Here is a 125508-nt window from a genome sequence, read left to right on the forward strand (position 1 = left end):
AGACCAACTAAGTTTGTTCTCAGTATGAGCTTTTGTGTGCACGCACACTTCTTCAGATACAGTGCTACTGGAAGGAATTTTTTTTATTTTTTATTTTATTTTGACTATGGCAGACCAACAAGGCTACCTACCTGTAACTTTCCTATAAGAACTATTGTACAAAGTAACTTCCTTATTGTACAAAGTAGCTTTGTTGGCACTCACAACCTCTGATTATTCCTAGGATGGCAGGAACACAGCATTGTCCAACAAGCGACTTCCCCAAGGAATTTGGTTGAAACTAAATTTATCAGACATAATAAATTTCCCAATACAGAACTATCTAAACCAGTGGTTTTCAGCCTTGAGTCCCCAGATGTTTTTGGCCTACAACTCCCATCAACCCTAGCTAGCAAGACTAGTGGTCGGGGATGATGGGAGTTGTAGTCCAACAACATATGGGAACCCAAGGTTGAGAAAGCCTGTTCTAAGCAGATAGTTGTTTATTTCCTTGACATCTGTCGGGAGGGTGTACCACAGGGAGGGCACCACTACTGAGAAGGTCCTCTGCCTGGTTCCCTGTAACCTCACTTCTCGCAGTGAGGGAACCACCAGAAGGCCCTCAGAGCTGGATCTCAGTGTCTGGGCTGAATGATGGGGGTGGAGACGCTCCTTCAGGTATACAGGACCGAGGCCGTTAAGGGCTTTAAAGGTCAGCACCAACACTTTGAATTGTGCTCAAAAACATACCGGGAACCCATGTAGGTCTTTCAGGACCAGTGAAAAAGATTGCTGACCCAAGAAACCAAGACTTTAGTGTCATCAGTCCAGTTCTTTGGAACACTCCTCCAATAGAAATTTGGCAAGCACCTTCAAGTCCCAATTTTTAAATACTTGCTGAAAACGTTTCAATGCCACATGGCTTATGCAGTCAATTAAGACTATAACCATCCACAATAGTTAACTGATGTCTGTTTTGTTTTATTGCATGGTGTTATGGTTTTATTACTGTAAACTGCTTGGAGATATTTGTCGCGACAAAGCAGTGTACAAATATTTTTATAACTACCTAACTAAATAACTAAATGAATAAACTAGAATTGGAAACAAAGGAGAGAAAACGGGGGACGTCACCCCGTTAGATTCAAACAATAATTTTTTTTTCTAAGTAAGGAAAAGAAATGTTGGTGTTTCAGTGGTGATTTTTATTTGTCTTTTATTTTGTTTTGATTGCTGTATGTGTTGTTTTATCTGTTTGTTGTATTGTTGTATTGTATTGTCTTTTATTAAGTGAAAACCAATAAAATTCTTATAAAAAATAAAATAAAATAAATAACTAAATGAAATATGCCATCTTCCCCCACCTCTGTTGCCCCCCCTCACCTTTTCGCAGCAGAGCCTCCTTTGCGTAGGCTTCATATTTCTTCAGCCATTCAATGAAAACCACCTCTACTAAGAACTTGAAACGTGGGATCATGGAGCTGTCGGCCTCCCACATCCTCTCAATCGCCTGGGCCACCGCATCTGCCGCAATCCAGGTGTCAGTCTCCTTGTCAAGGTTGAGAAAGTCCCTCCCATCATAGCCAAACGTCCAATACGGGTCTTTGCTCCCATACGGACTCACCTCAGAGCCAAGCATCATCTGCCAGGTATGAAAACCTGAAAGAGACACCCATGATGAGGTCACAATGGGGACATTAGAACAGGTGCAGACCACCCCCTCAAAACAACAACAACCACCAGATGTCAGGATATTATTACACGCCGAGCTGCAAAAGCTGCAGCAGCGAGGCTGACGTGACTATGTGTCTGTTTTTTTTTATCTTGTGAGAAAGCCACCAGTCCTATCCGCTTTCTCACACATGTGATGCTATTGTACTTTACTTTCACTTCTGGCTCGAGAGATGCTGGACACGCAGATGCACAGCTCTGACTTACTGAGCTGGCAAGCAGAGACACACTCTGCACTTTATCTACAATAAAGTAGTTTAGCCTTAATGGCTTGTGTGTGTTGTTCTTCACGCTGGGGAACAATCGCATATCAATGTGCCCCTGGACTCGAGTAGCCAGGAGTGCACCCAGGCTTCGTCCCTACCTGGGGGCGGGGGGTCAGTCTCACAACTTGCCCCAGCGGGACGTATACTAACACCACCACTTTTCACCATCAGATCTCAAGCCCTATTTGGTTCTTCTAGATCAGAGGTAAGCAACCTTTTTCAGCAGGGGGCCGGTCCACTGTCCCTCAGACCATGTGGTGGGCTGGACTATATTTTTTGAGGTGTGTGTGAACGAATTCCTAAGCCCCACAAATAACCCAGAGATGCATTTTAAATAAAAGGACACATTCTACTCATGTAAAAACCTGCTGATTCCCGGACCGTCCGTGGGCTGGATTGAGAAGGCGATTGGGCCGCATCCGGCCCACGGGCCTTAGGTTGCCTACCCCTGTTCTAGATAGATTGAATCTCTCTGATAGTGCTCCATTCATCACTACTTGTGCTTCTGGGTATTGATACAAAAGTCAGATCCAGTTGATAAATTCCACACCCAAATTGAAATATTCTAATACTTTAAGCAACTAAATCAATTCTACTCTATCAAATGCTTTTTCTGTAGAAACAGAAAAGCATGTGGTTGTTTGCTTCTATGTATGGTCCATATTTCGTTTCTCAGTCTTCTAATACTTGTTGCAAGTTTCCTACCTTTCAACCTGCTTGATCTAAATTTATATATTTTGCAATGATACCATTCAGTGTTATTGAATCAAAACTATCTTTGCTTAAATCATGGAAGGGATTTATCTGTTAATGCACAAGACTTCTGTTATTATTTGCAATAAGGGTTTTTCTATGTCACGAAGAAAGACCACCTGTATCCATTGATTCACAATTTTTTAAAAAAGATTTTTTTAAATCACTTTCCCAATATCTTCTAATTTAATTTGTGCTTGCAATTTCCCTAAGTCAGACTTTGCCACCTTTGGGATTCCTTTTTGGAAAAAACTTTTCAATATTCTGTATTGCAGGGTTGTCTGATTTATATAATTCATCATAAGATATCTTAAATTGCTTTACTGCTGGCTTTGTCATGCTAGCTGCTACAAACTACAAGAAAGAAGATTCCACCTAAACATTAGGAAGAACTTCCTGACAGTAAGAGCTGTTCGACAGTGGAATTTTCTGCCAAGGAGTGTGGTGGAGTCTCCTTCTTTGGAGGTCTTTAAGCGGAGGCTTGACAGCCATCTGTCAGGAATGTTTTGATGGTGTTTCCTGCTTGGCAGGGGGTTGGACTGCATGGCCCTTGGGGTCTCTTCCAATTCTATGATTCTATTCTATGATTCTATTTTTATAGACAATTGATGAAATTGTTTTCTTTTTTCTCTTTGCTTAGAAATATTGCTAAGACTTTAGATGGTTTGTTACCAAATTCAGAATATTTTTATCAAAGAATGAAGCTCTCCCCGACGTCTGAACTTTCATTAGCTTAAGCTGTTGTCTAGTACCCTTTCATTGGTCATATATTTGTGAATCTGTTTTGCTTATGTAGTCATTCCAAAGTGCTAACCTTATTTCTTTGAAGAGTCCCTTGTTGAAATATTCTTTTTAAAAACCACTTTTTTTTAAAAAAAAATTGTGCCTCTTATATATGCTTTGCCTGCATCCTATAAAGGCCAAATGACCTTCAGTCACAAGATCTACCAGGAAAGGTAAATGTGTTCTCTGGTGCTAGTAGTTATGCATATTATCCAATATACCATATTTTTCGCTCCATAGGGTGCACCGGACCATAGGGCGCACCTCGTTTTTAGAGGAGGAAACAAGAAAAAAAAAATATTTTCCTGGTTTTTCTCCTCTAAAAGCCCTTTTTTTTTTAAGGATCAGCTAAATGTTTTGCAGCCTTTTTTGCAAAAGGAAAAGCCCTGTTTTTTGAGGATCAGCTAAAGGTTTTGCAGCTTTTTTGCCCTGGTTTTTTGAGGCTCATCTAAAAGTTTTGCAGCTTTTTTTTGCAAAGGGGGAAAAGCAAAGAGGAAAAGCTTCTAAAGGAAAGGGAGCCTTTCCTACAGTTTCCAGACAGATAATCTAATCAGCCAGTCACATGTCCCTGGGGAAACAAACAACCTCCCTCTGCAGCACATTCAACAAAGGAGGGCGGGGCTGAAAGGGAGCCGGGACTCTTATCTCTCTCCCGATCTCTTGCTGATCAGCTGCTGAGCGGGGTCCTTTCAACACCCCCTTTTCTCTTTGGAAAATAAAAAGCACGATCCTCTTTTGGCCCCTGGGCAATTCAGCTCCAGGGACCACCATTTGCTCCATAAGATGCACAGGTATCTCTCCTTAGTTTTTAGGAGGAAAAAAGTGTGTCTTATGGAGCGAAAAATATGGTAGCTGGATTGTTTACATTGCCCATCTCCCCAGGGAAAAAAAATCTTTCTGAAGCCCATCTCTCTCTCTGCCCCCTTCCCTCTCAACCAGCATTCAATGTGCGTAGTGTGTGGCGAATTCAAATCCCTCTCACCACCAGGGATAGGGTTTAGTTTAGTTCAGTTTAGTCCACTTCTATAGGTAGACCTACTTAAAGTGCACTGTCTCAAACAATATGAGGATCGCAACAGACTCATCCTTCAGTTTTGTAGTTCTCCTAAGTAATGTGAACAAAAATGCAACACGTGGGCAAAGTGTGCATAAAAATGCATAAATTCATGAAATGGTCATACAAAAATGCAATACATTTGGGGAAACTGCAAAAAGGTGCATTGTTGGGGGTGGATGTTGATGTATTAGGAGAAATTCACACTAAAATGTTGTTAATGAGGACTTCCTTTTTAAGTGCAAACTGATGTAGAAACGAGAACTGAATTTAAGATTGGAAAAATAAGAAATGGAGGGAGCTTGAAATCGACAGATTTGGCCCTTTCTTACACACACTCACCCTTGCTGTGGTTGTAGTATTGCCTTATGATACTTTGATAATTTTCAAACCACCGCTCACTGTCCTCCAAGACCTTGGTGTACCTTTCCCAGTACTCATGAATATCCTCCTTCATCTTTTTTGCCCAGGGGACTTGAGGCACTCCCTCCTCTGTGTTGCTATCATAGCGAGTGACGAGCTGGTCATCTGCATACCCCAAAGCAGTGAACTTGGGCATTCTCTGATCGGGCTCCGACACAGATATGTAGATAAGCCGGAACTCGTGGAAGGAGGAGCCTGGAGAGGAGAGAGAGGGGCAGAGTTCAAGTGATCTACAAGGGACACTGCCACGGGCTCCACAACCACCCCTGGAGAAGTGAGAAGTGGTGGCAGCAGCTTCCAGGTTCCAGCAAGATCTCAAGAGAGCCCTGCGAAATCTTGTGGGCTCTCATGAGATCTTGCCAGAGCCCAGAGCCCAGCCACACAACCCCAGTAAGTAAGGCCTCAGAGGGGGTGACACTTTCCCATTCTGTCTGCAGTAGCAAAACAGGATGGGGTGGGTTTCTTTCTGCCAGTGTCAGGGGCAGAGGAAGGGGTGTGTGGTGGGGACGGGCCAACCCAGGTGTCACCACTGAGGGGGGTGACAAAATGCCAGGGGGCACTCACCGTGGGACCTGCAGCACACACTAGCCACACATCTCTCCTGGGAGTGACGCGGTGGCTTGGGCGCCCGCAGGCTCTGCGCTGCCCCAAATAAGAAATTCAGTGCATGATACATTCATCTTCCCCCCTCCTACCTGGACTCCCAGGCGGCATACCTGTTCAATTTAACTATTCCAAAATATAGACGAGCTTTTACGTTGGCCAGATTAGATATGCTACTTTCCGCTGTTCTTGAAGGCCGATTCTCAAAAACACCATTCCAGAATCGACTCTGCCCCTGTGGAGTCGGTAATGTGGAGACTGTATCACATGTACTCCTGTCTTGCCCCTTATATAAAGACTTGAGGGAAGAGATCGTCATGCCGCTCATACTTGCCATTCCGGACCGCTCCTCTGAGGACATACTGATTTTCCTCCTGGCAGACCAGAATACTCAGACAACGGAGAAGGTAGCCAGATTTGTTGAAAGAGCCATGAAATTGAGGGCTGCCAGCTGAATGATAACAGCGCCCCCTCATAATTAAGATCTCATTTATTCTTGTTTTAATTGTGCCGAATCCCGATTCAGCTCATTTTATTGGTTATATATGTTTTTTTATCAGTATCTGTAATATGTGTCTTTTTGATGCAATGGCCTGTAGGCTATGCAAATAAAGTTTGTTGTTGTTGTTGCCCCAAATGGTCTGCCCACCAACTCCCCCTCAGCTGTAGGGTGGCTGAGTGGGAGGAGGCAGGCAGACTCCTTGGAGGCCCCGCGGAGCAGTTTGTCCTGGGCACGCACGCCACCCCAGGCACCCGATTGGCCTGCTTCACTGCTGGCCAGTGGCAAAATATTTACAGCAGTAGGAAAGAGAGAGATAGAGAGAGAGAAGCTTTGGCTATCTAGACACTGTGTGGCATTTTGTTTGTTGACAGCTCTTTCTAGTTTACAGAAAGAAAACTATGAGCACAGAAATCTGCTTCTCTGGGGCAGTTTTATTGGGATTCAGTTGCAACTTTTCTTTTGAAGAAGTGTGCATGCACACGAAAGCTCATACCAAGAACAAACTCAGTTGGTCTCTAAGGTGCTACTGGAAAGAATTTTCTATCTTGTTTATACTGAATAAAACAATTGTAAATGACAAGGGACAGAAATTTGGGGGCACCGTCTACTATCGTGCAGGTGATAGATAGTTGTAGGTCTACATCCGTGTAAATTCTGCAATGAAAAGTGCACTATGTAGGGTGGATTCTACCCCAAGTGGCTGAGGAGGAGGAAACCGCAGGAGATTCGGCTGTGAACTGCACGCACCTGGGGAGCTATGGCATTGCCCCCCTCCCATTCAGCTTCCTTTCAGGGTCAAACTGCAGTTAGGTTCAGCCAGCCTGCGGAACATCTGCCACTTTTATATTGAGAGAAAAGCAGCCCCTCAGAAGCTGCAGGTGTTGCAAGGTGGTGGGCGCAGTATGCGGCTTCTTCTCCCCTCTCCTACCTGAAGGGCAAAGAGGGGGGGATTTTCCACTACCACCCCAGGCTGAGAAGCCCCTGAAACTCCCCCAACCCTCCTCACCAGCAGTGCCTCTGCCTCTGTTGCTCTTTGTGGTGTGTGGCGGGGAGAACATGCAGGAAGGAAAAGAGAAGAACTGCTCCTACTTCCTCTTTCTCCTGTCTTAAATGTGTGGTTATTTATGAATCAACACACCCCCAGCTTCAAGGAAAATCAAAGGTCAGCACTGGCACAGTTATGTAAAAACTTAAAAAGAGCCCAAACGGAAGCTGAAACCCACAGCCATCAGATTACAGAATCGCACCATTGTCGGAAAGGACACCCAAGGGTCATTGATTCCACACACACCCCTGAAATGTAGGAATTGCAGCTAAAGAACCCTTGACAGACGGCCACCCGACCTCTGCTTAAAAATTTCCAACACAGGAGAGTCCACCAACTTCCAAGGTAGTTTTGCTCCATAAATGTTAAATTAAATCTTAATAATTCGGATCCCAAACTGGGCAGCCCCTTTAACAAATAAAAATACGTTCTGCATCAGGAAAGATGCTATACGAACTTAATTCGTTCCGGAGGTCTGTTCTTAACCTGAAACTGTTCTTTTTTTTAAATAAAAATTTATTGGATTTTCCAAATTAAACCAATTACAAATACCCACACCCCATACAAAACAACACAATACACCCAATACACAGAAAACAACACAATTACTTAAAAATCCTTCACTTCTTCTAAATCTTACTTGGGACCTCCTCGCGCCCTCTCTTGTGCGTTCATTTCTAATCTTCTTCAGTAACTTTGTAACATTGTAAAATCTAATTCCTTACAACTAATCTTAATCTTGCAATTATAATCAACAAATCTTAGGTCATAAAACTTATTCTTATCAAATAAAACATCACATTCCAAATCTTAGCTTCTTATATCCTTTCTTCTCTTAACTCAGTAAAGCTGTTGCTCTTATTCTAATTACTTCTAATTCCAACTTCAAAAATATTATAATCAACACATTTTCATAAAAACCTAAATATTTCTTCCATTCTCCAAATCCTTTTTGCCCTCTGACGTCGGAGTACCATGGTTAGCCTTCCTATTAAATCTCATAAATCCCTTTACCCCACCCCCCTCCTCACCATCTTCCCCCCTCCCATTTCATTCTCCCACCAGGCTTCCCCCCAACATTTTCCCAGTCCAGATTTTTCTTTTCCCACAATGATGCAGTTCTGTTCTTAACTAGAGGCACGCTTTCGCTAATGGGGCCTCTTGCTGCCTCTGCGACGCCGGCACACGATTTCCGTTCTCATCCTGGGGCAAAGTTCTCAACTCAAGGTAACTCTGAACAAACTTAGTTGGTCTCCAAGGTGCTACTGGAAGGATTTTTTTTATTTTTTATTTTGTTCAATTTAGTGGAGTTTGTAACCTGAAGCGTTTGTAACTCGAGGTACCACTGTTTCAAGGGGAAGGAGTCCTGTTTTATATACTTTTGCTGAACCACAAGCTTCTAAGGAGTGGTTGACAATGACCACAGAGTCTGTCATGATGGACCTCCGCCCCTCCCCTCCCCACCCCCACCCTCACCCCCCCCCTCTCTCTCTCTCTCTCACACACACACACACAACTGATCCTGCTAGTTAGGGATGGTGGGAATTGTAGTCCAAAAACAGCTGAAGACCCAAGTTTGGGAAACACAGCAGTCTGAGGCACATTCTGAGCCCAGCCAAAAAGACAGAGACTAGTTGTTGTTGTTCAGTCGTTCAGTCGTGTCCGACTCTTTGTGACCCCATGGACCAGAGCACGCCAGGCACACCTATCTTTCACTGCCTCCCGCAGTTTGGCCAAACTCATGCCAGTCGCTTCGAGAACACTGTCCAACCATCTCATCCTCTGTCGTCCCCTTCTCCTTGTGCCCTCCATCTTTCCCAACATCAGGGTCTTTTCCAGGGAGTCTTCTCTTCTCATGAGGTAGCCAAAGTACTGGAGCCTCAACTTCAGGATCTGTCCTTCTAGTGAGCACTCAGGGCTGATTTCTTTAAGGATGGATAGGTTTGATCTTCTTGCAGTCCATGGGACTCTCAAGAGTCTCCTCCAGCACCATAATTCAAACTAGAGGCAACTAGAGGGACCCGCAAAAGCGAAACTCCCCAGAGGCAGTGAAGCACAAATCAAGTGAAGCACAAATCTTAAACCCTCCTGGGCAATTACATTTTTGCATACTCTGAAAAGCTGGCAGGGCTCATTTCCCACTGCTCTGAAATATTTACATGCCTTGGCAAGAGCTCAGCCAGATGTGAGAAAGGTATTTTGTGTGTGTGTGTGTGTGTGTGAGAGAGAGAGAGAGAGTCTCTCTCTCTCTCTCTCTCTCTCTCTCTCTGTGTGTGTGTGTGTGTGTGTGAGAGAGAGAGAGATGTTCAATCCAGGACTAGAATCCAACCAACACTAGTTGAGTGGAGCAATGTGTGTTTGTGTTTACAGAGATACAAGTATTGTGGGGTGGGAAACTCCTGTTTGTCAGAAGTTCTGTACTCCCCCTTTCCTATGGCAAACCCTAAGTAAGGCTGGTGCTTCTTCTATAGGCTAATTCTGCTGACAGCAAAGAATCACATTTTCACGTTGTCTTTTTCAATTCTATACATGTTGATTCCATTTACATACAACTATTTATAGATTGTCTATATATCAGTAAACCCTTCTAGATAAACCATGCTTGTTATCTGTTTATATATCGTTTATAGGTTCTGTTTATTGGTTTAAGTTCATTGTATTGCCTGTTATTTTATTATTAATATTCCAATAAAAGTATTTGAAATTACCATTATGAGGTTGTTTCAATTCTACTGGTATTTTTATTTCGACACATTTGCCCTATATGCACATTTGCCCTATATTTTTCCCATTCTTTTTGGAATGTTTCTTCGCCCTGTTGTTGGATAATCCCTGTTAATTTTGCTATTTCCGCATATTCCAATACTTTTTGTTGCCAGTCTCCCACTGTTGGCATTTGCTGTTGTTTCCAGACCTGCGCTAACAATAGTCTCACAGCTGTTGTTGTGAATAAAAACAGTTTCTGGTCACTTTTTTTTTTATATCTTCCTCAACCGCCCCCAACAAACATGCTTCCGTGGTTTTTTTTTAAAAAGTATATCTAAAGATCTTCTTTAATTCATTATATATGCTTACCCAATAAATTTTCACCTTGTCACACTGCCACCACATGTGAAAGAAGTTACCTTAGAATCATAGAATCATAGAATTGGAAGAGACCACAAGGGCCATCCAGTCCAACCGCCTGCCAAGCAGGAAACACTTTACAGCGCAAGGGATTTTTCTTGCATCTAAAAGGCAGTGGAATGGACTCGCTCTGGAAATGCTGGAGTCTCCTTCCTCGGAGGTTTTTAAGGCTTAAAATTTAAGCAGAGGTTGGAAGGCCATCTGTCATGGATGCTTTGGCTGAGATTCCTGCATTGCAGGGGGTTGGACTAGATGACCCTTGATGAGGTCACTTCCAACTCTGCAATTCTATTATTCTATGACACAAACACGTTCAGCGAAAGAAAGAAACACCTCCAGGCTCCCCATCCCCCTGCAAGGCTAGCTTTTGGTGGGGGGTGGGGGAGTATGGGGCTCCAGAACGATAAGGAGTTTTTTTCTCGTGATGGCAACAGCAGGAACTGATCGGGAAGGGAGACTTGTGTTGGGGATGGAAGGTGATCAAATCCGCCTACCCTTACTTGTGCCTCCAGTAAATGCGCAGAGTAAATTGCCCGCTGGCAATTCCTGTTGCGCGCGAGGCAGCTTAGCTCGCAAAGTTACTCACCGGCGCAGCCGCGCAGCAAAAAGTCAGCAGTCGCCACCAGGATGAAAACGCACCGCCGATGCAGCCACAACTCCATCCTTCCTCGCTCTCTGCTCTGCTCCTCTGAAACCCACTTGAGTTGCGACCTCTGGAATCCGTGGCAAGAGCAACGATTGGCCATGGGGGGGACGGGGACGGGACATTTCTACCAATCATAAACGCGCGCGCAAGTTCCGGGCAGGGGTTGCCGTGCGCGCCTTCGCGGCCGGAGAGCGCAGAAAACGAAAGGAAAGTTTTTTTTAGCGCTGAAGCCAGCTCCTGTCTGGATTTCGAGGCGCAAGAACGTGAGAACAGGAGCTTGGCTCCTGAATCGGACCCAAAGCCCTTCTCAGGACAGTATTAAGACCTTTAAAGGTCCTGTGAACTTAAAAGATTTTGGTGTAACAAATGTATAAGTGGGCTCAGAGAGTCAAGTAAAGCAAGGGGTAATGATAAAATTAGGTTACAAAAAGATATCGTTAGCATATAATGCAATAACAGGAAGGCTGGAAGTTGACAAGCTGGAACGTGTCCAGAGGAGGGCAACCAAAATGGTCCAAGGCCTGGAAACGATGCCTTATGAGGAACGGCTTAGGGAGCTGGGTATGTTTAGCCTGGAGAAGAGAAGGTTAAGGGGGGATATGATAGCCATGTTCAAATATATCAAAGGATGTCATATAGAGGAGGGAGAAGGTTGTTTTCTGCTGCTCCAGAGAAGCGGACACGGGGCAATGGATTCAAACTACAAGAAAGAAGATTCCACCTAAACATTAGGAAGAACTTCCTGACAGTGAGAGCTGTTGGACAGTGGAATTTGCTGCCAAGGAGTGTGGTGGAGTCTCCTTCTTTGGAGGTCTTTAAGCGGAGGCTTGACAGCCATCTGTCAGGAATGCTTTGATGGTGTTTCCTGCTTGGCAGGGGGTTGGACTGGATGGCCCTTGTGGTCTCTTCCAACTCTATGATTCTATGATTTCTATGATTTCTATGACATTGGGGGGCACAGACCTCTTCTGTTTTTATTTTACATGTAATTTTATGCACATATCTTTGAATGTATTTTTATGTCTTTCTTTTCTTTTCCCTTTGTAAATGTTTCAAAATCTCAATAAAGTATTTTTTTTTAAAAAAAAGATTTTGGTGCCCCCATGTGTACCTAATTTAATAATAATAATAATAATAATAATAATAATAATAATAATAATTTCACCTGCACCAAGTGGATTCTCCTTCCCTGGAAGCTTTAAAAGAGAATTTGGATGCCCATCTGTCATGGATGCATTGCAGGGGGTTGGACTAGGTGATCCTTGCTTTGCCTATATTTATTTACCTACTGAATTTATACAGTAGAGCTGCCCCATAGCAGAAGGACTCAAGGAAGGCAGTGGGGTGTAGTGGTTAGACTGTCAGCCTAGGACCTGGGAGATCCTAATAACAGATAATTTTAATTTGGACCAATTTGCTAATTTTATTTTTATCTCCTTCCACTTTTTTCATAATTTCCCTGATATACATCGATATTTTTGGCTGTCACATGGATCCCTAAATACTTCATCTCCTTTTTAATTTCTATTCCTGTTAATAATTGTAATTGCTCTTTTTGTTCTGGCTCCATGTTTTTTGTCAAGATACTTTTTAAATAATTGATTTTGAACCCAGCCAATTTCCCAAATTCGTTTATTGTTTCTAATGCCTTAGGGATACTGTTTAGTGGATCTTCGGTAGTAATTCTGCCACAAATGATTTTTCTTTTTCAAAGCTTACCAATATTAGGCAGGGTGAAGTGTTTTAAAGAGTGAAGAAGGGACTTGACAAAGTTTGTTTGGAATGCAAAAAAACCAAGAATAAAATACAAAATAATGATAGATAAAAAAGATAGAGGAGGGTTCGAATTGCCGGATTTGGAGATGTATCATGATGGGGCTGGATTGATGTGGTTAAAGGAGTGAATGGAGTTAAAAAATAGTGAAGTGCTAGATATTGAAGGAGCAGGGCTAAGCTACGGTTGGCATAAATATTTAATAGATGACGAACTAAAAATTCATAGCCATTTCACTAATAATATGATAAGAAATTGTATATATAAGATCTGGAAAAAATATCAGAGAACATTTGAACCAAAGATACCATGGTGGATATCACCAATAGAGATAATAGCAGTGAAAAGAGTTAACTTTGAAGGAAATTGGCCAACTTACAAATTACTATTAGAAGAGGTAGAAGGTACACTTACATTGAAAGATTATATTGAGGTCAAACCATATTTGAAAGCTTGGCTTCCACATTTTCAAATAAATGAAAGGTTCCAAAAGGATAAAAAAAAACCTGGCTTCGAAAAAGAAATCTCCAAATTAGAAAAAAATATTAATAGGAGGGGGAAATAGATATATAAAAAATTTGTATGAATTATTATTAGATTGGGATACAAAAGAAGAACAAATAAAAGAAACAATGATTAAATGGGCTCAAGATTTGGGGAAGACGCTCATGTTAGAGAAATGGGAAAGATTGTAGATAAAAGACATGAAGTTTACCCCGAATTACCTATGTCCTTGCGATCTCAAGGAAATCGAATCTATAAGCCACGTTCTCCTACACTGCACACTGTATCGAGATTCGAGGAAGGAGTTAATTGAACCCCTGTTAAAAAAATCTACCAGGCTGTTCAATTGAAATGCTGACTAGATATTTAATTGAGGACACCAACCCAGAGCGAAATATGATTGTAGCCAAATTTTGTTACCATGCGGCAAGACTGAGATGCGTCGTGACATCAACTAACAACAGCGATAAAGCCGCCCACCAAGCCATAGCAGATAATACTTAAATGGAATTATCTCCCATTAAATTTTGGCTTAATTTTAATCTAATACGGGATTTGAAATAGCACTGTTAAAAGACGATATTTAAGAAATATTTATATTATGTACTATTGTTTTATTTTCTCTTTTGCTGGTCTATGACCGTAATAAAGATTTATTATTGTTACCCCGAATTACAATCTAATAGAAAATATATACAAAATGCAATACAGATGGTATCTGACTCCAATGAAATTGTCAAAAATGCATAAGGGCAGTAACAACCTATGTTGGAGATGTAACAAAGAATTGGGTACATTTATGCATATTTGGTGGAACTGCAATGAAATAAAGAAATTTTGGGAGAAAATACATAATGAAATAAAAAAGATACCGGTAGTCAAATATTCCTTTAAGAAAGACCCTGAATTTTATCATATGTGGTGGACATGCGATAAGGTTAAGGTGTTTTGGGAATTGATTTATAATGAACTGAAGAAGATGTTTAAATATACCTTCCCCCAAAAGCCAGAGGCTTTTTTGCTGGGCTTGATGGGAGAAGAGATAGCTAAGAAGGATCAAAGACTGTTCATGTATGCGACAACTGCTGTGAGGATACTTCTTGCCCCAAAGTGGAAATTACAGGAGTTACCAACGATTGATGAGTGGCAGACAAAGATGGTGGAATATGCTGAACTTGCAAAACTGACCAGCAGGGTCAGAAACCAGGATGATTCAAGGTTTCAAAGAGATTGGAGTAAATTTGTGGATTATGTAAGATTGAACCGAGGAAGTTTGAAAACACTAGTAGGATTGGAATAAACCTTTGACACTGTTTAATAGACTTAATTCATAAAAACTGTGCGACAGGATTGGACTAGAAAACCTGCTGTTGAGAGGGAGGGGAGTCGCAGCTCGGCAGAGCAATGATTTAAATGTGTATGTTTTTAAGTATTTTATTTGATGTAATTTGAATTAATTGGAAAATAATAAAATTGTTTATAAAAAAAGGAAGACCCTGAAATCTTTTTGTTAGGAATGCTAGGCGATGAAATTAAGGGAAAAGACAGGTGTGTGTTAATGTATGCTACCACGACGGCAAGGCTCCTAATCGCAAAAAATTGGAAGAGTATAATGTTACCAAATGTGGAAGACTGGCAAGTAAAACTATTATCATACCGAAATATGGCAAGAAAGACAGGAGAAGTCAGGGGAATAACAAAACAGAAAATAGAGGAAGATTCGAAAGCATTTATAGATTATATAGGGAATTCAGTGGAAAGGGCCAACCTTCTGATAAACGTATGAGCGGGCCTAAGTTTAAACCAACAAGGAGAAACAACAAACTCAGGTATACAGAGAAACACAGTTATAGAAACCGCAATAAAAGACTAGACTGGAAGTCAGCACCAGGTGATGGGGTGTGTGTGAAAGAATGTATTATGTTTATTAGTTTCATGCTTATATTTAATCTATGTATGTTAATCTACATTGTGTTCTATTTTTTCTTCTTTTCACGATTTTTTTGACATATGATAAATTGTGTAATATTTTTAAAAATCTAATAAAGTTAATAATAATAATAATAATAATAATAATAATAATAATAATAATAATAATATAGGACCTGGGAGATCCACACTGAGTCGTGAAGCTCACTGGGTGACTTCGGAGTCAGTCACAGCCCTCCTAACCAGATGGCCATCATGTCTCCTCTGAGTCTCCTCTTTTCCAGGCTAAACATACCCAGCTCCTTCAACTGTTCCTCTGGTGGCAGGATCTGCAGGGGCAGCAGATCTGCAGGGGCAGTGTTACCTGCTGCTGCCACCTCTGCTGCCTCAGAGTTAGCAGAATTATAGGGGTTATCGCTGAGTGAATCTGGGACTGGCTTATATACATCCTACACAGATACAGGATCCCAAAATATTGGTATGAGTTAGGGGTGCTAGCCCTGAGTCCCTTCCAATTTCACTTTTCCTGGTTATGTGGTCATTGATATACATCCCAATGGAATCTCCTGATTCTGGCTTTTGTGAAGCTCTTAGATCATTATAGGTTGGGCCAATGTCACCTTTCCCCTCACTGGCTCTGTTGAGGTTTCTTTAATTGCTGTTAGGGGAAAAGTATGTCCAGAAGAGGGCAACCAAAATGGTCCAAGGCCTGGAAACAATGCCTTATGAGGAATGGCTTAGGGAGCTGGGTATGTTTAGCCTGGAGAAGAGAAGGTTAAGGGGTGATATGATAGCCATGTTCAAATATATAAAAGGATGTCATACAGAGGAGGGTGAAAGGTTGTTTTTTGCTGCTCCAGAGAAGCGGACATGTGGCAATGGATTCAAACTACAAGAAAGAAGATTCTACCTAAACATTAGGAAGAACTTCCTGACAGTGAGAACTGTTCGGCAGTGGAATTTGCTACCAAGGAGTGTGGTGGAGTCTCCTTCTTTGGAGGTCTTTAAGCAGAGGCTTTGGTGTTTCCTGCTTGGCAGGGGGTTGGACTGGATGGCCCTTGTGGTCTCTTCCAACTCTATGATTCTATGATTCCATGATCCTTATCTTGCACCTGCAGGTCTCATGGTCAGTGTTTGAAGGTCACTGTGACTTGGCAAACAGCCAAGAATAAGATAACCCTTGGGTATATTAAGATGTCATGAAGGGTCACGAAGAGTCGGACACGACTAAACGACTAAACAACAACAACATATTAAGAGGGGCTGTACATTGCCTTTTGCTTTTGCTGCCTGCTAACTCTGCCAGATTGGTATCGAACTCTGTGTTGAATGTATGCAGTGAGTTGATGTACCTGCTTTGCATTTGAAGCCTGCATCTTCTACTAGGAACTTGGTGGAAGCCTGTACTTTATGTACAGTATATAGTGAAACCAGGGGCGTAGCAAGGTAAATCGGTACCCGGGGGCAAGATTTTTTTTGTCAACCCCCCCCCCCAAGGCATGGGAAGGTCAGGTGGTACCCGGTGCAGAAAATTTCTTGTCAACCCCCCCATTGATCCCGCCCGCAAAAATGGTTTAAAGTTATTTCATATTTTCTTACAAAGGAACAATAAGTAATTAAAAAAACAACTTTTTTATATATCCCACCCTCCCCGGCCGAAGTCGGGCTCAGGGTGGCTAACATCAGATACATAACATTGGTATAAAATCAAACAATCATTAAATTACCTCCTAAAAACATCTCAAAATCAAATTAGAGTCTAATTAGATGCCTTTCCACAGGGTTAGGGTTGGGAACAGTAAGTGTTCTCTGAACTGAATTTTCAGCCTTCATGACATAGGAAAACAGCCAAGTGAACAGCTATTTTGGTGGAGGAGGGTCAAGATATTAACCGATATGCATGAAATTTCATATATAGCTATATAATCCCTAGTATAGTAAGATAAGACCTTCGGAGCAGGCATTAAAAAAAATAAAATAAAAAATTATTATTTTTTAAAAAATTGTTCCTTGATAATTTCTCACCCCCTCCACTATGGAACCCGGGGTGGACCACCCCCCGCCCCCTTGCTACGCCCCTGAGTGAAACTGCCTTAATGCTCTGGACCTGTCAGTAAAGAATTGAACTGATTGAAAAGTTGCAGTCCACCACAAACATACACGCTTGGCACAAGCCCTATGGCAACAGGCTCATGTAACAACATGGAACTGTGAGTTGTAGAAAACATGTTTATCTCTAATTGTGCTCTTGTTCCTCAAGCCACACAAGAGAGTCTGTGAATTTGCAGGTATCCTGCTTCCCTTTATAATTACCAAAATAACAGTGATTTGCTGCTCCTCTTCACGGAGGAAGTTCAATGGACTCCCCCCCACCCCGCACCCTGAGCGTTTGCATTTCAGTCCAACAAATATCAGAGGAAACGGCAACATGAGGCAACTTCTTGCACGGAAGAAGTTCTGCTGAGACTGTGGCCTGAGATTTAGGGGAGTTGAAAGGGAGTATGTCTATTTGAGGTGTCATAGAGTCCTCTTTGGCTCTGAAGCCCTGTCTGGGTTTCTCTTGAATTTGAAAAGCCATGGAACTTTGATCCTGCCAAAGGCGATTTGGCTTCTTCTCATTAGCTGGAACTGCAATGGAGAGCAGCATATGGTGGCTTGCGGCACTGTGGTGAAAGCAGCCACCAGAGAGGGGACCTTAGCAAGCACAGCCAGAATGTCTCCCCACATTCTCTTGCTGCTGCTGTTTCAAACACTCGCTGCAGGCTGCCACAAGCTGAAGGCGAAATGCTCCTTAGGTTTTGCATTGACTCGAACAGACAAATTTAATTATTACAGCCCAGGAGACCACCTCATCAGCGGGATCATATCTTCAGCAAATGCTGTGCTTCGATCACACAAATTCCATAATTCTCCTTTCATCTCAGTTGTCCAGTAAGGAAATATGTGGCAAAATATTTAAAGCTCCTTTACCTAGTTTTGACTCCGTAGGCTCCCCCAATCCTCCTGAAACTCTAACCACACTGCCACCACTGCTGAATTTGGTTGTTTTACAGCTCTACTGTTGCTGCCCTAGACTTTTTTAAAAAACACCCACAAAGAGAAAGCAGGGAAATACGACTTGCTATTATTTTTTTGCTGCAACGTGGCTGCAATGTAATGCAATAACCAGCTTCAAATATCTAAAGGGCTGTCACATGGAGAGAGCAAGCTTGTTTTCTGCTGCTCTGGAGAGGGTAGGAGACGAACCAAAGGATTCAGATGAGAAGAAAGGAGAAAGTGGTGAGAGCTGTTTGATAGTGGAATGGAGGTTTTTAAGCAGAGGTTGGATGGCCACCTGACAGGGATACTTTAGCTGGGATTCCTGTATTGCAAGTCCTTGGATCATATGAGCCTTGGGGTTCCTTCCGACGCTACAATTTTATGATTCTGTGATCTCCAGATGTTCCTATTAAGTACAGGATGACAATGTGATGCATTTGTTTTGTTGCAGGATGGGAGATATTAAGTACTTGGATATCCTGTCCTTCCTGTTTGCCGTTCATGAGGTCAATCAGAATCCCAGGCTCTTACCCAATATCACCCTTGGATGCAACATCTATGAGAACTATTTTGATGCTCGAATTACTTACGATGCCATGGTAGACATGCTCTCCACTGGGCAGAAGAATGTTCCAAACTACATCTGTGGAAGGGAGAGTAAGCTGATGGCTGTTATTGAAGGTGTTGACTCTGAAGTCTCTACCCAGATTTCAGATATGTCAAAAAACTATAAAATTCCACAGGTAAATGGGATGGGGGGGGAGGGGTTCTGAAATACTGAAGATACAGATAGTAAGGGACCCGGACCCTTGGCCATTAGGTCCAGTCACGGACGACTCTGGGGTTGCGATGCTCATCTCACTCTATAGGCCGAGGGAGCCGGCATTTGTCCGCAGACAGCTTCCGGGTCATGTGGCCAGCATGACAAAGCCGCTTCTGGCAAACCAAAGCAGCGGACAGAAACACCGTTTACCTTCCCGCCGGAGTGGTACCTATTTATCTACCTGCACTTTGACGTGCTTTCGAACTGCTAGGTTGGTAGGAGCAGGGACTGAGCACCTGCCCACCTAGCAGTTCGAAATCATGTCAAAGTACAAGTAGATAAATAGGTACTGCTCCGGCGGGAAGGTAAACGGCGTTTCCGTGCGATGCTCTGGTTCGCCAGAAGCGGCTTTGTCATGCTGGCCACATGACCCGGAAGCTGTACGCCGGCTCCCTCGGCCAGTAACGCGAGATGAGCGCCGCAACCCCAGAGTCGGACACGACTGGACCTAATGGTCAGGGGTCCCTTTACCTTTACCTTTAATATCTAATATATAGTTTATATCTTTTGTAACCTAAGTATGTACTCAATGAATCTGACAGTAAACTAGTTTATATTGTTATCAATCAGATTTATGTGTATTTTTCCTTTAAGAGGGACAAAAGGGATTAACAACATTAGAATGGCAATGGCGCCTACCCGAGAGGTGCCAGAGCTGAGTTCTGGCGAGTTTCGGCTGAAGAAAAGCCTGGCTGCCTTTCTGACGGAGCTCTTACATGAATGAACAGGAGCAGTCAACAGGGCAAGCCATCAGGGGGGCAGTGCTCCTCAACCGGCTTTCCATCACTCGGGTCGTGGCTCTGGGGAAGGTTTTGCTAGGCAATGTGGTGGAGCCAATTCAACTCTCCCGACTCTGTGCCTGTAGAGGGCTGATCTCCCCACGAAAGTGCCACCCCCCCCAATTCTAGCAATAACCCTAGCGTTGGAAAGCCCTGCCCCATCTTAGGAGGGGGATGCAATATGAGAGGATCATTCCTCCCTCCATTAGGTTGACAAGCATTTTCTAGATTAATGTTATGAGTCTGGGGGGGTTAGTCTAGATGGTGCCTCGAATCCTTTCCGATTCTTGGGATCCAGTAGGGTAGAACGTATGAGAGCAAGCATGTTCAGCCAGGCCCTTTGTATGGGTAATAGCTCGGGCTGATGAGTTAAGCACCTCAATGAGCAAGACCAAAGGAGTTGCTCCGTGCAACAAATTTAGTTCCCCTGCCCCAACAAAAGCCAGAGAGCTGTGCATGAGGGGAGCTGGAAGCAGGCTGGAAGCTGGAGACACAAACATGCTTGATCCTTGCTGAATCCAAAGTTGCGACTCGTGGAGACGCAAAATATTTTGGGTTGCTAATGCTGTGAGTCCCTCCTTAGTAACATCAGGTTGTATACGTGTTTTTAAAAAACACACCAGCCAATATATTCTGAAGACCCCACATTCTCCACAGATCTTCATTCTAAGGAAACCAAGTTGCGTGTCGAGGTCCCCAACCACCCCTCAAATAACTTCACACTTCAGACAGAAATTTTTGGTTTGGTTTTTGGCATGATTTTGGTCACAACTTTATTAATATACAAGATATGTGAGTGGTTGCTTAGGCATTGGTTCAGACTATCTGTCCCCTAAGGACAGAACTGACATTTGTCAGTAAAGGGGAAAACCCTCTGGGGAGAGACAGGGAGCCGGATGGGTCTGACCCTCCCCTCTTCCCACAGGCTCCCAGGGGCTCTTGCGAGGCTCTGGCCCCCCACCGGGGGATACGGCCAAAAGCATATCGAGAGGTTGCATATCGATGCCTTATGAGGAACGGCTTAGGGAGCTGGGTATGTTTAGCCTGGAGAAGAAAAGGTTAAGGGGTGACATGATAGCCATGTTCAAATATATCAAAGGATGTCATATAGAGGAGGGCGAAAGGTTGTTTTCTGCTGCTCCAGAGAAGCGGACACGGGGCAATGGATTCAAACTACAAGAAAGAAGATTCCACCTAAACATTAGGAAGAACTTCCTGACAGTGAGAGCTGTTCGGCAGTGGAATTTGCTGCTAAGGAGTGTGGTGGAGTCTCCTTCTTTGGAGGTCTTGAAGCGGAGGCTTGACAGCCATCTGTCAGGAATGCTTTGATGGTGTTTCCTGCTTGGCAGGGGGTTGGACTGGATGGCCCTTGTGGTCTCTTCCAGCTCTATGATTCTATAATTCCCCCCACACCAGCATCAATTGGAGGGGCAGACACAGTCAATCATAACCCCTCCTCCAACCAACACAAAAACCAATGCCTTACAAGTTGTGACTAATTGCTACGCAGTAGACAAAAACCAGATGGCACCAGCCAATTAGCCAAATGGAAAAATGCCTACCAGGCCCCTGCCCCAAAAGCAGATGACCCCATGACAGGCATAGCAAGGTCAATTCAGAGGCCTAAAATAGGGAGGGAGGGAGGGAGATCCGAAGCACACAGCCTAAGAGGAAGTTCAAGCTGCGTGCCAACCAATATATGCACGCTGGGCTGTCCATCACCAAATAGCAACATAGAATTCTCCCCAACGACACCGTGGGTCCAATCATAGCTGTGGCCATCCAAACCATCCTGCCCAGCAACCAAGGGGTAGTTTTCCGGCCCCCACTGCCACACGTGCTCTCCATGAAGGAGATCCCTCTTTCTCATCAAGTATAGGAACCCCTGGACTCTCTCACCACTCAGGGATTGGGGTAGCGTGTAAAAACAATGTTAATTTTAGCTGAACAAACAATGTTATTTGGGTTTTTAAAATGTAAAAAGTTTGTTATGAAAACTGAACACCCACCTTCCTCCACTTCTCACTAGGTCAGCTATGGCTTTTTTGGTGGTGTTCTAAATGATAAAACGCTGTTCCCTTTTGTCTACCGGGAGGTCCCAAAAGAAAAGTACCAATATCTGGCGATTGTCAAATTGCTCCTGCATTTCGGATGGACGTGGGTCGGTCTCTTTGCTCCAGACTCTGACAGTGGAGAAAGGTTTGTGAAGGCCTTGACCGCGGTGATCAGCATGAGTGGGATATGCGTATTTTTCTCACTAAAAATCACACCACTGACAACTTTCATATATAATGTTACACCAAAGTGGTTACTCGTGCTTTCTCGCTTTCTGGAAGGAAAAGCCAATGTATTCGTTCACTATGGAGATTACGACTCCATGTCGTGCCTAGCCCTCTGGGTTCAATCATCTGAAAATTTAGTCAAATCAGCTGAAGGGAAAGTTTGGATCTCGACAGTTCTGCTAGACGCAACCTTGCGCTTCTCCTACAACATTATCAACCTGCAGCTCATCCATGGTTCTTTGACCCTCGCAATCCAGGCACGCAAAAGGCCGAAACATGATGCTCTCCAACCATTTCTCTCTGCCGTCTACCTGTTTGGGGAGAAAGCGTTCACCTGTTTGGATTCAAAGCGCACATTCTCTGTCGAGGGTCGGAAAAGATGCACACAGAAGGACATGTTGATTCCCCAGGAAATGCTTCAAAGAGTCATATCTCTAGCTGGCTATAATATTTACAGAACTGTACAGGCTGTGGCACATGCCTTGAACGCTGCATATTCGTCCCGATCCAGGAGGCTGGTGATGAAAGGTGGAGGCTGGTGGAAACATCAGAGAGTTCAGCCATGGCAGGTACCCCCTTTTCCATCGCATACATCTCTGCTGAATACTGCAGCGAATCGAGTAATTCTTGCATCGTGAGAAAAAAGTCACCATGTGGTGATTCGTAAGCCCCACCCTATTATTCCATTCCTCCAAGCCGGCAGGAACTGGCCACAAAAGGGAGGGAAACGTTCACTTTTAAAAGTTTCAAAAATACCGCCGATACAGTAGCTGCCACCACCTCCTTCAAAATTGTGTATTTTTTTTAGAGAGAGGCTAAGGAGGAAGACTCACGCTAATTGAGATACACCAAGAGTCAGTCACTTTACCGTGACGGGCAGGAATTCGACAGGTTGAGTTTGGCACCTAGTCGAGACTCAGGACACAAAGGATTCACTAAACAGTAGGTGACTTAAGCAGAAGACACTGTTTCAGTTTGCCCAGGCAAAGGCAATAAACAGGAAAAGTCAAAACTCCTTTCCCAGGATTTATTTATAAAAAACAAGACAGCTTATAAAATCAGTGCACACTTCTTAAAAGAGGTTTCAAACAAATACATTGTTGAATATCACTTTCGAAATAGTTACAAACTGGCATTTTAAAAGGCACAGCAGGATAGGCATAACAAAAGAGCTGACTTTGAATTACTTTGTCTAACTCATATACTGTATTTTTGCTCCATAGGACGCACCGGACCATAGGGTGCACCTTGTTTTTAGAGGAGGAAACAAGAAAAAAATTTTTTTCTGGTTTTCCTCCACTAAAAGCCCTGTTTTTTTGAGGATCAGATAAAAAGTTTTGCAGCTTTTTTGCAAAGGGAGAAAAGCAAATCTCCTTTTGCAAAGGGGGAAAAGCAAAGAGGAAAAGCCCCATTTTTATGGGGTTCAACTCACATTTCTGCAGCTTCTAAAGGAAAGGGAGCCTTTTCTACAGTTTCCAGACAGATAATCTAATCAGCCAGTCACATGTTGCTGGGGAAACAAACAACCTCCCTCTGCAGCACATTCAACAATGGAGGCCTGGGCAAGAGGGCGGGGCTGAAAGGGAGCCGGGACTCTTATCTCTTTCCTGATCTCTTGCTGATCAGCTGCTGAGCGGGGTCCTTTCAACAGCCCCCTTTCTCTTTGTAAAATAAAAAGCATGATTCTCTTTTGGCCCCTGGGCAATTCAGCTCCAGGGACCACCATTCGCTCCATAAGATGCACAGATATTTCCCCTTACTTTTTAGGAGGAAAAAAGTGTGTCTTATGGTGCGAAAATTACGATATTAGTTTCACCTTTTAAGTTGAATTACTGAAAGAAATGAACCTTTCCATGATATTCTAATTTTTTGAGTTTCACCTGTAGAAATGAAACATATAAATAATAAACAGCTGGGTTGGGGGGAACTTGTGGCCCTCTAGATATTCTTGGAGTGCAGCTCCCATGTTGGCTTAGTTTGATGAGATGAGGACAACAGGTTCTCCAGCAGGGGCAGATCTACTATGAACTTATTGAAAGTTAAGCTTCCAAGCCCCTCATCCCAGAGGGGTCCCAGAAGTGACTTTAGTCCACATTGCTTAATTGCATCTTGTAGACCCAATTTGATTCGCGTGACTCAAATTGATTAATTTGTTGTTGTGTATTTTTCAACAATCCCAAAGTTTCAGCGTCAGCAACACAGCTGTTGTAAAGATGTGGCGATCTGTCGTAGAACAATCCCATTGAAGAAGGGAACAGTGGTTACCCAGGCTTCATTGCTGGTTGTGAAGGGGCCCCCATGACCGTTTTAGGGTCCCCAAAATTTCAGTCAACCACTGTTCTCCAGCCTGCCTCAGAGGCTGCTGGGAACATCTCCACATGCTCTCCACTTCCACCTGGACTGAGAGCTGAAATGAGGTGCCCAGAATTTGAAGCCAGAGCTTGTCCACCTTCTGCTTACAGAATTCTCTCAAGCCAAGCTTATATATTTCAACTAGCTAACCTGGCCATGCGCTGCTATGGCTTATTGTGTGAAAGTTAGAAACGTGTTTCTTGTGTTTGTAAGTGTGCATCCTGACATCTGGTTTCACATTGATCTGGTGTTTCCTCGGTACGCATTTGACTCATTCTTTGTCTTTGTTGTTGATTTCATGATGAACGGTGTTCCTGAGTTTGTTTTGCAATTACACATTGTGTTGCTTTTGTTGCACGAGTACGGCGACCTATGTTTGCGAGGCAGTATTTCCAGGTATTAAAGGAGATGGATGAAGCTGAGAAAGGAGAAGGAAAGTTAAAAATAAAATAAAATACATGGAAATATATCGCAAAGAGGGCGATATTTTTGTGTGTGCATAAAATCACATTTTTACCTGTGAAAGGTGTGCCATCTGTACAATGTAAGCACGTACAAACACTCCCATATGGCCATGGAACGTTGTGTCCAAATTTCAATGGAATCAGTCAAGCAGTTACGGAGAAGATCGATCGGTCACAAACATTCACCTTTTACATACATATATATATATATATGTGTGTGTGTGTGTGTGTGTGTGTGTGTGTATGTATAGATGACTCTAATGCTGGTTACTCTTTCTTGAAAAGCAGCTAGGGTGGACCAGTCAGAGCAATTTGTGAATATAGCAGGGGAAATGCGCAGCCTTCGTGAGTCCTGGATTAAAGGAGAGTGAGAGCTCAAACTGGGCAGGGCTGGAATATCCAACCTTCTTTTCCTACTTCCTAAAAATTGGTGTTTTCTCCATCATTCTAGCTTCACCTTTTCCTGGCAGATTTCCAGCTTTACAATACTTCCGTGGGAAGGGTATATTTGGATGAGAATGGGGACCTGGCAGCTGACTTTGATATCGTGAATGTATTGGCTTTTCCCAATCAAACCACAGTTCAAGTGAAGGTTGGCAGTATAAAGAGACAAGCATCCAGTCCAGATGTAAATCTCACCATTGACCAGGATGACATTGTGTGGCCCAGGCAATTTAACCAGGTGGGGGAAACCATTTTTTAAATTATCTGTGAGGCTTTCATGATGGGTTGGGATATGGACTCTGATGCAAGAAGGGGCACAATTCCTACCAAATTTGGTTCCACTACAGCAACATGGTGACTAGGAATGGAGGAAAGGCAGGACCCACATACAAGAGACGAAGGCTACACTAGCTCTTGATTCTGATAATTTACAGTATCCAAGTACAACTCAAGGCCTCTCAGAGTAAGCAGTAAGCAGAAGGATCCTGCACTTTGCATTTACTCTCCCGTAATCGCATAATGCCTTCAGCATTTCTCCAAGGAAAGTACAAACAGACCCCATTGTGCAAGAGATTCTGCCTGTGTGGTTCTGGACAGGTGGAAAATATTGGCCACATACTCTTGTGATGCTGCTTTTACGAGGAGGTGCGAGGCGAGTTTATCCACATGATGCTCACTGAGCTACCTGGACGCTCGGTCAATTTCTATATAGAGTGGCTTCTTTCTGATGCTAACGCTAATGTGACCGCAAAGGTAGCCAAGTTCTGTGCTAGAGCCATAAAAATTTGGTCCGAACTAGTTAGCAGTACCCATGTAACTTCAGGATGGAGCTAAAGATGAACCAGTGCTATAATCTGCTGTAGTCCACCCATTAAAGTAGGGGTATCGTCTTTTATCTAAAAATTTTTAAAGTTTAAAGTTTATATTTATCGTTTATATTTTAGAATGTATTTTGGATTGTTTCTTCATTTTTTATTGTAGAATGTATTTTGGATTGTTTTATGTACATATGTGTGTGCTGGCTGAGAACCGTAACAATCAGTCAGTCAGTCAGTCAGTCAATCAGTCAGTCAGTCAGTCAATCAGTCAGTCAATCAGTCAGTCAGTCAGTCAGTCAATCAGTCAGTCAGTCAGTCAGTCAGTCAGTCAATCCTGCTCTTTTTAACAGGCAAAAGCAGAAAGTCAGTCTTCCAGAATTTATAACAGGGCTGGATCTAGACACATCAAAGAAGCGATTCAGTTGAACACATTGTGAACTTCATACAGGGAAATCCCATTGGTGAAAAATGGGACTCCACAGTGCCATCTGGTGTCACAATGCTATAACGCATATAAAGCATTTTATCTTTATGAATGTAGCTGAGTCCCAGGCCTTACTTGGCTAACTCACTGTTTGCCAAGTACACACAGTCTGTGGTAGGGCGCTAGGCTGGGTGCTCGCCTAAGGCTGGGAGATTGTTTGCCCAAATCAAGGAGTTCCCAATAAGAAACAGCTGGGAATAGCTCTTGAAAGAAACAACTCAGACTCTTCATGGAAGAAACTCCAGCTTCAAGAAGCTCCGAGTTTCAGCCCTCTTGAAAGCTGGCCTGGTGTCTTACTTGAGAGCCAGTGTGGTGTAGTGGTTAAGAGCAGTAGATTTGTAATCTGGTGAACCGGGTTCGCGTCTCTGCTCCTCCACATGCAGCTGCTGGGTGACCTTGGGCTAGTCACACTTCTCTGAAGTCTCTCAGCCCCACTCACCTCACAGAGTGTTTGTTGTGGGGGAGGAAGGCAAAGGAGAATGTTAGCCGTTTTGAGACTCCTTCGGGTAGTGATTAAGCAGGATATCAAATCCAAACTCTTCTTCTTCTCCTCTTTAGATCACCTGACTTTTTTAGTTTAGGACTGCTCTTCTATGTTTTTATGGTGCTCCCTGCTTTTGTCTTAGAGCTGTTTTATGTTCTCGGTTGCCTTGTGTTGCGCACCCAGTAAGAGAGTAGATAAACTGAAGTTAAAAATGCATACCTACAAATAAACAATCTTGTAATATATCTTATGGCCTTGTGCATCCTGCACAAACATCTCCCCATGCCCCGAAAGCAGAAGATGAGCTCTGATTTCAGCAACAGGGGCCATTCTTCCTGAGAAAGCAAAAGCATAACTGCTATTCATGACATTCACGAGACCACATAACACCGGTCCTAAAAGACCTAAATTGGCTCCCAGTATGTTTCCGAGCACAATTCAAAGTGTTGGTGCTGACCTTTAAAGGCGTAAGTGGCCTCGTGTGGTGTAGCGGTTAAGAGCGGTAGACTCATAATCTGGTGAACAGGGTTCGCTTCCCCGCTCCTCCACATGCAGCTGCTGGGTGACCTTGGGCTAGTCACACTTCTCTGAAGTCTCTCAGCCCCACTCACCTCACAGAGTGTTTGTTGTGGGGGAGGAAGGGAAAGGAGAATGTGAGCCGCTTTGAGACTCCTTCGGGTAGTGATAAAGCGGGATATCAAATCCAAACTCTTCTTCTTCTGCTACTGCTAGTACTACTACTACTACTAATTTATTTATCTGCCCCTTTGCAGAATGTCAATTGCTTTAAATGTGATTTAGATATGTGGTATGTACCTATCCTGTGACTTGTTCCCACAGGCAAAAATGCCTCCAATACTTAGAAGGTCTTTATCTTTGTGGTTAGGCTGTGCCTCGCTCAAGATGTACCGATAGCTGTCTCCCTGGATATGCCAAGCAGGTTCAAGAAGGCAAGCCCTTTTGTTGTTACAGCTGCTCTCCTTGCCCAGAAGGGACCATCTCTGCTCAGGAAGGTAGGTGAATCATAGAAGAATCATAGAATCATAGAGTTGGAAGAGACCCCAAGGGCCATCCAGTCCAACCCCCTGCCAAGCAGGAAACACCATCAAAGCATTCCTGACAGGTGGCTGTCAAGCCTCTGCTTAAAGACCTCCAAAGAAGGAGACTCCACCACACTCCTTGGCAGCAAATTCCACTGTCAAACAGCTCTGACTGCCAGGAAGTTCTTCCTAATGTTTAGGTGGAATCTTCTTTCTTGTAGTTTGAATCCATAGCTCCATGTCTGCTTCTCTGGAGCAGCAGAAAACAACCTTTCTCCCTCCTCTAGATGACATCCTTTTATATATTCGAACATGGCTATCAGGTCACCCCTTAACCTTCTCTTCTCCAGGCTAAACATACCCAGCTCCCTAAGCCGTTCCTCATAAGGCATCGTTTCCAGGCCTTGGACCATTTTGGTTGCCCTCCTCTGGACACGTTCCAGCTTGTCAGTATCCTTCTTGAACTGTGGTGCCCAGAACTGGACACAAGTATTCCAGGTGAGATCTGACCAGAGCAGAATACAGTGGTACTATTACTTCCCTTTATCTAGATGCTATACTCCTAATGATGCAGCCCAGAATTGCATTGGCTTTTTTAGCTGCTGCATCACACTGTTGACTCATGTCAAGTTTGTGGTCTACCAAGACTCCTAGATCCTTTTCACATGTACTGCTCTCAAGCCAGGTGTCACCCATCCTGTATTTGTGCCTTTCATTATTATTTTTTTGCCCAAGTGTAGTACTTTACATTTCTCCCTGTTAAAATTTATCTTGTTTGCTTTGGCCCAGTTCTCGAATCTGTTAAGGTCATTTTGAAGTGTGATCCTGTCCACTGGGGTATTAGCCACCCCTCCCAATTTGGTGTCATCTGCAAACTTGATCAGGATGCCCTCAAGCCCATCATCCAAGTCATTGATAAAGATGTTGAATAAGACTGGGCCCAAGACAGAACCCTGTGGCACCCCACTAGTTACTTCTCTCCTTTGGGTTCGGTCAGTCAGCCAGTTACAAATCCACTGAATGGTAGCATTGTCTAGCCTGCATTTTACCAGCTTCTTTACGAGAATATCATGGGGCACCTTGTCAAAGGCCTTGCTGAAATCAAGATAGGCTACATCCACAGCGTTCCCTTCATCTCCCAGGCTTGTAATTCTGTCAAAAAATGAGATCAGATTGGTCTGACATGACTTATTTTTCAGAAACCCATGCTGACTTTTAGTGATCACAGCATTCCTTTCTAGGTGCTCACAGACTGTTTGCTTAATGATCTGCTCTAGCTGAGGAAAGGGCATCCTTTTGGAGAAAGTGTGAAAGCTTCTTAGTAGACCACAAACTTAACATGAGTCAACAGTGTGATGCTGGATCGGCAGGAAAATAAATAAATAAAACAACTAATGTTATTGTAGGCTAACGATATTCTGGTGTTCAGGTCAAAGGAAGTAATAGCACCTCTCTATTCAGCTTTGGTCAGACCCCACCTGGAGTACGGTTTCCAGTTCCAGGGACCAAAATTTAAGAAGGATATTGACACGCTGGAATGTGTGCAGAGGAGGATGACCAAGATGATTAAGGGTCTGGAAACCAATCCTTATGAAGGAGTTGGGTATGTTTAGCCCAGAAAAGAGAAATCTGAGAGGAGAGATGTTAGTCAGGGGGTTGGACTGGATGACCTTCAGGGTCCCTTCCAATTATACAAACCTATGATTCTATGATGGATAGAGTGGGAGGAGACAGGATTAGTTGGGAAAGTTTCCCACTACTAGACCATGAGGTGGTCCATAAGAGATCCTTTTTTTATAAATGATTTTTATTATTTTTATAAACTATAACAACTACAGAGAATAAAAAATAAATTCACATACATTCATCTGTTTGGGCAATCTTTGCCATGACTTCTCTCAGACATTTCAAATGGCTTTCAAAATTCTATCTTAGTTCTATACTTCTTAATCTATCATTGCTTATAATATTATACTGTATGCGTATTAATCAGTATAAAAGTCATAATTACAATAATATTTCTACCATTATCTACAAAGCTTCTTGAAGCCCTATAAACGTATTCAGTTGAGAATTATTGTCTCTCAAATAGTTCGTAAATTTAAACCAGTCTTTCTGGTCCCGCTGTTCTCGGATTCTTCCTGTCATTTTGTCCAGTTCTGCATATTCCATTAATTTCGCTGTCCATTCTTCCATAAGAGATCCTGATTCCAAACCACTTGGATCAAGTTACAGGTAGGTAGCCGTGTTGGTCTGCTGTAGTCGAAACAAAATAAAAAAATAAAAAAATTCCTTCCAGTAGCACCTTAGAGACCAACCAGGTTTGTTCTTGGTATGAGCTTTCGTGTGCATGCACACTTCTTCAGATACACTGAAACAGAAGTCACCAGACCCTTATATATAGTGAGGGAGTGGGGAGGGGTATTACTCAGAAGGGTGTTGGGAAGGGGTGATTGGCTGATAGGTCTGGTAACAAACTTTTGTTGTTGTTCAGTCGTTCAGTCTTGTCCGACTCTTCGTGACCCCATGGACCATAGCACGCCAGGCACGCCTATCCTTCACTGCCTCCCGCAGTTTGGCCAAACTCATGTTAGTAGCTTCGAGAACACTGTCCAACTATCTCATCCTCTGTCGTCCCCTTCTCCTTGTGCCCTCCATCTTTCCCAACATCAGGGTCTTTTCTAGGGAGTCTTCTCTTCTCATGAGGTGGCCAAAGTACTGGAGCCTCAACTTCAGGATCTGTCCTTCTAGTGAGCACTCAGGGCTGATTTCTTTGAGAATGGATAGGTTTGATCTTTTTGCAGTGTGGTGTAGTGGTTAAGAGTGGTAGACTCGTAATCTGGGGAACCGGGTTCGCCTCTCCGCTCCTCCACATGCAGCTGCTGGGTGACCTTGGGCTAGTCACACTTCTTTGAAGTCTCTCAGCCCCACTCACCTCACAGAGTGTTTGTTGTGGGGGAGGAAGGGAAAGGAGAATGTTAGCCGCTTTGAGACTCCTTCGGGTAGTGATAAAGCGGGATATCAAATCCAAACTCTTCTTCTTCTTCTCTCAAGAGTCTCCTCCAGCACCATAATTCAAAAGCATCAATTCTTCGGCAATCAGCCTTCATTATGGTCCAGCTCTCACTTCCGTACATTACTACTGGGAAAACCATAGCTTTAACTATACAGACCTTTGTCGGCAAGGTGATGTCTTTGCTTTTTAAGATGCTGTCTAGGTTTGTCATTGCTATTCTCCCAAGAAGCAGGCGCCTTCTAATTTCGTGACTGCTGTCACCATCTGCAGTGATCATGGAACCCAAGAAAGTGAAATCTCTCACTGCCTCCATTTCTTCCCCTTCTATTTGCCAGGAGGTGATGGGACCAGTGGCCATGATCTTAGTTTTTTTGATGTTAAGCTTCAGACCATATTTTGCGCTCTCCTCTTTCACCCTCATTAAAAGGTTCTTTAATTCCTCCTCACTTTCTGCCATCAAGGTAACAAACTTAGTTGGTCTCTAAGGTGCTACTGGAAGGAATTTTGTTTGTTTGTTTTGGTTCCACTTGGATCAAATTAGACCTAATACTCAGAAGTGGAGGGAAGATACAATACCAAGGGAAGAATGGCAGAAGATGTTAATAGAATAAATAGAAATGGCAAGACAGACAAATAGAATAAGAGATCAGGATTAAAAAAACTATTTGAGAAAGATTGAAAATGCTTATAGATTATTTGGAGATATACTGTAAACATATTGAAAAGTTAACAGTAATAGAATAAATTCGGCAGTTAAAAAAACTACTGAGATATAAAGATGGTGGAAAATAAGATATAGGTAGAAATCAGAATATGTTTTTTTTTTTTATAAGATTTTTATTATTTTCCAGTAAAACAAGAGAAAAACATAACATAACATAAACACCAACATTAACACAATAAAAAACACATTACATAAACACAATCAACAAAGAGAACAATTAAAACAAAACCAAAACCAATACATACCTAAACTGGAACACCAATCTATCTCTTACTACTTAACGAAATCTAGTTTCTGATCTTCTAAAGGGACCTCCCCCGCTTTCCCTCCTCTGCCTTCAATACTAATATACTTTGGTAACATCCATTTATAACATTACAATTCATTATCCAACCTTTTATACTATCATAAAAACTTAACATCTTATAGTATCATGAAATAATTCTTAGATCAATCTTATACTTCTTTTCACTTAAACTGCTGCTATTAGTCAGTTACATATCTCTTCACTAATTCAAAATTCCCAAAATCGTAACATCAAAGTCTTAAAACTTAACATCAAAATCCTAAAGTCTTAACACGCTATCTTCAGGGTACCATAAATCCATCCTAATTCAATTTTTATCATTTTCACCCTATTCCCCTTCTTACCATTTTTCTGCTCTCTCCCATGCCCCCCCACCATTCATCTTTACATTCCCCTCTGTTGTCCTTGTTCAGTGTCATCTTATAGTTTATAAATCTCCTCCTTGGGAGCCTCAAGAGGCACCAACTCTCCTCTCCCAGCAACTCCATTTCGCAATTTTGATTTTCTTCCACTTGTGTCTTCAGAAATCTTCTCACCTTCATCTCTGGACTCCCACTCCAGAGACAGGGTCTTGTAGCTCCAGTCAAAACATCAGCCCTGTGTCTCTCACTACGCCAGGGCCGTCCATTTACCTGGGGTTGCTGAATCAATTCGTCCCATTTCTCCAGCACCTCCCCCAGCTCCCTGGAGAAGTCTGCTTCCAAGTTATCAAAATTCTCCCAAATCTGGCTGGTTTCTCTTGCTCCAAAACAAATTTCTTTGAAATTACGCCCTATCCAGACCATTTTCCACTTCACAAGCTCCAATTGCAGAAGGATTGTTCTTTGTTCCTGGGTAATACCCGGATCTAGAATCAGTTTAAAAGCGAAAGCAAGCATGGTTGGAGAAGACAAAGGGTGTCAAATGTCAGTAATTTTCCATCTTGCGTACTAGTTTTCCAGCGCCATTTTCCCTGAGACAGGGTGCCAAAAACAATTCCAAAAGCCACAGAAGAGATATTTCCAAAATCTTCAATCCCCTCACAGGGATTTAATCCATCTTCTCTGTCAAAGTGCTTCGTAACAACATTGTATCTAGTGATGCAGCTGCAGCCACTTGAAACTTAATTACCTCCTCTGCACAACAAAGGAGAGGGACGGGCTTCCTTTTATCATCCCTCCCGGTTGCCAATTATTCAAATGTAAATCCAATTAGTCCCGTACTTACAGCAGCCGGGGTTCTTCTTTTTTCTTTGAAGTTAGCAGGAAAAGCTTGGTGCTCAGGTCTGGCAGAATCGCTGCTTTGATCTCCTGGGGGGGTGCATCCGCCTCTCCAGTCCCGTGTCGGAGCTCCGCTCGCTTGATTTCCCCCCCTTACGAGGGTCAATCAAGAGCAGAGACGGCACGTCTGGGACCCACGAGGCCGCGGTCCACGGGACGCTCTTCCCGTGGCTTTAAGGGGCCCTTGGCGCAGACAAGGAGACCCCTAAAACCCCCCGGGAGCCGGAGCTCTTCAGCTCCGCTCCGCCATTATCCGGCACCAACCCGGAAGCCAGAAATCAGAATATGGAGTCGAAAAAGAATGTCATAAAATGCACCATGGAAGGAGAGTCAATATTTATTGTGTGGTTTTGTTTTTTATTTTGAATATTGTAATTGTTTCAAGTGAAAAAGAAAAGAAAAGAAAAAGAAAAGAAAGGGCAGGGATCTGATAGCCATGAAAAAAGAGAAAGAAACTTCATGGTTAAGAAAATAATTCTGAGGTATAGCCAGCGCTGAAATGGATGAGTCCTCAGTGCCAGCTGAAGACATACTTGCTTCCTCTTGTTATTTTCTGGGCTGGAGTATATTTGCTTAAATATTGTTTGCTGGTTTATTAGACTGTAAAGAGTACTATTTCCCCCCTTCTAATATTTTAAGCATTGTGTTTTTAAAAATTAATTATCTTGCCCACTTTGGGATCATTGTTAAAATGAAGAGCTGGTAGCATACATTTAAAATATATTTACTAATTCTTTTTAGACGCAGAGCTTTGCACCAAATGTTCTGAAGATCAGCATCCAATTAAAGGCCAAGATCAGTGTGTCCACAAGAATATTATCTTCCTGTCCATTGAAGAATCTTTGGGAATACTCTTGGTTTCCTTGGCCCTATTCTTGTTTTCCATTACGGGCCTTGTTTTAGGAATCTTTGTTAAATTTCTTGACACTCCCATAGTCAAAGCCAACAACAGGGACCTCTCCTACATTACCCTTATCTCCCTCCTGCTTTCCTTTTTGTCCTCCTCCCTCTTCATTGGGAGGCCAGGGAAAGTGACCTGCCTTCTCCGACAAACGACCTTCAGCATCATCTTCTCAGTTGCTGTTTCTTCTGTGTTAGCAAAAACCATCACTGTGGTGCTGGCCTTTCTGGCTACAAAGCCAGGGAACAGGGTGAGGAGATGGCTTGGGAAGAGTCTGGCCAACTCCATTGTCATTTGCTGCTCCGGTGTCCAAGTGGTCATCTGCACCATCTGGCTGGGCACGTCTCCTCCATTCCCTGACTCTGACATGCATACCCAGGCTGGAGAGATCATCCTGCAATGCAATGAAGGATCTGCTGCCATGTTTTATATTGCCCTGGGCTACATGGGCTTCCTGGCTGCCATCTGCTTCACAGTGGCTTTCCTAGCCCGAAAGCTTCCAGGGTCCTTCAATGAAGCCAAGCTGATCACCTTCAGCATGCTGGTCTTCTGCAGTGTTTGGGTCTCCTTTGTGCCCACCTACTTGAGCACCAAGGGGAAGTACATGGTAGCCGTGCAGGTCTTCTCTATGTTGGCCTCTAGTGCTGGGCTTCTGGGCTGCATCTTCCTTCCCAAGTGCTACATTATCATCCTCAGGCCAGATCTGAATACAAAGGAGCATCTCATGATGAAGACAAAAGAAGGTGTTTGAAGCTTGATATATACTTGATATATACTTGTGACTGTGACGGAAACCAGAGCAGACAGAAACACTGTTTACCTTCCCATTTTTCTTGGAATAAAGGATGGGGGAGACTGTGGCTTCTTTAGGATATATGGTTTTATTTACACATACATAGCCAGAGCATAGCACTGAGGGACTCATGGGATTAGCACTTCATTAGTCACAGAGAGGAGTTTTTCAGGGGTAACTCACAAGAACTCAGTTCCAGCACCAATAATAATAATAATAATAATAATAATAATAATAATAATATATTATTTATACCCCACCCATCTGGCTGGGTTTCCCCAGCCACTCTGGGCAGCTTCCAACAGAACATTAAAATGGGGACTTCCGGTTGGGCGCCATAGTGATAGGTAGGGGGAATTTTGGTCCGAGATTCTCCGACGCGGCAAGGGGGAGGGGAACCCCCAACCGTGCTGTGGACCCCTGAAGAACCCCAGGAAGAGTGTCCTGGGGGCATGGTGATCTGGCGGGTGCTCATTACGTCTCCCCTGCTCCCCGGTAAGCTCTAATAAGAGCCACTGAGAGCGAGCGAGCGAGGTGGGAGACGGAGCACTGTGGATCCAGCGGCTACCCTGGCTGCGTGAAGCTGCGACTACTGATTACCAGGAGCACTCAATTTCTCCGTTAAATTTGGACTGGAATCATTTGAACTGTGAGTAAAAAAAGCAATTGAAACCAATTTGGAAGAAGTAAGGGATTTAAAATTACGGAGGTCGGTCCCTTACTGTTGAAACAGAAGGAACAGTCTAATAGCATAACCAAGGCTGCTGCCATATGTTGTGGGAACAAAGAAAAACTTCTGTGACGGTTTCCTCAAAGTGGGGGGAAGAGAGCTAAGATTTAATTGCTGCAAATTCGGATTTGGAAAAGAGTTACCCTTTTTCCGAGGTCTTGAAAGATTTAGCAAGAAATTTGGACATTATGGTGGTTGGTGTTACAGTATAACGGATTGTTTTGACTACAAAGTTGTTTTTTGACCTTGAAAATGACAAGGGAAAGATGGTCCGATGCTTTAAAAAAAAAGACTTTGGAATTGCTACAAGAGATGGAACAGACTATAAGAGCCTCAAATTGGACTTTGGAACTTAAGGAATTGGAGGGAAAAGTGAAAGAAATAAAACCAGCTATAGACTTTTCGCTAAGCGGAGTACAACAAGAAACAGGAAGGAGTGGTGTGGCATTAAACCCAGAAGGACTGTTTTGCAAAGATGAAGACACAGAGGAAGGACTCTGTAAAGATGAGGATGTAAAGAACAGTATATTGCAAAAGAAGGGAAGAGAATTGGAAACAGTTTGGATTGTATCAAGCAAAGATGATGATCTGAGAAACTGTACACTGCAAAAGAAGAGAAGAAAACGGCAAGCAGCATTGACTGATTGTCGGGCTTGGGAATTTGTGAGGTTCGGAGTGGGATAAAAAGGATATACTTTGATTGCTTTCCCCTCTATAAGTGGTTAATACGGTTGGATCTGGATTTTGGTGTTAATGAAGATGTGTTAAAAATTAGGAGGATAGAGATAGGGAAAATAGCTAAAAATTTTGAGATTGTAGGGTGCAAAAATGGTCCAGCAGTGAGAGCTGGACCATAAAGAAGGCTGATCGCCGAAGAATTGAGGCTTTTGAATTATGGTGCTGGAGGAGACGCTTGAGAGTCCCATGGACTGCAAGAAGATCAAACCTATCCATTCTCAAAGAAATCAGCCCTGAGTGCTCACTAGAAGGACAGATCCTGAAGTTGAGGCTCCAGTACTTTGGCCTCCTCATGCGAAGAGAAGACTCCCTGGAAAAGACCCTGATGTTGGGAAAGATGGAGGGCACAAGGAGAAGGGGACGACAGAGGATGAGATGGTTGGACAGTGTTCTCGAAGCGACTGGCATGAGTTTGGCCAAACTGCGGGAGGCAGTGGAGGATAGGGGTGCCTGGCGTGCTCTGGTCCATGGGGTCACGAAGAGTCAGACATGACTGAACAACTGAACAACAACAACAAGGGTGCAAAAAGAAGAAATTTAGGAGTATAAAATTAGGTTGGAGTAAGGGAACTTGATAAGGATTTGGGAAAGTTTCAGAAGAAGTTGGGAGCCGAGGTATAGAAAATAAAAGGAGTTGTCTAAGTGGAAATAGGATTGGTAAGATAAGAAGGAAAATGATTTTAGTGTTACATAATTTTGTTTAAAAAAGGTAAGGAAATGGAAAGAAAAATGTAATAATGGGGTAGAAATAGATATGTCTATGTATTTTGAAAACTGATAAAGAGGATAGATAATGAATCCAACAGAGGGGGACCTGAGGAAGTCAATGGGAAAATGAACTCGAGGAAAGGAAGAATATCTGGCCTACAGAAATGGGCCAGGCCTAAGCAATGATATTGAGTATGTTAATTATTGTTAAATGCGAATTTTTTATTGTCTTTCCCAGTGAGAGAGGGGAGTGAAAATCTGCTTTCCCCAGTGAGGGGGGGGGGAAGGATGAAGATTTAACGATATTGTAAAGTGCTTAAAATTGTTAAAACCAATAAAAAAATTGAAAAAACAACAACAGAACATTAAAATACAATAATCTATTAAATATTAAAAGCTTCCCTAAACAGGGCTGCTTTCAGATGTCTTCTAAAAGTCTGGTAGTTATTTTTCTCTTTGACATCTGGGGGGGGGGCGTTCCACATGGTGGGTGCCACCACCGAGAAGGCCCTCTGCCTGGCTCCCTGTAACTTGGCTTCTCGTAGTGAGGGAACCACCAGAAGGCCCTCGGCATTGGACCTCAGTGTCCGGGCAGAACGATGGGGGTGGAGACACTTCTTCAGGTATACTGGACCGAGGCCGTTTAGGGCTTTAAAAGTCTGCACCAACACTTTGAATTGTGCTCGGAAACGTACTGGGAGCCAATGTAAGTCTTTCAAGACCGGTGTTATGTGGTCTCGGCAGCTGCTCCCAGTCACCAGTCTAGCTGCCGCATTCTGGATTAGTTGTAATCCTCTCAGGCGGGTTCTGGCACCTCTCAAGTGGTTATCATTGCCATTCTAAGAGAACAAGGGAAGTGTTCATGGTGAGCTCCGTCACCTCTTTTTATAGAAAAATAGTACTGGTCACAGCTATGAATCCAGTACAGAGCAAGCATGTAATTATGTATTTGGCTTCTGGTGTAACTCACACATACTGCTCTGTCTATTTTTCTCTTTCCTAGCAACTATGCAAATGTGGGGAGCGGGGAAGGTCCATTAATTTTTGTTCTATGGCTGAGCAGCTTCCTTCACTATGCTTGTGGTGCTTCACTTCAGGTCTGGGAGGGGAACCCAGTATGGTATCTCGGAGAGCCATTGCCTGCCATTGAGAAGCTGGATGAACTAAGTGAACCAAGAATCTGGCTCAGCATAAGGCAGCTTCCAACCTACCTACCTCCATAATGCGGCCCGCTTCACCATTTACCTGCATCCCATCATGCCATCAAGGCCTGGAAACGATGCCTTATGAGGAACGGCTGAGGGAGCTGGGTATGTTTAGCCTGGAGAAGAGAAGGTTAAGGGGTGATATGATAGCCATGTTCAAATATATCAAAGGATGTCATATGGAGGAGGGAGAAAGGCTGTTTTCTGCTGCTCCAGAGAAGCGGACACGGGGCAATGGATTCAAATTGCAAGAAAGAAGATTCCACCTAAACATTAGGAAGAACTTCCTGACAGTAAGAGCTGTTTGACAGTGGAATTTGCTGCCAAGGAGTGTGGTGGAGTCTCCTTCTTTGGAGGTCTTTAAGCAGAGGCTTGACAGCCATCTGTCAGGAATGCTTTGATGGTGTTTCCTGCTTGGCAGGGGGTTGGACTGGATGGCCCTTGTGGTCTCTTCCAACTCTATGCCAACATTTCCTTTTGCCCAACTGAACCAATTGGGTGGGGATCTGTTTTGTTATTGTTGTTGTTGCATCACGTTGCAACCACATCAAAGATTGCTTGTTTCTTAAATCAAGCGGTGTATAAATAAATATATAAATTTTAAAAAATATTTGGCTGTAGCAACTTGTTTGTCGTCGTTTTTTGTTTTTGTTTTTTTGTGCTATTTATTGATGGCAATTTCATTGTTTTTTTATACTGTTTTCATTGTGATAGTGACACTACTAGATACATTCATTGTATTATTATTTACCCTCCCCTCATGGAATATTCCATATTTTCCTAATGTGCTGAGCCTGTGCTGGACAGCACAAGACATTGTAAGGATATTTTGGTAGTATCTTTGATTATTGTGCTCTTTTTTTTGAAGAGTTCTACCACTAAAACTTTGAATATTATTTTTATGGGTCTGCACAATGATTTCTTCCAGAAGGAGTCAGTCACATCAAACTGTGCAATATTAATATCTGCAACATTCCTGAGCAGCCATGTCCCCTGCAGATCCCTTTGCACCCCTCCCTTCGTGACCTGCCCATTTCCAGTCTTCTTTTTCCTCGCCTGCCACCTTCAGCACACCAGGACTTCTGAGGGCTGCCTCCAGGTGGCATCAAAACATCCATGGCAGCAATATGCAAGCTAACTCTCTTGATATATACAGCAGAAAATAAAGAGATACCAATGGAATATGTTTCTTTTCATTTTGAAAAACAATGTATAAGCAATTTATTTGTAATACTATCTAAAAAAATTCTTAATGAACAGCTTCATTATTTTTGAATTGTGATAAGGATTTCTTATTAGGCAAAATATATAAACAGTATTCCATGGACTGCAAGAAGATCAAACCTATCCATTCTCAAAGAAATCAGCCCTGAGAGCTCACTAGAAGGACAGATCCTGAAGTTGAGGCTCCAGTACTTTGGCCACCTCATGAGAAGAGAAGACTCCCTAGAAAAGACCCTGATGCTGGGAAAGATGGAGGGCACAAGGAGAAGGGGACGACAGAGGATGAGATGGTTGGACAGTGTTCTCGAAGCTACTAACATGAGTTTGGCCAAACTGCGAGAGGCAGTGAAGGATAGGCGTGCCTGGCGTGCTCTGGTCCAGGGGGTCACAAAGAGTCGGACACGACTGAACGACTGAACAACAACAAATAAACAGTATTCAGAAAAAAATTCCTAAATCAGGTAAAAAATGAACAGTGGTAAGGATGGAATATGATTCAAATGATAATTTTCTGTTCTGATTTCCAAAACAATAGATTTTAAGGAGCTACATTCCCAACTCATGTGTCCTGGCTTTATTGCTACCATGCTGGCTTATAAATTGCAAAAACGAAAAACATATTAGAGGAATCAGGTGACATATTAAGCCTTTGTAGACAGGTGCTCCTTTGTATTCAGACTAGGCCTGAGGATGATAATGTAGCACTTGGGAAGGAAGATGCAGCCCAGAAGCCCAGCACTGGAGGCCAACATAGAGAAGACCTGCACGGCCACCATGTACTTCCCCTTGGTGCTCAGGTAGGTGGGAACAAAGGACACCCAAACGCTGCAGAAGACCAGCATGCTGAAGGTGATCAGCTTGGCTTCATTGAAGGACCCAGGCAGCTTCCTGGCTAGGAAAGCCACTGTGAAGCAGATGGCAGCCAGGAAGCCCATGTAGCCAAGGACAGTGTAAAACATGGCAACAGATCCTTCATTGCATTGCAGGGTGATCTCTCCAACCTGGGTGTGCATGTCAGAGTCTGAGAATGGAGGAGAGCTACCCAGCCAGATGACACAGATGAGAATTTAGATACCGGAACAGGAAATGATAATGGAATTAGCCAGACTCTTTCCCAGCCATCTCCTCACCCTGTTTCCTGGCTTAGTGGCCAGGAAGGCCAGCACAACAGTAATAGTTTTTGCTAACAAAGAAGAGACAGCAACTGAGAAGATGATGCCAAAGGCTGTCTGCCTGAGAAGGCAGGTCACTTTCCTTGGCCGGCCTATAAACAGAAAGGAGGACAAAAAGGACAGGAGGAGGGAGACAAGGAGGATGTAGGAAAGGTCCCTGTTGTTGGCTTTGACTATGGGAGTGTCAAGATATTTAATGAATATTCCTAAAACAAGGCCAGTGATTAAGGACAGAAACAGGGCAGTGGAAGCCAAGAGGGTCCCCAGATATTCATCATAGGACAGGAAGGTGATAATCTTGGGGATGCATTGATCTCTGTCCTTGTTAGGATGTTGATCTTCTGGACATTTGGTGCAGTGGTCTGCATCTGGAAATAAAAGAGTGTCCGCATGAACATTTTCTTGGAGATTAGCCAAAAAAAGCAGGTCAAGTTTGAATCCAGCCAACTCCTACAAATGGAAACAGTGATGGGACTTGCTGTTTCTGTTTCATCTGCCAAGTTAGAGCTTGGAGTGATCTAGACCTGCAATTGCAGAAACATTTGATCTCACTCCTAAAACCAGGTGTTGTCAGACGGGTGTAATTAAAAAAAAAAAAATTCCTCGGAGGAGTATGGGGGGGGGGGGAGAACTCTTGTCTTCCAGTACACCCTAGCTACTTTGCCACACTGACTGGTCTAGGGAGACTACCAGATACAGCAACACTGCCTAATTCTTACATACTCAAGTCTGTCTCGGTGGTACCTGGAAAGCTTTATTAAAACTGAGTAAATCACTGTTGAAATATTATTAAATTCAACATACATTTATACTTGAATATTCATCAACAAAGGACATATTTTATTGTTCTTTCTGCTGCACATTCCTCTGAAGTCTCCTACCTTCCTGAGTGGAGATCATCCCTTCCGCACATGGAGCACAAGCATGGCAGCAAATCGGTTTCCCTTCCTGAACCTTCTTGGTATATCCAGGGCGACAGCTTTTGGTACACCTGGAATGAGGAAGGGTCTGACCAAAAAGACAGAAAGCATCAATGAAGGACTGTTACCAAGTAACTTCTTGGCCAGTGTACAGTCTCAGTCCATGTGGAATAGACACATATTTGGTGGAGATGGTTTTTTTGTCCCATGGGACAAAACAGATGGTCATAGTCCTTGGGACACAGTTGGGGCACAAAGAGATAATCAAGAAGAAAGAATTACATAGGGACTGTATTGGCCTTGGATTTATGAGTCAGAGCTGCCTGCCATTATTACAAAGGTCTAGTAAACACAGTACAAATCTTCAGTTGTGGAAACCTTTTAAAAATATCAAAATCCAGAGAAACAAATAAGCTGAAACAGAAAGGTATTTGGAGCAGACATGTTCTGCTCAATTCTGAAGTCTTGCCTGCTTCCTGAACACTGCAAAAGCCATGCCTCAGTTGCTTCTCCATTTTCATGTTTCTTATTTTGACTTTCCTCCGTTCATCTCCTCCCCCATATAGTGTCGGCCCATTAATTCTATATGCAGCAGTTTTATTGTTGTGTTCCCCAACACAGTGTCAGAGGTTAACATATCTCTAAAAAAAAATACAGTGCAATGAATGGTTTTTCCAAACCTGGTTGAACAGCCTGGACCGCTCAAGAGCCTCCTGGTCAATGGTGAATTTTGTGCCTGAGGATCCTTGTCTGCTTATGCTCCCAAATTTCACTACATTAAAGGTTTCATTGGGAAATGGCACCCAGTTCACAATGTCGGATTCAACTGTCAACTGCCCATTCTCATCCAAATACACTCCTTCCATTGAAGTATTGTAAAACTGGGAACTTCCCAGGAAAGGGTGAAGCTAGAACAGGAAAGAAAGCATGCACATTTAGAGAAGAATAAGATTGTCTAGATAACATTGCTGAAGATCTTTGTACAGACTGACACAGGTTGGGGACAGGTTAAAGCCATGAGATCCATAAGCATCATTTCTCACCCTGGGAAGAATTCTGCAAGCATAAGCTTCTGATTTGTCAAAGCAAAGTTGTTGGAATTGGTGTGTTGACATTAGCTTCCTTGGCTAGTAATAGCAGGAAGCCTTGCTGAGGGATCAGATGGTAAAGTGGAGGCAGATTGCCTTCTCAGAAGCAAAACTAGGATGTGGGTAACAGTACAATAAGGACCCAGGTGGCGCTGTGGGTTAAACCACAGAGCCTAGGGCTTGCCAATCAGAAGGTCGGCGGTTCGAATCCCTGCGACGGGGTGAGCTCCCATGCTTGGTCCCTGCTCCTGCCAACCTAGCAGTTCGAAAGCACGGCAAAGTGCAAGTAGATGAATAGGGACCGCTCCGGCGGGAAGGTAAATACCGTTTCCCTGCGCTGCTCTGGTTCGCCAGAAGCTGCTTAGCCATGCTGGCCACATGACCCAGAAGCTGTACGCCGGCTCCCTCGACCTATACAGCAAGATGAGCGCCGCAGCCCCATTGTCGGACACGACTGGACCTAATGGTCAAGGGTCCCTTTACCTTTAACAGAACAGTAAAAGGAGGAAAGTAAAGCCAGTGTTGATTTCACCTGAGAATGGAATTCACGGCACTGATTCCGGTTCAGAAAAGATATCTGTGAGGGAAACAGGAATACCTGCCAAGACTGTATCCTTTGATATTTCAGCCTCTTTTTACCCTTCGCCACCATCTGAGTGGATGTGGAGGAAAGTGCAGCTCTTAAGGCCCGTGCCAGAGCAAGGACAAGGTTGTAAATACTGTAGTTATCTAGAGACAGGGTTTTCTCAATCACTTCTTCAGGGAGGGACTCCAGAATGTCATCTTCCCTGCACCTTTTCCTTCCTTTCACAGACAATATGTGCCTTGAATATGAACAATTAAATGATTTCTCCCCAAACTGAAACATAGAATAAAGAAATCTTTCATAATCGTCATAGTTTGGCCTTCTTTTAATACGAGTTAAGAAAGAAAAAAACCCATGAATGTGTAGGGGAGAAAGCAGATCATAAGACAAGTTCAAGGTGAGATCCCACAAAGCTGTTGTGATCCAGATTTTCCCCAAAATGGGCCTTATAAGCATTTCAACTGTCTTCTGCAAATTATATATTGAACTATAGAAGAAGCGTATCTCTCCATAGTAGACTAATACATTGACTTTGTTCCACATGGAAGATGTTTTCAAAGGCAACACTACTCTTGTTTTCTGTACTGGGATGCTCAGTGAGAAGGCAGCACAAATTGTGTTCCTGGTTAGCAGAGGCGTCAATGTCCTCATGAACCTCTCTCCATTGTTGTTGTCTGGAGCAACGAGGCCAATCCAAGTCCAGTTGAAGTGCAGGAGGAGTTGGACTATCCCCAGATACTGATGTTCTTCTTTGGGGACCATTCGGTAGACAAAAGGGAACTGAGTTTTGTCCATAAGAGCATCAGAAACAAAACCATAACTGACCTGGTAAAGAACAGAAGAGATTAGTGTTGTCACCACCCAACAAAATCCCAAATTTAGTACTTTTTACTTGCCTGAATGATAACTTTTCTCTGACATGGGAAACAGAGAAAACACACAGTTTCATGGGGGCTAAGGAACTTTACCCCAGGGAGCTTAAGAGCATCGCATATTTAGTTGTTTGCTTTAAAAAAAATGGTGACAGAGTTTTTGCTTTATGTTATGCCCTGATATTTTTTTAACCGCTTTTAGAACATTTATCTTGTAGCAGTTTTATTTAATTGTATATGATCTCTTCATTATTTCTGCATTAAAGTGTCACATTTAAGGAAAAAAAACTCATTTTTTTTAAAAAAGGAAAGGACACAAACAATTACAATGAACATTTTTAGCTTTCATTAGATCTATAATAACCATCAGTTCTTCTACATAAAATTAAGCTCTAAAATTAGTTGCCATAAACGCTACAGATGTCTAAATGGGTAGCTACACTAGATTGCTGAGGTATTTGCAGTAGAAGAAACCTGCCTATTGCTTGTCCATGATAAAAGATACGTCTTGTGGCATAAACTGTAATCCTCCCTCCTAATATCACTTTTCTTAAGTGAGAAGTGTATGCAGATTTATCCCAAATAAATGTACAATCTTTGGAGAATAAATGTAGTTTGACAACAACAACACATTTCATTTTGGGTTTCTGATGGCACAATGCAAAATCATAACTATTTACTGACTTATTTCTATGTTCCATTTTTAAATATTATTGTTGTTAATATTATTGTTGTTAATATTATTGTTGTTAAATATTGTTGTTGTTGTTATTGTTATTGTTGTTGTTGTTGTTGTTGTTGTAAATTAATTTGGGTTCTCCTCCCAGTTGTTTCTCCTCTAGTTGGTTCTGTATTTTTGTACTGCTTTCCCTGTATTTCATTGTGGTCTAAACCACTAACCCTCTTGGGCTTTTTGATCTGAAGGTCAACAGTTTGAATCCCCATGATGGAGTGAGAAGAAGAAGAAGAAGAAGAAGAAGAAGAAGAAGAAGAAGAAGAGTTTGGATTTGATATCCTGCTTTATCACTCCCCGAAGGAGTCTCAAAGCGGCTAACATTCTCCTTTCCCTTCCTCCCCCACAACAAATACTCTGTGAGGTGAGTGGGGCTGAGAGACTTCAGAGAAGTGTGACTAGCCCAAGGTCACCCAGCAGCTGCATGTGGAGGAGGGGAGACGCGAACCCGGTTCCCCAGATTACGAGTCTACCGCTCTTAACCACTACACCACAATGGCTCCCGCTGCTCTGCCCCAGCTTCTGCCAACCTAACAGTTCAAAAGCATACCAGTGCAAGTAAAAAAATAGGTACTGCTGCGGCGGGAAGGTGCATGAAAATGGTGTTCCGTTGTGCCAGAAGCAGAGCTGCCAACTTTTCCCTTTTCTTGCAGGGAATCCTATTCGGAATAAGGGAATTTCCCTTTAAAAAAGGGAAAAGTTGACAGCTATGGCCAGAAGTGGTTTAGGCATGCTGGCCACATGACCCAGAAATCTGTCTGTGGGCAAACGCTTGCCCCCTGAGCCTGAAAGTGAGATGAGTTCTGCACCCCATAGTCACCTTTGACTGGACTTAACCATCCAGGGGTCCCATACCTTTACCTTCCTAGATACAATACTAGTGAATCACAGAATCATCAAATTGGAAGGGACCACAAGGGCCATCTAGTGCAACCCCGTGAAATGCAGAAATCTTATGTGGCTAGAGTTCTGATTAAGGCTGAAAGCATATTACAGGAATATATAATTTCAGGGTGTGTATGGCCAGACAGAAACTGAAATGGCCACTTAGAACAAAGCTCCCACTCCTGGGTGCTAAAATGTATGAAGACGTCTCAGAATTGTTCTCTGCCCTGTACTCTTCAAAACCTCAACATCAGAAATTATATATATATACACACACACACACACACACACACAACCAACAACAATCCAATCACAACACAAATACCAACTGTGAAGAAAGCAGACGCAAAACATAAGGAAGAGGAAATGGTAAACGGGAAATTATAAAAGGGTCAGTTCATATATGGAGAAGCTGCCTTTTAAAAATATTTTTTCTTACTTTTTAAATTTTATTTTTTATTGAAAATATTTCAGTTAAACAAAGAAAAAAAAGGGGTTCATGAAAAAAGGGGGAAACTATTATTCTATACAGTGGCACCTCGGGTTAAGATCTTAATTTGTTCTGGAGGTCCGTTCTTAACCTGAAACTGTTCTTAACCTGAAGCACCACTTTAGCTAATGGGGCCTCCCGCTGCCGCTGTGCCGCCAGAGCACGATTTCTGTTCTCATCATGAAGCAAATATCTTAACCTGAAGTGTTATTTCTGGGTTAGCGGAGTTTGTAACCTGAAGCATATGTAACCCGAAGTATCGCTGTCCATACATATATAATACCTAGGTATATACATGATTCTAATATATATACAATTGTTTATAACATACTATATTTTTATGAATCCTTTCCATACATCTTAATATATGCCCATAAACAGTTGATGTCTATAAGCTATCTGTTCATATGTTGTATAGTGTCCAGATGAAGGGAAGTAATAGTACCACTCTATTCTGTCTTGGTCAAATCACACCTGGAATACTGTGTCCAGTTCTGGACACCACAAATGAAGAAGCATGTTGACAAGCTGGAAGGTGGGCAGAAGAGGTCAACTAGGATGATCAAGGCTCTAGGAACCAAGCCTTATGAGGAATGGTTGAAGGAGCTGGTGGTGTTCAGCCTAGAAAAGAGGAGACTGAGAGGAGATATGATTGTTGTTGTTGTTGTTCAGTCGTTCAGTCGTGTCCGACTCTTCGTGACCCCATGGACCAGAGCACGCCAGGCACCCCTGTCCTCCACTGCCTCCCGCAGTTTGGCCAAACTCATGTTAGTAGCTTCGAGAACACTCTCCAACCATCTCATCTTCTGTCGTCCCCTTCTCCTTGTGCCCTCCATCTTTCCCAACATCAGGGTCTTTTCCAGGGAGTCTTCTCTTCTCATGAGGTGGCCAAAGTACTGGAGCCTCAACTTCAGGATCTGTCCTTCTAGTGAGCACTCAGGGCTGATTTCTTTAAGAATGGATAGGTTTGATCTTTTTGCAGTCCATGGGACTCTCAAGAGTCTCCTCCAGCACCATAATTCAAAAGCATCAATTCTTCGGCAATCAGTCTTCTTGATGGTCCAGCTCTCACTTCCATACATTACTACTGGGAAAACCATAGCTTTAACTATACGGACCTTTGTCGGCAAGGTGATGTCTTTGCTTTTGAAGATGCTGTCTAAGTTTGTCATCTCTTTCCTCCCAAGAAGCAGGCGTCTTTTAATTTCATGACTGCTGTCACCATCTGCAGTGATCATGGATTCAAATATCTTAAGGGCTCTCACATAGAAGAGGGAGCAGGTTTGTTTTCTCCTGCTCTGGAGGGTAGGACTCGAACCAATGGCTTCAAGTTGCAGGAAAGGAAATTCCAATAAGACATACGGAAAAACTTTTTGACTGTAAGCACTGTTTGACAGTGGAGTGGTCTCTCTCAGAGGTTGTGGACTCTCCTTTCTCATAGGCTTTTAGGCAGAGGTTGGATGGCAACCTGTCATGGATGCTTTAGCTGAGATTCCTGCATTGCAGGGGATTGGATTAGATGACCCTTGGATTACCCCCAACTATAATATTGTATCATTCTATGATTCTAAGAGTTGCCATGTTTTCTATCCTTTGATTAAAGGGGGCCATAGGGGGGGCATAGAGAGACCTTTATGACATTAAAGCTAAGTGAGCCAGTTTTCCCCCATGAAACTAATTATCTTTCATGAGTCAAGGTAGCATATAAATATGTAAATAATAAGCAGGACCACATTAGGAATGTAAGTCTCAAACCTTGCCGTCACTGTAAATTGCTCTTACTTTTACAGGTTTATCTAAGGTTTGCTTAGCCTGAGCATACAGAATTTGTTTCAGAGATGATGTCATTCCATTGCCTTTTCATGCACTTTTTTGCATTTTGCATATTTATTCATTTGCATCTCACACGGCAGTAGCTTTCATTACCTATTCCATTCTTCTGCCTTAGTTTTGACAATTTCCTCAAATATCCTTCTCCATAAAACACACCATTTGCACCTGTGGGATCATGTAGATTTAGCTAAGGGCTTAATGAGACATCTGTGGGAAAGGAGTAGGGTAAACAAAGGACAGGGTAAATGGAAAGCTTCTCAGACCCATGCTTTCTAGCCATGGGATGGGAGGAAGTGTGGACAAACCCAGAATCTCCTGAGTCATCTTTGTTAAGAGAGGACTGAGGGCAAACTCTCCCTCTGCCTTAGAAGCAGGAACGACATTTTCACATCTCTCCAAAGAAATTGCAATAAAATTCTGGGATTTTTTTTTCTTCCCTCCTGACATTCATACCTGTGGGGTTTTGTAGATGCTTGACATTGTGGAAATATCTTTGGATTTGTCAGAGTCAGCCCCTTCAATAATGGCCAATACTTTATTCCATGCTCCACAGTAATAGTTTGGGATGTTTTCCTGCCCAGGGCAGAGCAGGTCCACCATGGCACCACAAGTCATCCTGGAGTCATAATAGTTGTCATAGATGTCATAGCCCAGGGTGAGGTTGGGGAAAAACCTGTGGTTCTCATTGACTTCCCGAACAGCAAACAAGAAGGACAGGGTGTACCAGTAGAACGGGTCTCCTATCCTGGAAAAAAGTGTGTGTCACCTTGACATTCTTTTCACACAGAGACCAGATTGTGTCATCCTTACCTGTGATGGGGGGAGGAGGTAAAAATGATGGTTCTGATTGACTTCCCAAATGGCAAACAAGAAGGATATGCCAGTATGTCAGGGGTCCCATCCTGGAAAAAAACTATATGTCACCTTGACACCCTGTTTCCTTCCACACAGAGACAATATTGTGTCATCCTTACCTGTGATGGGGGGCAGAAATCATGAAATGGGTTTGCACACCTGAGATCCATCAACCCCTTCCTGTCCAAATCTTAGAAGAATGGGCTGTTGTTGTTGTTCAGTCGTTCAGTCGTGTCCGACTCTTCGTGACCCCATGGACCAGAGCACGCCAGGCACGCCTATCCTTCACTGCCTCCCGCAGTTTGGCCAAACTCATGTTAGTAGCTTCCAGAACACTGTCCAACCATCTCATCCTCTGTCGCCCCCTTCTCCTTGTGCCCTCCATCTTTCCCAACATCATGGGCTATTCTAATGCAAATGTCTCACTAGTGTGGGTGAAAGCACACAGTTTCCAGTAGAATAGTATCTAATATTCAGAATGAATCTGAATATTTTCCTCCAAAGGGAGGAAAATAGAAGACATGATTTAGCAAACAAAAGTACCAGAAATGAGCAGACGTGACTGGTAGCATGGCATAGCCAAGGGGAGGCAGGAGTTTGGATTTGATATCCTGCTTTTCACTACCCGAAGGAGTCTCAACGCGGCTCACATTCTCCTTTCCCTTCCTCCCCCACAACAAAAACTCTGTGAGGTGAGTGGGGCTGAGAGACTTCAGAGAAGTGTGACTAGCCCAAGGTCACCCAGCAGCTGCATGTGGAGGAGCGGAGATGCGAACCCGGTTCTCCAGATTACCCACTCTTAACCACTACACCACACCGGCTCTCAAACCTCTTCCTGCCCAAATTTTAGAAGAATGGGCTATTGTAATGCAAATGTCTCACTAGTGTGGGTGAAAGCACACAGTTTGCAGTAGATGACTTTCTGACATTCAGAATGAATCTGAACATTTCCCTACAAAAGGACGAAAACAGAACACATGATTTACCAAAGAAAAGTACCAGAAATGAGGAGACATGCCTAGCAGACAACAACATTTGGTGTCCATGAGGTCAGATTCAGTTTGCACAGACACTTTTCCAACAGTAGCCACATAAGGACTTACCCATAAACTCTGGTAAAGGGAGGCTCATTGAAGACGCTTGGCTTGAACACAGGAGATGCTGCGGGTATGACCCCACTAATGTGGTAGTCTCCTGGCCTGAACCAATTCGAGGGTGCATTGGGATCCCTTATCAAAGTCAATGGGCATTTTGAGTTCAGCATCTCTGGTGTTGCTTCAGGTAGTAGCAATAGCACCAGCAGAAGGTGAGTTATGATGTGCCTGCCTTTTACTCCAATCTCCTTCTTGAGTGCTATCAGCAGCACAGCCAGCAAATTACCAGCAACCAAAATCAGCTTGGAAGACCCAAGGCTGCAGTGACTTAATCACAGGGAACATGCCTGGCGTACGTGGCTTGACAGCCAAAGAGGATTCAATTCAGCCCCACATGGGCAGCATAGCCCCACCCCACCCTTAGTGGTACAGTGGAGAAGTATTTATGTACCAGTCCCTTAGCAACAGCAGAAGGTGAGTTTGATGAAGTTACATCATGTTGTTGTTCAATGTTCAACGCAAATATGATTGTATTCCTCTTGAGCTTTGGCAAGACGATGACAAACAAATCACCATTATTTTTAATAATTACATTTGCCTTCACACCACGTTGAATTCCCTTTATAGCGCCAGGTGTAGAGCTGAAGGAATACATGTTTCATAGACTCATAGAACCATAGAATCACAAAGTTGGATGGGACCCTGGGGGTCATTTAGTCCAACCCCCTGCAACGTAGGAATCACAGCAAAAGCATGCATGACAGATGGCCATCCAACCTCCACTTAAAAACTGAGTTTGATGGAGTTACATCATGTTGTTGTTCAATGTTGAACACAAATTTTATTCCTCTTGAGCCTTGGCAAGACGATGACAAAGAAATCACCATTATTTTTAATAATTACATTTGCCCTCACACTATGTTGAACTCCCTTTGTGGCGCCAGATGTAGAGATGAAGAAATACATGTTCCATAGAATCATAGAACCATAGAATCATATAGTTGGATGGGACCCTGAGGGTCATTTCTTCCAACCCCCTGCAATGCAGGAATCTCAACTATCCATGAAAGATGGCCATCCAACCTCCACTTAAAAACTTCCAAGTAGAGTTCACCACCTCCTGAGGGAGTCATTTACATTGTCGAACAGCTGTCAGAAAGTTCTTCCTAAAGTTTAGTCTGAATCAATTTTTCTTGTAACTTGAATCCATTGTTTCAGGTCCTACCCTCTAGAGCAGAAGAAAACAAGCTTGTTTCATATTCCATGTGACAGCCTTTTAGATATTTGAAGAACTTGCTACTGCATTGTGACATGGGTCAGAGAGGGGCACGGGAGGTTGGCATGACCTTTCCTAGCACTTCTGAAAGACTGGGCCATGTACCAGCGACATAAAGGTGTCCAGGAGACAGAGAGGCTGAAGGAGGGCAAGGGTTTATAGGTAAATTTAAGAATTGTAATAGAGGAATGATAAATATTATATATATGTTAAAAATATGAAAATGAAACTGTTAAGGATGATACAGAATGAAACTCAGATGGAAGAAATCAAGAGAAGTCACCTAAATTTGTTAAAGGATAGATGAGAAATAAAAATGTTTCTTCCCCTTTTTTCTTTTTCTTTTTGTGTTATTATATATCTGCATTTTTGTTTCATAAAACTGAATAAAAATTATTTAAAATTGAAGGAGGGCAGGGGTTTAATGAAGGAAGGGAGATCTCTCTGTTCTGAAGGAAAAAGGCAAGAGTTTGTGTTGTGGGAAATTAGGGTGAGTGATAAAGGGTTAATATCTCAAAGTGAATATAAAATGAGCAGGGAAGAAAGATGACAGTTTTCAGAGGAATATGATACAAGCTGGGAAAAGACAAGGGAAGATGAAACAAGAGCAGACAAGTAAAATGTGAGGCATGCCGGGTGATATGAAATAAAAAGCCTTTTCCACTTAGTACAGGGGTCCCCAAACTAAGGCCCAGGGGCTGAATGTGGCCCAATCGCCTTCTAAATCTGGCCAGTGGATGGTCAATCAGTGTGTTTTTACTTGAGTAGAATGTGTGCTTTTATTTAAAATGCAACTCTGGGTTATTTGTGGGGCATAGGAATTCGTTCATATTTTTTTTCCAAAATATAGTCCGGCCCCCCACAAGGTCTGAGGGACAGTGGAGCAGCCCCCTGCTGAAAAAGTTTGCTGACCCCTGACTTAGTGCTTTAGAATGCAGAGGTTCTTCTTAACATGGGGAGGCTGAATCAAAATACTAGTCCCTGAGTCATCAATTGCTGCTTGATTATGCCAAACTCTTCCTTCGTCTGCCATAGTTTTCTCCCTGGCTGCTCCGGTGGACCTGCCATTTTGTGACTGGTGGACCTCATTAAGTTTCAGCCCTGTGATTTGGCCCCTACTACATGAAAGTCAGGAAGGATGACTGTTTCTGGAGCTAAACTATGAAATGCCCCCCTCCCCAAATATGCTTGGTGCCATAATTCTTCATTTTAGGTGGCCGGCTAAGACACTTCCACCTATACATACCTTTGGTAGTTAAGCTGGCCTTGACCGTGGTGCTGAACTTTTAGTGGGGTCGTGTAGGATTTCTTATTATTATTACTGTGCTGTTGGTTGAGCATTTTAGGAATTGTTCTTTGTCACTGACTTCAAACCTGCAGTGCCATTTTGTGACTGGTGAGTGTCAGTAATTTCCCACCCTTTCTAGAGTGCTCTACCTGAGCTCTGCTATACCTTCATGTGAGTCGAAATCAAGATTTATCTAGCTAGCCTTGAACATTTTTTTGAATTTTTCCGCTGAGAGAGAAGTGGGATGTGAATGTTTCATAGTGAAGTGGAGAGAAAACAGGTAGTCTTTCCTGGTGCTTGGGGTCCCCCAACATTTTTGGGCTTGGTTGTGTGCACATTTAGGAAAGTTTAAGACACTGTTGTGGGCACCACAAAACAGCTATTTCATGGAGGAAAAACTGGCAATGTTCGCCCACAAAGGCAAAATAAGTACAACAAAATAAAAAAGACCAGACAAAAAAGGAGACACAACCTCTCCACCACCTTGTGCAAGAACAGATAACTCCTCCAACCAAATGATGCAAGACCCTGCAGGACCCCAAAGCACAACTGCAATAGCCCAACTTCTGTTCTTGGTTGGACTACTACTGCAGTGAGTTATATGTTGGGCTGCCTTTGAGGATGGTCCGGAAACTGCAGGTAAAGGTAAAGGACCCCTGGACGGTTGAGTCCAGTCAAATTTGACCTGGGGTGCTGTGCTCATCTTGGCTTTCAGACTGAAGGAGCCGGCTTTCATTCAGACAGTTTTCTGTGTCATGTGACTAAACCGCTTATGATGCAACAGGACATCACGACAAGTGCCAGAGTGCAGAGAAATGCTGGACCACATTGGCCTTTGGCCTTGAAGCAGAGCACCTCTGAAGAAGTGTGCATGCACACGAAAGCTCATACCAGGAACAAACTCAGTTGGTCTCTAAGGTGCTACTAGAAAGAATTTTCGATTTTGTTTTGACTATGGCAGACCAACACGGCTACCCACCTGTAACTGGAACCTCTGAAGAAGTGTGCATGCACACGAAAGCTCATACCAAGAACAAACTTAGTTGGTTTACTGGAATACTGTGTCCAGTTCTGGGCACCACAGTTCAAGAAGGATACTGACAAGCTGGAACGTGTCCAGAAGAGGGCAAACAAAATGGTCAAAGGCCTGGAAATGATGCCTTATGAGGAACGGCTTATGAGGAGCTGGGTATGTTTAGCCTGGAGAAGAGAAGGCTAAGGGGTGATATGATAGCCATGTTCAAATATATCAAAGGCTGTCATATACAGTGAGAGCTGTTCAGCAGTGGAATTTGCTACCAAGGAGTGTGGTGGAGTCTCCTTCTTTGGAGGTCTTTAAGCAGAGGCTTGACAGCCATCTGTCAGGAATGCTTTGATGATGTTTCCTGCTTGGCAGGGGGTTGGACTGGATGGCCCTTGTGGTCTCTTCCAACTCTATGATTCTATGATTCTATGATCATCTTCCTTGCTAAGTATAATTGATTTAATTCACACTGAAATGAAAACGAAGCTTTAAAATGGGAAATGGCTGGATGTGTATTAATGAAGCGTTGCTAATATTGGGGCTTTTCCAAAGCTATTTCCTAAAGAACTCTGAGCTCCTTAATTTGTTAACGAATTACTGTTGGTTGTTTTCTACTCTGTGCAGAGAGTGAACCTTTGATCATGTGATGAAGAAATTGAGTTGCAAACCTCCATTTTGAAAGGGAGTTGCCTTTAGTTTTTCTCTCCCAAGCTCCATGGAGTGAGCATGTAAATGAAGGGAGAGTAAACAGCCTAAGGCCACTGGAGGCTGGAAAGCAGGCTGCGGGAGAGAGACAGACTTCTACTTCTAGGTCTGCATGGATTATTCCATATTTTCCTAAGGTGCTGAGCCTGTGCTGGACAGCACAAGACATTGTAAGGATATTTTGGTAGTATCTTTGATTATTGTGCTCTTTTTTTGAAGAGTTCTGCCACTAAAACTTTGAATAATATTTTTAAGGGCCTGCGCAATGATTTCTTCCAGAAGGAGTCAGTCACTTCAAACTGTGCAATATTAATATCTGCAACATTGCTGAGCAGTCATGTCCCCCTGCAGATCCCTTTGCACCCCTCCCTTCGCGACCTGCTCATTTCCAGTCTTCTTTTTTCTCACCTGCCACCTTCAGCACACCAGGACTTCTGAGGGCTGCCTCCAGGTGGCATCGGAACACCCATGGCAGAAATATTCAGGGCTAACTCTCTTGATATATACAGCAGAAAATAATAGCAATGGAATATGTTTCTTTTCATTTTGAAAAACAATGTATAAGCAATTTATTTGTAATACTATCTAAAAAAATTCTTAATGAACAGCTTCATTATTTTTGAATTGTGATAAGGATTTCTTATTAGGCAAAATATATAAACAGTATTCCATGGACTGCAAGAAGATCAAACCTATCCATTCTCAAAGAAATCAGCCCTGAGAGCTCACTAGAAGGACAGATCCTGAAGTTGAGGCTCCAGTACTTTGGCCACCTCATGAGAAGAGAAGAGAAGACTCCCTGGAAAAGACCCTGATGTTGGGAAAGATGGAGGGCACAAGGAGAATTTTCTGTTCTGATTTCCAAAACAATAGATTTTAAGGAGCTACATTCCCAACTCATGTGTCCTGGCTTTATTGCTACCATGCTGGCTTATAAATTGCAAAAACGAAAAACATATTAGAGGAATCAGGTGACATATTAAGCCTTTGTAGACAGGTGCTCCTTTGTATTCAGACTAGGCCTGAGGATGATAATGTAGCACTTGGGAAGGAAGATGCAGCCCAGAAGCCCAGCACTGGAGGCCAAGATAGAGAAGACCTGCACGGCTACCATGTATTTCCCCTTGGTGCTCAGGTAGGTGGGAACAAAGGACACCCAAACACTGCAGAAGACCAGCATGCTGAAGGTGATCAGCTTGGCTTCATTGAAGGACCCAGGCAGCTTCCTGGCTTGGAAAGCCACCATGAAGCAGATGACAGCCAGGAAGCCCATGTAGCCAAGGACAGTGTAAAACATGGCAGCAGACCCTTCATTGCATTGCAGGATGATCTCTCCAACCTGGGTGTGCATGTCAGAGTATGGGAATGGAGGAGAGCTTCCCAGCCAGATGACACAGATGAGAATTTGGATACTGGAACAGGAAATGACAATGGAATTAGCCAGACTCTTTCCCAGCCATCTCCTCACCCTGTTTCCTGGCTTAGTGGCCAGGAAGGCCAGCACAACGGTAATAGTTTTTGCTAACAAAGAAGAGACAGCAATTGAGAAGATGATGCCAAAGGCTGTCTGCCTGAGAAGGCAGGTCACTTTCCTTGGCCGGCCTATAAACAGAAAGGAGGACAAAAAGGACAGGAGGAGGGAGACAAGGAGGATGTAGGAAAGGTCCCTGTTGTTGGCTTTGACTATGGGAGTGTCAAGATATTTAATGAATATTCCTAAAACAAGGCCTGTGATTAAGGACAGAAACAGGGCAGTGGAAGCCAAGAGGGTCCCCAGATATTCATCATAGGACAGGAAGGTGATAATCTTGGGGATGCATTGATCTCTGTCCTTGTTAGGGTGTTGATCTTCTGGACATTTGGTGCAGTGGTCTGCATCTGGAAAAAGAAGAGTGTCTGCTTAAACATATTCCTATACAGTAGCAAAAAAAAGAAGGTAAATTGGGAATCCAGCCAACTCCTACAAATGGAAACAGTGATGGGACTTGCTGTTTCTGTTTCATCTGCCAAGTTAGAGCTTGGAGTGATCTAGACCTCCAATTGCAGAAACATTTGATCTCACTCCTAACACCAGGTGTTGTCTGACGGGTGTAATTTTCAAAAATAATTCCTCAGAGGACTATGGGGGGGGGGACTCTTGTCTTCCAGTACACCCTAGCTACTTTGCCACACTGACTGGTCTAGGGAGACTGCCTAATTCTTACATACTCAAGTCTGTCTCGGTGGTACCTGGAAAGCTTTATTAAAACTGAGAAAATAACTGTTGAAATTTTATTAAATTCAACATGAGTTTATACTTGAATATTCATCAACAAAGGACATATTTTATTGTTCTTTTTGCTGCACATTCCTCTGAAGTCTCCTACCTTCCTGAGTGGAGATCATCCCTTCCGCACATGGAGCACAAGCATGGCAGCAAATCGGTTTCCCTTCCTCAACCTTCTTGGCATATCCAGGGCGACAGCTTTTGGTACACCTGGCCTGAGGAAGGGTCTGACCAAAAAGAAAGAAAACATCAATGAAAGATTGTTAGCAAGTAACTTCTGGGCCAGTGTACAGTCTCAGTCTATGTGGAATAGACACAGATTTGGTGTAGATGCTTCTTTTGATCCATGGGACAAAACAGAGGGTCATAGTCCTTGGGACACAGGTGGGGCAGAAAGAGATAATCATGAAGTAAGAATTACATGGAGACTGTATTGTCCTTCGATTTAGGAGTCAGAGCTGCCTGCCATTATTACAAAATATCAAAATCCAGAGAAACATCCCCTCCCCCGTATAGTTTTAGGCCATTAATTGGACAGGGAGCAGTTTTTTTGTTGTGTTCCCCAACAGAGTCTCAGGGGTTAACATATCTCTAAAGGGGAATAAAATGCAATAAATGGGTTTTCCAAACCTGGTTGAACAGTCTGGACCACACAAGAGCCTCTTGGTCAATGGTGAATTTTGCGCCTGATGATCCCTGTCTGCTTATGCTCCCAAATTTCACAGCACGAAAGGATTCATTGCGAAATGGCACCCAGTTCACAACATCAGATTCGACTGTCAACTGCCCATTCTCATCCAAATACACTCCTTCCATGGAAGTATTGTAAAACTGGGAACTTCCCAGGAAAGGGTGAAGCTAGAACAGGAAAAAAAGCATGCACATTTAGAAAAGAATAAAATTATCTAGATAACATAGCCAAATTGCTGAAGAACTTGGTACAGATTGACACTGTGTGTGTGTTTGGGCAATGGATCTTTAGCCCGTTTTTTCTTCTTCAGCCTTTTGGGACAGACTAAAGCCATCACCTTGCCAACAAAGGTCCATATAGTTAAAGCTATGGTTTTCCCAGTAGTGATGTATGGAAGGGAGAGCTGGACCATAAAGAAGGCTGATCGCCGAAGAATTGATGCTTTTGAATTATGGTGCCGGAGGAGACTCTTGAGAGTCCCATGATCAAACTATCCATTCTTAAGGAAATCAGCCCTGAGTGCTCACTGGAAGGACAGATCCTGAAGAAGAAGAAGTAGAAGAAGAAGAAGAGGAGGAGGAGGAGGAGGAGGAGGAGTTTGGATTTGATATCCCGCTTCATCACTACCCGAAGGAGTCTCAAAGTGGCTAACATTCTCTTTTCCCTTCCTCCCCCACAACAAACACTCTGTGAGGTGAGTGGGGCTGAGAGACTTCAGAGAAGTGTGAGTAGCCCAAGGTCACCCAGCAGCTGCATGTGGAGGAGCGGAGACATGAACCCAGTTCCCCAGATTACGAGACTACTGCTCTTAACCACTACACCACACTGGCTCTCTGAAGTTGAGGCTCCAATACTTTGGCCACCTCATGAGAAGAGAAGACACCCTGGAAAAGACCCTGATGTTGAGAAAGATTGAGGGCACAAGGAGAAGGGGATGACAGAGGATGAGATGGTTGGACAGTGTTCTCGAAGCGACTGGCATGAATCTGACCAAACTGCAGGCGGCCGTGGAAGACAGGAGTGCCTGGCGTGCTCTGGTCCAGGGGGTCATGAAGAGTCGGACACAACTAAATGACTAAACAACAACAACAACAAAGCCATGAGATCCATAAGCTCTATTCCACACCTTTGGAAGAATTCTGTAAGCATAAACTTCCTTGGCTAGGAATAGCAGGAAGCCTTGCTGAGGGATGAGGTAGTAATGCAGAGGCAGATTGCCTTCTTTGCAGCAAAATTAGGATGTGGGTAACAGTACAGTAAATGGAGGCAAAGTAAAGACAATGTTGAGGCAAACCTAATTTCACCAGAGAATGGAATTCACGGCACCGATTCCTGTTCAGCAAAGATATCTGTGAGGGAAACAGGAATACCTGCCAAGACTGTATCCTTTGATATTTCAGCCTCTTTTTACCCTTCGCCACCATCTGATTGGATTTGGAGGAAAGCGCAGCCTTTAAGGCCCGTGCCAGAGCAAGGACAAGGTTGTAAATACTGTAGTTATCCAGAGACAGGGTTTTCTCAATCACTTCGTCAGGCAGGGACTCCAGAATTTCATCTTCCCTGCACCTTTTCCTTCCCTTCACAGACAGTATGTGCTTTGAATATGAACAATTAAATGTTTTATACCCAAACTGAAAAATAGAATAGAGAAGTGTGTCATAATCGTCATAGTTTGGCCTTTTAATACGAGTTAAGAAAGAAAAAAACCCATGCATGTTCAAGGAAGAAAGAATATCATGAGACAAGGTCAAGGTGAGGTCCCACAAAGCTGTTGTGATCCAGACTTTCCCCACAGTGGGTCCTATAGACTTTTCAACCTTATTTTGCAAAATATGTATTGTACTAAAGAAGTAGCGCATCTCTCCATAGTAGATTAGTACATTGACTTTCTCCCATGTGAGTATTATTTTTAATAGTGTTAAAAGCATCTTTTTTTCCTCATTCTGTATTGGGATGCTAAATGAGAAGACAGCACAAATTGTGTTCCTGGTTAGCAGAGGCATCAAGGTCCTCATGAATCTATCCCCGTTCTCGGTGTCTGGAGCGATGAGGCCAATCCAAGTCCAGTTGAAATGCAGGAGCAGTTGGACTATCCCCAGATATTGATGTTCTTCTTTGGGGACCATTCGGTAGACAAAAGGGAACTGAGTTTTGTCCATAAGAGCATCAGAAACAAAACCATAACTGACCTAGTAAAGACCAGAAGAGATTAGTGTTGTCACCCCCAACAAAATCCCAAATCTAGTACTTTGTACTTGCCTGAATTATAACTTTTCTCTGACTTGGGAAACAGAAAAAAGACATTTTCATGGGGGCTGAGGAGTTATACTCCAGGGAGCTTAACAACAAATTTAGTTGTTTGCTTTCAAAAGAAGGTGTCAGAGTCTTTGGAATGGGTTGTGTTTGCTTTCTGTTATGCCCTGATTGCATTTTTTTAAACCGCTTTTAGAATATGTATCCTGTAGCAGTTTTATTTAATTGTATATGACCTCATCCTTATTTATTCATTAAAGTGTCACATTTAAGAAAAAAGAACAGATTTTGTTGAAAAGGAAAAAGCTCACACACAATTACAACAAACTTTTTAAGCTCACATTAGGCCTATAATAGCCATCAGTTCTTCTATATAAAATTAAGCTCTAAAATTAGTTGCTATAAACTCTACAGATGTCTAAATAGATTGCTGAGTTATTTGTAGTAGAAGAAACCTGCCCGTTGCTTGTCCACGATACACCTTGTGGCATAAACTGTAATCCTCCTCCCAATTCACTTTTCTTAAGTGAGAAATGTGTGCAGATTTATCCCAAATAAACGTACAATCTTTGGAGAATAAATATAGTTTGACAACAACAACACATTTCATCTTGTGTTTATGATGGCACAATGTAAAATCATAACTATTTACTGACTTATTTCTATGTTCCATTTTTAAATGTTAGAATTAATATTATTATATTAGAATATTAGAATTCATTTGGGTTCTGCTCCCAATTGTTTCTCCTCTAGTTGGTTCTGCATTTTTATGCTGCTTTCCCTGTATTTCATTGTGGTCTACACCACTAACCCTCTTGGGCTTTCTGATCTGAAGGTCGGCAGTTTGAATCCCCATGATGGAGTGAGAAGAAGAAGAAGAAGAAGAGGAGGAGGAGGAGGAGGAGGAGTTTGGATTTGATATCCCGCTTTTCACTACCCGAAGGAGTCTCAAAGCGGCTCACATTCTCCTTTCCCTTCCTCCCCCACAACAAACACTCTGTGAGGTGAGTGGGGCTGAGAGACTTCAAAGAAGTGTGACTAGCCCAAGGTCACCCAGAAGCTGCATGTGGAGGAGTGGAGACGCGAACCCGGTTCCCCAGATTACGAGTCTACCACACTTAACCACTACACCACACTGGCTCCCGTTGCTCTGTCCCAGCTTCTGCCAACCTAACAGTTCAAAAGCATACCAGTGCAAGTAAAAAAATAGGTACTGCTGCGGCGGGAAGGTGCATGAAAATGGTGTTCCGTCGTGCCAGAAGCATAGCTGTCAACTTTTCCCTTTTCTTGCAGGGAATCCTATTCAGAATAAGGGAATTTCCCCTTAAAAGGGGGGAAAAGTTGACAGCTATGGCCAGAAGTGGTTTAGGCATGCTGGCCACATGACCCAGAAAGCTGTCTGTGACAAACGCTGGCCCCCTGAGCCTGAAAGTGAGATGAGTGCTGCACCCCATAGTCACCTTTGACTGGACTTAAGCATCCAGGGGTCCTTTACCATTTCCTTTACCTTCCTAGATACAATACTAGTGAATCAGAGAATCATCGAATTGGAAGGGACCACAAGGCCCATCTAGTCCAACCCCGTGAAATGCAGGAATCTTATGTGGCTAGAGTTCTGATTAAGACTGAAAACATATTACAAGAATAGATCATTTCAGGGTGTGTGTGGCCAGACAGAAACACTTAGAAAAAAAGCTCCCACTCCTGGATGCCAAAATGTGTGAAGAGGTTTAATAATTGTTCCTGTACTCTTCAAAACCTCACCTTCAGAAATGATTTAAAAAACAACAACAACAAACAATCCAATCACAACACAAATACCAACTGTGAAGGAAGCAGAGGCAAAACATAAGGAATTATAGAAGGCTCGGTTGAAATAGGGAGAGGCTGCCGTTTTAAAAGATTTTTTTCTTCCTTTTTAAATTTTATTTTTTATTGAAAATATTTCAGTTAAACAAAGAAAAAAGACAAAAAGGGGCTCATAAAAAAGGGGAAACTATTATTCTATACATATATACATATATAACACCTTGGTATATAGATGATGATTCTATTATATACACAATTGTTTATAACATACAATATTTTTTATGAATCCTTTCCAAACATCATAGTATATGTCCATAAACTGTCGAGGTCTATAAGCTATAAGGAGATAGGATAGCTGTATTCAGGAGGGGGTGGGGGTAAAGTATGATTTAATGGGGATTTTATAAAGGCTGACCACGGTACTCCGACACCAGAGGGAAAACGGACTATGAGATGGAAGAAATACTTAGGTATTTGTTAATATGTGTTGATTTTTATATATTTGAAATTGGAATCAGAAGAAATATAGGCTACAGCATAACAAAGTTAAGTGAAGAGAGGATAAAAGAAGTGGAGATGTGGAATTTGATGTTTTATATGATATGAATAAGATTTAGGATTTAAGATATGTGGATTATAATTGTAAGATTAAGATTAGATATAAGAAAGTAGATTTTACAATGTTACAAAGTTACTAAAGAAGACTAGAAATGAACGCAAAAGAGAGGATGTGAGGAAGTCCCAAGTTTAGGATTATAAAGAGGATAAGGATGAGTAATTAAGTGTTTTCTTTGTGTGTATTTTATGGGGTTTTTGTAGTGTATGTATTTGTGTTTTGTGTATTTTTGTTATTAGGATAGCTGTATTCAAATATCCTAAGGGCTCTCACATAGAATAGGGAACGTGTTTGTTTTCTCCTGCTCTGGAGGTAGGACTCGAACCAAAGGCTTCAAGTTGCAGGAAAGGAGATTCCAATAGGACATACGGAAAAACCTTTTGACTGTAAGCGCTGTTTGACAGCAGAATGGTCTCTCTCCCCCTTCATGGATCACTGCCTTGTCGTGGCGAAGGGGCTTGAATTACTCAGGGAAGCTATGGACAGGTCAAGCTATGGACAGGTCAACATAGTGGAGAGTTTGGACCAAACGTGATCCACCTGGAGGAGGAACTGGCAAGCCACTCCAGTATCCCTGCCAAGAAAACTCCATGGACAAAGACAACAGGCATATAAAAGATATGACGCTGGAAGATGAGCCCCTCAGGTCGGAAGGCGTCCAACATGCTACTGGGGAAGAGCGGAGGACAAGGACAAGTAGATCCAGAGCTGATGAAGTGGCTGGGCCAAAGCCGAAAGGACGCTCAGTTGCGGATATGCCTGGAAGCGAAAGGAAAGTCCAATGCTGTAAAGAAAAGTATTGCATAGGAACCTGGAATATAAGAACCATGAACCTTGGTAAGCTGGATGTGGTAAAAAATGAGATGGCAAGAATAAACATTGACATCCTAGGCATCAGTGAACTAAAATGGACAGGAATGGGCGAATTCAGTTCGGATGACTATCATATCTACTACTGTGGGCAGGAATCCCGTAAAAGAAATGGAGTGGCCCTCATAGTCAACAAAAGAGTGGCGAAAGCTGTACTGGGATGCAATTTCAAAAATGATAGAATGATCTCGATACGAATCCAAGGCAGACCTTTTAACATCACAGTAATCCAAGTTTATGCACCAACTACCAGTGCTGAAGAAACTGAAATTGACCAATTCTATGAAGACTTACAACACCTTATAGAAATGACACCAAAGAAGGATGTTCTTCTCATTATAGGGGATTGGAATGGTAAAGTAGGGAGTCAAGAGATAAAAGGAACAACTGGCAAGTTTGGCCTTGGAGTTCAAAATGAAGCAGGGCAAAGGCTAATAGAGTTCTGTCAATAGAACAAGCTGGTCATCACAAACACTCTTTTCCAACAACACAAGAGACGACTCTACACATGGACATCACCAGATGGGCAACATCGAAATCAGATTGATTATATTCTCTGCAGCCAAAGATGGAGAAGCTCTATACACTCAGCAAAAACAAGACCTGGAGCTGACTGTGGCTCAGATCATCAGCTTCTTATAGCAAAATTCCAGCTTAAACTGAAGAAAGTAGGAAAAACCACTGGGCCAGTAAGATTCAATCTAAATCAAATTCCTTATGAATACACAGTTGAAGTGAAGAACAGGTTTAAGGATTTAGATTTGGTGGATAGAGTGCGTGAAGAACTGTGGATGGAGGCTCGTAACATTATACAGGAGACAGCAACGAAAACCATCCCAATGAAAAAGAAATGCAAGAAAGCAAAGTGGCTATCCAATGAGGCCTTACAAATAGCGGGGGAGAGAAGGCAAGCAAAATGCGAGGGAGATTGTGAAAGATACAGGAAATTGAATGCCGATTTCCAAAGAATACCAAGGAGAGACAAGAGGGCCTTTCTAAACGAGCAATGCAAAGAAATAGAGGAAAATAACAGAATGGGAAAAACCAGAGATTTGTTCAAGAAAATTGGAGATATGAAAGGAACAGTTTGAGCTTTTGTGTGCATGCACACTTCTTCAGATACCATCTGCTATCTGTAGATGTGTGCATGCACATGAAAGCTCATACCAAGAACAAACTTGGTTGGTCTCTAAGGTGCTACTGGAAGGAATTTTTTATTTTATTTTGTTCATGAAACTAATTATCTTTCATGAGTCAAGGTAGAATATGAATATAAGCAGGACCACATTAGGAATGCAAATCTCAATTCTTGCCTTTACTGTAAATTGCTCTTACTTTTACAGGTTTATCTAAGGTTTGCTTAGCCTGAGCTCACAGAGTTTGTTTCAGAGATGATGACGTTCCATTGCCTTGTCTTGCACTTTTTTTGCATTTTGCCTCTTGTTTCTTTAATGTTTCCTTTTGCATATTTGTTCATTTGCATCTCACACGGCACTAGCTTTCATTACCTATTCCATTCTACTGCCTTAATTTTGACAATTAAATATCCTTCTCCATAAAACACACCATTTGCACCTGTGGGATCTTGCAGATTTAGCTAAGGGCTTAATGACACATCCCTTATCCTGTTGCTTTTTCAATTTAGAGTGGGTTTTCTGTGGGAAAGGAATAGGATAAGGGAGAAATGGCTTGGATCCATGCCTACAAAGCACACGGCAAATGGAAAGCTGGTCAGACGCATGCTTTCTAGCCACGGGATCAGTGTGGACAAGCCTAGAATCTCCTGAATCATCTAGGTTAAGAGGGGGAGGAAGGCAAACTCTCCATCTGCCTTAGAAGCAGGAATGATATTTTCACATCTCTCCACAAAGAAATTGCAATAAAATTTTGGGATTTTTTCTTCCCTCCTGACATTCATACCTGTGGGGTTTTGTAGATGCTTGACATGGTGGAAATATCTTTGGATTTGTCAGATTCAGCCCCTTCAATAACAGCCAATACTTTATTCCATGGTCCACAGTGATAGTTTGGGATGTTTGCCTGCCCAGGGCAGAGCAGGTCCACCATGGCACCATACGTCTTTCTGGTGTCGTAAAAGTTGTCATAGATGTCATAGCCTAGGGTGAGGTTCGGGAAAAACCCGTGGTTCTGATTGACTTCCCGAACGGCAAACAAGAAGGAAAGGATATGCCAGTATGTTGTGGGTCCTATCCTGGAAAAACAACAACTGTATGTCACCTTGACATCCTGTTTCTTTCCACACAGAGACAATATTGTGTCATCCTTACCTGTGAGGAGGGGCAAAAATCATGAAATGGGCCTGCAGCATCTGTACACCTGAGATCCATAAACCTCTTGCTGTCCAAATATTAGAAGAATGGGCTATTCTAAAGCAAATGTCTCACTAGTGTGGGTGGAAGCACACATTTTGCAGTAGATGACTTTCTGACATTCAGAATGAATCTGAACATTTCCCTCAAAAGAGACGAAAATAGATTTGCCAAAGAAAAGTACCAGAAATGAGGAAACATGCCCGAAAGTAACAACATTTGGTCTCCATGAGGTCAGATTCAGTTTGCATACAGCTTTTACAACAGTTAGCACTTAAGGACTTACACATAAACTCTGGTAAAGGGAGGCTCATTGAAGACACTTGGTTGGAACACAGGAGATGCTCCGGATATGACGCCACTAATGTGGTAGTCTCCTGGCCTGTGCCAATTCAAAGGTGCATAGGGATCCCTTATCAAAGTCAAGGGGCATTTTGAGTGCAGCATCTCTGGTGTTGCTTCAGGTAGTAGCAATAGCACCAGCAGAAGGTGAGTTATGATGTGCCTGCCTTTTGCTCCAATATCCTTCTTGAGTGCTATCAGCAGCACAGCCAGCAAATTACCAGCAGCCAAAATCTGCTTGGAAGACCCAGGCTGCAGTGATTTAATCACAGGGAACATGCCTGGCGTACATGGCTTGAGGGCCAAAGAGGATTCAATTCAGCCCCACATGGGCAGCATAACCCCACCCCACCCTTAGTGGTACAGTGGAGAAGTATTTATGTACCAGTCCCTTCTGGCTGAGTTTGATGAAGTTACATCATCTTGTTGTTCAATGTTGAACGCAAATATGATTGTATTCCTCTTGAGCTTTGGCAAGACGATGACAAACAAATCACCATTATTTTTAATAATTACATTTGCCTTCACACCACACTGAATTCCCTTTATAGCACCAGGTGTAGAGCTGAAGGAATACATGTTTCATAGACTCATAGAACCATAGAATCACAGAGTTGGATGGGACCCTGGGGGTCATTTAGTCCAACCCCCTGCAATGTAGGAATCACAGCAAAAGCATGCATGACAGATGGCCATCCAACCTCCACTTCAAAACTTCCAAGGAAGTAAAGTCCACCACCTCCTGAGGGAGTCATTTACATTGTCGAACAGTTGTCAGAAAGTTCTTCCTAAAGTTTGTTGTTGTTGTTCAGTCATTCAGTCATGTCCGACGCTCCATGACCCCATGGACCAGAGCACGCCAGGCACCCCTATCCTCCACTGCCTCTCGCAGTTTGGCCAAACTCATGCTAGTCGCTTCGAGAACACTGTCCAACCATCTCATCCTCTGTCGTCCCCTTCTCCTTGTGCCCTCCATCTTTCCCAACATCAGGGTCTTTTCCAGGGAGTCTTCTCTTCTCATGAGGTAGCCAAAGTACTGGAGCCTCAACTTCAGGATCTGCTCCTAAAGTTTAGTCTGAATCAATTTTTCTTGTAACTTGAACCCATTGTTTCAGGTCCTACCCTCCAGAGCAGAAGAAAACAAGCTTTCTTCATATTCCATGTGACACCCCTTAAGATATTTGAAGAACTTGCTACTGCATTGTGACATGGGTCAGAGAGGGGCACGGGAGGTTGGCATGACCTTTCCTAGCACTTCTGAAAGACTGGGCCATGTACCAGCGACATAAAGGTGTCCTGGAGACAGAGAGGCTGAAGGAGGGCAAGGGTTTAAAGAAGGGAGATCTCTCTGCTCTGAAGGAAAAGGGCAAGAGGATGTTTTGTGGGAAATTAGGATGAGTGATAACGGGTTAATATCTAAAAGTGAATATAAAATGAGCAGGGAAGAAAGATGACAGTTTTCGGAGGAATGTGATACAAGCTGAGAAAAGATAAGGGAAGACGAAACAAGAGCAGAAAAGTAAAATGTGAGGCATGCCGGGTGATATGAAATAAAAAGCCCTTTTCCTTCCTAGCAGAGAGATGTGGCCCAATCCTTCTTAGCTGGATGTGGCCCAATCGCCTTCTAAATCCGGCCCATGGACAGTCCGGGAATCAGTGTGTTTTTACATGAGTAGAATGTGTGCTTTTATTGAAAATGCATCTCTGGGTTATTTGTGTGGCATAGGAATTCGTTCATATTTTTTTCCAAAATATAGTCTGGCCCCCCACAAGGTCTGAGGGACAGTAAACCGGCCCCTGCTGAAATATGTTTGCTGACCCCTGACTTAGTGCTTTGGAACGCAGAGTGTCTGCTTAACATGGGGATGGTGAATCAAAATACTAGTCCCTGAGTCATCAATTGCTGCTTGATTATGCCAAACTCTGCCTTCATCTGCCATAGTTCTACTCTGATCAGACCTCACCTGGAATACTGGGTCCAGTTCTGGGCACCACAGTTCAAGAAGGATACTGACAAGCTGGAACGTGTCCAGAGGAGGGCAACCAAAATGGTCAAAGGCCTGGAAATGATGCCTTATGAGGAACGGCTTAGGGAGCTGGGTATGTTTAGCCTGGTTAAGGGGTGATATGATAGCCATGTTCAAATATATCAAAGGATGTCATATAGAGGAGGGTGAAAGGTTGTTTTTCTGCTGCTCCAGAGAAGCAGACACGGAGCAATGGATTCAAACTACAAGAAAGAAGATTCCACCTAAACATTAGGAAGAACTTCCTGACAGTAAGAGCTGTTCGGCAGTGGAATTTGCTACCAAGGAGTGTGGTGGAGTCTCCTTCTTTGGAGGTCTTTAAGCGGAGGCTTGACAGCCATCTGTCAGGAATGCTTTGATGGTGTTTCCAGCTTGGCAGGGGGTTGGACTGGATGGCCCTTGTGGTCTCTTCCAACTCTATGATTCTATGATTCTATGGTGCTACTGGAAGGAATTTTTTTATTTTTTATTTTGTCTTGACTATGGCAGACCAACATGGCTACCTACCTGTAACTGAGTTCTTGAGAAGTTACTTTTTCATTTTGACCTTGGTTCTGACTTTACATTATCGGTACCAAAGGCAATCTTTGCGGAGAAATCCCTGGAGATTTGGCGAGAAGACTATAATTACACAATTAGGTACATAATTAAACATCTCCTCCTGCAATCTCCTGGACTAATCAAGGAACATGTGCAGAACTTGAGGAAAAACATGTTTGTGAGAAATCACCACTGTGTCCCATAGCCTGACGCCTGACAAAACTTGCTAAAGAGACACCTTTTTAGAGAATCAATAGATATATAATTTATTAATGAATATATTTGAACTATCACATATCTGCACACAATGGATGACTGGATGGGGGCAGTCTATCCTCCTCTCCTTCGTTTGTAGGTGACCCCACCTTCTCTGCCGTACCAGTGAACCTAAGATCACCAACTTTGATATTAGGGAGGGGCGGACTAGGATTAACTGTCACAAAATATGGATTTGTTACACCTGTACACTTGAACATTTACACATCTAGGAAATGTCAGTGGTATTTTTTTTCTCATGGATAAAGTCCCAGGTTCAATCATACATGGTTCTTCTCCTCCCCAGTTTATTTTCATGGCAACCCTCTTACACTGAGAGGCAGTGACTACTCAAGGTTACCCAGTGAGCTTCATGGCTAAGCGGAGATTTGAACCCTGGTCTACCAGGTCCTAGTCCAACAGTCTAACCACTACACCACAGTGGCTCGTACATAAACAAACAGCCAGATGGATGGGGTATAAATAATAATATTATTATTGTTATTATTTATTGCCCTTTCACAACACTCAAAAACAGTTGTTTGAGGTGCCCAATGCTCTCTGTCTAATGACAGGGTTGGGTTTTTTTCTCCATGAATCACTTCCAGGACTTTGAGACAGAATCTGGGCTTGTCTTGCTCCCTTCCCAACCCCCATGGGAGCCTTCAGCAGAAATCCTATGCTTCTTGCCTGGGAATACAATTGTGTCTCATGCTGCGGTTTGAACGTGAAGGGTACTTCCTGATGAGGTTGTGGACTCTCCTTTCTCCTTTCTTGGAGGTTTTTAAGCAGAGGTTGGATGGCCATCTGTCATGGGTGCTATAGATGACATCCCTGCATTGCAGGGGGTTGGACTAGATGACCCTTGAGGTCCCTTCCAACTCAACAATTCTATGATGCTTGAGCCATTCTCCAAGGAAATGCTCCGGGTGCAACATGTTACCTGCCATGGAAGCAGAAAGGTGGATTTTAAAGGCAGGAGTGGATGATAGTACCAAGCGACTGGGTTTCTGCTTGCAAGGAAGGCAGAAGAATGTTAGGAATTGGAGAGAAACTGGAGATTGGCAGTGTTTGGGGAAGGGGAGGGCAGTGGCAGGTGGCTGGGGCAGCTGAGTTCAGAGACCAAAGTCTTCCCCTGGTTGATCTCCACCCTTTGCAGTCCTTCTGCCTGCCATTGCTCTGCCCCTAAAAACCTCCTCATTCCCCATACATTTAAAGAACGTGGTTTTCCTCTCCCAAAGAATCCTGGGAACTGGAGTTTACCTCTCCGCACCATTAGCAATATAGTTCCCAAGATTCTCTGGGGGCAGGTCATGCAGCTTAAATGTAGGGTTGCCGTATTTCAAAAAGTAAAAAACCAGGACACCCCAAAATTATTGAGCTTTTTTTTTTTTAGGAAGATCCCCAAAATGTTGAGCTTTCCCCAAAGATGTTGATTTTTCAGTTGACTTGCCTAAGATCCAGGACAAAGCGCCACCTTTCGGAAATTCCGCTTGGGTGTCAATTCTGCCTTTGAAAACCTGGTAATGTCCGGCAAGATCTGGCAGATGTATGGCTGTGAGGGGCAGGCCGATGGCAGGACCGCCCTGGGCAGGAAGAAAGGAGGAGCACAAGGAGTCCTGATCTTGTTTTTAAAAATGCTTTGTGCACCTGCGTCTAATCTTGTGCCTTTCTGACATTTATTAATCAGGGTGTGTGTTTTCCTTTTTGTAAATCTACCAAAGAATAAAGCAAAATAAAACATGGATTAAGGGTTTTTCTCAGGACAGTGTGTGTGTGTGTGTGTGTGTGTGTCCTGTGTCCTATTGGTGTAGTCGTGATAGGATATGCTCAGGGGTGGAGTGAATGAGAAATGTCCCTATTTTCATCCGAGGAATGTTGGAGGCTATGTAACTGGCATCTGTGAGAACAGGATGCTGGACTAGATGGGACACTGGACTGATCCAGCAGGTTTCGCTTATGATGGAAAGCTAGGCAGCACAGCCTCTCTCATTCTGGGCAACCAGCAGCTGCCTCCTTTTCTGCCTTGGCTGGGCTTTATCTCCTCAGTGGCAAAGCTGCATGCCAGGGGACGGAGACTGGTGCACATCCCAGGGGGGCGTGGTGTGCGTCCTGGGAGCGTAGTGTGGCGCCAGCGATGGTGTGGTGCCTGGCACAGTGGGGGGGGGCGCCACGCATGTCCGGGGGGGGAGGCGTGATGATACCCCCCTCCCCGATGGTGCCGAGGGTGGTGCATTGAACATCCATTGACATTCCAGGAAATTATACTTAAGTTCATTGATTTTATTTACTGAGAATTAGAGATATTTGGCAGCTTTATTTATTATTAATAAATTTGATTTTTTAAAAAAATTATGTGGTGTTTATTGTAGATCTCTATCTGCTGTTATTTTCCTTAGTTGTAGTTAGAGGTGAATTCGTACCACACTAAGATTCCTTTTCAACCAAAAAAAGGTGCACACACAAGGGTGTGCGTGTTAAAAGCAGACTAGAAATGCTGTGTGTGTGTGTGTGTGTGAGAGAGAGAGAGAGAGAGAGAGAGATAGAGAGAGAGAGAGAGAGAGAGAGAGAGAGAGAGAGAGAGAGAGAGAAACAAGGCTGGGTGTTAGAACCTGCACTTAGGTTTTGAAAGGTTCTGCACTTCGGCAGGAAGGGCCAGGTGCACAAATATAGGATGGGGGACACCTGGCTTACTAGCAGCTCACGTGAAAAGGATTTAGGGATCTTGTTGTTGTTTAGTCATTTAGTCGTGTCCGACTCTTCATGACCCCATGGACCAGAGCACGCCAGGCACGCCTATCCTTCACTGCCTTCCGTAGTTTGGTCAAACTCATGTTGGTAGCTTCGAGAACACTGTCTAACCATCTCATCCTCTGTCGTCCCCTTCTCCTTGTGCCCTCCATCTTTCCCAACATCAGGGTCTTTTCCAGGGAGTCTTCTCTTCTCATGAGGTGGCCAAAGTACTGGAGCCTCAACTTCAGGATCTGTCCCTCAGGGAGAACTCAGGGCCGATTTCCTTCAGAATGGATAGGTTTGATCTTCTTGCAGTCCATGGGACTCTCAAGAGTCTCCTCCAGCACCATAATTCAAAAGCAGCCATTCTTCGGCGATCAGCCTTCTTGATGGTCCAGCTCTCACTTCCGTACATTACTACTGGGAAAACCATAGCTTTAACTATATGGACCTTTGTCGGGAAGGGGATGTCTGTGTTTTTTAAGACACTGTCTAGCTTTGTCATTGCTTTTCTCCCAAGAAGCAGGCGTCTTTTAATTTTGTGACTACTGTCACCATCTGCAGTGATCATGGATCTTAGTGGGCCACAAGCTGAACATGAGTCAGCAGTGTGATGCAGCAGAAAGAAAAAGCTAGTGCTATTTTAGGCTGCATCAACAGAAGTACAGTGCCCAGATCAAGGGAAGTAATGGTACCACTCTATTCTGCCTTTGTTGAACCACACCTGGAATACTGTGTCCAGTTGTGAGCATCACAATTTAAGAAGCATGTTGACAAGCTGGAACCTGTGTAATGGAGGGCAACCAAGGTGATCAAGGGTCTGGAAACCAAGCCTTATGAAGAATGGTGGAGAGAGTGGAGTATCTTTAGCCAGGAAAAGAGGAGACTGAAAGAAGATATGATAGTCATCTTCAAATACCTCAAGGGTTGTCACACGGAAGAGGGAACAAACTAGTTTTCTCCTGCTCTGGAGGGTAGGATTTGAACCAATGGCTTCATAGAATCATAGAGTTGGAAGAGACCACAAGGGCCATCCAGTCCAACCCCCTGCCAAGCAGGAAACACCATCAAAGCATTCCTGACAGATGGCTGTCAAGCCGCTGCTTAAAGACCTCCAAAGAAGGAGACTCCACCACACTCCTTGGTAGCAAATTCCACTGCCGAACAGCTCTCACTGTCAGGAAGTTCTTCCTAATGTTTAGGTGGAATCTTCTTTCTTGTAGTTTGAATCCATTGCTCCGTGTCCGCTTCTCCGGAGCAGCAGAAAACAACCTTTCACCCTCCTCTATATGACATCCTTTGATATATTTGACCATGGCTATCATATCACCCCTTAACCTTCTCTTCTCCAGGCTAAACATACCCAGCTCCCTAAGCCGTTCCTCATAAGGCATTGTTTCCAGGCCTTTGACCATTTTGGTTGCCCTCTTCTGGACACGTTCCAGCTTGTCAGTATCCTTCTTGAACTGTGAATTCTGACTAAGCATCGGTGGAAAGAAGAGTAGAAGAAGAGTTTGGATTTGATATCCCACTTTATCACTACCCGAAGGAGTCTCAAAGCGGCTAACATTCTCCTTTCCCTTCCTCCCCCACAACTGTGAGGTGAGTGGGGCTGAGAGACTTCCAGGAATTGTGACTAGCCCAAGGTCACCCAGCAGCTGCATGTGGAGGAGCAGGGAAGCGAACCCGGTTCCCCAGATTACGAGTCAACTTTGACAGTAAGAGGTGTTTGACAATGGAACAGTTTCCCTCAGGAGACTGTGGGCTGTCCTTTCTTGGAGGGTTTCAGGCAGAGCTTGGATGGCCATCTGTCATGGATACTTTGGTGGAGGTGCCTGCATTGCAGAGAGTTTGACTAGATGACCCTGGAGGTTTCCAACAACTCTACAGTTCTACAACTCTACAATTCTATGGTTCCATCATGCTTTTCTTCAGCTCTACACCTGCAGCCATGAAGCCAGCAAGGTGCAAGGGAAATGTAATTATTAAAAATTTGAAACCCAGCAGGTGTCTGCTTTAGGTCAGCGTTTCCAAGGACATTCCGTGACCTTAGATTGTAGCTGGAAAAGTTGGGAGCAATGCTGGTACAGGTCAAGGCAACCTCCCCTCCTCACTGTACATTGCAGTGGCAAGTTCTTCAAATACCTAAAGGGCTGTTACATAGAAGGTGGAGGAAATTTTGTTTCCTCTGCTCTGGAGGATAGGACCTGAAACAATGGATTCAAGCTAGAAGAAAGATTATTCAGACTAAAAACTGGGAAGAACTTTCTGAAGGTCAGAACTGTTCAACAGTGAAATGAATCCCCTCAGGATGTTGTGGACTTTCCTTTCTTCGCGGTATTTAGGCAGAGGTTGAATGGCCTCCTGTCATGGATGGTTAACTGAGATTTTTGAATTGCTGGGGGTTGGAGTAGATGACCCTGGAGGTTTCCAACAACTCTACAATTCCATGGTTCTATAAGATGAAGTTGTGTGTAGGTGTTCTGAAACCCAGAAGGTGTCTGCTTCAGGTCAGCATCTCCAGGGACATTCAGTGACCTTAGATTGTAGCTGGAAAAGTTGGGAACAGTGCTGGTATAGGTCAAGGAAACCTCCCCTTCCCCTCTCTGAACCATGCCATAATGTAGAAGCACATTGCTATGGCAAATTCTTCAAATACCTAAAGGGCTGTTGCATAGAGGATGGAGGAAGCTGTTTTTTACTTCGGCTCTGGAGGGTAGGTCCTGAAACAACGGACTCAAGATACTGGAAAGATGATTAAGACTCAGGGCCGTCTTAAGGAGATCGGCCACCGTGGCGCAGTGATCCCTCCGGCGCCCCGGCGTGCTGCCTCTCCGCCCGCCTCCCTCCCGTGCTGGCCGCCCCTCAGGAGGGGGGTGGGCGAGCGAGGGATGAGGGGCGTGGCGGTGGAGCGGCGCGGGGCTTTGCGCGCCCTTCCCAGAGCTCCAGCTGGGGCTCCAGAGGGCAGCCAGCTTGCAGTTCGCCCGCCGGTGCCCGAGTGCCCGCCTGCCCGTGGGGGTGGGGGCGGGTTGGGGAGGGGAGGGGGCGCCCGGTATGCCGGCGGGCATGCGGGGGCGCCCCTGGGGGGCCCAGCGCCCTGGCGCGCCACACCACCCAGCCCCTATGATGAGACGGCTCTGTTAAGACTAAACATTGGGAAAAACTTTCTGGCAGTAAGAACTGTTTGACAGTGGAATGAATTCCCTCAGGAGGGTTGTGGACTCTCCTTTTTTGGATGTATTGAAGCAGAGGTTGGATTGCCATGTGTAATGGATGCTTAACTGAGTTTCCTTAACTGCAGGGGGTTAGACTAGATGACCCTTGAAGTCCCTTCCCATTCTACGATTCCATGGCTCTATTTTATGGTTCTATGAAACATGTTTTTCTTCAGTTCTACACCTGGAGCCACGAAGACAGCAAGGTGCGAAGGCAAATGTAATTATTAAAAAATAATGGTCATTTCTTTGTCATCGCCTTGCCAAAGCTCAAGAGGAATAGAATCGTATCTGCGTTCAACATTGAACAACAACATGATGTGACTCCATCAAACTCAGCCAGAAGAGTCTGGTGCATAAATACTTCTCAACTGTGCCCCTGAGGGTGGGGTGGGGCTATGCTGCCCAAGTGGGGCTGAAGTGAATCCTTTTTGGCTCTCAAGCCACGTGCGCCAGGCATGTTCCCTGTGATTAAGTCACTGCAGCCTGGGTCTTCCAAGCAGATTTTGGTTTCTGGGAATTTGCTGGCTGTGCTGCTGATAGCACTCAAGAAGGAGATTGGAGTAAAAGGCATGCACATAATAAGTCACTTTCTGCTGTTGCTATTGGTACGACCTGAAGCAACACCAGAGATGCTGAACTCAAAATGCCCATTGACTTTAGTAAGGGATCCCAATGAAGCCTTGAATTGGTACAGGCCAGGAGACTACCACATTAGTGGGGTCATATCCGCAGCATCTCCTGTGTTCAAACCAAGTGTCTTCGATGAGCCTCCCTTTACCAGAGTTTATGGGTAAGTCCTTATGTGCCTACTCTTAAGATTTAGTGTCAGGAATAACGTAGTCCTGGACACAGCAGAGTTAACCGCAGGTTTTCTGGAAGCTTCTGGCTGTAGCGCATTAACTGGACAGCACAACGCAGGAACTCAGCAACTCACTTGGATAACTATATACAGTATTTATTGAAGCAACTAGTATCCATAAGTTACTATGTACAGACTTTACAAATAAAAGAAACAAAACATAAGATCTCTCCTATCTGTCTCTCTCTCTCAACCTTCAGTACACCACTAACAACCCACCAACAACTCTCACACAGAGCTCATTCTTTAGGGACTCATTGACCAATCACAGGTCGTTGCTAAGGGTCTGGAGAGAGAGCAGATCTTGGCTTTCTGCCAACTGGTAATTGCTACAGAGGTGATAAGCTGATTTTCTGCACGTAGGCACTTTGAAATCTCTAACACCTACTACTGTAAAAGCTTTATGCAAACTGAATCTGACCTCATGGACAAGAAATGCTGTTGTCTGCCAGGCACGTCTCCTCATTTCTGGTATTTTTCTTTGGTAAATCGTGTCTTCTATTTACCGGTACGTCCCTTTGTAGGGAAATGTTCAGATTCATTCTGAATGTCAGAAAGTAATCTACCACAATCTGTGTGCCTTCACCCACACTAGTGAGACATTTGCATAAGAACAGCCCATTCTTCTAAGACAGGCATGTCCAACTGGTAGATCGTGATCTACCAGTAGATCACTGGACATCTGTGGTAGATCACTGGTAGATCAGTGGCTGCCTCCAAAGAAGCTAAAAAAAACTTTGGCTCCCCTAAAAAAGCTCAACATCTTTGCCCTGCACCCCTAAAATGACCTGAACCACCAAAAATAGGCCTTTCCTTCCTAAAAAGTAAAGCTGAATGTCGCTTTCTTCTTCCCCAAAGAAGCTCAACAACTTTTACATGAACCCCCCCAAAAGGGGGTAGATCACTGCCGGTTTTTAACTCTGTGAGTAGATCGCAGTCTCTTGGAAGTTGACCACCCCTGTTCTAAGATATGGGCAGGAAGAGGTTGATGGATCTCAGGTAGGTGTAGGCAGCCTAAGGCCCGTGGGCCGGATGCGGCCCAATCGCCTTCTCAATCCAGCCCACGGAAGGTCCAGGAATCAGCGTGTTTTTACATGAGTAGAATGTGTCCTTTTATTTAAAATGCATCTCTGGGTTATTTGTGGGGCATAGGAATTTGTTCACCCCCCCCAAAAAATATATAGTCTGGCCCACCACATGGTCTGAGGGACGGTGGACCGGCCCACGGCTAAAAAAGGTTGCTGACCTCTGATCTCAGGTGTACACATGCTGCAGACCCATTTCATGATTTTTGCCCCCAGTCACAGATAAGAATGACACAATCTGGTCTCTGTGTGAAAAGAATATCAAGGTGACAGACACTTTTTTTCCAGGAGAGGAGTCCCGGCCTACTGGCATATCCTTTCCTTCTTGTTTGCCGTTCGGGAAGTCAATCGGAACCACCGGCTTTCCCCCAACCTCACCCTGGGCTATGACATCTATGACAACTTTTACGATGCCAGAATGACTTGTGGTGCCATGGTGGACCTGCTCTGCCCTGGGCAGGCAAATATCCCAAACTATTACTGCGGACCACAGAATAAAGTATTGGCTGTTATTGAGGGGGCTGACTCTGACAAATCCAAAGATATTTCAATCCTGTCAAGCATCTACAAAACCCCACAGGTATGAATGTCAGGAGGGAAGGAAAAATCCTGAATATTCTTTTCAGTTTCTTTGGAGAGATGTGAAAATGTCATTCCTGCTTCTAAGGCAGACGGAGAGTTTGCCTTCAACCCCCTCTTAAGAAAGATGACTCAGGGGATTCTGGGGTCATCCAGATTCCTCCCATCCCATTGCTAGAAAGCGGCTTTCCATTTACCCTGTGCTTTGTAGGCATGAGTCCAAGCGATTTCTGCCTTACTCTATTCCTATCCCACAGAAAACCCACTCTAAATTGGAAAATGCACAATCTGTGTTTTTTCCACAGGAAAAGCAATAGGACAAGAGAAGTGTAGATAAGCCCTTATTTAAATCCAGGAGATCCCACAGATTTAAATGGTGTGTTTTATGGAGAAAGATATTTGAGGAAATTGTCAAAATTAAGGCAGAAGAATGGAACAGGTAATGAAAACTAGTGCCGTGTGAGATGCAAATGAACAAATATGCAAAAGGAAACATTAAAGAAACAAGAGGCAAAATGCAAAAAAAGTGCAAGACAAGGCAATGGAATGTCATCATCTCTGAAACAAACTCTGTGAGCTGAGGCTAAGCAAACCTTAGATCAGTGTTTTTCAACCACTGTTCCGCGGCACACTAGTGTGCCGCGAGATGTTGCCTGGTGTGCCGTGGGCAAAACGTCCCGGCCGTTGTTGTTGCCTTCCTTCAGCCAATCAGGGTCAGCCCGCGCGTTTGTACACAGAGCCGAAAAGAGACACCCGCCTTGCCCCAGCAGCGCCGAGGCTACACTGCACTGCATTGCACGGCCCTGGATGCGGCAGCCGGGCCAGCCGCCTCAAAAGCGCCTCCCTCCCTCCTTTGCCCTCCTGCCGGCCAATCGTCAGCGCCCTCCGGCCTGCCGGAGTTCCCCGCCTCCTCGGCCGTCGCCGTGGCCCTGAAGGGATCCTGCGCGCCGTGCGCGCTTTGTCGCGAGTGGGGTTCCGAGGCCAATGTAGGCGCGCGCATCTTAGAAGCGGGAGGGGGGGTGGAAAGAGCGGGCTGGAGATGAGGAGGAGGGAGCCGGCGGTGGACGTGGGTGGGGGCTTGGAAATAGCGCGCGCGAGGCGGAGGCCGGGGAGGGGGGGGGAGAGAGAGAGGATTCAGTACCAAATCGGATGCAAAACCGCATCTATAACCTCTCAAGGGAAATGTTTCCCAAAGTGCAGTAATCTCCAACCTACATAAATTAATTAAGAATTCTTTTGCTGTTTGGAGGAAATAAGAAGCCTGGCTCCTTTCAGCTGGGTGAGAGCACTTTGCTAATAAATGATGAATAATTAGGATGTGTAGGTTTCCTTTTGCATTTTTTTCGCACTTGCTGGTTCAACCTCTTTGAACTTCCCAAAGCACAAGATCATCACAAAAAAGGGAAACACCACATTGGCTGGGCTCTCAAGTGTGGCATGGCAGTTAATTATATCATGTCAGGATGTCTCAGGAGCTTCTCCACTCATGTCTTTGTCACAAAAAGTCACTCAGGTACAAGACTAGAGTCCCTCAGACCTTACTTGGGGCTGGACTATATTTTGAAAAAAATATGAACAAATTCCTATGCCCCACAAATAACCCAGAGATGCATTTTAAATAAAAGGACAGGTTCCAATTCTGTAAAAACACGCTGATTCCTGGACCATCCGCAGGCAGCAGTTAGAAGGTGATTGGGCCACATCCGGCCCCCGGGTCTTAGTTTGGGGACCCCTGCTCTTAAGTCCAAGAATTATAAAATACTTTCTTTGTGTTTATTTGATTCCTATTCAAGAGAATTACTTTATATATAGTCAATATAGGCACAGAGTTAAATTTTTTAACATTTTCTAATGGTGGTGTGCCTCGTGATTTTTTTCATGAAACAAGTGTGCCTTTGCCCAAAAAAGGTTGAAAAACACTGCCTTAGATAAACCTGTAAAAGTAAGAGCAATTTACAGTAAAGGCAAGACTTGAGATTTACATTCCTAATGTGGTCCTGCTTATATTTATATGCTACCTTGACTCATGAAAGATAATTAGTTTTAATGGCATAGAAGGGTCTCTCTATGCCTCCCCTCTATGGCTCCCTTTAATCAAACATAGAAGACATGACAACTCTTAGAATCAGAGAATGATAGAATATTAGAGTTGAAAGAAACCCAAGGGTCATCTATTCCAACACCCTGCAATGCAGGAATCTCGGCTAAAGCCTATCTTTTTTGCCATATTTTTGTATGATAATAGTTTTACTTGCCAATCTTCCACATTTGGTACTGTTATACTCTTCCAATTTTTTGCGATTAGGAGCCTTGCCGCTGTGGTAGCATACATTAACACACATCTGTCTTTTTCCTTAATTTCATCGCCTAGCAATCCTAACAAAAAGATTTCAGGGTCTTTCTTTTTCTTTTTCTTTTTTTTATTAAAGATTTTCTTGGTTTACAAAATGTCTCTCGCAATTTTCCATGTAACATTTTTACAGATCAATTTTGGTTGTTGAGACATTAGGCAGAGAAGGGGGAAGGAGGTGGGTGGGGAGGCGATGTTTCTATTTTCCTTAGTGTATGTAGGATTTGGTGTCAGCATCGTTTGTGTTGGTTCTCTGTTGCTCGCTTGTGTTTCTTTGGCGGTGAGAGGTCGCGATTGGCGTAGGGCGTGCTTGTTCCTTTGTGGTTGGCTGTGTTGATCTTTGGTTTTCTGTGTGAGTGGGGTGGGTGGGTGTTTTGGATCAGGTTAGCCATATTGATTTGTATGCTGTTGGTAGGTTTTTGTCATTATCTTGTTGAGCTGTGTGTGTGATGAAGGGGGACCATATGGGGGTGAAGGTATCTTCTTCTGTTTGTCCCCGTGCTAGTTTTAGGTTGCTGGTTAATTTTTCTAGTAGGGCTGTTTCCCATACTACTTGGTACCATTGGTCCATGCTTGCTCCTGACAGGTCTTTCCAGTGTCTGGTTATGATGTTTCTGTTATGAAAACTTCCCGCGGGGGCAAGTTGAGAGACTGACCCCAAGGCGGACGAAGTCTTCCGTGCCCTCTGGCTTCTGGAGTCCAGGGGCACAATTGTAATATGCAGTTGTTCCCAGCTTGAAAACAACATACACAAGCCATTTGGCTAAGATCTACTTTATTGTAGATAAAGAGCAGAGTATGCCTCTGCGTAGCAGCTCATAATTCAGAGCTGTGTCTTAAAGCATCTTGCACCTCCTGATGCAGAACTGAAAGAAGAAAGTACAATAGTAAAATACAATGACATCACATGTGTGGGAGCTGGTATGTCCAGTGTAATTCCCACAGAGAGGAAACATGACTCTTGAGTCTTGTGACCTTGCTGCAGCGTTCGCAGCTCGTCATGTCATAATATCACAACATCCTCCCCCGATATTAGACAATGTAAGAGCGGCAAAAGTTAAGGCATCATTAAGAGAAGTAAACAAACAGTTATCATATACACAGTATGAATCTGTTGTCTTTGTTCCATCCTTGGAACTCTCTGAGACTGGTTCTACCAGTTTGAGCCTTTGATAACCAACTCTCCAGGGGACCAGAGCACTTGCTCTGTTTGTGTTGGTAAAAACAGTGTTGAACTTTGCAACCTGTTGCTGTGGCTTTCTCACATCTGTGAAATGAGCCTGAGTGTCTCTGTCTTGAGTGCAAACTACAGCTACATTTGCAACAGCTGAGATTGCAAACTCTTTGGAGTAACGTTTGGGCGCCTGACCCTTTGTCACTCTCTCAGATCTACGCACAAGATGTAGATCTTCTTTGCTGAGTTTCTCCTTAACAGGACTTTTTGGAGAAACTTTACCAATTGTAAACAGTGGCTCTAAAGATTCTAGCACATCATCATCTGTTGATGGCCTGGTACTATCATGAGCTCCTCTCTCAATGACAGTTTCACCTGTGTCGGAACTAGCCGTGGTTGAGCTTGCACTGCTACTGCTGGTGTCAGTGTCCTCATATGTATTGACATCAATGGGAAAGCTTTGGAGAATCTTTGTCTCCGGCTTTACAGTAGGTTCTACCTCCTGAGTAAGAATTACTGTGTTTGAGGAAGGCAATAGAATCCTGTATTGACCTTTCTCATAGCCCACAAAAATGCCTTGGATGGTTGCACCTTCAAGTGATTCCACCCACATTTGAGAACCAAAAACCTTAAGATGCTTAACAGAAGGTTTTCTGTTAAACAGTATCTCATAAGGTGAGCATTCCATTCCTTTTGGAATACTCCTGACCCAAGCATATGTGAAGGCAGATAGGCTTTCAGCCCAATTCTGTTCAGACAGCTTTGCACTTAGCAATTGCGCCTGCATACCCTCACGTAATATTGTGTTAATTTTAACACACAAATCTTTGTTCCACGATGATTGGCTGACAGCAACTTTGTGCCGAATGCAATGTTGACTTAGGAACTCCTTGAACTCCTGTGAATCAAACACTGGTAATTGATTAGTATACAAACATTCAATTTTGCCATCATGCATGAAATCTATCTTAGCACAAAATTCAGTGAACTTGGCCAAGACTTGCTGCGGACTTTTCATTGTGTAAATCCAAGAGAATTTAGAGAAATGATCAGACAGCAATAAATAACAGGTAGCTCCGCCTCTAGATTGTGGCAAAAGTCCTATTACATCAGCAGAAACCTGCTGGAAACATCTTGTGACCTTTTCTTTGCGTGGCTGTTTGGTAGTCTCCTTGGACTTAGCAGCACCTGCAAAATAAGAGTCAACAACATCATAACAACAGTCAGTAGAATCAAAAGACAGCAAAAACAGTCCATCTTTGTTCTTCTGAGCTGTAAGGATCACCTGTCCATCTTTAAAAATTGTGCAAAGTCCTTTGCGCAGTCTGAGCTCGCAGTCCTTCTCGGTAAGCTGCGGTACACTTAGCAGGTTGTAGGCAATTTCTGGCACATAGAGAACGTTGCTTATAGATAGCTGGAGACTCTGAAGATAAACAGTTCCAACTCCAGTCGATTTCAGGTGTGTTCCACTCACCTGCGACACGGTGGATTCTAGCTTCTTAAAAGTCTTAAATAAACGCTTGTTTGCGGTCATGTGGTGGCTGGCAGCTGAGTCAATAACAAAAGCCAGGTCAATGTCAATGTCATCCTGCTCCTGCACGCCTTGTGTAAGCAGTGCCACTGTGCGCCCTTTGTAGACTTTGGCTTGCGCCTTGCCTGTAGATCCACCGGCTTGTTGGGTAGATCCTTTCTTGGGCTTTCTGCAGGTCTGGAAACTGTGTCCTCTCATTCCACAGTTTGTGCAGCGTATGACTTTAAGAGCTTGCACATGCTCTATTGGACCACTAGGAGGGGTAGAGGACGCTTCACTCCCCCTTCCATTAGCCTCATTTTGAGCAGCACAACGATCTTGCTCATTTAGCAAAGTTGAGAAGACTCTGGCAACGGTTAAGTTTTGAGCATCCAGGGCACCTAGCTGTGATGCAATAGCACTATAACCGTTGCCAGAGTCTTCTCAACTTTGCTAAATGAGCAAGATCGTTGTGCTGCTGAGAGTAGATGGATTATGAGTTCCTTGTGTTGTAAGTGGGCATTATTGTCTTGGAAGATGTTTAGTAAAGCCAGTTCTGGGGTGGTTTCTAGCACTTGTTTGGTTATTTTGCATATTTCTCGTATAGTTGTTTTCCAGAATGTTTGGATTTTGGGGCACTCCCACCACATATGGAAGTATGTGCCCGTGGAGGTGCATCCTCTCCAGCATTTTGGTGAGGTTCCTGGGTGTATTTGTGCTAGTTTTCTTGGTGTTAGATACCACCTGTAGGTTAGTTTTAGGGTGAGTTCCCTTCTTTTTGTTCATATGGATTTAAAGGGGGGTTTAGACCACATTCTGGTCCATTGGGTGGGGTTGATTTCGTATCCTATGTCGTCCTCCCATTGTATTTTGATTGTGTCTAGTGGGTTTGTGGGATTCTTTAGTAGTAAGGGTCTTTCTTAAAGGAATATTTGACTATCTTTTTTATTTCATTATATATTTTCGCCCAAAATTTCTTTATTTCATTGGGGTCCCATTCAATTTGATGATTCTATGATTCACTAGTATTGTATCTAGTGTTGATGAAATACAGGGAATGCAGTATAAAAATGCAGAACCACACTTTTGTGGTTCTGTGGAAAGCATTTAAATGTTCATATTCAAAGGACAGTAATCAGATCTTGAAAGTGAATGCAGGAAGGATTTGTCTACCTCCACAGGAGCTCAATGAAATGTCATCTAGAGGAAAAACAGCTAGGATGAGAACCCAAATGAATTCTAATTTTTAAAAATGGAACATATCAATGAGGCAGTAAAAAGTTATGATTTTTGCATTGTGCCATTGTAAACACAAAATGAAAGGTTGTCTAACAATATTTATTCTCCAAAGATTAGTTGTACACTTTGTACATTTATTTGCGATAAATCTTAAGAAAAGTGAGCTGATGGTATCAGGAGGAGTATTTCATCTTCCAGATATGAGTTTATGCCACAAGGCATATCTTTAATCATGAACAAGCAACCGGCAAGTTTCCTCTACTACAAATACCTCAGCAATCTAGTGTAGACGCCCATTTAGACATCTGTAGTGTTTATTGCAACTAATTTTAGGGTTTAATTTTATATAGAAGAACTGGTGGCTATTATAGATCTAATGAAAGCTTTAAATGTTCATGGTAATTGTTTGTGTCCTTTCCTTTTTTAGAAAAAAATGTGTTCTTTTTTCTTAAATGTGACACTTTAATGCAGAAATAATGAAGAGATCATATACAATTAAATAAAACTGCTACAAGATACATGTTCTAAAAGCGGTTAAAAAAAAAAACAGAGCATACACGGCTGCAGCTAGAATGTTGATTGCTCAATATTGGAAAAGGAAAGAAGTACCGGGAATCAAAGAATGGCAGGAAAAATTATTTAATTATATAGATCTGGCTAAATTAACTGATATAATCAGAGGACGTAGCGACCAAAAATTCCAACAAAATTGGGGGAAATTTGGAGACTACTTGAAAAAGCAGTGCCCCACTGTGAAATGCTGGATCCATTTCTAAACATCCTGTATTGTGAACCAAAGTTAGGAAGGAAGGATAGAAGAAAATAAAATAGAAGGATTATAAGGAATATCATAGTAGTAAAAAAGAAGGGATAGATCGATATCCTGGGATGATGACAAGTGGAAGCGAAATGGGAGGGGGAAGTAACATATTGTAGAAATAGACAAGAATATACAGAAGAATGGAAGAAAGAATTATCACTAAAGGTTAGTAGAAATTGATTTATGCGATTATTGAAATTGGATATTATTATGTTTGGTTTGTTTATTATTTGTAATATAGAACCGAATTATTTGGAATATATGAATGTATTATTTGAATGTATTTTATGGTTTCTTTCTAAGAAGAAACTCAATATGTAATTTTTAAATCTTTTCTTTATTTACTGTTTTTTTCATCGTTCTTTTTTCCTTTTTGTATTTGATGCAATAAAGTTAATAAAATCTTATAATAATAATAAAAAATCAGGGCATAACATAAAGCAAAAACTCTGTCACCATTTTTTAAAAGCAAACAACTAAATATGGGATGTTCTTAAGCTCCCTGGGGTAAAGTTCCTTAGCCCCCATGAAACAGTGTGTTTTCTCTGTTTCCCATGTCAGAGAAAAGTTATCATTCAGGCAAGTAAAAAGTACTAAATTTGGGATTTTGTTGGGGGTGACAACACTAATCTCTTCTGTTCTTTACCAGGTCAGTTATGGTTTTGTTTCTGATGCTCTTATGGACAAAACTCAGTTCCCTTTTGTCTACCGAATGGTCCCCAAAGAAGAACATCATTATCTGGGGATAGTCCAACTGCTCCTGCATTTCAACTGGACTTGGATTGGCCTCGTCGCTCCAGACACCGAGAACGGGGATAGATTCATGAGGACCTTGATGCCTCTGCTAACCAGGAATACAATTTGTGCTGTCTTCTCATTTAGCATCCCAATACAGAATGTGAAAATACCATCACTTTCTGAAATATCTTTCGTGTGGAAGAAAGTCAATGTATTAATCTACTATGGAGAGATGCGCTACTTCTTTACTATAATGCTTACTTTGCAAAATAAGGTTGAAAAGCATATAAGACCCATTGTGGGGAAATTCTGGATCACAACAGCCTTGTGGGACCTCACCTTGAACTTGTCTCATGATCTCCTTTCTCCCCTGCACATTCGTGGTTTTTTTTTCTTTCTTAACTCGTATTAAAAGAAGGCCAAACTATGGCGATTATGAAACATTTCTCGTTCCTATGTTGCAGATTGCAGAGAAATCATTTAAGTGTTCATATTCAAAGCACAAGTTGTCTGTGAAAGGAAGGAAAAGGTGCCGGGAAGCTGAACTTCTGGAGTCCCTGCCTGAAGAAGTGATTGAGAAAACACTCTCTCTGGATAATTACAGTATTTACAACCTTGTCCTTGCTTTGTCACGGGCCTTAAGGGCTGCGCTTTCCTCCACATCCACTCAGATGGTGGCGAAGGGTAAAAAGAAGCTGAAATATCAAAGGATACAGTCTTGGCAGGTATTCCTGTTTCCCTCACAGATATCTTTTCTGAACCGGAATCAGTGCTGTGAATTCCATTCTCAGTTGAAATCAGGCTTGCCTCAACACTGGCTTTACTTTCCTCCATTTACTGTACTGTTACCCACATCCTAATTTAGCTGCTGAAAAGATAATCTACCTCCCCTTTACCACCTGATCCCTCAGCGAGGCTTCCTGCTATTACTAGCCAAGGAAGCTAATTACTGCAAACCAATTCCAATAACTTTGCTTTGACTGGCTAACTGACCGAACCCAAAGGGTACTCATTAATGGCTCCTCTTCATCCTGGAGAGTAGTGACTAGTGGGGTACCACAGGGTTCTGTCTTGGGCCCAGTCTTAGTCAACATCTTTATCAATGACTTGGATGATGGGCTTGAGGGCATCCTGATCAGGTTTACAGATGACACCAAATTGGGAGGGATGGCTAATACCCCAGAGGACAGGATCACACTTCAAAATGACCTTAACAGATGAGAGAACTGGGCCAAAGCAAACAAGATGAATTTTAACAGGGGGAAATGTAAAGTACTACACTTGGGCAAAAAAAAATGAAAGGCACAAATACAGGATGGGTGACACCTGGCTTGAGAGCAGTACATGTGAAAAGGATCTAGGAGTCTTGGTAGACCACAAACTTGACATGAGTCAACAGTGTGATGCAGCAGCTAAAAAAGCCAATGCAATTCTGGGCTGCATCAATAGGAGTATAGCATCTAGATCAAGGGAAGTAATAGTAGCACTGTATTCCGCTCTGGTCAGACCTCACCTGGAATACTGTGTCCCGTTCTGGGCACCACAGTTCAAGAAGGATACTGACAATCAGGAAAGTGTCCAGAGGAGGGCAACCAAAATATTCAAAGGCCTGGAAACGATGCCTTATGAGGCACGGCTTAGGGAGCTGGGTATGTTTAGCCTGAAAAAGAGAAGGTTAAGGGGTGATATGATAGCCATGTTCAAATATATAAAAGGATGTCATATAGAGGAGGGAGAAAGGTTGTTTTCTGCTGCTCCAGAGAAGCAGACATGGGGCAATGGATTCAAACTACAAGAAACAAGATTCCACCTAAACATTAGGAAGAACTTCCTGACAGTGAGAGCTGTTGGACAGTGGAATTTGCTGCCAAGGAGTGTGGCAGAGTCTCCTTCTTTGGAGGTCTTTAAGCGGAGGCTTGACAGCCATCTGTCAGGAATGCTTTGATGGTGTTTCCTGCTTGGCAGAGGGTTGGACTGGATGGCCATTGTGGTCTCTTCCAACTCTATGATTCTATGATTCTATGACAAATTGGAAGCTTATGCTTGCAGAATTCTTCCCAGAGTCAGGAATGATGCTTATGGATCTCATGGCTTTAATCTGTCCCAAAAGGCAGAAGCAGAAACGATGGGCCACAGATCCATTGCCCAAACACACACCGTGTGTCAGTCTGTACAAAGATCTTCAGCAATTAGGCCAAGTTATCTACATGGTTTTCTTCTTTTCTAAATCTGCATGCATTCTTTCCTGTTCTAGCTTCACCCTTTCCTGGGAAGTTCCCAGTTTTACAATACTTCCATGGAAGGAGTGTATTTGGATGAGAATGGGCAGTTGACAGTTGAATCAGACATTGTGAACTGGGTGCCATTTCCCAACAAATCCTTTGGTGCAGTGAAATTTGGGAGCATAAGCAGACAGGGATGCTCAGGCACAAAATTCACCATTGACCAAGAGGCTATTGTGTGGTCCAGGCTGTTCAACCAGGTTTGGAAAAACCATTCATTGCACGGTATTTTTTTTAGAGATATGTTAACCTCTGAGACTGTTGGGGAACACAACAAGAAAACTGCTGCCTATCCAATTAATGTGCTAACACTAAATGGGGGAGGAGATGAATGGAGGAAAGTCAAAATAAGAAACATGAAAATTACTTTCATTGATATTTTCTGTCTTTTTGGTCAGACCCTTCCTCATGCCAGGTGTACTAAAAGCTGTTGCCCTGGATATGCCAAGAAAGTTCAGGAATTTGTACTGTGTTTACTAGACCTTTGTAATAATGGCAGACAGCTCTGACTCATAAATCCAAGGGCAATACAGTCCCTATGTAATTCTTTCTTCTTGATTATCTCCTTCTGCCCCAACTGTGTCCCAAGGACTATGACCATCTGTTTTGTCCCATGGGTCAAAAAAACCATCTCCACCAAATCTGTCTCTATTCCACATAGACTGAGACTGTACACTGGCCCAGAAGTTACTTGGTAACAGTCCTTCATTGATGCTTTCTGTGTTTTGGGTCAGACCCTTCCTCAGTCCAGGTGTACCAAAAGCTGTCACCCTGGATATGCCAAGAAGGTTCAGGAAGGGAAACCGATTTGCTGCCATGCTTGTGCTCCATGTGCGGAAGGGATGATGTCCACTCAGGAAGGTAGGAGACTTCAGAGGAATGTGCAGCAAAAATAATAATAATACCCCAATATATGTCCTTGGTTGATGAATATTCTAGTATAAACTTATGGTTGAATTTAATAAAGTTTCAACAGTGATTTACATAGTGTTAAAAGCCTTTCAAGTTACCACTTGGCAAAGTAGCTATGGTGTTTGGTACCATGCTCCTCTAAGACGTTTCTTCTGTAAATTACACCCCTCTGAAAAGACCTGGTGTTAGAGGTGAAATCAAATGTATCTGCAATTAACAACTTGGAACTTGTAAATCACTCTAAGCTCTTCCTTGGGAGGTGAATAAGGGAGTATCTCCACAAGGGACCTACACGGAAAGGACAAACTCTCTGTGTTGATTAGCAGAAATAGCAAGTCCCATCACTGTTTGCATTTGTAGGGGTTGGCTGGATTCCCAGTTTACCTGCTTTTTTTGCTAGTCTGCAAAAAATGTTCATGTGGATGCTCTTCTATTTCCAGATGCAGACCACTGCACCAAATGTCCAGAAGATCAACACCCTAACAAGGACAGAGATCAATGCATCCCCAAGATTATCACCTTCCTGTCCTATGATGAATATCTGTGGACCCTCTTGGCTTCCACTGCCCTGTTTCTGTCCTTAATCACAGGCCTTGTTTTAGGAATATTCATTAAATATCTCGACACTCCCATAGTCAAAGCCAACAACAGGGACCTTTCCTACATCCTCCTTGTCTCCCTCCTCCTGTCCTTTTTGTCCTCCTTTCTGTTTATAGGCCGGCCAAGGAAAGTGACCTGCCTTCTCAGGCAGACAGCCTTTGGCATCATCTTCTCAGTTGCTGTCTCTTCTTTGTTAGCAAAAACTATTACCGTTGTGCTGGCCTTCCTGGCCACTAAGCCAGGAAACAGGGTGAGGAGATGGCTGGGAAAGAGTCTGGCTAATTCCATTGTCATTTTCTGTTCTGGTATCCAAATTCTCATCTGTGTCATCTGGCTGGGTAGCTCTCCTCCATTCTCAGAATCTGACATGCATACCCAGGCTGGAGAGATCATCCTTCTATGCAATGAAGGGTCTGTTGCCATGTTTTATGGAGCCCTCGGCTACATGGGCTTCCTGGCTGCCATCTGCTTCACAGTGGCTTTCCTGGCCAGGAAGCTGCCTGGGTCCTTCAATGAAGCCAAGCTGATCACCTTCAGCATGCTGGTCTTCTGCAGTGTTTGGGTGTCCTTTGTGCCCACCTACCTGAGCACCAAGGGGAAGTACATGGTAGCCGTGCAGATCTTCTCTATGTTGGCCTCCAGTGCTGGGCTTCTGGGCTGTATCTTCCTTCCCAAGTGCTACATTATCGTACTCAGGCCCGACCTGAACACGAAATCACATCTAACTACAAAAAGTGAAGGTGGTGTTTGATTTTTAGCTTCTTTAAAGATTCTTAGCTTCATACAAAATATGATGTTGTTAAGGTGGACCCTACCCTGGTTTGTGTCAGGACAATTGAAAACACTATTAAGTCATAGTATCATAGATGACCTGAGTATTTTCAATTGTCTTGCCACATACCTCTCCATCATCTACACTTCCCAAACAACTGGTTTTAGCAACCAGGTAGTAGCAGTAATAAACCCATGAGTACAGCTTGGAAATTTTCAGATTGGTCAAATCACATCTTTCAAGACAACCACAACAACCCTCTTATATGAAGCAAAGATTAAGCGGTGAAGGAAGCTGTGCTGTGTCAAAAGTATTTAAACTGTAACATATGTCATAACTTAGTAAAGAAATGAGAGTTAAGTAACAGGAACTGAGTTAAGCGTTCTACCAGCTATTCTAGAAACCTGGACCAACTGGTTTTTAGCAACTGAAGTTCAAGAAAATCTGTGTAAATACTACTGTCTTTAAGCCCATGACATGCTTATATTTCGTTTAAGTAATACGTCAAATTCTACCTAAAAGAACACATCTCCAGATGTAACTTGGTTTCACAAACTTTATCTGTAAATAAAATTTTTCTTGTTTGATGAACTCCTTCCTTAGACTCTAAATCATTAATTTTCATGAACAAAACTCCACCGCAGGATAGCCTGTGGAAAATAGTAGGCATTCATTTAACTGGTATACTGTCAGGTGGGTCTGCCATATTTAATTGGACAACTCTGGGCAACCCCCCCCCCCCTGAAAAAAGGTTAACAACTCCAGGCAATCTCTCCCAATGGCAGCTGGAAAGCAGGCTGCGGGGGAGAGACAGACTTCTGCTTCTAGGTCTGCATGGATTATTCCATATTTTCCTAAGGTGCTGAACCTGTGCTGGACAGCACAAGAACATTGTAAGGATATTTTGGTGGTATCTTTGATTATTGTGCTGTGTTTTTGAAGAGTTCTGCCACTAAAACTTTGAATAATATTTTTATGGGTCCTGCACAATGGTATCTTCCAGAAGGAGTCAGTCCTTGTGCTTCCAATCGCTTCAAACTGTGCAATATGAATATCTGCAACACTCCTGAGCAGCCATGTCCCCTGCAGCTCCCTTTGCACCCCTCCCTTCGCGACCTGCCCATTTCCAGTCTTCTTTTTTCTCACCTGCCACCTTCAGCACACCAGGACTTCTGAGGGCTGCCTCCAGGTGGCATCCAAACACCCATGGCAGCAATATTCAGGGCTAACTCTCTTGATATATACAGCAGAAAATAAAGAGATAGCAATGGAATATGTTTCCTTTCATTTTGAAAAACAATGCATAAGCAATTTATTTGTAATACTATCTAAGAATTTTTTATTTTCTTAATGAACAGCATTCATTACTATTACATTGCAATAAGGTTTTTCTATTAGTAAAATATACAAACAGTTTTCAAAAAAGAACTCATAAAAAAGGTTTAGGAGGAGAAAAATGAACAGTGGTAAGGAAGGAATATTATTCAAATGATAATCTTGTGTTCTGATTTCCAAAACAATAGCTTTTAAGGAGCTACATTCCCAACTCATGTGTCCTGGCTTTATTACTACTATGCTGGCTATCAACTGCAAAAACCAAAAATATATTATAGGAATCAGTTGACATATTAAGCCTTTGTAGTCAGGTGCTCCTTTGTATTCAGACTAGGCCTGAATACAATAATGTAGCACTTGGGAAGGAAGATGCAGCCCAGAAGCCCACCACTGGAGGCCAACATAGAGAAAACCTGCACAGCTACCATGTATTTCCCCTTGGTGCTCAGGTAGGTGGGAACAAAGGACACCCAAACACTGCAGAAGACCAGCATGCTGAAGGTGATCAGCTTGGCTTCGTTGAAGGACCCAGGCAGCTTCCTGGCTAGGAAAGCCACTGTGAAGCAGATGGCAGCCAGGAAGCCCATGTAGCCAAGGACAGTGTAGAACATCACAACAGATCCTTCATTGCATTGCAGGATGATCTCTCCAGCCTGGGAGTGCATGTCAGAGTCTGAGAATGGAGGAGAGCTACCCAGCCAGATGACACAGATGAGAATTTGGATACCAGAGCAGCAAATGACAATGGAATTAGCCAGACTCTTTCCCAGCCATCTCCTCACCCTGTTTCCAGGCTTAGTGGCCAGGAAGGCTAGCACAACGGTAATAGTTTTTGCTAACAAAGAAGAGACAGCAACTGAGAAGATGATGCCAAAGGCTGCCTGCCTGAGAAGGCAGGTCACTTTCCTTGGCCGGCCTATAAACAGAAAGGAGGACAAAAAGGACAGGAGGAGGGAGACAAGGAGGATGTAGGAAAGGTCCCTGTTGTTGGCTTTGACTATGGGAGTGTCAAGATATTTAATGAATATTCCTAAAACAAGGCCAGTGATTAAGGACAGAAACAGGGCAGTGGAAGCCAAGAGGGTCCCCAGATATTCATCATAGGACAGGAAGGTGATAATCTTGGGGATGCATTGATCTCTGTCCTTGTTAGGGTGTTGATCTTCTGGACATTTGGTGCAGTGGTCTGCATCTGGAAAAAGAAGAGTGTCCGCTTGAACATTTTCCTGTACACTAGCAAAAAAAGCAGGTCAATTTTGAATCTTACCCCTAACACCAGGTTTTGTCAGATGGGTGTAATTTACAGAAAAACGTTCCTTGGAGGAGCATGGACTGGAACTCTTGGCTTCCCACTGCAAGCAAAACACCCTAGCTACTTTGCCACACAGACTGGTCAAGGGAACCTACCAGATGCAGCAACACTGCCTAATTCTTACATACTCAAAGCTATCTCAATGGTACCTGGAAAGCTTTTTAAGACTATGTAAATCACTGTGGAAACTATATCAAATTGAAGCATAAGATTATACTTGAATATTCATCAACAAAGGACATATTTTATTGTTCTTTTTGCTGCACATTCCTCTGAAGTCTCCTACCTTCCTGAGTGGATATCATCCCTTCCGCACATGGAGCACAAGCATGACAGCAAATCGGTTTCCCTTCCTGAACCTTCTTGGCATATCCAGGGCGACAGCTTTTGGTACACCTGGACTGAGGAAGGGTCTGACCCAAAACACAGAAAGCATCAATGAAGGACTGTTACCAAGTAACTTCTGGGCCAGTGTACAGTCCCGGTCTATGTGGAATAGACACAGATTTGGTGGAGATGCTTTTTTGACCCATTGGACAAAACAGAGGGTCATAGTCCTTGGGACACACTTGGGGCAGAAAGAAATAACCAAGAAGAAAGAATTACATTGAGACTGTATTGGCCTTGGATTTAGGAGTCAGAGGTGTCTGCCATTATTACAAAGGTTTAGTAAACACAGTACAAATTTTCAGTCGTGGAAACCATTTAAAAATATCAAAATCCAGAGAAACAAACAAGCTGAAACAGAAAGATATTTGGAGAAGACATATTCTGCTCAATTCTGATGTCTAGCCTGCTTCCTGAACACTGTAAAAGACATGGCTCTGTTGTAATCCAAACTGCTTCTCCATTTTCATGTTTCTTATTTTGATTTTCCTCCATTCATCTCCTCCCCCATATAGTGTTGGCCCATTAATTCTATAGGCAGCAGTTTTATTGTTGTGTTCCCCAACAGTCTCAGAGGTTAACATATCTCTAAAAAAAAAAAAAAATACCATGCAATGAATGGTTTTTCCAAACCTGGTTGAACAGCCTGGACCACTCAAGAGCCTCTTGGTCAGTGGTGAATTTTGTGCCTGAGGATCCCTGTCTGTTTATGCTCCCAAATTTCACTGCACCAAAGGATTCGTTGGGAAATGGCACCCAGTTCACAACGTCAGATTCAACTGTCAACTGCCCATTCTCATCCAAATAGACTCCTTCCATGGAAGTATTGTAGAACTGGGAGCTTCCCAGGAAAGGGTGAAGCTAGAACAGGAAAGAATGCATGCACATTTAGAAAAGAAGAAAACCATCTAGATAACTTGGCCTAATTGCTGAAGATCTTTGTACAGACTGACACAGGGTGTGTGTTTGGGCAATGGACCTGTGGCCCATCGTTTCTGCTTCTGCCTATTGGGACAGATTAAAGCCATGAGATCGACAAGCGTCATTCCTCACTCTGGGAAGAATTCTGCAAGCATAAGCTTCCAATTTGTCAGAGCAAAGTTATTGGAATTGGTGTGCAAAAATTAGCTTCCTTGGCTAGGAATAGCAGGAAGCCTCGCTGGTAAAGTGGTAGGTAGATTATCTTTTCAGCAGCTAAATTGGGATGTGGGTAACAGTACAGTATACGGAGGAAAGTAAAGCCAGTTTTGAGGCAAGCCTGATTTCACTTGAGAATGGAATTCACGGCACTGATTCCTGTTCAGCAAAGATATCTGTGAGGGAAACAGGAATACCTGCCAAGACTGTATCCTTTGATATTTCAGCCTCTTTTTACCCTTCGCCACCATTTGAGTGGATGTGGAGGAAAGCGCAGCCCTTAAGGCCCGTGACAGAGCAAGGACAAGGTTGTATATACTGTAATTATCCAGAGACAGGGTTTTCTCAATCACTTCTTCAGGCAGGGACTCCAGAAGTTCAACTTCCCGGCACCTTTTCCTTCCTTTCACAGACAACTTGTGTTTTGAATATGAACAGTTAAATGATTTCTCCCCAAACAGAAACATAGACTTGAGAAATATTTCATAATTGTCATAGTTTGGTCTTCTTTTAATACGAGTTAAGAAAGAAAGAAAACCATGAATGTGCAGGGGAGGGAGAATATCATAAGCCAAGTTGAAGGTGAGGTCCCACAAAGCTGTTGTGATCCAGACTTTCCCCAAAATGGGTCTTACATACTTTTCAACATTAACTTGCAGAAGACGCATTGAACTAAAAAAGTAGCGCATCTCTCCATAGTAGACTAATACATTGACTTTGTTCCACATGAAAAATGTTTTAGAAGGCGACGGTATTTCCATACTCTGTATTGGGATGCTTAGTGAGAAGGCAGCACAAATTGTGTTCCTGGTTAGCAGCGGCCTGAAGGTCCTCATGAACCTCTCTCCATTGTTGGTGTCTGGAGCAACAAGGCCAATCCAAGTCCAGTTGAAATGCAGGAGCAGTTGCACTATTCCCAGATACTGATGTTCTTCTTTGGGGACCATTCGGTAGACAAAAGGGAACTGAGATTTGTCATTAAGAGCATCAGAAACAAAACCATAACTTACCTAGTAAAGAACAGAAGAAGAAGAAGAAGAAGAAGAAGAAGAAGAAGAAGAGTTTGGATTTGATATCCCGCTTTTCACTACCCAAAGGAGTCTCAAAGTGGCTAACATTCTCCTTCCCCTTCTTCCCCCACAACAAACACTCTGTGAGGTGAGTGGGGCTGAGAGACTTCAGAGAAGTGTGACTAGCCCAAGGTCACCCAGCAGCTGCATGTGGAGGAGTGGAGACGCGAACCCGATTCCCCAGATTACGAGTCTACCACTCTTAACCACTACACCACACTGGCTCCCTCTACCACAGAAGACATTAGTGTTCTCACCCCCCAACAAAATCCTAAATGTAGCACTTTGTACTTGCCTGAATATCTTTTTTTTAAAAAGGCCGCCTTTAAAAAAAAGAAATTCTTACTTTTTTAAAAAAAAAAAATTACAGAAAATATTTCAGTTAAACAAAGTAAAATGAGAGAAAAGGGTTCGTAAAAAAACAAGGGAAAACTATAATTCTATACATAACTATATATAATACACTGGTATATATACATGATGATTTTAATATATATACAAATGTTTATAACATACTATATTTTTAATTAATGCTTTCCAAACATCATAATATATGTCCATAAACATTCATTCTACAGCTGTAAGCTATCTGTTCATAGGTTGTATAGTGTCTGATCAAGGGAAGTGATAGTCCCACTCTATTCTGCCTTGGTCAGACCACACCTGGAATGTTGTGTCCAGTTCTGGGCACCACAATTCAAGAAGGATGTTGACAAGCTGAAACGTGGGCAGAAGAGGTCAGTTAGGATTATCAAGGGTCTATGAGCCAAGCTTTATGAGGAATGGTTGAAGTAGTTAGATATGTTTAGCCTGGAAAAGAGAAGACTGAGAGGAGATATGCTAGCTATATTCAAATATCTTAAGGTCTGTCACATAGAAAAGGGATATACGGAACATCTTTTTGACTGTAAGTGCTGTTTGAGACTGTAAAGGTCTCACTCGAGAGGTTCTGGACTCTCCTTCCTTGGAGGTTTTCAGGCAGAGGTTGGATGGCCATCTGTCCTGGATGCTTTAGCTGAGATTCCTGCATTGTAGGGGGTTAGACTAGATGACCCTTGGGTTTCTCCCAACTCTAATATTCTATGATTCTAAGACTTGACATGTATTCTGTCCTTTGATTAAAGGGGGCTATAGAGAAGAGGCCATGGGGGGCATAGAGAGATCCCTCTATGCCATTAAAGCTAAGTGACCCAGTTATTTTTCATGAAACTAATTATCTTTCATGAGTCAAGGTTGCAAATAAATAAGTATATAATAAGCAGGACCACATTAGGAATGCAAATCTCAACTCTGGCCTTTACTGTAAATTGCTCTTACTTTTACAAGTTTATCTAAGGTTTGGCAAGAAATTGGAAATTGGAAAAATAAACTTGCACCAACCATAGTAGATTGGCAAAACCTAATGTTAGAATACTTGCAACTAGCCAAAACAACGGGTAAAATAAGAAGACAAATGACCCAAGAAGTGTGGAAAGAATGGAGGATATTTAAAGAATATTTAAGGAATAATGGTATAAATGAAATCCTAGTGGCAGATGTAGACTGAACCCTCAAATAAGTAATTAGAAATTTAAAGATGGAAAAAATGAAATATAAAAAGAAATTATAACTGTACGCTATACAAATACAACTCTACAAAATACAATGAGGATAATTGGAGGTACGAGAAGGTGTGTGTGTAAAGGTGGATGTATGTAAATATTTAAATTTGAAGAAGTTGATATATGTGATGTATAGGTTTATTTTGTGTGTTTTTGTGTGTTTTTAAATAATAAAGAGAGAATTTTTTTTAAAAAAGGTTTGCTTAGCCTGAGCTCACAGCATTTGTTTCAGAGATGATGACATTCCATTGCCTTGTCACACACTTTTTGCATTTTGCCTCTTGTTTCTTTAATGCTTCCTTTTGCATATTTGTTCATTTGTATCTCACATGGCACTAGCTTTCATTAACTATTCCATTCTTCTGCATTAATTTTGACAATTTTCCTCAAATCTCCTTCTCCATAAAACACACCATTTACACCTGTGGGATCTTATAGATTTAACTAAGTTAAGGGCTTATCTACACTTCTCTTGTCCCATTGCTTTTCCTGGGGAAAACCACAGATTGTGTTTTTTTCCAATTTAGAGTGATAGAGTGGGTTTTCTGTGGGAAAGGAGTAGGGTGAGGCAGAAATGCTTGGACCCATGCCTAAAAAAGACAGGGCAAATGGAAAGCCACTTGGACCCATGCTTTCTGGCCATGGGATGAGAGGAAGTCAGGACGATCCCAGAATCTCCTGAGTCTTCTTTGTTAAGAGGGGTTGAGGGCCTTAGAAGCAGGAATGACATTTTCACGTGTCTCCAAAGAAACTGCAAAGAATATTCAGGATTTTTCCTTCCCTCCTGACCTTCATACCTGTGGGGTTTTGTAGATGCTTGACATGGTGGAAATATCTTTGGATTTGTCAGAGTCAGCCCCCTCAATAACAGCCAATACTTTATTCTGTGGTCCGCAGTAATAGTTTGGGATATTTGCCTGCCCAGGGCAGAGCAGGTCCACCATGGCACCACAAGTCATTCCAGAGTGATAAAAGTTGTCATAGGTGTCATAACCCAGGGTGAGGTTGGGGGGAAGGTGGTGGTTCTGATTGACTTCCCGAACAGCAAACAGGAAGGACAGGGTATACCAGTATGGCAGGAATCCCATCCTGGAAAAAAACATTGTATGTCACCTTGACATCCTTTCCACACAGAGACCAGATTGTGTCATCCTTACCTGTGATGAAGGGCAAAAGTCATGAAATGGGTCATCAACATTAGTGCACCTGAGATCCATAAACCCCTTCCTGTCCCAATCTTAGAAGAATGGGCTATTCTAATTCAAAGGTATCACTAGAGTGGGTGAAAGCACACAGTTTCCAGTCGATGACTTTCTGACATTCAGAATGAATCTGACCATTTCCCTCCAAAATAGAAGACACGATTGACCAAGCAAAAGTACCGGAAATGAAGAGAAGTGCCTCGCAGGAAACATTTGGTGTCCATGACGTCAGATTCAGTTTGCACAGACACTTTTCGAACAGTGGCCACATAAGGACTTACCCATAAACTCTGGTAAAGGGAGGCTCATTGAAGACACTTGGTTTGAACAAAGGAGATGCTGCAGATATGACCCCACTAATTTGGTAGTCTCCTGGCTTGTACCAATTCAAAGGTGCATAGGGATCCCTTATCAAAGTCAGTGGGCATTTTGAGCTCAGCATCTCTGGTGTTGCTTCAGGTAATAGCGATAGCAACAGCAGAAGGTGAGTTATGGTGTGCCTGACTTTAACCTTCACCTCCTTCTTGAGTGCTATCAGCAGCACAGCCAGCAAATTACCAGCAGCCAAAATCTGCTTGGAAGACCCACGCTGCAGTGACTTAATCACGGGGAACATGCCTGGCGTACGTGGCTGGAGAGCCAAAGAGGTTTCAATTCAGCCCCACTTGGGCAGCATAGTCCCACCCCACCCTCAGTGGCGCAGTGGAGAAGTGTTTATGTACCTGTCTCTTCTTGCTGAGTTTAATGAAGTCACATCATGTTGTTGTTCAATGTTGAACTCAAATATGATTTTATTCCTCTTGAGCTTTGGCAAGACGGTGACAAACAAATCACCATTATTTTTAATAAGTATGTTTTTCTTTGCACCATGTTGAACTCGCTTTCATGGCGCCAGGTGTAGATCTGAAGAAATGCATGTTTCATAGAATCATAGAACCATAGAATTGTAGAATGGGAAGGGACCCTGATGGTTATTTACTCCAACCCCCTGCAATGCAGGAATTTCAACTAAAGCATCCATTACAGATGGTCGTCCAACCTCCACTTAAAAACTTCCAAGGAAGTTGTTGTTCAGTCCTTCAGTCATGTCCGACTCTTCGTGACCCCATGGACCAGAGCACGCCAGGCACGCCTATCCTTCACTGCCTCTCGCAGTTTGGCCAAACTCATGTTAGTAGCTTCGAGAACACTGTCCAACCATCTCATCCTCTGTCGTCCCCTTCTCCTTGTGCCCTCCATCTTTCCCAACATCAGGGTCTTTTCTAGGGAGTCTTCTCTTCTCATGAGGTGGCCAAAGTACTGGAGCCTCAACTTCAGGATCTGTCCTTCTAGTGAGCACTCAGGGCTGATTTCTTTGAGAATGGATAGGTTTGATCTTCTTGCAGTCCATGGGACTCTCAAGAGTCTCCTCCAGCACCATAATTCAAAAGCATCAATTCTTCGGCGATCAGCCTTCTTGATGGTCCAGCTCTCACTTCCGTCCAAGGAAGTAGAGTCCACCATCTCCTGAGGGAGTCATTTACATTGTCGAACAGCTGTCAGAAAGTTCTTCCTAAAGTTTAGTCTGAATCTCTTTTCTTGTCACTTGAATCCATTGTTTCAGGTCCTACCCTCCAGAGCAGAAGAAAACAAGCTTGCTTCATCTTCCATGTGACAACCCTCAAGATATTTGAAGAACTTCCCACTGCATTGTGACATGGGTCAGAGAGGGGCACGGGAGGTTGGCATGACCTTTCCTAGAACTTCTGAAAGACTGGGCCATGGTCCAGCAGTGGGCCTAGGTGCCACAGCCCACCCAGTGCCTCCTAATTCACCCTTCCTGCCACACATAGTTCTTTGGTTAGACCAAGGCCATTACTGACAGTTAAAAGCAACATAAAGGTATCCAGGAGACAGAGAGGCTGAAGGAGGGCAGGGGCTTAAAGCAGGAAGGGAGATCTCTCTGCTCTGAGGGGAAGAAGAAGAAGAGTTTGGATTTGATATCCCGCTTTTCACTACCCGAAGGAGTCTCAAAGTGGCTAACATTCTCCTTTCCCTTCTCCCCCACAACAAACACTCTGTGAGGTGAGTGGGGCTGAGAGACTTCAAAGAAGTGTGACTAGCCCAAGGTCACCCAGCAGCTGCATGTGGAGGAGTGGAGACGCGAACCCGGTTCACCAGATAACGAGTCTACCGCTCTTAACCACTATACCACACTGGCTCTCAGGAAAGGGCAGGAGGATCAGTCACCCTTATGTTGGAAATGTAAAAGTTTTTTGGGAACGTACTTCCACATGTGGTGGGAATGTGATATAGTCAAGGAATACTGGGGGAAGCTCTAATGATGGAATATATGTATCACATCTGAAGAAGTGTGCATGCACACGAAAGCTCATACCAAAAACAAACTTAGTTAGTCTCTAAGGTGCTGCTGGAAAGAATTTTTTATTTTATTTTGTTTTGACTATGGCAGACCAACACGGCTACCCACCTGTAACTGGAACTATGGAAGGCACCACATTGAGCCGCATGAAATGGAAGTCCATCGTATCTGAAGAAGTGTGCATGCACACGAAAGCTCATACCAAGAACAAACTTAGTTGGTCTCTAAGGTGCTACTGGAAAGAATTTTTTATTTTATTTTGTTTTGACTATGGCAGACCAACACGGCTACCCACCTGTAACTGGAATATATGCAGCTAGCAGTAATGACGGGAAGAATGAGAGGTCACTTAAATCAAAAGGCACAAAAGGAATGGGAAGTTTTTACAGATTATTTAAACCAGTACAATAACATCAAAATCTCTTGGTAATAGGAAGGTGACTTTTGTGTATGTGTTGAATATTAATATATCATTAGAAAGAAACATAAGACTAAATTGGATGTAACAAGACCTGTGTGGGGAAAAGAAGGGTTAAGATAAAGGAACAAAGAGTACAAACGGAAGTCAAATTTATTTATTTGTATATTAATGTTGTAAATTGTAATCTCAATGTAGATTTCTTTTCTTCTTCTTTTCCTTCCCCTCCCTTCCCCCTCCCCCCTCTCTATTCTCTTCTTTTTGCCTTTTGGCTCCTTTTTAGGACTATTCTTTTTTTCTAGTATTGTTAAATTGTGTATGGGCTGTATGTAGAAGTGTGTGTGTTTTTGTGTTGTGAAATCGTCATGTGTTTTATTGAGTCATGTATATGATGTGTAGTGATTTTGCTGTTTAATAAAAAAAATCAAAAATTTAAAAAAATCTGTGTTAGTACATAACAATAGGATCCAGAATGCAGCAGTCTGATTGGTCCGCAGGAGCCACCCAATCCAGCTCCAGGTGGAAGTGAATCAGCGACCTGATTGGCCTGCAAGAGCAGCCAATCAGGCCCCTGCAGGAAGTGAATCCTCAACCTGATTGGCCTACAGGAGTAGCCCGGAATTAACCAATCACATGGGGCCCATTGTGTAAATAATGTATATATAGCAGACGTTTTGGGGAAAGACTCATTCCTTGCTACTATGAGCTGAATAAAGAGCATGAAATTCACACTTGACTCCGAGTATATTTCAATCTGCAACACTCCTGAGCTACCATGTCCCCCGCAGCTCCCTTTGCACCCCTCCCTTCGCGACCTGCTCATTTCCAGTCTTCTTTATTCTTGCCTGCCACCTTCAGCACACCAGGACTTCTGAGGGCTGCCTCCAGGTGGCATCCAAACACCCATGGCAGCAATATTCAGGGCTAACTCTCTTGATATGCACAGCAGAAAATAAAGAGATACCAATGGAATATGTTTCTTTTCATTTTGAAAAACAATGCGTAAGCATTGTTTTTACTATCTAAAAAAATTCTCTTAATGAACAGCATTCATTATTATTGAATAGTGATAAGGATTTCTTATTAGGCAAAATATATAAACAGTATTCAGAATAGAATTCATAAATAAGGTTTAGCAGGAGAAAAATGAACAGAGGTAAGGATGGAATATGATTCAAATGATAATTTTGTGTTCCGATTTCCAAAACAATAGCTTTTAAGGAGTTACATTCCCAACTCATGTGTCCTGGCTTTATTACTACCATACTGGCTATGAATTGCAAAAACCAAAAACATATTATAGGAATTATTAAGTAGTGGGTGGACAAAGCAGACGACACGGTGATTCTCCAAGCAGCTCTCTTTATTCTCAGGCTGGAACAGAACAGAACTGAAGGGCTGAGCCAGCCTGCTTATATAGTACTCAGTAACATGCAACAGTAACAACTCTCTCTAGCTACCCAATCCGTGAACGGCACTCTCAATCCTTCATTTGCATGTGGACCTGAGTGGAAACTGCAGCCATGGTGGGCAGAGTGAAACTGTATGCACAACACCCCTAGTGGCCTAGGGTGAGAACTTCAATACATAATACGAATCAGGTGCCATATTAAGCCTTTGTAGTCAGGTGTTCCTTTGTATTGAGACTAGGCCTGAGTACAATAATGTAGCACTTGGGAAGGAAGATGCAGCCCAGAAGCCCAGCACTGGAGGCCAACATAGAGAAGACCTGCACGGCTACCATGTATTTCCCCTTGGTGCTCAGATAGGTGGGCACAAAGGAGACCCAAACACTGCAGAAGACCAGCATGCTGAAGGTGATCAGCTTGGCTTCATTGAAGGACCCAGGCAGCTTCCTGGCTAGGAAAGCCACCATGAAGCAGATGGCAGCCAGGAAGCCCATGTAGCCAAGGACAGTGTAAAACATGGCAACAGATCCTTCATTGCATTGCAGGATGATCTCTCCAGCCTGGGTGTGCATGTCAGAGTCTGAGAATGGAGGAGAGCTACCCAGCCAGATGACACAGATGAGAATTTGGATACCAGAGCAGCAAATGACAATGGAATTAGCCAGACTCTTTCCCAGCCATCTCCTCACCCTGTTTCCTGGCTTAGTGGCAAGAAAGGCCAGCACAACGGTAATAGTTTTTGCTAACAAAGAAGAGACAGCAACTGAGAAGATGATGCCAAAGGCTGTCTGCCTCAGAAGGCAGGTCACTTTCCTTGGCCGGCCTATAAACAGAAAGGAGGACAAAAAGGACAGGAGGAGGGAGACAAGGAGGATGTAGGAAAGGTCCCTGTTGTTGGCTTTGACTATGGGAGTGTCAAGATATTTAATGAATATTCCTAAAACAAGGCCTGTGATTAAGGACAGAAACAGGGCAGTGGAAGCCAAGAGGGTGCCCAGATATTCATCATAGGACAGGAAGGTGATAATCTTGGGGATGCATTGATCTCTGTCCTTGTTAGGGTGTTGATCTTCTGGACATTTGGTGCAGTGGTCTGCATCTGGAAAAAGAAGAGTGTCTGCTTAAACATATTCCTATACAGTAGCAAAAAAAAGCAGGTAAGTTGGGAATCCAGGCAACCCCTACCATAGCTGTCCCTTTTTTAAGGGAAATTCCCTTATTCCGAATAGCATTCCTCACAAGAAAAGGGAAAAGTTGACAGCTATGACTCTTACAAATGGAAACAGTGATGGGACTTGCTGTTTCTACTAATCAACACAGAGAGTTGGTCCTTTCTGTGCAGTTTTCTATTGCAGATACCCCCTTATTCACCTCCCCTTGAAGAGCTTGGAGTGATCTTGAAGTTCCAAGTTTTTAATTGCAGATACATCTGACCTCACCTCTAACACCAGGTGTTGTCAGATGGGTGTAATTTACAAAAAAAAAAAGTTCCTTGGAGGAGCATGGACTGGAACTCTGGTCTTCCCAGTACAAACCAAACACCCTAGCTACTTTGCCACACTGACTGGTCAAGGGAGCCTACCAGATGCAGCAACACTGCCTACTTCTTACATACTCATGGCTGTTTCAGTGGTTCCTGGATAGCTTTATTGTTGTTGTTGTTGTTCAGTCGTTCAGTCGTGTCCGACTCTTCGTGACCCCATGGACCAGAGCACGCCAGGCACACCTATCCTTCACTGCCTCTCACAGTTTGGCCAAACTCATGCCAGTCGCTTCGAGAACACTGTCCAACCATCTCATCCTCTGTCGTCCCTTTCTCCTTGTGTCCTCCATCTTTCCCAACATCAGGGTCTTTTCTAGGGAGTCTTCTCTTCTCATGAGGTGGCCAAAGTACTGGAGCCTCAGCTTCAGGATCTGTCCTTCTAGTGAGCACTCAGGGCTGATTTCTTTGAGAATGGATAGGTTTGATCTTCTTGCAGTCCATGGGACTCTCAAGAGTCTCCTCCAGCACCATAATTCAAAAGCATCAATTCTTCGGCGATCAGCCTTCTTGATGGTCCAGCTCTCACTTCCGTACATTACTACTGGGAAAACCATAGCTTTAACTATACGGACCTTTGTCGGCAAGGTGATGTCTTTGCTTTTTAAGATGCTGTCTAGGTTTGTCATTGCTTTTCTCCCAAGAAGCAGGCGTCTTCTAATTTCGTGACTGCTGTCACCATCTGCAGTGATCATGGATCCCAAGAAAGTGAAATCTCTCACTGCCTCCATTTCTTCCCCTTCTATTTGCCAGGAGGTGATGGGACCAGTGGCCATGATCTTAGTTTTTTTTTATGTTGAGCTTCAGACCATATTTTGCGCTCTCCTCTTTCACCCTCCTTAAAAATAGCTTTATTAAGACTGTGTAAATGACTATTGAACCTTTATTAAATACAACCATAAGATTATACTGGAATATTCATCACCCAAGGATTATTGTGCATTTTGCTACACATTCCTCCGAAGTCTCCTACCTTCCTGAGTGGAGATCATCCCTTCCGCACATGGAGCACAAGCATGGCAGCAAATCGGTTTCCCTTCCTGAACCTTCTTGGCATATCCAGGGCGACAGCTTTTGGTACACCTGGACTGAAGAAAGGTCTGACCCAAAACAGAGAAAGCATCAATGAAAGACTGTTGCCAACTAACTTCTGGGTCATTGTGCAATCTAATAGACACACTTTGGTGTTGATGCTTTTTTTGACCCTTGTGAGAAAACAGAGAGTCATAGTGCCTGTTTGGGACACAGTTGGGGCAGAAAGAGATTATCAAGAACAGAGAATTACATGGAGACTGTATTGGCCTTGTGTTTAGGAGGCAGGGCTGCCTGCCATTATTTCAAAGGTCTTGTAAACACAGTACAAATCTGCAGTCATGGAAACCGTTAAAAATATGAAAATCCAGAAAAACAAACAAGCTGAAACAGAAAGATATTTGGAGCAGCTTTGTGCTGCTCAATTCTGAAGTATTGTCTGCTTCCTGAACACTGCAAAAGCCATGCCTCAGTTGTAATCCAAAGTCCTTCTCCATTTTAATGTTTCTTATTTTGACTTTCCTCCGTTCATCTCCTCCCCCATATAGTGTTGGCCCATTAATTGTATAGGCAGCAGTTTTATTGTTGTGTTCCCCAACAGTCTCAGAGGTTAACATATCTCTAAAAAAATACCGTGCAATGAATGGTTTTTCCAAACCTGGTTGAACAGCCTGGACCGCTCAAGAGCCTCTTGGTGAATGGTGAATTTTGTGCCTGAGGATCCCTGTCTGCTTATGCTCCCAAATTTCACTACACCAAAGGATTTGTTGGGAAATGGCACCCAGTTCACAACGTCAGATTCAATTCTCAACTGCCCATTCTCATCCAAATAGGCTCCTTCCATGGAAGTATTGTAAAACTGAGAGCTTCCCAGGAAAGGGTGAAGCTAGAACAGGAAAAAATCATACACATTTAGAAAAGAAAAGAAATTATCTAGATAACATAGCCTAATTGCTGAAGATCTTTGTACAGACTGACACACGGTGTTTGTTTGGGCAATGGATCTGTGGCACATTGTTTCTGCTTCAGTCTTTTGACAGATTAAAGCAGGGTGGATTTGATTTAAATCAAACTGATTTAAATCACGATTTAAATCACTAGTCGGGTCGATTTAAATAAAACAAATCCGACTTAAATTTTTTAAAAATCGGATTTTTTTATTTAAATTGGATTTTTTTTATTTAAATCGACCTGATTAGTGATATAAATTGTGATTTAAATCAGTTTGATTTAAATCAAATCCACCCTGGATTAAAGCCATGAGATCCATAAGTTACATTCCACACCCTTGGAAGAATTCTGCAAGCATCTGCTTCTCATTTGTCAAAGTAAGGTTGTTGGAAATGGTGTGTAGATATCAGCTTCCTTGGCTAGTAATTTCAGGAAGCCTTGCTGAGGGATCAGGTGGTAAAGTGGAGGCAGATTTCCTTCTCAGAAGCAAAATTAGGATGTGGGTAACAGTACAGTAAATGGAGGCAAAGCAAAAACAATGTTGAGACAAGCCTGATTTCATCTGAGAATGGAATTCACAGCACCGATTCCTGTTCAGCAAAGATATCTGTGAGGGAAACAGGAATACCTGCCAAGACTGTATCCTTTGATATTTCAGCCTCTTTTTACCCTTCGCCACCATCTGAGTGGATTTGGAGGAAAGCGCAGCCCTTAAGGCCCGTGCCAGAGCATGGACAAGGTTGTAAATACTGTAATTATCCAGAGATAGGGTATGCTCAATCACTTCGTCAGGCAGGGACTCCAGAATTTCATCTTCCCTGCACCTTTTCCTTCCTTTCACAGACAATATGTGCTTTGTATATGAACACTTAAATGATTCCCTCCCAAACTGAAACATAGAAATGTGGAATCTTTCATAATCATCATAGTTTGGCCTTTTAATACGAGTTAAGAAAGAAAAAAACCCATGAATGTGTAGGGGAGAAAGCAGATCATAAGACAAGTTCAAGGTGAGATCCCACAAAGCTGTTGTGATCCAGATTTTCACCAAAATGGGCCTTATATGCTTTTTAACTGCATTTTGCAAAATATATATGGAACTATAGAAGAAGCGTTTCTCTCCATAGTAGACTAATACATTGACTGTGTTCCATGTGGAAATTATTTTTAAAAGCGACGGTATTTCCTGATTCTGTGTTGGGATGCTAAGTGAGAAGGCAGCACAAATTGTGTTCCTGGTTAGCAGAGGCCTCAATGTCCTCATGAACCTCTCTCCATTGTCGTTGTCTGGAGCGACGAGGCCAATCCAAGTCCAGTTGAAATGCAGGAGCAGTTGGACTATCCCCAGATACTGATGTTCTTCTTTGGGGACCATTCGGTAGACAAACGGGAACTGCGTTTTGTCACTAAGAGCATCAGAAACAAAACCATAACTGACCTGGTAAAGAACAGAAGAGATTAGTGTTGTCACCCCCAACAAAATCCCAATTGTAGTACTTTGTACCTGCCTGAATATGTTAACTTTTCTCTGACATGGGAAACAGAGAAAAGAGAGTTTCATGGGGGCTAAGGAGCTTTACTCCAGGGAGCTTAAGAACACCCCATATTTAGTTGTTTGCTTACAAAAACAAAGGTGACAGAGTCTATGGAACAGGTTGTGTTTTCTTTATCTTATGCCCTGATTGCATTTTGTTACTGCTTTTAGAACATGTTTCTTGTAGCAGTTTTATTTAATTGTATAAAATCTCATCTTTATTTATTCATTAAAGTGTCATATTTAAGAATCATAGAATCATAGATTTGGAAGAGACCACAAGGGCCATCCAGTCCAACCCCCTGCCAAGCAGGAAACACCATCAAAGCATAAGAAAGAAGAACATTTTTTTTAAAAAAAGGAAAGACTCACACACAATTACAATGAACATTTTTAGCTCACATTACACGTATAATAGCCTTCAGTTCTTCTATATAAAATAAGACCCTAAAATTAGTTGCTATAACCAGGGGTCAGTAAACATTTTCATCAGGGGGGCTGGTCCACCGTCCCTCAGACTATGTGGTGGGCCAGACTATATTTTGGGGGGGGGGGGAATATGAACGAATTCCTATGCCCCACAAATAACCCAGAGATGCATTTCAAATAAAAGGACGCATTCTACTCATGTAAAAGCATGTTGATTCCTGGACCGTCCACAGGCCGATTTTTTTTTAAATTTAAAAACAATTTTATTGAAATATCCTTAAAAGTATAATCAAATAATCATACACAAGTTGTTACAGAATTACATTTGAAATTAAAGAGTTACAAAAAAGAAAGAAGCAGTTAGATAAGTTATAACACACAACTCACATCCAATTTCAAAGAATTACAAAGAATAGAAGTAAATTAGAAATAAAAGTTAGAGTTACAAATTAAAAGACTTCCTAAAGTTCTGCTTTGTGTTCCTTACAAATACTCCTGTCAATGCTGATTGTTTTTTCCCAATCAAGCTTACATCAAAGTATTTTTATTTATGTCTACGTTTTCCTTATTTCTGTGAGTGAATCACTCCAAACAGATCACCAATCTTGTTTCAACTTCTTCTTTTTTCATATATTCCTCCACATATTTCCATTCTTCTGTCACTTTTTGGTTTGAAATGTTTCTGATAGCTGCTGTCATTCTTGCCAAATTCATAAACTCTACCAGTTTTAAATGCCATCCCTGTAATTTTGGAACATCTTCCCCTTTCCACTGTTGTCCAATTAACATTCTAGCAGCCGCACACGAGTAAATCATAGAATCATAGAATCCTAGAGTTGGAAGAGACCACAAGGGCCATCCAGTCCAACCCCCTGCCAAGCAGGAAACACCATCAAAGCATTCCTGACAGATGGCTGTCAAGCCTCCTTTTAAAGACCTCCAAAGAAGGAGACTCCACCATAGAAGGAAAACATTTCTTCTATCCTCTGGTATTTCTCCCGGCAGCATGCTCAACAGCAACGCCTCCGGTGTCTTCTTAAAAGTAATTTTTAACATCTTTTTCATTTTTTCATATATTATATTCCAATAATCTCTAATTTTAATGCAAGTCCACCAGCAGTGGAAATAATTACCTACTTTTTCCTGGCACTTCCAACATTTATCAGAGTTTAATTTATATATTTTGGCCAATTTTTCAGCAGTTAGGTGCCATCTGTATACTAGTTTTAACATGTTTTCCTTTATCTGGGCGCAGGCCGTGAATTTCATACTAATGTTCCATAAGTTATCCCATTGGGTTTGATAAATTGTTCTCCCTATATCTTGGGCCCACTTAACCATTGCGCTCTTTACCTCTTCTTCCTTTAGTTCATATTCCAACAGGTATTTATATAATTTTGCCAATGGTTTGTTTGAATTATCTACTAACAACTCTTGTAATTTAGAATTGTTCTCCAAAAAGCCTATCTTCTTACGTTTCTTAAATAGACTCTGTATTTGCATATAATTTAACCAACTTACACAATATTTTTTTATCTGGTCATACAGTCTCAGTTTCCATTGATTCTCCTCTTTCACTAATAATTCTCTGTATGTTATCCATCGACCTTCTTCTCCTTTCTGATTCACTGCTGTCATTTCAAACGGGGAGGCCCACCAAGGTGTTTTTGGTTCCAATATTAATCTATAATCTAGCCAATTTTTATATAAGGATTTTTTTATTATATGGTCTGTGAATTCTTTGCATTTACCCCTTTTTTCTTGTAACAGGTATGTATGCCATCCCGCTACATTTCTAAAGCCTTCCAGATCCAGTAATTCTTTATCATCTAACAATGTCCAATTCTTAATCCAACAAAGGCCTGCAGACACATAATACAATCTAAGATCTGGTACACCCCATCCTCCTCTTTCTTTTGCATCTGCCAATATCTTATATTGAATTCTTGCTTCTCCCCCCCCCCCGAGATAAATTTACTTAAATCCCTTTTCCACATATCAAAGTCTCTTCCCCCCCCCCCCCACTATTGGTAACATCTGAAAAAGGAATAAGATCTTAGGTAAAACTGACATTTTTATAGCTGCTATCCTCCCCATCATAGATAAATTTAGGTGATCCCACCGTTCCAAATTCTTTTTAATTTCTTTCCATACTTTTACATAATTATCTTCAAATAAATTTATATTATTTGCCGAGATTGTTATACCCAAATATTTGACTTTTTTCACTATTTCCCAATTCGACAATCTTTTTAATTCTGTCAATTCTTTCTCCTTTATATTTTTGGTAATTATTTTTTTTCTCATTAATTTTAAATCCCGTTATTTCCCCATATTGTTGTAATTTATATTTGAGATCTCCTAAACTATCTTGCGGATCCTCTAACATCAATATAATGTCGTCTGCGAAAGCTTTGATTTTATATGTATTCCTTCCTATTTTTATTCCTTTTACTATTTCTTCCTTTTTCATTTCTTTAATCAGACATTCTATTGACATAATAAATGATAGGGGGGGGCAACCCTGGCGGGTTCCCTTCGTTATCTCAAATCCTTCCATTACTTCACCATTTATGATTAACTTTGCTATTTGTTTATTATATATCGCATTGATTCCATTCATGAAATTGCCTTCTATCCCAGTTTTCTCCAAAACCTTTTCCATGAAATCCCATTCTAGGTTATCAAAGGATTTTATGTTTTTAATGTATAATATAGTTTGATGTTAGCCGCCCTGTGCCCGGTCCTGGCCGAGGAGGGAGGGTATATATACATTTATGATGATGATGATGATTAACTAAGGGCTTATTCACACTTCCCTTGTCCCGTTGCTTTTCCTGGGGAGAAACACAGATTGTTGTTTTTCCAATTTAGAGTAAAAGAGTGGGTTTTCTGTGGGAAAGGAGTAGGATAAGGGGGAAATTGCTCAGACCCATGCCAAAAAAGCACAGGGCAAATGGAAAGCTTTCAAACCATAGGATAAGTGTGGATGAGTCCAGAATTTCCTGAGTCATCTTTGTCAAGAGGGGGTTGAGAGCAAATGCTCCTTCTGCCTTAGAAGCAGGAATGACATTTTCACATCTTTCCCTCCTGACATTCATACCTGTGGGGTTTTGTAGATGCTTGACATGGTGGAAATATCTTTGGATGTGTCAGAGTCAGCCCCCTCAATAACAGCCAATACTTTATTCCATGGTCCACAGTAATAGTTTGGGATATTTGCCTGCCCAGGGCAGAGCAGGTCCACCATGGCACCATACGTCTTTCTGGTGTCGTAAAAGTTGTCATAGATGTCATAGCCCAGGGTGAGGTTGGGGGAAAGCCTGTGGTTCTCATTGACTTCCCAAACGGCAAACAAGAAGGACAGGATATGCCAGTAGGCCCGGTTTCCTCTCCTGGAAAAAAGTGGGTGTCACCTTGACATTCTTTCCACACAAAGACCAGATTGTGTCATCCTTACCTGTGATTGGAGGGGGGGGGGCAAAAATCATGAGATGGGTCTGCAGCATCTGTACACCTGAGATCCAAAAACCGCTTCCTGTTCAAATATTAGAAGAACGGGCTATTCTAAAGCAAAGGTCTCACTAGAGTGGGTGAAAGCACACAGTTTGCAGTAGATGACTTTCTGACATTCAGAATGAATCTGAACATTTTCCTCCAAAGGGACGTAAATAGAAGACATGATTTACCAAGCAAAAGTACCAGAAATGAGGAGACATGCCTAACAGACAACAACATTTGGTGTCCATGAGTTGTTGTAATAATAATAATAATAATAATAATAATAATAATAATAATAATAATTTATTTGTACCCCGCCCATCTGGCTGGGTCTCCCCAGCCACTCCGGGCGGCTTCCATCAAATATTGAAATACATTTAAAATATCACATATTAAAAACTTCCCTAAACAGATTCAGTTTGCATAAAGCTTTTATAACAGTAGGCACATAAGGACTTACCCATAAACTCTGGTAAAGGGAGGCTCATTGAAGACGCTGGGATAGAGCACAACAGGTGTAGCGGATATGACCCCACTAATGTGGTAGTCTCCTGGCCTGTACCAGTTCAAAGGTGCATAGGGATCCCTTATCATGGTCAATGGGCATTTTGAGTTCAGCATCTCCGGCGTTGCATCAGGTAGTAGCAATAGCACCAGCAGAAGGTGAGTTATGATGTGCCTGCCTTTTGCTCCAATCTCCTTCTTGAGTGCTATCAGCAGCACAGCCAGCAAATTACCAGCAACCAAAATCAGCTTGGAAGACCCAGGCTGCAGTGACTTAATCACAGAGAACATGCCTGGTGTACGTGGCTTGAGAGCCAAAGAGGATTCAATTCAGCCCCATGTAGGCAGCATAACCCCACCCCACCCTCAGGGGCACAGAGGAGAAGTATTTATGTACCAGTCTCTTCTGGCTGAGTTTGATGAAGTTACATCATGTTGTTGTTCAATGATGAATGCAAATATGATTCTATTCCTCTTGAGCTTTGGCAAGGCAATGACAAATCACCATTATTTTTAATAATTACATTTCCCTCGCACCTTGCTGCCTTCATGGCTCCAGGTGTAGAGCTGAAGAAAAGCATAACAGAAACATGGAATTGTAGAGTTGTAGAATTGTAGAGTTGTTGGAAACCTCCAGGGTCATCTAGTCAAACTCCCTGCAATGCAGGCACCTCACCCAAAGTATCCATGACAGATGACCATCCAAGCTCTGCCTGAAACCCTCCAAGCCAACAGTCTCCTGAGGGAAAGTGTTCCATTGTCAAACACCTCTTCCTGCCAAAGTTTCCTCCCGGTGCCTAGTCATAATCTCCTTTCTTGTAACTTGAACCCATTGGTTCAAGTCCTACCCTCCAGAGCAGGACTGCCTGATGTATGTAATGGTACCTCACACCTATATGTTTTGTCCTGGCAAGGAACTTTTCACTCTGTGTCAGTTTTATGCAACTCTGATTGTCCTCCAGCAAACTGACAAGTTCCTTTCTCACCAACCCAAAGTCCATGATGAGTTGATCCAGCCAGGCAATCTCTCGGCACGCTTCCGATGCAGAAATATATTCAGCTTCTGTGGAAGATAATGCTACACAGTTCTGTTTATAACTGCCCCAAACAACAGGACCATCCCCAAACATAAAAACATGACCACTTGTTGACTTATAGTCTGCATTATTCCCAGCCCAATCTGCATCAGTGTACCCCATCAACTTAGGGTCTCTGACTGCTGGTAACTTTAATTAACAGTTCATTGTACCCTTCAGGTAACGTATCACCCTCTTCACACCAGCCCAATCATGCTCAGTGGGAGAATTCACTTTTCTACTAAGAATCCCCACTGCATTGGCTATGTCAGGTCTACACGTGGTAACTAAATACAAAAGTTTACCAATTACTGACCTATATTCACTGTTATCTGGCAACAGTTTCGAATCCCGCTGATTCTTCAGGAAGTCTGTGGCCATGGGTGTGGCAACCGGGTTTGCATCTTGCATCTGCATGCACTCAATCAGTTCATGAATCTTTTGTCTCTTTCCACTTGGATTCCTAGGTAGTACTGAATGTCTCCAAGTTCCTTCACTCCCACCTCTTTGCTGAGGTGCTTCACTATTTGCACATAGTCTCTGTTATTAGATGTGGCAATAATCAAATCATCAACGAAGGCCAATATATCAGAAAATTGTCCATTACTTGACTTACTATACAAGCACTTATCAGCATTTCCTTGCTTGTATCCAATTTAATCTGATAATTCTGTCCGTGTATAATGAATAATCTAGGGATCACTCTACTCTTTTACACTGTTGCAGTCCACCTAATAGATCTGGCAGGATTACAGGCTCATTAGATTATTCATCATACACGGACAGAATTATCAGAATGATAAGGAAGCACTGGAACATTCTTTGGAATGTACCAGGGTGCCAGATTAAATTTCATTATTAAATAAGAATGGATAACATTAAAGAACCCCAAGCTATTAGATCTTGAAGGATTTGACAACAGGTTTAGCTGGCACTCCTATTTGTTATATGATAAAGTCAAGGTCCACAGGGTTGTTTTTTTAAAATCATCTAGTAAGAAAATCACTTTATAACACCTGGCTAAAGAATAGAGGAATATTGGATCCCAAGATACCCCTGTGGACTTCACCAGTGGAAATAATCACAGTAAAAAAAAAAAAAAATGGAGGGAAGATGGGCCACGTATGAAATGCTATTAGAGAAAAAACAAGAGGATTGGTCTTTGAAAAAAATATGAAGTGATAAAAGAACACCTGGCTGACTGGTTGCAATACTTTCAAATCCACCAAAGATTTATCATAGATAAAAATACAGGTCTGGCTAAAGAAAAATCTAAATTTGAAAAGGAATTGATACAAAGTAAAGGCAGATACATTTCACACATATACAATCTTTTGTTGGAATGGGATCTTAAAGAGGAAGAGGTGAAATCCGTAATGGTGAAATGGGCCCAAGATTTGGGCCAGAACATCATGATGCATCAATGGGAAAGGCTTTGGCGGGTAGATATAAAGTTTACAGCATGTTACAGCCTCAGAGAGAATATATTAAATATGATGTATAAGTGGCACCATATACCAGAGAAACTAGCTAAAATGTACAGGAATAGATCTCCATTGTGCTGGAGATGTGAGAAAGAAAATGGATCGTATATGCATATGTGGTGGTATTGTCCGGAGGTTTGTGTTTTTTGGAACAACGCTTTTGAATTATGGTGCTGGAGGAGACTCTTGAGAGTCCCATGGACTGCAAGAAGATCAAACCTATCCATTCTCAAGAAAATCAGCCCTGAGTGCTCACTAGAAGGACAGATCCTAAAGTTGAGGCTCCAGTACTTTGGCCACCTCATGAGAAGAGAAGACTCCCTGGAAAAGACCCTGATGTTGGGAAAGATGGAGGGCACAAGGAGAAGGGGACGACAGAGGATGAGATGGTTGGACAGTGTTCTTGAAGCTACTAACATGAGTTTGGCCAAACTGCGGGAGGCAGTGAAGGATAGGCGTGTCTGGCGTGCTCTGGTCCTTGGGGTCACGAAGAGTCAGACACGACTGAACGACTGAACAACAACAATCATAACTTCTCTCAGTCTCCTCTTTTCCTGTCTAAAGATACTCCACTCTCTCCCCCATTCTTCATAAGGCTTGGTTTCCAGACCCTTGGTTGCCCTCCCTTACACGGGTTCCAGCTTGTCAACATACTTCTTAAATTGTGATGCTCACAACTGGACACAGTTTGATGAAGTTACATCATGTTATTGTTCAATGTAGAATTCGAATATGATTTTATTCGTCTTGAGCGTTGGCAAGATGACGTCAAAGAAAACACCATTATTTTTAATAATTACGTTTGCCTTCACACCATGTTGAACTCCCTTTATAGCGCCAGGTGTAGAGCTGAAGGAATACATGTTCCATAGAATCATAGAGCCATAGAATTGTAGAATGGGAAGTGACCCTGGGGATCATTTCTTCCAACCCCCTGCAATGCAGGAATCTCAACTATCCATGAAAGATGGCCATCCAACCTCTAGTTAAAAACTTCCAAGGAAGTAGAGTCCACCATCTCCTGAGGGAGTCATTTACATTGTCGAACAGCTGTCAGAAAGTTCTTCCTAAAGTTTAGTCTGAATCTCTTTTCTTGTCACTTTAATCCACTGTTTCAGGTTCTACCCTCCAGAGCAGAAGAAAACAAGCTTGTTTCATATTCCATGTGACAGCCCTTTAGATATTTGAAGAACTTGCCACTGCATTGTGGTTCTACATTGTGACATGGGTCAGAGAGGGGCACAGGAGGCTGGCATGACCTTTTCTAGCACTTCTGAAAGACTGGGCCAGTAGTCCAGCAGTAGGCCTCAGTGCCACAGCCTGCGCAGTGCCTCCTAATTCACCTGTCCTGCCCCTGGGCCACACATAGATCTTTGGTTGGACCAAGGGCATTACTGGCAGTTAAAAGCGACATAAAGGTGTCCGGGAGACAGAGAGGCTGAAGGAGGGCAAGGGTTTAAAGAATGAAAGGGAGATCTCTCTGGTTGGAGGGGAAAGGGCAAGAGGATATGTTGTGGGAAATTAGGGTGAGTGATAAAGCGTTAATATCTAAAATTACAACAACTTGGGAAAAGAGAGTAAAGGAATAAGAGAGGGGTAAAGGAAGAAAAAGTGAATATAAAATGAGTAGGGAAGAAAGATAACAGTTTTCGGAGGGATATGATACAAGCTTTGAAAAGAAGAGGGAAGAAGACACAAGAATTGACAAGTATAATGTGAGGCATGCCAGGGGATACAAAATTTAAAGCCTTTTCCACTTAGTGCTTTGGAACGCAGAGAGTCTGCTTAATTTGGGGAGGCTGAGTCACAATACTTGATTAAGTCAAACTCGGCCTTCATCTGTCATAGTTTTCTCCCTGGCTCCTCCTGTGGACCTGCTATTTTGTGACTTGTGGACCTCATTAAGTTTCAGCCCTGTGATTTGGCCCCTACACGAAAGTCAGGAAGGATGACTGTTTCTGGAGCTAAACTGTGGAATGCCCCCCCCCCCAAATGTGCTTGGTGACACCTAAGACACTTCCACCTATACATGCCTTTGGTTGTTAAGCTGGCCTTGACTGTGGTGCTGAACTTTTGGTGGGGTCGTGTAGGATTTCTTATTATTATTACTGTGCTGTTGGTTGAGCATTTTAGGAGTTCTTCTTTGTCACTGACTTCAAACCTGCAGTGCCATTTTGTGACTGGTGAGTGTCAGTAATTTCCCACCCTTTCTAGAGTGCTCTGCCTGAGCTCTGCTATACCTTCATGTGAGTCAAAATCAAGATTTATCTAGCTAGCCTTGAACATTTTTTTTGAACAGTTTTCCGCTGAGAGAGAAGTGGGATGTGAATGTTTCATAGTGAAGTGGAGAGAAAACAGGTAGTCTTTCCTGGTGCTTGGGGTCCCCCAACATTTTTGGGCTTGGTTGTGTGCACATTTGGGAAAGTTTAAGACACTGTTGTGGGCACCACAAAATGGCTATTTCATGGAGGAAAAACTGGCAATGTTCGCCCACAAAGGCAAAATAAGTACAACAAAATAAAAAAACCAGACAAAAAAGGAGAGACAACCTCTCTACCACCTTGTGCAAGAACAGATAACTCCTCCAACCAAATGATGCAGGACCCTGCAGAACCACAAAGCACAACTGCAATAGCCCAACTTCTGTTCTTGGTTGGACTACTGCAATGAGTTATATGTTGGGCTGCCTTTGAGGATGGTTCGGAAACTGCAAGTAAAGGTAAAGGACCCCTGGACGGTTAAGTCCAGTCAAATTTGACCTGGGGTGCTGTGCTCATCTTGGCTTTCAGACTGAGGGAGCCGGCTTTCATTCAGACAGTTTTCTGTGTCATGTGACTAAACCACTTCTGATGCAACAGGACATCACGACAAGTGCCAGAGTGCACAGAAATGCTGGACCACGTTGGCCTTTGGCCTTGAAGCAGAGCACCTCTGAAGAAGTGTGCATGCACACGAAAGCTCATACCAAGAACAAACTTAGTTGGTCTCTAAGGTGCTACCGGAAGGAATTTTTTATTTTTTATTTTGTCTTGACTATGGCACACCAACATGGCTACCTACCTGTAACTGAGTTCTTGAGAAGTTACTATTTCATTTTGACCTTGGTTCTGACTTTACATTATAGGAAGCAAAGGCAATCTTTGCGGAGAAATCCCTGGAGATTTGGCGAGAAGACTATAATTACACAATTAGGTACATAATTAAACATCTCCTCCTGCAGTCTCCTGGACTAATCAAGGAACAGGTGCAGAACTTGAGGGAAAACATGTTTGTGAGAAATCGCCACTGTGTCCCATAGCCTGACACCTTACAAAATTTGCGAAAGAAACACCTTTTTAGAGAATCAATAGATACATAATTTATTGATGAATATATTTGAACTATCACATATCTGCACACCATGGATGACCAGATGGGGGCTGTCCATCCTCCTCTCCTTTGTTTGTAGGTGACCCCACCTTCTCTGCCCTACCAGTGAACCTAAGATCACCAACTTTGATATTAGGGAGGGGTGGACTTGGATTAACAGTCACAAAATATGGATTTGTTACACCTGTACACTTGAACATTTACACATCTAGGAAATGTCAGTAGTTGTGTGTGTGTGTGTGTGTGTGTGTGTGTGTGTGTGTGTGTGTGTGTGTGTGGATAAGGTCCCAGGTTCAATCATACATGGTTTTTCTCCACCCCAGTTTATTTTCATGGCAACCCTGTTACACTGAGAGGCAGTGACTGCTCAAGATTACCCAGTGAGCGTTATGGCTAAGTGGGGATTTGAACCCTGGTCCTAGTCCAACAGTCTAACCCAGGGGTCAGAAACTTTTTCAGCAGGGGACTGGTCCACTGTCTCTCAGACCTTGTGGTGGGCCGGACTATATTTTGAAAAAAAAAAATATATGAACGAATTCCTATGCCCCACAATTAACCCAGCAATGCATTTTAAATAAAAGCACGAATTCTACTCATGTAAAAACACACATTTAGAAGGTGATTGGGCTGCATCCGGGCCCCCGGGCCTTAGTTTGGGGACCCCTGGTCTAACCACTACACCACAGTGGCTCATACATAAACAAACAGCCAGATGGATGGGGTATAAATAATATTATTATTGTTATTATTTATTGCCCTTTCACAACACTCAAAATCAGTTGTTTGAGGTGCCCAATGCTCTCTGTCTAATGACAGGGTTGGGGTTTATTTCTCCATGAATCACTTCCAGGACTTTGAGACAGAATCTGGGCTTGCCTTGCTCCCTTCCTAACCCCCATGGGAGCCTTCAGCAGAAATCCTATGCTTCTTGCCTGGGAATAAAATTGTGTCTCATGCATATTTTATGTTTCTCGTTCTCTGTGTTTACTGTTGAGTTTTGAATAGTGATTACTCTCCTTTTTGAATGATAATTGGTGGCCTGGGTTCTTGGTTTGATTTTTAATTGTGTGCTTACTAACAAGACCTTCTCAGCTGGCACATTCTGTTGAGTGAGCTCTGTCCTGTTGCAATAGCTATAATAAACGCTGGGTTCCCAAATCCGGATGCTGGACTTGAAAATAGTTTCCTTGGTTCTGTGGTTTATTCAAAAGTTCCCTCACCTGGGTAACAAACAAGAGGGTGTAGAAGTGAATTCTTACCACACCGAGATTCCTTTTCAACCAAAAAAAGGTGCACAACAATGGTGTGCGTGTTAAAAGCAGGTTAGACGGGCCGTGTGTGTGTGTGTGTGTGTGTGTGTGTGTGTGTCCGTGTGGGTGGGAGAGAGAGAGAGAGAGAGAGAGAGAGAGAGAGAGAGAGAGAGAGAGGTGGGTGTTGGAGAACCTGCACTTAGGTTCTGAAAGGTTCTGCACTTAGGCAGAAACGGCCAGATGCACAAATATAGGATGGCAGCTTTGTCATGCTGGTCACATAACCTGGAAGCTGTACGCTGTCTCCCTCGGCCAGTAATGTGATATGAGCGCCGCAACCCCAGAGTCGGACACGACTGGACCTAATGGTCAGGGGTCCATTTACCTTTACCACTCTATTCCACCTTTGTCTGACCACAACTGGAATACTGTGTCCAGTTGTGAGCATCACAATTTAAGAAGCATGGTTTTTTATAATTTTTTTTTTTATTTTCACACAAAAGGAATACAAACATAAAATACACTACAAACAACAAAAACATAACAAACACAACAATAATAAAAAAACAGAAAAAATCTAAATATTAACTTCCAAGGTCTTTAACATCGTTATGGAGACTTCCTCTCATCCTCCCCTTCTGCGTTCACTATATTACATCTTTAGTAATTTCTTTACATTGAACTATCAATTTATATCTAATTGTTCAATTATCTATCTTAAATTTATTTTTCTTAAACCTATCTACTATCTAATCTTCTTCTTAATATTTCTAAATCTGTAACCTATCAATTCTGCCTTCTCTTTTCTTACACCATTATCTTAACATGAGATTTTAAATAGTCCTTTATTTTCTTCCATTCTTTCTCCACCGCGTCGTCCCTCTGGTCTTGGAGTTTCCCGGTCAGTTCTGCGAGCTCCATATAGTCAATCATTTTCATCTGCCATTCTTCCACTGTCGGAATCACTTCCGTCTTCCAGTTCTTTGCTATTAACATCCTTGCCGCTGTCTTGGCATACATAAAGATTGATCTATCTTTTACTGGGATTTCATTGTTTACAATGCCCAGCAAGAAGGCCTCTAGTTTCTTAATAAATGTGTTCTTCAACACCTTTTTAAGTTAATTATAAATCTTCTCCCAGAAGTCTCTCACTTTCGGGCATGTCCACCACATGTGGAAAAAGGTACCTTCTATTTGCTTACATTTCCAACATTTATTGCAAGATCCATGATAAATTTTTGCTATTTTTACTGGAGTTAAATACCATCTATATACATCATTTTCATTAAATTCTCTCTCAAAGTATTACACGCTGTAAATTTAATACCTGTTTTCCACAGTTTTCCCCAGTCCTCTAACATAATATTATGTCCAACATCTTTCGCCCAATCAATCATTGCTATTTTACCATTTCATCTTTTGTATACCACTCTAGCAGTAAATTGTACATTCTGGAAAGGTTTTCTTGTATTAGGTTCTATCAATTCTGTTTCCAATTTGGATTTCTCTGACTGAAAGCCTTGTTTCTTATCCATCTTGTACAATTCATTTATCTGACAATACTGCAACCAATCTGTCACTTTGTCTTTCAATTGCTCATAACTCGTCAACCTATAAACATCTCCTTCTTGTATCAATATATCCTCATATTTTGGCTAATTAGTTTGCATATTTGTCTTTTTATGAGCTTTCGCCTCTAAACACCTGGGGGTTTTTCTTTCTAACAAATCTTTATTTCTCAACCAAACCTTCAACAGGGCATTTCTAATAATATGCGATTTAAATCCTTTGTGGGCCTTTACCTTGTCATACCAAAGATATGCATGCCAACCAAACACATTATCATGACCTTCCAAGTCTAACACATCTACATCTTTTAACATAAACCATTCTTTCATCCAACAGAAAGCTGCAGCTTCAAAATAAATCCTTAAATCTGGCAGGGAGGATCCCCCTCTATCTTTAGAATCCGTCAATATATTATATTTTATTCTGGGTTTTCTCCCCTGCCAGATAAATTTCGATAAATCTGTCTGCCATTTCTTAAAACAATCCATTTTCTCAATGATCGGTAAAACTTGGAATAAAAACAACACCTTTGGTAATACATTCATCTTAATCACAGAGATTCGGCCTAGCAACGATAATTTCAGTCTTGTCCATGTTTCTAAGTCTCTCTTTACCTCATTCCACAATTTATCATAGTTATCTTTATACAGGTTTAGGTTTTTCGCAGTCATATTCACCCCCAGGTATTTCACTTTGTTGACAAAGTTCAAACCTGTCATATTCTGTATTTGTCTCTTTCTAGTCCTGTTATATTTTTAGCCAAAACCTTAGTTTTAGCTTTGTTCAGTCTCAAACCTGCAACTTGCCCAAATTCTTCCATTGTCTCCAGTGCTTTCACCGCACAGGTTTCTGGGTCTTGTAAGGTCAAAACCAAGTCGTCTGCAAAGGCTCTCAATTTATATTCTTTCACTCCCACTCTGATACAATTTAGGAAGCATGTTGACAAGCTGGAACCTGTGTAAGGGAGGGCAACCAAGGTGATCAAGGGTCTGGAAACCAAGCCTTATGAACAATGGTGGAGAGAGTGGAGTGTCTTTAGCCAGGAAAAGAGGAGACTGAAAGAAGTTATGATAGTCATCTTCAAATACCTGAAGGGTTGTCACATGGAAGAGGGAACAAACTAGTTTTCTCCTGCACTGGAGGGTAGGACTTGAACCAATGGCTTCAAGGTACAAGAAAGGAACTTTGGCAGTAAGAGGTGTTTGGCAATGGAACAGTTCCCCTCAGGAGACTGTGGGCTGTCCTTTCTTGGAAGGTTTTAAGCAGAGCTTGGATGGCCATCTGTCATGGATACTTTGGTTGAGGTGCCTGCATTGCAGGTAGTTTGACTAGATGACCCTGGAGGTTTCCAACAACTCTACAGTTCTACAACTCTACAATTCTATGGTTCCATTATGCTTTTCTTCAGCTCTACACCTGGAGCCATGAAGGCAGCAAGGTGCGAGGGAAATGTAATTATTAAAAATTTGAAACCCAGCAGGTGTCTGCTTTAGGTCAGCGTTTCCAAGGACATTCCGTGACCTTAGATTGTAGCTGGAAAAGTTGGGAGCAATGCTGGTACTGGTCAAGGCAACCTCCCCTTCTCCTCTCTGCACATTGTCACTGCACATTGCAGTGGCAAGTTCTTCAAATACCTAAAGGGCTGTTACATAGAAGGTGGAGGAAATTTTGTTTCCTCTGCTCTGGAGGATAGGACCTGAAACAATGGATTCAAGCTAGAAGAAAGATTATTCAGACTAAAAACTGGGAAGAACTTTCTGATGGTCAGAACTGTTCAACAGTGAAATGAATCCCCTCAGGATATTGTGGACTTTCCTTTCTTCGCAGTATTTAGGCAGAGGTTGGATGGCCTCCTGTCATGGATGGTTAACTGAGATTTTTGAATTGCTGGGGGTTGGAGTAGATGACCCTGGAGGTTTCCAACAACTCTACAATTCCATGCTTCCATTATGCTTTTCTTCAGCTCTACACCTGGAGCCATGAAGGCAGCAAAGTGCGAGGGAAATGTAATTATTAAAAATAATGGTGTTTTCTTTGTCATCGTCTTGCCAAAGCTCAAGAGGAATAGAATCGTATCTGCGTTCAACATTGAACAACAACATGATGTAACTTCATCAAACTCAGCCAGAAGAGTCTGGTACATAAATACTTCTCCACTGTGCCCCTGAGGGTGGGGTGGGGCTATGCTGCCCAAGTGGGGCTGAATTGAATCCTCTTCAGCTCTCAAGCCACGTACGCCAGGCATGTTCCCTGTGATTAAGTCACTGCAGCCTGGGTCTTCCAAGCAGTTTTTAGCTGCTGGTAATTTGCTGACTGTGTTGCTGATAGCACTCAAGGAGGAGACTGGAGTAAAAGGCAGACATATAATAAGCCAGCTTCTGCTCTTCCTGTTGCTACTACTTAAAGCAACACCAGAGATGCTGAACTCAAAATGCCCATTGACTTTGCTAAGGGATCCAAATGAAGCCTGGAATTGGTACAGGCCAGGAGACTACCACATTAGTGGGGTCATATCCGCAGCAAATCCTGTGTTCAAACTAAGCGTCTTCAATGAGCCTCCTTTTACCAGAGTTTATTGGTAAGTCCTTAGGTGCCTACTGTTGTAAAAGCTTTATGCAAACTGAGTAAGACATCCTGGACACCAAAGTCCTTGTCTACCAGGCATGAGTGTAGTCGGGATTTTTGTTTGAGGGGGCAGGCTTTTGTTCGGGGGGGGGGGGAAGAGACTCCCCTCATACCCTTGAGGACCCTCGTACGTAAGGGACTGCCTCTCCTGGTATGTCCCGGGTAGGACCTTAAGGTCCTCAAATAATAATTTGTTGGAGGTCCTGAGCCACAAGGATGCTATGTTGGCTTCAACTAGGGCCACGGTCTGTCACAAGAGACCAAGGCCCTGCGGGATTTGGCATCTTTCCGCAGGGCCTGCAAGACGGAGCTGTTCCACCTGGCCTTTGGGTTGGTTTCAGTTTAACCCTGTGTGGTTGGTGGGCTACTTAAAAATGAGGCTGCAGTCTAAATTAAATTTTAAATTGTATTTTAATCTGTATTTTAATGAATTGTTTTATGTTTTTGTTGTGATTTTATTGGTGTTAGCCGCCCTGAGCCCGGTTTGGCGGGGAAGTGTGGGGTATAAAATTATTATTATTATTATTATTATTATTATTATTATTATTATTATTATTATTATTATTTAGTTAACTATTTTTATTGATGGGGGGCAGCTACCCTTCCTGCCTCCCCTTGGCTATGCCATGCTACCAGACGCGTCTGTTCATTTCTGGTACTTTCGTTTGGTAAATCATGTCTTCTATTTTCCTTCCTTTGGAGGAAAATGTTCAGATTCATTCCGAATATTAGATACTCATCTACTGCAAACTGTGTGCTTTCACCCACACTAGTGAGACATTTGCATTAGAATACGGTAGCCCATTCTTCTAAGATTTGGACAGGAAGGGGTTTATGGATCTCAGGTATGCAGACCCATTTCATGATTTCTGCCCCCCATCACAGGTAAGGGTTTCACAAAATTGTCTCTGTGTGGGGAAAAAACAGGATGTCAAGGTGACATACAGTTGTTTTTTTCCAGGATGGGAACCCCGGTATACTGGCATATCCTCTCCTTCTTGTTTGCCGTTTGGGAAGTCAATGAGAACCACAGGCTTTCCCCCAACCTCACCCTGGGCTATGACATCTATGACAACTTTTACGATGCCAGAAAGACTTATGGTGCCATGGTGGACCTGCTCTGCCCTGGGCAGGCAAACATCCCAAACTATTACTGTGGAGCATGGAATAAAGTATTGGCCGTTATTGAAGGGGCTGACTCTGACAAATCGAAAGATATTTCCACCATGTCAAGCATCTACAAAACCCCACAGGTATGAATGTCAGGAGGGAAGGAAAAATCCCAAATATCCTTTGCAGTTTCTTTGGAGAGATGTGAAAATGTCATTCCTGCTTCTAAACCCCCGTGTTGCAAAATGTGAGTCGGCAACATCAAAAGCAACACGATGACCAGAAACAATTACAATATGAAAAATTTTATCGAATGATTCAAAACATCAAAACTAACAAAGAGAAGTCTCTGAAAGTCCTTAAATGAATCACGATGTGAAGCTTTGTATAATCAGCAAATGTCCAATTCTGATGTCCAACTCTGAACAGTGTTTCCGGATCATTCCATAAAGTTTTTCACATTGTATTTGTTTCTGGTCGTCGTGTTGCTTTTGATATTATTGCTGATTCCTGCTTCTAAGGCAGAAGGAGAGTTTGCCTTCAACCCCCTCTTAACAAAGATGACTCAGGAGATGCTGGACTCATCCACACTTCCTCCTATCCTATGGCTAGAAAGCAGGGGTCTGAGCGGCTTTCCATTTGCCCTCTGCTTTTTAGGCATGAGTCCAAGCCATTTCTCCCTTACCCTACTCCTTTCCCAGGGAAAACCCTGTGTTTTATGGCGATGGATCTTTGAGGAAATTGTCAAAATTAATGCAGAAAAATGGAATAGGTAATGATAGCAATGCCATGTGAGATACAAATGAACAAATATGCAAAAGGAAACATTAAAGAAACAAGAGGCAAAATACAAAAAAGTGCATGACAAGGCAATGGAACGTCATCATCTCTGAAACAAACTCTGTATGCTCAGGCTAAGCAAACCTTAGATAAACCCGTAAAAGTAAGAGAAATTAACAGTAAAGGAAAGACTTGAGATTTACATTCCTAATGTGGTCCAGCTTATTATTTACATATTTATATGCTACCTTGACTCATGAAAGATAATTAGTTTCATGGGGGGAAAACTGGCTCACTTAGCTTCAATATCGGAGGAAGGTCTCCCTTTACCCCCTATTGTTGTTCAGTCGTTCAGTCGTGTCCGACTCTTCGTGACCCCATGGACCAGAGCACGCCAGGCACGCCTATCCTTCACTGCCTCTCGTAGTTTGGCCAAACTCATGTTAGTAGCTTCGAGAACACTGTCCAACCATCTCATCCTCTGTCGTCCCCTTCTCCTTGTGCCCTCCATCTTTCCCAACATCAGGGTCTTTTCTAGGGAGTCTTCTCTTCTCATGAGGTGGCCAAAGTACTGGAGCCTCAACTTCAGGATCTGTCCTTCTAGTGAGCACTCAGGGCTGATTTCTTTGAGAATGGATAGGTTTGATCTTCTTGCAGTCCATGGGACTCTCAAGAGTCTCCTCCAGCACCATAATTCAAAAGCATCAATTCTTCGGTGATCAGCCTTCTTTATGGTCCAGCTATGACCATAGGGGTCACCCCCTATGACCCCCTTTAATCAAAGGATAGAAGATGTGGCAACTCTTAATGTTAGAATTAATATTGGGGAAAACCCAAGGGTCATCCATTCCAATCTCCTGCAATGCAGGAATCTCAGCTATGTCAGATGGCCATCCAATCTCTGCCTAAAAAACTCTGAGGGAGGAGAGCCCACAACCTCCCAAAGGAGACCATTCCACTGCCAAAGAGCAGTTACAATAAAAAATAATAATTCCGTAAGTCTAATTGGAATCACCTTTCCTGCAGCTTGAAGCCATTGGTTAAAGCACTACCTTCCAGAACAGGAGAAAACAAACATCTTCCCTCTTCTGTGTGACA

General features: G+C 42.8%; 4 protein-coding genes and 2 pseudogenes across 4 annotated transcripts in view; 1 reads left to right on the top strand and 5 right to left on the bottom strand.

The window, feature by feature from the left end:
• Positions 1-5177, bottom strand: part of LOC117042554 (major histocompatibility complex class I-related gene protein-like) — a 12079-nt gene extending 6902 nt beyond the window's left edge. The window contains exons 1-2 of the mRNA XM_033142096.1: positions 4909-5177; positions 1363-1638 (exon numbers count right to left, since the gene is read on the bottom strand). Of these exons, the coding sequence (XP_032997987.1) occupies positions 1363-1638; positions 4909-5125 (493 nt within the window). The 5' untranslated portion in view covers positions 5126-5177. The remainder of the gene's footprint in view (positions 1-1362; positions 1639-4908) is intronic.
• A 35196-nt stretch (positions 5178-40373) lies between these two features.
• On the bottom strand, positions 40374-48783 carry LOC117042555 (annotated as a pseudogene).
• Positions 48784-55532: 6749 nt separating this feature from the next.
• Positions 55533-65073, bottom strand: LOC117042556 (vomeronasal type-2 receptor 26-like). The gene is made up of 4 exons (XM_033142097.1): positions 64979-65073; positions 58881-59699; positions 56920-57046; positions 55533-56431 (listed from the first exon to the last, which is right to left on the bottom strand). Exons 1-4 carry the CDS (start codon positions 65003-65005, stop codon positions 55533-55535), a joined length of 1872 nt encoding a protein of 623 aa, XP_032997988.1. The 5' UTR covers positions 65006-65073.
• Positions 65074-77008: 11935 nt separating this feature from the next.
• LOC117042557 lies at positions 77009-89402 on the top strand (annotated as a pseudogene).
• Positions 89403-91051: 1649 nt separating this feature from the next.
• LOC117042558 (vomeronasal type-2 receptor 26-like) lies at positions 91052-94588 on the bottom strand. Its single transcript, XM_033142098.1, has 3 exons — positions 93792-94588; positions 92357-92483; positions 91052-91950 (listed from the first exon to the last, which is right to left on the bottom strand). Exons 1-3 carry the CDS (start codon positions 94539-94541, stop codon positions 91052-91054), a joined length of 1776 nt encoding a protein of 591 aa, XP_032997989.1. The 5' UTR covers positions 94542-94588.
• A 7268-nt stretch (positions 94589-101856) lies between these two features.
• On the bottom strand, positions 101857-106601 carry LOC117042559 (vomeronasal type-2 receptor 26-like). The gene is made up of 3 exons (XM_033142099.1): positions 105808-106601; positions 104170-104296; positions 101857-102755 (listed from the first exon to the last, which is right to left on the bottom strand). The coding sequence occupies exons 1-3, from the start codon at positions 106552-106554 to the stop codon at positions 101857-101859; spliced, it is 1773 nt and encodes a 590-aa protein (XP_032997990.1). The 5' UTR covers positions 106555-106601.
• Positions 106602-125508: the final 18907 nt, after the last annotated feature.

This window comes from Lacerta agilis, chromosome 2 (assembly GCF_009819535.1).
Source record: "Lacerta agilis isolate rLacAgi1 chromosome 2, rLacAgi1.pri, whole genome shotgun sequence".
Classification (NCBI taxonomy): domain Eukaryota; kingdom Metazoa; phylum Chordata; class Lepidosauria; order Squamata; family Lacertidae; genus Lacerta; species Lacerta agilis.

What these genes read in the sequence shown, in the direction of transcription:
- LOC117042559 (XM_033142099.1), bottom strand. Translation starts at nt 106,554, where the DNA reads ATGGTCCCCAAAGAAGAACATCAGTATCTGGGGATAGTCCAACTGCTC. An exon ending in AAAGGATACAGTCTTGGCAG is followed by an intron (nt 104,297 to 105,807) that starts GTATTCCTGTTT and finishes GTTTTGGGTCAG; the next exon opens with ACCTTTCTTCAGTCCAGGTG. An exon ending in GATGATCTCCACTCAGGAAG is followed by an intron (nt 102,756 to 104,169) that starts GTAGGAGACTTC and finishes TTCTTTTTCCAG; the next exon opens with ATGCAGACCACTGCACCAAA.
- LOC117042558 (XM_033142098.1), bottom strand. Translation starts at nt 94,541, where the DNA reads ATGGTCCCCAAAGAAGAACATCAGTATCTGGGAATAGTGCAACTGCTC. An exon ending in AAAGGATACAGTCTTGGCAG is followed by an intron (nt 92,484 to 93,791) that starts GTATTCCTGTTT and finishes GTTTTGGGTCAG; the next exon opens with ACCCTTCCTCAGTCCAGGTG. An exon ending in GATGATATCCACTCAGGAAG is followed by an intron (nt 91,951 to 92,356) that starts GTAGGAGACTTC and finishes TTCTTTTTCCAG; the next exon opens with ATGCAGACCACTGCACCAAA.
- LOC117042556 (XM_033142097.1), bottom strand. Translation starts at nt 65,005, where the DNA reads ATGTCAAGCATCTACAAAACCCCACAG. An exon ending in GCATCTACAAAACCCCACAG is followed by an intron (nt 59,700 to 64,978) that starts GTATGAATGTCA and finishes GGTCTTTACTAG; the next exon opens with GTCAGTTATGGTTTTGTTTC. An exon ending in GATGATCTCCACTCAGGAAG is followed by an intron (nt 56,432 to 56,919) that starts GTAGGAGACTTC and finishes TTCTTTTTCCAG; the next exon opens with ATGCAGACCACTGCACCAAA.